This window comes from Microplitis mediator, chromosome 1 (genome assembly GCF_029852145.1).
Source record: "Microplitis mediator isolate UGA2020A chromosome 1, iyMicMedi2.1, whole genome shotgun sequence".
NCBI classification, from domain to species: Eukaryota; Metazoa; Arthropoda; class Insecta; order Hymenoptera; family Braconidae; genus Microplitis; species Microplitis mediator.
This window is the reverse complement of record NC_079969.1, coordinates 5263541-5380108: the sequence shown is the minus strand read 5'-3', so window position 1 is coordinate 5380108 and position 116568 is coordinate 5263541. Positions and strand designations below refer to the sequence as shown.

At 30.2% G+C, this 116568-nt stretch overlaps 4 protein-coding genes across 9 annotated transcripts; 2 read left to right on the top strand and 2 right to left on the bottom strand.

Annotated features, from left to right (window-relative positions):
* Window positions 1-41125: 41125 nt before the first annotated feature.
* Window positions 41126-42538, bottom strand: LOC130678629 (uncharacterized). Its single transcript, XM_057485971.1, has 3 exons — window positions 42525-42538; window positions 41559-41767; window positions 41126-41430 (listed from the first exon to the last, which is right to left on the bottom strand). The coding sequence occupies exons 1-3, from the start codon at window positions 42536-42538 to the stop codon at window positions 41126-41128; spliced, it is 528 nt and encodes a 175-aa protein (XP_057341954.1).
* A 4741-nt stretch (window positions 42539-47279) lies between these two features.
* LOC130664815 (WD repeat-containing protein 44) lies at window positions 47280-67921 on the bottom strand. 2 transcript variants are annotated; one of them, XM_057464928.1, is made up of 6 exons: window positions 67646-67921; window positions 59442-60252; window positions 58483-58725; window positions 52228-52515; window positions 50553-51173; window positions 47280-48883 (listed from the first exon to the last, which is right to left on the bottom strand). In XM_057464928.1, the coding sequence occupies exons 1-6, from the start codon at window positions 67711-67713 to the stop codon at window positions 47765-47767; spliced, it is 3150 nt and encodes a 1049-aa protein (XP_057320911.1). In that variant the 5' UTR covers window positions 67714-67921; the 3' UTR covers window positions 47280-47764. The 2 variants fall into 2 exon arrangements, with proteins under 2 accessions (XP_057320911.1, XP_057320919.1); XM_057464936.1 differs by having other exon boundaries at window positions 47282-48883; window positions 58588-58725.
* Window positions 67922-69684: 1763 nt separating this feature from the next.
* Window positions 69685-89915, top strand: LOC130668924 (fragile X messenger ribonucleoprotein 1 homolog). Of its 5 annotated transcripts, XM_057471459.1 has the most exons (15): window positions 69685-69968; window positions 71169-71221; window positions 73271-73421; window positions 75553-75716; window positions 76409-76574; window positions 76761-76831; window positions 79363-79437; window positions 81201-81348; window positions 83033-83170; window positions 83592-83630; window positions 85053-85196; window positions 86008-86203; window positions 86284-86535; window positions 88220-88315; window positions 89349-89915. In XM_057471459.1, the coding sequence occupies exons 1-15, from the start codon at window positions 69918-69920 to the stop codon at window positions 89534-89536; spliced, it is 1932 nt and encodes a 643-aa protein (XP_057327442.1). In that variant the 5' UTR covers window positions 69685-69917; the 3' UTR covers window positions 89537-89915. The 5 variants fall into 5 exon arrangements, with proteins under 5 accessions (XP_057327442.1, XP_057327449.1, XP_057327466.1 ...); XM_057471466.1 differs by lacking the exon at window positions 83592-83630 and having other exon boundaries at window positions 69686-69968; XM_057471483.1 differs by lacking the exon at window positions 88220-88315 and having other exon boundaries at window positions 69687-69968; window positions 89349-89914.
* An 8649-nt stretch (window positions 89916-98564) lies between these two features.
* On the top strand, window positions 98565-101195 carry LOC130674309 (uncharacterized). Its single transcript, XM_057479608.1, has one exon. It carries the CDS (start codon window positions 99115-99117, stop codon window positions 100195-100197), a length of 1083 nt encoding a protein of 360 aa, XP_057335591.1. The 5' UTR covers window positions 98565-99114; the 3' UTR covers window positions 100198-101195.
* Window positions 101196-116568: the final 15373 nt, after the last annotated feature.

Sequence of the window (116568 nt, the reverse complement as noted above, 5' to 3'; positions counted from 1 at the left end):
AAAGTTTTCTTTTCCATACACAACATAAATATATGTTTTTATATATGATAGAAATATATATTTTTATGTATGAGAAAAATATAGTTTCCGTATATGAAAAGAATATATATTTTCATGTATAATAAAAATATATTTTTTGTATATGATTGACATATATTTTTATACATGCTAAACATATACGGACTCGTATATGATCAGTATTATATTTTTTAATATAAAAAAAATATATCAGAAAATATAGTTAAATTCGCCACATATATTTTCTGATATTTATCATATATCTTTACATATATTTTGACCATATATGTTATTTTCATACGGGATTTTTTGATCTTAGTTTCAACTTATTCGTCGTTATTTTGAGCACGATAGTCATTCACCTTACTTTTGACTTGCTGAACCAAGTCGAAAAAAAGTTATTTATTCGCCTTACTTCCGCCTTAATATATAAAAATTATTTCACCTTGGTTTTGACTTTGCCGCCTTATAATTTAAGTCGAATAAGTCTAAACCAAGTCAACTTCGACTTGATCTTGACTTTTTTGCCTTAAAATTTAAGTCGAATAAGTCTAAACCAAGTCAATTTCGACTTGATTTCAACTTTTTCGTCTTAAATCGTGACTAAGTAAGCCAGTTAAGTCGAAACAAAGGCGAAAACTCAATACATTTCATATCTTCGTAAAAAAAAGTCGAGTTTGTCTTGTGAAAAACGGCTCCCAATTTCGACTTGGTAAATCAAGTCTACATCAAGTTTTATTTTTGACCCGGGTTACTATGTTACATTGAAACAAGCAAAATGGTAAAAATCGCTATCTGGCATGGAAATCAGGGCTATGTAGAATGGTACTTAGTCCCATGCTTAGCTGTCATGACAGTTTAATAAATATATAAGACAACGAAGTAAATCGATTGTTTATTAGCAAATTTTATTTATTTATATATTTATTTATTCATTTATTTATACTTATTACAAAAATTAGTAAAATGATAATGACTCTAGGATTAATCCCGTCAGAGCCCGTTTACATAAAAGAAAGATACGCCAGCAGCTCATACAATATATAATCAATAAGATTAACAATTATAGATTTAATTACATATATAAATTCAGTTACTATGTATCCTTTTTTCTAGTCGCATTAAATATTTATAACACAGATTCTTAAAAATACTCAAGCTTTTAGCTAATGTTATTTTTATAGGTAAGGAATTCCAGAAGTTAATACCTGTTACTAGAAACGACTTTTGATAAAAACATTGGAAATCGTCAAAATACATGTTAAGCTCATATATACTGATTTAAAAAAAATATTTGATAACGATTTAATCGATATAACTGTACTATTGCGTCTTGATGAAATGAATCGATAATTCAACGAGGAAAGTAGTGGAACGAATGTTTCTTGTAGGCTCAAATTATAAATAATCTCGCTTATTCAAACTTTAAATAACTTAAGCAGCAATCCCTATCTAAAATTTAGTGAAATACTATATCTATATATTCGTTACTTTTTCCAGATTTCAACAAAATTCCTTTTTAACAATTGAGAAGCAGCAAGTACATTTGTATGAAATCATTATCAAATATTTTCTTTTCTCAAAACAGTACATAGAAGCTTGGCGTATATTTTGACGATTTCCAATATTTTTATAAATTAATGCAGTGATTATATGTCATCGCAGTTTGTACATGTACTTGGCACAATATTATACAGCTTTGATTTTTTCTTTAGGATAATAACATTACTTGCTAGTCACGCATATCAGATTAATAATTAATGACTGAAAGTGTAGCGACGTAGAAATTTCGATAAAATATTAACGTGTAAGCTGAGGTTAAAAAAAAAATTAGTTGGCTTTTGGACTCGGAGTCTCCTAGTCAGCACTTACGAGTGGATGAATAATACTTTCAATGACTAAATTAATAATAATAATAATTGTTTGTGGGATTCAAAATTTGGTTATTGGAAGAATAGAAACTACATCTGAAGATGGCGTTGATTTATTCAACAATATGATGGTAAATAAATGTATATAAATAATGAGCATATTAATTTCATAATTTCTTATTTTTTTCGATTAGAGGGATTTGTTTGAAAGTTGCGGAACGGAATTAGGAACAATCGGATATTGGGCTAATGGAGAAAATTTCCAATTGCCAAATGAAATTAATGATGTTGTCGTGTTTAATGGAGACACACTAACTAATAAAATAATAGCACATCAAAAAATAAGATTTTTCGTAATAATTTCCGATAACAATACCAAATTTAGTGAAACGGAATTCGATGAGGCAGAGCTGGCACTAAAAATCAAGACGATGTTTGTATTTGATAAAGATCTAACCTGGAAAATAATGAATTTGTTTCAGGATTATGAAATAAACTTTGAAAATTGTAAAGTGTACCATTGTTCAATGTCAAAAACCGAAGAAAATACAATTGATATTATAACATTGAATACGTTTGCTGATTATGCACCGCCATTTTGGTTAAAAATACATGATTATTTTGATAATAATCACGTTCACTGGCGATATTTTCGAGGTCATTATTCCAAGGAAAATGGGTTTAATTTGAATGGTAGGTTTTATTTATTTAACGAAAATACCTTCCTTTTTTTTTTTTAATTTTCAATTTCCTTAGCGGGAAGTTAAAGAGTAATAATTGATATTTATTTTGAATAGGTTCAAATATATGTGATAATATAATATTTGATCGTACAAAACATCTAGATGGCTACGCAATAAAAATATTAAGAGCACCACAATATGATTTAGATGCAGTCGGCCGGGTCGATGAACAAATAACGAAAGACACTAATCATTCTTATGTAACCGATAAACTAGGGTTAATGATGGGAAGAGTAGGAAGGTGGCTAATGTCAACTCTAAATGTATCTTTAAATATAACTTATGTTTTCTCTGGAGTTGATGGGAAACATTTAACTAATTTGATCGACGAAATTTTGCGTAGTAATGATGGAATAGATCTGGTACTAGCTCCTGTTACATGGATAGTTGGCGATGAACTGCCGGATATATTCGATACGTATTTTTTATCATATCCACTAGAAATTACTCACGACGTTATAGTAACTCACAATCGCGGACTAATGACACCATTGGAAAAAATGTTTAATTTTTACGGCTGGTTAACCATCATTGCAACAACAATTATTATGCTTATGGTATTTGTTGTTATTTATTTATCAAACAAAACACAAAATAGCTCAAGATTATGGTTTTCTATCTTTGAGTGCCTAAGACTGCTGATAAATAATTCAATTTATACCCGGACGGACACGGCAAAGATGCGAATATTTTTTTCCGTAATCTTTTTATATTTTCTTATATTACAATCGACATTTTCTGGCCATCTGGCGGCATTTTTAACAAAACCCGAGTACAGGAAAAATGTTGAGACCCTAGATGATCTGGAAGACCCGCGTTATACAGTAATTTATGCTTATAATCTTTGTGAAGATTATATTACAAATCCACTTTTGCTAAATAAAACAATATTTAGCGAGATAAATTGTCCTATTGGAATGAATGAATCTATTGCTTGTATTGATGCTTATAACCAATTAAGTGACTTAGTTATCAAATACAAATTACATCTTCCTCGGAATGTTGTTACGTATCATTTGGAATCACTGACAATGCGTGCTAATTGGCCATTGATCGATCGAGTTAATAATCTCGTCATGTGGTCTCACCAATCATCTATTTACGAAAAAGAGCTCGAATTGTTGGATGAAATGTTATATCGTAGTTTTGGATTAACCAAAGATAAATTTATCAACGAACAATCAACGCCTAATTATTACCGACCGATAGAATTTGAAGATGTCACCTTTGCATTTATTTTCCTGGCTATTGGTTTGATTGTTTCATTAGTGAGTTTCGGTCTCGAATTGTTAAACGAAATTATTAAAAGTATACGTATAAAAAAACATGGAGAGCAATCGTAATTTATATACGCATTGAAATCTTCTAATTCTGGCAACTACTCGAGTACTTGGACGTAAATTTTATATAAAATGTTAAAATAGCTTGATAAATGTTTTGTGGATTTTATAAACTATTTGATGTCAATAGTTTAGTCAATAATAGTAGTTTATCTATCGGGTGCGATCGTGTTCAAAATGCGAGGTGTGAAGATTGGTGCCCGAGCCGAAGGCATCTTTTGTAACAAGATGGCTTGTTAAATGACTTCTATACTTTTCGGTCGTTTGCGATAGCACATGTAACCAATAAATATTTTTTGATCCGTTGATGACGTCACTTCTGATACAATCAGGTACACGGAGAAAATTTAATGGTACTATTTACAATACAAAATTTGTAATTTTAACCATCTAAAATGGTAATAGCATTTTATCACCGGTAAAATGATTAGTTTTACTATTAGAATTGATAACAGTTACAATTGATGATGGTAATGTTTACTATCGAAAATGCTAATTGTAATTATCGAAAATTATAATTTTTACAAAAGAAGATGGTAATACTTACCCTTCAAAGTTGTAAAAATTCTTAACTAAGAATGTGTGTGTGCTCGCGTGAGTGTGTGCATGAGTGCGCTCATGCGTGTGTGTGCATGTGTACGTGTGGTCGTGCGGATGTGTGTGCAACCGTGTGCATGTGTCTGCGGGTAAGTGTGCACATGGATGCGCGCGTGTGGGAGTAAATGTGCATATGGATGCGCGTGTGTGGGGGCAAGAGTGCGGGTAAGTCTGCGCATGTGTGGGGTAAGTGTGTGCATATGTGGGGTAAGTGTGCGCATGTGTGGGGTAAGTGTGCGCATGTGTGGGGTAAGTCTGCGCATGGATGTGCGTGTGTGGGTGTGAAATTAATCACTTCCCCAGTTAATCAAATTACACATAGACAAGCGTCTGACTATTACGTTTATATTTTAATTTTTTATTAGCTTAGATGGTCATCATTATTTTGGCTAATAGTAACCATTACCATCAGGTTATTAAGAATTACGATTTTTTATAATAGTAGTAATTATTTTAGATAATAACAGTTATCATTCTGGTTATCATAAATAATTGTAAACTTTACCATACAGATGGTAGCCACTACCATTCAGATTGTTTATTTAATAATTTAAATGATATTATCAATCATATAATTCAGTTTAAAAATTGTACTATAACTTGATGGTAACTTTTACCATAAAATTTTCTCCGTGTATCTTTTTTACCAGCTGTATCTTATCTAATATTTTTAGCTGCCGACTATAGGCGCTAAATGTCGTACATTTCAAGTGTCTGTCACAAAAAATATATTATCAACTCTAGTAAACAGGAAATTTTCTCTATGACGGATTGAACCGTTCTAGAAATGAAAAAAACATTTATGGTAATAAATTATGACTTTCAGTAAATATCAAAGGTTGCTAGATTGACGCGACATAAAGTTTTCTGCTTGTAGTTTTATTTAATAAAAACCTTTTCATTAATTATTTCTAATGAAGAGGGGTTCAATCGTATAGATAACCCTAATGATTAATTTTTTAAATGTTTAGTTGACGATATACTGAAACTAACGAAGCGATTGCGATAAATTATGCAGTTGTAACAAAATACAGTACAGTTGAAGATTATATAAACAGTATATATAAGCTTGACATATATTTTGACGATTTCCAATATTTTTATAAATTAATACAGTGGTTATATGTCATCGCAGTTTGAACACGTACATGTCGCAATATAATACAGCTTGACGTTTTTGTTGGGATAACAATATAACTTGCTAGTCACTTATATTAGATTAATATTTAATGTCTAAAAGTATAGCAACGTAGAAATACGAAGTGAAACATATTTATTTTATTTGAAACTTTATGACTATTACGATTTCGATAAAATATTAGCGTGTAAACGGAGGTTAAAAGAAAATTTAGTTGGCTTTTGGACTAAGAGTCTCCTAGTCATCGCTTACAAGTGCATAAATAATATATTCAATGACTAAATTAATAATAGCAATAATAATTGTTTGTGGGATTCAAAATTTGGTTATTGGAAAAATAGAAACTGCATCTGACGATGGCGTTGATTTATTTAACAATCTAATGGTAAATAAATGTATGTAAATAATCGGCAAATTAATTTCATAATTTCTTATTTTTTTCAATTAGAGGGATTTGTTCGAAAGTTGCGGAACGGAATTAGGAACAATCGGATATTGGGCTAATGGAGAAAATTTCCAATTGCCAAATGAAATTAATGATGTTGTCGTGTTTAATGGAGACAAACTAACTAATAAAATAATAGCACATCAAAAAATAAGATTTTTCGCAATGATTTCTGATAACAATACCAGCCTTATGACAGAAATCTCTACAAACAATCTGTCACTAAACATCAAGACAATGTTTGTATTTGATAAAGATCTAACCTGGAGCGTATTTGATTTGTTTCCGTATTATCAAAAGACCTTTGAAAATTGTAAAGTATACCATTGTTCAATGTCAAAAACCGAAGAAAATACAATTGATATCATAACATTAAATGCGTTTGCTGATTATGCACCACCATTTTGGTTTAAAATCAATGATTTTGTTCATGATAATCTTGGTCAGTGGCGAATTTTTCAAGGTCATTATTCCAAGAAAAATGGGTTTAATTTGAATGGTAGGTTTTATTTATTAAACGAAAATGAATATACTGAGAACCGGATTCGATCCTGTGACTTCAGGAGTTTCGTTAAATATTAAAGCATCTGTTATTTGAGTACGAATTAACGGATTGACATTGAAACGAAATTATTTTGAAGCTCTAAATATCTAATTAAAATGTCTGAAAACCGCCTAAGCCTGCGGGTCAGTCCTAAAACTTGCCGCTATTTTCGAGCTCAAGAGCTTTTTTCTCTATTCCTCACATTTACTGAGTAACTAACGCAAAAATGGAAGGAAAGTAAAAACAAATTTTTTTTTCGTTTTGATGATGATTACAAAATTAAGGGAACAAAACTTGTTCCTTCAATTGTTCTGCAAAAGTTTGATTGATCACCGAAAAAATAAAAAACGGTTCCATGGATAAAATTAAAAATTTACAGAGTTTTTGAGGGAACAGTAAGCTAAAAATAATCGGGCATCATGGATATTTACAAAATAGCGGTTGATTTACTGAAAAACCAAAAATAGTCATTTTTTGTACTGATTTCTAATGGATTTCGAAAATAAAAAAAATTTCGATCTCCATATAATTACATCTAACTCGTTCTTTAGTTTAAATCATATCATCAACAACAAAATTTTAAACAGTTTACACGGTTTTTAATATTTTTCGCGGATATGTTATATATTATTGCTCTGATGTGCGTCAAAACTCATTAAAATCTTGATTTTTATTACTGACATTGATTTCTACCTCTATTTATTTATTTTATTGAATATAATCAGGAGTAAAAATTTAAAAACCGCATGTTCGTTAATGATTTTCGATTCTTAAATTTTCAAACTTTAACATAAAACGTAACTTGTTAGAGCTTAAGAGGCTCCTTAAAATTCAATTACATGTAAAAACATTTTCGAGCTCGAAAATGTATTCACACTGATGTTTTCGAGCTCTTTGAGCTCAAAAACAGCGGGAAGTTTTGGGGCAGAGCCAACTGACGCCCAGATTCTTTCTAATAAGATTCAAATTGGTGAGCTGACTGATGAAAGTTTTTGTTTGAACGTCAGTGGTTGAGAAATTGCGTTAAATGTTACCTGAAACACCAAAATGGGTTCAATATTTCCAAAGATATTGCTGCTATAAAATAAAAAAAAAAAACGATTTACTTTATTGTTTTAACTTTCCGCCAAGAAAATCGATGATTTTCGAAAATTTCGGGAAGTTATTAGTTCAAGGAGCTCGAAAACAGCGAGAAGTTTTGGAGCTGGCCCGCAGGGTCAACCGATAACTAATTTTTTTTTTTTTTAAGGGGTCATCCATAAATTACGTCACACGAATTTTAGGACTTTTGACCCCCTCCCCCCGTCCTTGCCACAGGTTGTCACATTTTTATAACCCCCCTCCTGATGTGACGTCACACATTTTTTAAATTTATGCATGAATTTAAAATAATCGAGAGAAAACAACTATTTGAGTGTCTCACTTGCATTACAACGCCGCGCTAGAAGTTACATGACGTTGCATGGGAGATAATGTCATAGCGAGAATGCTAAATTATTAGTAAATATAGATCACGTTTGTAAATTTTTAAATTTTTTAAATCACATCTGAACTTCGCGTTTTAGTATTTTAAATTTTAACAGGTGACGTCACAAAACTATTGACCCCCCCATGCCCCTTGTCACACTATGTCACATTTTGGTGATACCCCCCCTCCCCATTAAAGTGTGACGTAATTTATAGATGACCCCTAATCACTAATATCTTATGAAATATTAAACAGATTTTAGCCGTTAAAATGTCATATTTAATGCAGTTTTTAACCACTAACGTTAAAAAAGAAACGTTCATTAATTAATGCAACAATTCAGATTTTATTAGAAAAAAAACACTTTTTCGCCCCGGGAAAAAATGTTTTTATAAAATTTTGTAAAATTTTATAAAATTTTACAAAATTTTAGTACTAACATTTTATAAAATTTTATAAAATTTTATACTGAAAATGGCCTGGTAAAATTTTATCAAATTTTATAAAGTTTTATAAAATTTTATGAAGTTTCATAAAAATTTATAAAATTTTATAAAACTTCGTAAAATTTCATAAAATTTTACCAGGCCATTTTCAGTACAAAATTTTACAAAATTTTATAAAATTTTATAAAGTTTTATAAAATTTTATAAAGTTTTATAAAATGATTTTTTTTTTTTCCGGGACGGGTCACCCATCCAATTTATGGCCACCCTCGATGCTGCTTAACTTTTGTTATTGAAGAATCGTAGTCTGCTCCGCTCGTCTATTGGTCACTTGTAGCTGAGAAATAGTCGAGGCTGTATTTATGATTACTCATGAATTCTTATCAGCCATATTTCATAGTATTAATTTATAATTATATATAAAAAAAAGATTTGAATAATTCAACTATCGACGGTTTAATGGACATAAAATTTTAAAATTAATTAAATTTATTGATTTTTCATGATTTTTATTTTTAAATTAATGGCGAAACCTTTGAACTTTTTCTTGAGTAACGACGATTTAATTTGAATTGCTAGTTGACAAAATAAAAGTTTAATAACATTAAATCAAAATTATCACATTATGTAATATATATATAAATATGTTAGAGAAAGGGGTGGCGGGGGTAGGCAAAACGAGGTACTTCTAAAATTTTATAAAAAAAATTCATAAAAAAAATTTTTTTTTTTTAAATCTATTATAACCATCCCAAAATTACTTTTGTAAATATAATTGAGCATTATTTTGAATTTTTTTCGTTAAACTTTTTCAAGAATCAAGTGCCGGTCGAAAAATGTTAAAGACCCTGATTAAACAAAATGATTAAAAATGATTTGTTTTTTAATCATTTTAAATACTTTTTAATCCTTCAAATCATTTCTAATCCTGTCTCTTATGGACATTTAACGTGTGAAATCATTTTTAATCATTTTGTTTAATCAGGGGACTTTTGTATTATGATAAAAACTATTAAAAACTTTTTTATCTTCCTTTGCATCCAATAGTTGTGTAAAATATAATTTTTGTTAATGTAAATAACTTCAAAAAAATTTTAATAAAATCAAACTTATTCAATATTCAGAATTTTTTTTTTTTAGATTTATCTGGGGGTACCCTGCATATATTTAGGTAACCAATTATATTTTTTATAATATAATTTTCATATTTGTTTATCACCATATTTTGCCCGCAAAAATGAAATTTTTCGTTTTATGGCCATTGAAAATTTTATATATTTACTTTGAATTTCTAACAATTTTTATAATAATTTGTAATAAACGTTATAAAATTGTGTGAAATTTTATCAAATTTTACAAAATGCTACCCTACACTAGATGCAATAGTGGCATCAAATTCTCTAAAGTTTTATGAAATATTATATAATTTTATAAAATTTCATACAATTATATAAAATTTTATCTAATTATTACTCCCCTTTTGAGATCTTACTTTATAAAATTGTATAAATTGGAAAAGATTTTATAAGATCGCATATAATTTTATGAAATCGTATACAACTTTATAAAATTTTATAAAATTTCATCTAAATATTATTTCTCTTCTGAAGACTTACTTCATAAAATTATATAAAATTGTATAAGATTGTATAAAATTTTATATAATTTTATGATATCGTATAAAACTTTATAAAATTTCATACAATTATATCAAATTTCATTTAATTATTATTTCCCTCACTAAGATCTTACTTTATAAAATTTTATAAGATTGTATAAAAATTTATATAATTTTATGAAATCGTATAAAAGTTTATACAATTTTATAAAATCTTATAAAATTTCGTACAATTGTGTAAAACTTTATAAAATTTTGTTATATTTTATACAATTTTATAAAATTTCATACAATTTTATAAAATTACATTTATTTATTACGTTCCTTACTTAGATCTTACTTTATGAAATTTTAGAAGATTTTATAAAAGTTTATAAGATTTTATAAAATTGTATAAAATATTATAAAATTTTATAAAATTGTATGAATTTTTATAAAATTTTGCTGTAAAATCTTATAAAATCTTACAAAATTTTATAAAATTGTATAAAATTTTATATAATTTTATAAAATTTTATAAAAATATTTTTTCCCGGGACATCTCATTCGACAACGGTTTCTCTTGAACTAATGAACCGATTGAAGTTTGAGGTAGCATTTAACGTGGCTTATAAAGTTATAGAGCTGATTAGATTTTAGGATCAATACATCGAGTGCATTACAAAATATTCGAAAAAAACCCTTTTGAAATAGTTTATTTTTAGAATATCTCCAAATATACTGTACCAAATATGCTCAATTCCTCACAAGCTATTAGAATTAATGAGCCACTTCAAACGCTACTTTTAAAAGCCAAATCGGTTCATCCGTTCAAATGTTATAAAATATTTACATGCGTACGTACGTACGTAGATAGATGCATACATATACTCGAGCATCCCCCTCAAAATAGTCAAAATGTCTTCCTAGAACCTCAAAACGTCGAGATCTATTGAAAACTCCATTTTCGAAAATCGAACCGAAACCAATAACTTCCTTTTTTTTGAAAATTTTCCATTTCCTTAGCGGGAAGTTGAAAAGTAATAACCGATATTTATTTTAAACAGGTTCAAATATATGTGATAATATAATATTTGATCGTACAAGACATCTAGATGGCTACGCAATAAAAGTATTAAGAGCACCACAATATGATTTAGATGCAGTCGGCCGGGTCGATGAACTAATAACGAAAGACTCTGATCATTCTTATGTAACCGCTAAACTAGGATTAACAATGGGAAGCGTAGGAAGGTGGCTAATATCAACGCTAAATGTATCTTTAAATATAACTTACGTTTTCTCTGGAGTCGATGGGCAACATTTAGATAATTTGATGAACAAGGCATTGCTCTTTAATGATGGAGTAGATCTGGTACTAGCTCCCGCTACATATATCGTTGGCGATAAGCTGTTGAGTACATTCAATACGTATTTTTTATCATATCCACTAGAAATTACTCACGACATTATAGTAACTCACAATCGCGGACTAATGACGCCATTGGAAAAAATGTTTAATTTTTACGGCTGGATAACCATCATTGCAACAACAATTATTATGCTTATGGTATTTGCTGTTTTTTATTTATCAAACAAAACACGAAATAGCTCAAGATTATGGTTTTCTATCTTTGAGTGCCTGAGACTGCTGATCAATAATTCAATTTATACCCGGACGGACACGGCAAAGATAAGAATATTTTTTTCCGTAATCTTTTTATATTTTCTCATATTACAGGCGACATTTTCCGGTCATCTAGCGGCATTTTTGACAAAACCCGAATACAGAAAAAATGTTGAGACTCTAGATGATCTGGAAGACCCGCGTTATGTAGTAATTTATGCAAATAGTGTTTGTAAAGATTATATTACAAATCCACTTTTGCTAAATAAAACAATATTCAGCGAGATGAATTGTCCTATTGGAATGAATGAATCTATTGCTTGTATTAACGTGTATTACCATTTAAGACACTTAGTTATTAAATACAAATTACATGTTCCTCGGAATGTTGTTACGTATCATTTCGCATCACTGACTATGTGTGCTAATTGGCCATTGATCGATCGAGTTAATAATCTCATCATGTGGTCTCACCAATCATTTATTTACGAAAAAGAGCTCGAATTGTTGGATGAAATGTTGTATCGTAGTTTTGGATTAACCAAAGACAAATTTGTCAACGAACAATCAACGCATAATTATTACCGACCGATAGAATTTGAAGATGTCACCTTTGCATTTATATTCCTGGCTATCGGTTTGATTGTTTCATTAATGAGTTTCGGTCTCGAATTGTTAAACGAAATTATTAAAAGTACGTATAAAAAAATTTGGAGAACAATTGTAATTTATATACGCATTGAAATCTTCCAATTTGGGCTTCTACTTAAGTACGTGTACGAAAATTTTATATAAATTGTAAAAATAGCTCGATATAAGTTTTGTGGATTTAATAAACTGTTTGATGTGTTCAGTCAATAATAGTAGTTTATCTATCAACTGCGATCGTGTTCAAGACGCGAGGTGTGAAAATTGGTGCCCGAGCCGAAGACAAGAGTACCAACACACGACCGTCTTAGACGCAATTGTACTAGATAAATTCATCAGTTTTTGTGACAGATATTTGAAATATACTACATATAGTGCCTATAAACGGCGGTTTATAACTCGCATTTATTTATTTGTTAAGATTGTTTCGAGTATATATGTTGAAAAGGAGAGAGAAGTCGCTAAATGTATCAATTAATATGATGAAAAATTTTGTAACAAGATGGCTCGTTGAGTTACTTCAGTATGTTTCGGTCGTTTGCTATAGCACACGTAACCAAAAAATATTTTTCGATCTGTTGATGACGTCACTCTTAAAACGATCAGGTATCTTTTTGTAACAGCTGTATCTGATATTTTTAGCTGCCGACTATAGACGCTAAATGTCGTACATTTCAAGTGTCTGTCACAAAAAATATATTATCAACTCTAGTAAACAGAAAATTTTTTCTATGACGGATTTAACCGTCATAGAAATGAAAATAGCATTCATGATAATAAATTATGACTTTCGGTAAATATCAAAGTTTGCTAGATTGACGCGACATAAAGTTTTCTGCTTGTAGTTTTATTTAATAAAATCCTTTTCATTGATTATTTCTAATGAAGAGGGGTTCAGTCGTATAGATAACCCATTTCAAATAAGATTTGAGATAAGTTCAAAAATGAATAATTTTTTGAATGTTTAGTTGACGACATATCGAAACTAACCAAGCGATTGCAATAAATTATGCAGTTATAACAATAGACAGTACAGTTAAAGATTATATAAACATTATATATAATTTTGGCATATATATTGACGATTTCCGATATTTTTATAAATTACTACAGTGGTTATATGTCATCGCAGTTTGAACACGTACTTGTCGCAATATAATACAGCTTGACGTTTTTGTTGGGATAATAATATAACTTGCTAGTCACTTATATCAGATTAATAATTCATGTCTGAAAGTATAGCAACGTAGAAATACGAAGTGAAACATATTTATTTTATTTGAAACTTTATGACTATTACGATTTCGATAAAATATTAACGTGTAAGCTGAGGTTGAAAAAAATTTAGTTGGCTTTTGGACTCAGAGTCTCCTAGTCAGCACTTACAAGTGCATGAATAAAACTTTCAATGACTAAATTAATAGTAATAATAATAATAATAATAATTGTTTGTGGGATCCAAAATTTGGTTATTGGAAGAATAGAACCTGCATCTAACGATGGCGTTGATTTATTCAACAATATGATGGTAAATAAATGTATATAAATAATCAGCAAATTAATTTCATAATTTCTTATTTTTTTCAATTAGAGGGATTTGTTTGAAAGTTGCGGAACGGAATTAGGAACAATCGGATATTGGGCTAATGGAAAAAATTTTCAATTGCCAAATGAAATTAATGATGTTGTCGTGTTTAATGGAGACAAACTAACAAATAAAATAATAGCACATCAACAAATAAGATTTTTCGTAATGATTTTCGATAACAATACCAGTCTTATGACGGAAATCTCTGCGAACAATCTGTCACTAAACATCAAGACAATGTTTGTATTTGATAAAGATCTAACCTGGAGCGTATTTGATTTGTTTCCGTATTATCAAAAGTTCTTTGAAAATTGTAAAGTATACCATTGTTCAATGTCAAAAACCGAAGAAAATACAATTGATATCATAACATTAAATGCGTTTGCTGATTATGCACCACCATTTTGGTTTAAAATCTATGATTTTGTTTATGATAATCTCGGTCAGTGGCGAATTTTTCAAGGTCAATATTCCAAGAAAAATGGGTTTAATTTGAATGGTAGGTTTCATTTATTAAACGAAAATGAATATACTGAGAACCGGATTCGAACCTGCGACTTCAGGAGTTTCGTTAAATATTAAAGGATCTGTTATTTCAATTAAAATTAACGGATCGACATTTAAACGAAATTATTTTGAAGCTCCAAATGTCTGAAAACCGCCTAAGCCTGCGGGGCAGCCCCAAAACTTGCCGCTATTTTCGAGCTCAAGAGCTTTTTTCTCTATTCCTCACATTTACTGAGTAACTAACGCAAAAATGGAAGGAAAGTAATAACAAAATTTTTTTTCATTTTGATGATGATTACAAAATTGAAGGAACAAAACTTGTTCCTTCAATTGTGTTGCAAAAGTTTGATTGATCACCGAAAAAATAAAAAACGGTTCCATGGATCAAATTAAAAATTTACAGAGTTTTTGAGGGAACAGTAAGTTAAAAATAATCGGGCATCATTAGTCTTTTCATTGATATTTACAAAATAGCGGTTGATTTACTGAAAAACCATAAATAGTCATTTTTTGTACTGATTTTTAATGGATTTCGAAAATAAAAAAAATTTCGATCTCCATATAATTACATCTAACTCGTTCTTTAGTTTGAATCATATCATTAACAACAAAATTTTAAACAGTTTACACGGTTTTTAATATTTTTCGCGGATATGTTATATATTATTGCTCTGATGTGCGTCAAAACTCATTAAAATCTTGATTTTTATTACTGACATTGATTTCTACCTCTATTTATTTATTTTATTGAATATAATCAGGAGTAAAAATTTGAAAACCGCATGTTCATTAATGATTTTCGATTTTTAAATTTTCCAACTTTAACATAAAACGTAACTTGTTAGAGCTTAAGAGGCTCATAAAAATTCAATTGCATGTAAAAACATTTTCGAGCTCGAAAATGTATTCTTACTGATGTTTTCAACCTTTTTGAGCTCAAAAACAGCGGGAAGTTTTGGGGCAGGGCCAACTGACGCCCAGATTCTTTCTAATAAGATTCAAATTGGTGAGCTGACAGACGAAATTTTTTGTTTGAACGTCAGTGGTTAAGAAATTGCGTTGAATGTCACCTGGAACACCAAAATCAGTTCATTATTACCAAAAATATTGCTGATATAAAATAAAAAATACAACGATTTACATTATTGTTTTAACTTGCCGCCAAGAAAATCGATGATTGTAAAAAATTTCGGGAAGTTATTAGTTCAAGGAGCTCGAAAACAGCGGGAAGTTTTGGAGCTGGCCCGCAGGGTCAACCGATAAACAATTTTTTTTTTTTTTTCAATCACTAATATCTTATGAAATAATAAACCGATTTTAACCGTTAAAGTGTCATATTTGATGCAGTTTTTAAACTACCACTAACGTTAAAAAAAAAAACGTTCATCAATTAGTGCAACAATTCGGATTTTATGAGAAAAAAACAGTTTTTCGCATCTCGTTCGACAACGGTTTCTCTTGAACTAGTGAACCGATTGAAGTTTGAGGTAGCATTTCACGTGGCTTATAAAGTTATAGACCTGATTAGATTGCAGGATCAATCCATCAAGTGCATTACAAAATATTCAAAAAAAAACCCTTTTGAAATAGTTTATTTTTGGAATATCTCCAAATATACTGTACCGATTATGCTCAATTTCTCACAAGCTATTAGAATTAATGAGCCACTTCAAACGCTACTTTTAAAAGCCAAATCGGTTCATCCGTTCAAATGTTATAGAATATTTACATGCGTACGTACGTACGTAGATACATGCATACATATACACGAGCATCCCCCTGAAAATAGTCAAAATGGCTTCCTAGAACCTCAAAACGTCGAGATCTATTGAAAACTCCATTTTCGAAAATCGAACATAAACCAAAAACTTCCTTTTTTTTTAAAATTTTCCATTTCCTTAACGGGAAGTTGAAAAGTAATAACCGATATTTATTTTAAACAGGTTCAAATATATGTGATAATATAATATTTGATCGTACAAGACGTCTAGATGGCTACGCAATAAAAGTATTAAGAGCACCACAATATGATTTAGATGCAGTCGGCCGGGTCGATGAACTAATAACGAAAGACACTAATCATTCTTATGTAACCGCCAAACTAGGATTAACGATGGGGAGCGTAGGAAGGTGGCTAATATCAACTCTAAATGTATCTTTAAATATAACTTATGTTTTCTCTCGAGTCGATAAGCGACATTTAGCTAATTTGATGAACAAGGCATTGCTCTTTAATGATGGAGTAGATCTGGTACTAGCTCCCGCTACATATATCGTTGGCGATAAGCTGTTGAGTACATTTAATACGTATTTTTTATCATATCCACTAGAAATTACTCACGACATTATAGTAACCCACAATCGCGGACTAATGACACCATTGGAAAAAATGTTTAATTTTTACGGCTGGTTAACCATCATTGCAACAACAATTATTATGCTTATGGTATTTGCTGTTATTTATTTATCAAACAAAACACCAAATAGCTCAACATTATCGTTTTCTATCTTTGAGTGCCTGAGACTGCTGATAAATAATTCAATTTATACCCGGACGGACACGGCAAAGATGCGAATATTTTTTTCCGTAATCTTTTTATATTTTCTCATATTACAGGCGACATTTTCTGGCCATCTGGCGGCATTTTTGACAAAACCCGAATACAGAAAAAATGTTGAGACTCTAGATGATCTGGAAGACCCGCGTTATACAGTAATTTATGCAAATAGTGTTTGTAAAGATTATATTACAAATCCACTTTTGCTAAATAAAACAATATTCGGCGAGAGGAATTGTCCTATTGGAATGAATGAATCTATTGCTTGTATTAACGTGTATTACCATTTAAGACACTTAATTATTAAATACAAATTACATGTTCCTCAGAATGTTGTTACGTATCATTTCGCATCACTATCTATGCGTGCTAATTGGCCATTGATCGATCGAGTTAATAATCTCGTCATGTGGTCTCACCAATCATCTATTTACGAAAAAGAGATCGAATTGTTGGATGAAATGTTATATCATAGTTTTGGATTAACCAAAGATAAATTTATCAACGAACAATCAACGCATAATTATTACCGACCGATAGAATTTGAAGATGTCACCTTTGCATTTATTTTCCTGGCTATCGGTTTGATTGTTTCATTAGTGAGTTTCGGTCTCGAATTGTTAAACGAAATTATTAAAAGTATACGTATAAAAAAATATGGAGAGCAATCGTAATTTATATACGCATTGAAATCTTCCGATTCTGACAACTATTCGAGTACTTGGACGAAAATTTTTATAAAATGTTAAAATAACTGGATAAATGTTTTGTGGATCTAATAAACTATTTGATGTGTTTAGTCAATAATAGTAGTTTATCTATCGACTGCGATCGTGTTCAAGTCGCGAGGTGTGAAGATTGGTGCCCGAGCCGCAGACAAGGGTACCAACACACGAGCGTCTTAGACGCGATTGTACTAGATAAATTCATCAGTTATTGTGACAGATAGTTGAAATATACTACATTTAGTGCCTATAAACGGCGGATTATAACCCGCATTTATTTATTTGTTAAGATTGTTTTGAGTATATAAGTTGAAAAGGAGAGAGAAGTCGGTAAATGTATCAATTAATATGATGAAAAATTTTGTAACAAGATGGCTCGTTGAGTTACTTCGATATTTTTTGATCGTAACCAAAAAATATTTCTTGATCCGTTGATGACGTCACTCTTAAGAAGATCAGATATCTTTTTTAACAGCTGTATCTTATCTAATATTTTTAACTGCCGACTATAGGCGCTAAATGTCGTACATTTTCAGTATCTGTCACAAAAAATATATTATCAACTCTAGTAAACAGAAAATTTGTTCTATGACGGATTTAACCGTTATAGAAACGAAAATAACATTTACGGTAATAAATTATGACTTTCGGTAAATATCAAAGTTTGCTAGATTGACGCGATATAAAGTTTTATGCTTGTAGTTTTATTTAATAAAAACCTTTTCATTGATTATTTCTAATGAAGAGGGGTTCAGTCGTATAGATAACCCATTTCAAATAAGATTTGAGATAAGTTCAAAAATGAATAATTTTTTGAATGTTTAGTTGACGACATATCGAAACTAACGAAGCGATTGCAATAAATTATGCAGTTATAACAATAGACAGTACAGTTAAAGATTATATAAACAGTATATATAATTTTGGCATATATATTGACGATTTTCGATATTTTTATAAATTACTACAGTGGTTATATGTCATCGCAGTTTGAACATGTACTCGGCGCAATATAACAGAGCTTTGATTTTTTTGATGGGATAATAACATTACTTGCTAGTCACGCATATCAGATTAATAATTCATGTCTGAAAGTATATTAACGTAGAAATACGAAGTGAAACATATTTATTTTATTTAAAACTTGATTACTATCACGATTTCGATAAAATATTAACGTGTAAGCTGAGGTTAAAAAAAAATTTAGTTGGCTTTTAGACTCATAGTCTCCTAGTCAGCACGTACAAGTGCATAAATAATTCTTTCAATGACTAAATTAGTTATTATAATAATAATTGTTTGTGGGATCCAAAATTTGGTTATTGGAAGAATAGAAACTGCATCTGAAGATGGCATTAATTTATTTAACAATCTGATGGTAAATAAATGTATATAAATAATCGGCAAATTAATTTCATAATGTCTTATTTTTTTCAATTAGAGGGATTTGTTTGAAAGTTGCGGAACGGAATTAGGAACAATCGGATATTGGGCTCATGGAGAAAATTTCCAATTGCCGAATGAAATTAGTGATGTTGTTGTGTTTAATGGAGACAAACTAACGAATGAAATAATAGCACATCAAAAAATAAGATTTTTCGTAATGATTAACGATAACAATACCAGTCTTATGGCGTATGTCTCTCCGAACAATCTGTCACTAAACATCAAGACATTGTTTGTATTTGATAAAGATCTAACCTGGAGCGTATTCGATTTGTTTCCGTATTATCAAAAGTTCTTTGAAAATTGTAAAGTATACCATTGTTCAATGTCAAAAACTGAAGAAAATACAATTAATATCATAACATTAAATGCGTTTGCTGATTATGCACCGCCATTTTGGTTGAAAATCCAAGATCATTTTGATAATAATTTCGGTCACTGGCGACTTTTTCGAGGTCATTATTCCAAGAAAAATGGGTTTAATTTGAATGGTAGGTTTTAGTTATTTAACAAATATAAATACAACGAAAACCGGATTCAAACCTGCGACTTCAGGAGTTTCATTGCATATTAAAGCATCTGTTATTTGAGAAAATCCTTTTGAAAAAATTTTATTTTTGAAAAATCTCCAATATACTGTACCAATTATGCTCAATTTCTCACAAGTAATTAGAATTAATGAGCCGCTTCAAACGCTACTTTAAAAAGCCAAATCGGTTCATCCGTTCAAAAATTATAGAATATTCACATGCGTACGTACGTACGTAGATACATACATACACTCGAACATCCCCCTGAAAATAGTCAAATGGCGTCCTAGAAGCTCAAAACGTCAAGATCTGTTGAAAACTCGATTTTCGAAAATCGAACCGAAACCAATAATTTCCTTTAACTTTTTTTTTTTTAATTTTCAATTTCCTTAGCGGAAAGATAAAAAATAATAACTGATATTTATTTTAAACAGGTTCAAATATATGTGATAATATAATATTTGATCGTACAAGACATCTAGATGGCTACGCAATAAAAGTATTAAGAGCACCACAATATGATTTAGATGCAGTCGGCCGGGTCGATGAACTAATAACGAAAGACACTAATCATTTTTATGTAACCACCAAACTAGGATTAACAATGGGAAGCGTAGGAAGGTGGCTAATATCAACTCTAAATGTGTCTTTAAATATAACTTATGTTTTCTCTGGAGTCGATGGGCAACATTTAGCTAATTTAATGAACGAGGCATTGCTCTTTAATGACGGAATAGATCTGGTACTAGCTCCCGCTACATATATCGCTGGCGATAAGGTGTTGAGTACATTCAATATGTATTTTTTATCATATCCACTACATATTACTCACGACGTTATAGTAACTCACAATCGCGGACTAATGACACCATTGGAAAAAATGTTTGATTTTTACGGTTGGTTAACCATCGTTGCAACAACAATTATTATGCTTATTGTATTTGTTGTTATTTATTTATCAAACAAAACACAAACTAGCTCAACATTATCGTTTTCTATCTTTGAGTGCCTGAGACTGCTGATAAATAATTCAATTTATACCCGGACGGACACGGCAAAGATGCGAATATTTTTTTCCGTAATTTTTTTATATTTTCTCATATTACAGGCGACATTTTCTGGCCATCTGGCGGCATTTTTGACAAAACCCGAGTACAGAAAAAATGTTGAGACTCTAGATGATCTGGAAGATCCGCGGTATACAGTAATTTATGCGAATAGTGTTTGTAAAGATTATATTACAAATCCACTTTTGCTAAATAAAACAATATTTAGCGAGATGAATTGTCCTATTGAGAAGAATGAATCTATTGCTTGCATTGACGTGTATTACCATTTAAGACACTTAATTATTAAATACAAATTACATGTTCCTCGGAATGTTGTTACGTATCATTTGACATCACTGACAATGCGTGCTAATTGGCCATTGATCGATCGAGTTAATAATCTCGTCATGTGGTCTCACCAATCATCTATTTACGAAAAAGAGATCGAATTGTTGGATGAAATGTTATATCGTAGTTTTGGATTAACCAAAGATAAATTTATCAACGAACAATCCACGCATAATTTTTATCGACCGATAGAATTTGAAGATATAACCTTTGCATTTATTTTCCTGGCTATCGGATTGATCGTTTCATTAGCGAGTTTCGGTCTCGAATTGTTAAACAAAATTATTAAAAGTATGTATAAAAAAATATGGAGAACAATTGTAATTTATATACGCATTGAAATCTTCCAATTGCAACAACTAGTCGAGTACTTGTACGATAATTTTACATAAATTGTAAAAATAACTCGATAAATGTTTTGTGGATTTAATAAACTATTCGATGTGTTTAGTCAATAAAATTCCGCTTTGATTTTTTTGTTAGGATAATAACATAACTTGCTTGTCACTCATATCAGATTTATAATCAATGTCTGAAAGTATAGCAACGCGGAAATACAAAGTGAAACATATTTTTTTTATTCGAAACTTGATTACTATCACGATTCCGCTAAAATGTTTACGTGTAAGCTGAGGTTAAAAAAAATTTTAGTCGGCTTTTGGACTCAGAGTCTCCTATAGTCAGAACTTATAAGTGCATGAAGAATACTTTCAATGACTAAATTATTAATAATAATAATAATAATAATAATAATTGTTTGTGGGTTTCAAAATTTGGTTATTGGGAGAATAGAACCTACATCTGACAATGGCGTTGATTTATTCAACAGTATGATGGTAAGTAAATGTATATAAATAATGAGCATATTAATTTCATAATTTCTTATTTTTTTAAATTAGGGGGATTTGTTCGAAAGTTGCGGAACGGAATTAGGAACAATCGGATATTGGGATAATGAAGAAAATTTCCAATTGCCAAATATAATTAGTGATGTTGTTTTGTTTAATAGAGGCAAACTAACTAATGAAATAATAGCACATCAAAAAATAAGATTTTTCGTAACAATTCACGATAACAATACCATTCTTATCACGAGTCTCTCTGGAAAATATCCGACACTAAAAATCAAGACATTGTTTCTATTTGATATAAATCGAAACCGGAAAATACTGAGTTTTTTCAAGAATTATCAAGCGTACTTTGAAAATTGTAAAGTATACTATTGTTCAATGTCAAAAACTGAAGAAAATACAATTAATATCATAACATTGAATGCGTTTGCTGATTATGCACCGCCATTTTGGTTAAAAATCCAAGATCATTTCGATAATAATTACGGTCACTGGCGACTTTTTCGAGGTCATTATTCCAAGAAAAACGGGTTTAATTTGAATGGTAAATTTTATTCACTTAACAAATATAAATGTACCGAGAACCGGATTCGAACCTGCGACTTCAGGAGTTTCATTAAATATTAAAGCATTTGTTATTTGAGAAAATCCTTTTGAAAAAATTTTACTTTTGAAATATTTCCAATATACTGTACCGATTATGCTTAATTTCTCACAAGTTATTAGAATCAATAAGCCGCTTTAAACGCTACTATTAAAAGCTAAATCGGTTTATCCGATCAAAAATTATAAAATATTCACATACGTCCGTACGTAGATACATGCATACATATACTCGAACATCCCCCTGAAAATATTCAAAATGGCTTCCTAGAACCTCAAAACTTCGAGATTTATTGAAAACTTCATTTTCGAAAATCGAACCGAAACCAATAACTTCCTTTTTGTTTAATTTTCAATTTCCTTAGCGGGAAGTTAAAAAGTAATAATTGATATTTATTTTAAACAGGTTCAAATATATGTGATAATGTAATATTTGATCGTACAAAACGTCTAGATGGCTACGCAATAAAAGTATTCACAGCACCCCTGATTGAATCAGCTACAGCCGACCGGGTCGATGAACTAATAACGAAAGACACTAATCATTCTTATCTACTCGAAAAACTAGGATCACCGTTGGGAAGCGTAGGAATGTGGCTAATATCAACTCTGAATGTATCTTTAAATATAACTTACGTTTTCCCTGAAATCAATTTGGAACCTTTATCTAGTTTGATGAACAACAAATTGCCTTTCAAATATGGAATAGATCTGGTACTAATACCCACTGTATTTACCGGTGGCGATGAACTGCCGTATACATTCAATACGTATTTTTCATCATATCCACTAGAAATTAGTCACGTCATTATAGTAACCCACAATCGCGGACTAATGTCACCATTGGAAAAAATGTTTAATTTTTACGGCTGGTTAACCATCATTGCAACAACAATTATTATGATTATGGTATTTGCTGTAATTTATTTATCAAACAAAACACAAAATAGCTCAAGATTATCGTTTTCTATCTTTGAGTGCCTAAGACTGCTGATAAATAATTCAATTTATACTCGGACGGACACGGCAAAGATGCGAATATTTTTTTCCGTAATCTTTTTATATTTTCTCATATTACAGGCGACATTTTCTGGCCATCTGGCGGCATTTTTGACAAAACCCGAATACAGAAAAAATGTTGAAACTCTAGATGATCTGGAAGACCCGCGTTATACAGTAATTTATGCGCATGATATGTGTGAAGATTATATTACAAATCCACTATTGCTGAATAAAATAATATTTGGCAGGGGGAATTGCCATATTGAGATCAACGAATCTATTGCTTGTATTGACGCTCATAAACTTGTAAAACACTTAATTTTGAAATACAAATTACATGTTCCTCAGAATGTTGTTACGTATAATCTAGCATCACTGGTAATGCGTGCTAATTGGCCATTGATCGAACGAGTTAATAATCTCGTCATGTGGTCTCACCAATCATCTATTTATGAAAAACAGGTCGAATGGTTCGAAAAAATGGTATGGCGTACTTATGGATTTACCGAAGATAAAAATATCATCGATCAATCAACGCCTAATTATTACCGACCAGTAGAATTTGAAGATGTAACCTTTGCATTCATTTTCCTGGCTATCGGTTTGATCGTTTCATTAGTGAGTTTCGGTCTCGAATTGTTGAACGAAATTATTAAAAGTACGTATAAAAAAATATGGAGAGCAATCGTAATTTATATACGCATTGAAATCTTCCAATTCCGACAACTAGTCGAGTACTTCTACGAAAATTTTATATAAATTGTAAACATAACTCGATAAATGTTTTGTGGATTTAATAAACTATTTGATGTGTTTAGTCAATAAAATATATCAACAACTCTAGTAAACAGAAAATTTTTTCTATGACACATTTAATCGTTACTGAAATAAAAATAACATTTATAATATAAAACAGCTTGTTGTTCTGTTTGGGATAATAAATAATAATATAACTTGCTAGTCACTCATATCAGATTAATAATTAACGTCTGAAAGTATGGCAACGTAAAAATAAGAAGTGAAACATTTTTATTTTATTCGAAACTGGATTACTATCACGATTTTGATAAAATATTAACGTGTAAGCTGAGGTCAAAAAAAAATTTAGTTGGCTTTTGGACTCAGAGTCTCCTAGTCAGCACTTACAAGTGCATGAATAAAACTTCCAATGACTAAATTAATAACATCAATCATAATTTTTTGTGGGATTCAAAATTTGGTTATTGGAAAAATAGAAACTGCACCTGAAGATGGCCATGATTTATTCAACAATATGATGGTAAATAAATGTATATAAATAATCGGCAAATTAATTTTATACACTGATAGAAGGATTTAGTTGTATTTAATAAGATTTGGTTGAATTTACTAAATGATTTAGAAACGAACCTTGCAATACTAAATATTTGGTTACAGGTACCAAATTATTCAGTAAAGCTCATTTATTTCCACCAAATAAATATTTAGTAGTATTTAAGAAATGATTTATTGGGACACAATAAATCATTTATTAGGATTAAAGAACTAAATCTTTTAACTTATTTTAGCGCATAACCTAATTGTTCCACTTAAAATAAATTAAAACGATAATAATCAATAAATTTGAGTAAAAATATACAGTATTATAAAGAAAATAACCTCATTTTATTATAAGTTTTTATTTAAGATGAATAACAAATTTTTAGTTAAATAAGTTTTAATTATATAAATAACACACATAATTTCAATATAAATAAGTTAAAAATTTTAAATCAAACTCTGATGAGAAATGCAATATAAGCCATTTAATAGTAAATGAGTTTGTAACGGTTTGATATATTTTTATTTTGTCTATATATTAAGAATACTATATGAAAAAAATAAAGATTTTAAGAGCTCCTCCATAATTACAAATAATTCAGTTGAAATCAATTGAAAATTAATGTTTTTAAAATCACTAAATTGAGTTGGAAATCATAACACTAACTCCGATTGAGACAAAACGCACTATATTGTGGAAGCGGTGATATATTTACACACATACGCTACACTCATATTTCCCAAAAATACATACGTAGTTTTCAATTCCAAACAAGCCATCTACCGACAAAACTTACCAAAAAAATATTTAGTACCGATTACCAAATATTTAGTTGGTGGAAACAAATATTTATTTTACCACAATAAGATTTAATTGAGACAACAAAACGATTTATTAAATTATAATAAATTATATTGATGGGCACAAAATATTTTGTTCTCCCAAATAAGTGACTAAAAATTTTGATACTAAATCCATTTAGTACTCAGTATTAAATCCTTCTATCAGTGTAATTTCTTGTTTTTTTTAAATTAGGGGGATTTGTTTGAAAGTTGCGGAACGGAATTAGGAACAATCGGATATTGGGCTAATAGAGAAAATTTTCAATTGCCGAATGTAATTAGTGATGTTGTTGTGTCTAATGGAGACACACTAACTAATAAAATAATAGCACATCAAAAAATAAGATTTTTCGTAATGATTTCCGATGACATTAGCAGATTTCAAAGGATCATCGTTAGGGAAAATCTGACATTAAAAATCAAGACAATGTTTGTATTTAATGAAAATCTCAAGAGCATGGATTATTTGTTTCCCTTTTATCAAAAGACCTCTGAAAATTGTAAAATATACCATTGTTCGATGTCAAAAACTAAAGAAAATACAATTATGTTGATAACATTGAATACGTTTGCTGATTATGCACCGCCATTTTGGTTAAAAATACATGATGTTATTGATAGAAATCACGGTCACTTGCGATATTTTCGAGGTTATTATTCCAAGAAGAATGGGTTTAATTTGAATGGTAGGTTTTATTTATTTAACGAAACTAAATATACCGAGAACCGGATTCGAACCTGCGACTTCAGGAGTTTCGTCAAATATTAAAGCATCTGTTAGTTGAGTCCACTATTAATCTAGTTTTATCCTTGTAAATTTTCAGAACTAAAATTTTTTTTCTCCCCTCCGGGCGAAAAGCGTCAACTTTTCTCCCGCTGTGCGAAACGAAGTTTCCGCTTTCCGCCTCCGTCGAGGAGAAAAATAGTATTTACACCTTGGGCAGTAAATAAGAAAGCCTCAGATCACATGTTTGTTGACCTCGGCTTCGCCTCGGCCAACAATTACATGAGATCTGAGACATTTCTTACTTTACTGCCCGAGGTGTAAAATATACTATAAAGTTCAAGAATTAATCTAGTTTCGTCCGCCCGTAACGCAATTGTTTGTCAAAAGAACAGGTCGAAAACAGCTTAAAATTTTTATGAAAGTTCAATCACAGACCAAGTAGTCCAAATACAGACTAGTTAGATTAAAATTAGATCAAATTTTTCGACCCGGGAACTGCCTGAGCCTGCGGGCCAGCCCCAAAACTTGCCGCTATTTTCGAGCTCAAGAGCTTCTTTCTCTATTCCTCACATTTATTGAGTAACTAACGAAAAATGGAAGGAAAGCAAAAACAAAATTATTTCTTCATTTTGATAATGATTACACAATTAAAGGAACAAAACTTGTTCCTTTAATTGTTTAGCAAAAGTTTGATTGATCACCCAAAAAAATAAACGGTTTCATAGATCAAATAACAAATTTACAGAGTTTTTGGGGGTACATTAAGCTAAGAAAAACCTGTCAACATTAGTCTTTTTATTGATATTTACAAAATAGCGGTTGATTTACTGAAAACCCAAAAATAGTCTTTTTTTGTACTTACTTCTAATGGCGTTTGTAGACTGATATCTCTGCGACTAATTGTCGTGCAAGGCTAAGAAAAAAGCAAATCAAAGCTGAATGAATTTGCTAACCGACATATGCATTAGTTTAGCTAATAAAATTTTTCCACAGCCCGTGGACTTTTTGGAAAGAAAAAAAATTTGGAAAATTTTTGTCTCGCGATATTTCTCATGTTTGCGCAATAGCCGTAACCCTGAAAATTTTTTAATCAAAATGTATCGAAGCAAGCGATTTTAAGGTATAAAATGCTGTTTTAAAAATCTCGATATCTTTTTTTTTCTAATAAGATTCGAATTGTTGAGCTGATCGATGAAAGATTTTGATTGAACGTCAGTGATGAAGAAATGAGTTCCTTCTTTTTTTTAATTTTCAATTTCCTTAGCGGGAAGTTAAAAAGTAATAACTGATATTTATTTTACACAGGTTCAAATATATGTGATAATATAATATTTGATCGTACAAGACATCTAGATGGTTACGCAATAAAAGTATTAAGATCATCACAATATGCTTCAGATGCAGTTGGCCGGGTCGATGAACTAATAACGAAAGACACTAATCATTCTTATGTAACCGCCAAACTAGGATTAACAATGGGAAGCGTAGGAAGGTGGCTAATGTCAACTCTAAATGTATCTTTAAATATAACTTATGTTTTCTCTGGAGGCGATGGGCAACATTTAGCTAATTTGGTGATCGACACATTGCTCTTTAATAATGGAGTAGATCTGGTACTAGCTCCTCTTACATTTATCATTGGCGATAAACTGCCGAATACATTCAATGCATTTTTTCTATCATATCCACTAGAAATTACTCACGACGTTATAGTAACTCACAATCGCGGACTAATGACACCATTGGAAAAAATGTTTGATTTTTACGGCTGGTTAACCATCATTGCAACTACAATTATTATGCTCATGGTATTTGTTGTTGCTTATTTGTCAAACGAAACACAAAATAGCTCAAGATTATGGTTTTCTATCTTTGAGTGCCTGAGACTGCTGATAAATAATTCAATTTATACCCGGATGGACACAGCAAAGATGCGAATATTTTTTTCCGTAATCTTTTTATATTTTCTCATATTACAGGCGACATTTTCTGGCCATCTAGCGGCATTTTTGACAAAACCCGAATACAGAAAAAATGTTGAGACTCTAGATGATCTGGAAGACCCGCGTTATACAGTAATTTATGCTAATAAAATTTGTGAAGATTATATTACAAATCCACTATTGCTAAATAAAATAATATTTGGCGAGAGGAATTGTCATATTGACATGAATGAATCTATTGCTTGTATTGACGATGATCATAATTCAAGACCCTTAATTATTAAATACAAATTACATGTTCCTCAGAATGTTGTTACGTATCATTTCGCATCACTGACAATGCGGGCGAATTGGCCATTGATCGATCGAGTTAATAATCTCATCATGTGGTCGCATCAATCGTTTATTTACGAAAAAGAGCTCGAACGGTTGGAAGAAATGGAATATCGTAGTTTTGGATCAACCAAAGATAAATTTATCAACGAACAATCAACGCATAATTATTACCGACCAATAGAATTTGAAGATGTAACATTTGCATTTATTTTCCTGGCTATCGGTTTGATCGTTTCATTAGCGAGTTTCGGTCTCGAATTGTTGAACGAAATTATTAAAAGTACGTATAAAAAAATATTCTGAGCAATCGTAATTTATATAGGCATTGAAATCTTCCAATTCCGACAACTACTCGAGTACTTGTACGAAAATTTTATATAAATTGTAAAAATAACCCAATAAATGTTTTGTGGATTTAATAAACTATTTGATGTGTTTAGTCAATAAAATATATTATCAACTCTAGTTAACAAATAATATTTTCTATGACGCATTTTACCGTTACTGAAATAAAAATAACATTACGGTAATAAATTATGACTTTCGATAAATATTAAAGTTCGCTAGATTGACGCGATATAAAGTTTTATGCTTGTGGTTTTATGTAATAAAATCCATTTCATTGATTATTTCTTATGACGAGGGGTTTAGTCGTATAGAGAATTCATTTCAAATAAGATTTGAGATAAGTTCAAAAATGGTTTATTTTTTAAATGTTTAGTTGACGACATACCGAAACTAACGAAGCGATTGCAATAAATTATTCAGTTATAACAAAAGACAGTACAGTTGAAGATTATATAAACAGTATATATAAGCTTGGCGTACATTTTGACGATTTCCAATATTTGTATAAATTAATACAGTGGTTGTATGTCATCGCAGCTTGACCATGTATTTGGCGCAATATAATACAGCTTTGATTTTTTTTTTGGGATAATAATATAACTTGCTAGTCACTCATATCAGATTAATATTTAATGTCTGAAAGTATAGCAACGTAGAAATACGAAGTGAAACATATTTATTTTATTCAAAACTTTATGACTATTACGATTTCGATAAAATATTAACGTGTAAGATGAGGTTAAAAAAAATTTAGTTGGCTTTTGGACTCAGAGTCTCCTGATAGTCAGCACTTACAAGTGCATAAATAATTCTTTCAATGACTAAATTAGTTATGATAATAATAATTGTTTGTGGGATTCAAAATTTGGTTATCGGAAAAATAGAAACTACATCTGACGATGGCGTTGATTTATTCAACAATATGATGGTAAATATATGTACATAAATAATCGGCTAATTAATTTCATAATTTCTTATTTTTTCCAATTAGAGGGATTTGTTCGAAAGTTGTGGAACGGAATTAGGAACAATCGGATATTGGGCAAATGGAGAAAATTTCCAATTGCCGAATGAAATTAGTGATGTTGTTGTGCTTCACGGAAACAACTTAACTAATGGAATAATAGCACATCAGAGAATAAGATTTTTTGTAATGATTTCCGATGGCAAAAACGGATTTAGTACGATCATCTCTGAGGAAAATCCGATACTAAAAATTAAAACAATGTTTGTATTTGATAAAGGTCCACCCTGGATAATATTTGATTTGTTTCCGTATTATCAATCTACCTTTGAAAATTGTAAAGTATACCATTGTTCAATGTCAGAAACCGAAGAAAATACAATTGATATAATAACATTGAATACGTTTAGTGATTATGCACCACCGTTTTGGTTAAAAATCGATTTTTATTTTAATGATGATCACGACCACTGGCAATTTTTTGAAGGTCATTATTCTAAGAAGAATGGGTTTAATTTGAATGGTAGGTTTTATTTATTTAACGAAACTAAATATACCGAGAACCGGATTCGAACCTGCGACTTCAGGAGTTTTGTCAAATATTAAAGCATCTGTTATTTGAGTTCGAATTAACGGATCGACATTGGAACGAAATTATTTTGAAGCTCCAAATGTCTGAAAAAAATGTCGGAAAACCGCCTGAGCCCGCGGGCCAGCCCCAAAACTTGCCTCTTTTGAGCTCAAAAGCTGCTTTCACGGAAAGAACCAGATTGGACTGGGTACAATGTCAGATTGTACTGAGCCCCATCTGTTGAGAAAAAAATTTTTACATTGGACCTGCTACAATCTACATTGTAGTGGCTGCAATGTTCATTTAACTCAGTCCTATCCGAGATTGTACCCAGTTCCATCTGAGATCGGACTGCGTAAAATTGGACTGAGTCAAATCTCACATGGTAGTGGCTACCATCTTACATTATACTCAGTTCAATCTACAGGATAGTAACCACTCCTATGTTACGGATAGGACCTATTTAAATCTAACATTTATCCAGTTACCATGCAGCATTTAACTGGCTACAATGTAAGATGGGACTCAGTACTCATATGAAAGGGTCTTGTAGAAGAATTATTTAAGTTTTCAAAGCCACCCCTCGATTGACCGTGCGATCATTAGTAGCTGAGATATCGATGATCATAGCCAAGAATCCTTTTTTGTTTGTAGACTGATATCTCTGCGACAAATTGTCGTGCAAGGCTAAGAAAAAAGCAAATTGAAGCTGAATGAATTTGCTAACCGACCTATGCATTGGCGTAGCTAACAAAATTTTTCCACGGCCCGTGGACTCTTTGGAATAAAAAAAAAATTTGGAATATTTTTGTCTCGCGATATTTCTCATGTTTGCGCAATAGCCGTAGCCCTGAAAATTTTTAATCAAAATGTATCGAAGCAAGAGATTTAAAGCTATAAAATGCTTTTTTCAAAAATCTCGATATCTTTTTTTTTTTCTAATAAGATTCAAATTGTTGACCTGATTGATGAAAGTTTTCGTTTGAACGTCAGTGGTTAAAAAATACCTTCCTTTTTTTTTTTTAGTAATTTTCAATTTCCTTAGCGGGAAGTTAAAAAGTAATAACTGATATTTATTTTACACAGGTTCAAATATATGTGATAATATAATATTTGATCGTACAAGACATCTAGATGGCTACGCAATAAAAGTACTAAGAGCATCACAATATGCTTCAGACGCAGTCGGCCGGGTCGATGAACTAATAACGAAAGACACTAATTATTCATATGTAATCAACAAACTAGGATTATCGATGGGAAGCGTAGGAAGGTGGCTAATATCAACTCTAAATGTATCTTTAAATATAACTTATGTTTTCTCTGGAGACGATGTAGAACAATTAACTAATTTGATCCGCGACGTATTGCTTATCAATGATGGAATAGATCTAGTACTAGCTCCCCTTATATATGTCGTTAGCGATAAACTGCCGGATATATTCGATACGTATTTTTTATCATATCCACTAGAAATTACTCACGACATTATAGTAACCCACAATCGCGGACTAATGACACCATTGGAAAAAATTTTTAATTTTTACGGCTGGTTAACCATCATTGCAACAACAATTATTATGCTTATGGTATTTTTTGTTATTTACTTAGCAAACAAAACACAAAATAGCTCAACATTATCGTTTTCTATCTTTGAGTGCCTGAGACTGCTGATAAATAATTCAATTTATACCCGGACGGACACGGCAAAGATGCGAATATTTTTTTCCGTAATCTTTTTATATTTTTTAATATTACAGGCGACATTTTCTGGCCATCTGGCGGCATTTTTGACAAAACCCGAATACAGAAAAAATGTTGAGACTCTAGATGATCTGGAAGACCCGCGTTATACAGTAATTTATGCAAATAATCATTGTAAAGATTACATTACAAATCCACTATTGCTAAATAAAACGATATTTGGCGACTGGAAAAATTGTCATATTGACATGAATGAATCTATTGCTTGTATTGGCAGTTATACACATTTAATTCACTTAGTTATTAAATACAAATTACATGTACCTCAGAATGTTGTTACGTATCATTTCGCATCACTGACTATGCGTGCTAATTGGCCATTGATCGATCGAGTTAATAATCTCGTCATGTGGTCTCACCAATCATCTATTTACGAAAAAGAGATCGAATTGTTGGAAGAAATGTTATATCGTAGTTTTGGATTAACCAAAGATAAATTTATCAACGAACAATCAACGCATAATTATTATCGACCGATAGAATTTGAAGATGTAACCTTTGCATTTATTTTCCTGGCTTTCGGTTTGATCGTTTCATTAGTGAGTTTCGGTCTCGAATTGTTAAACGAAATTATTAAAAGTACGTATAAAAAAATATGGAGAACAATTGTAATTTATATACGCATTGAAATCTTCCAATTCCGACAACTACTCGAGTACTTGTACGAAAATCTTATATAAATTGTAAAAATAACCGAATAAATGTTTTGTGGATTTAATAATCTATTTGATGTGTTTAGTCAATAAAATATATTATCAACTCTAGTTAACAAATAATTTTTTCTATGACGCATTTAACCGTTACAGAAATAAAAATAACATTGATGGAAATAAATTATGACTTTCGATCAATATCAACGTTTGCTAGATTGGCGCGATATAAAGTTTTATACTTGTGTTTTTATTTAATAAAAACCTTTTCATTGCTTATTTCTAATGAAGAGAAGTTCAGTGTCATATGGAGAACCCATTTCAAATTAGGTTTAAGATAAGATCAAAAATGAATAATTTTTTAAATGTTGAGTTGACGACATACCGAAACTAACGATGCGATTGCGATAAATTATGCAGTTATAACAAAAGACAGTACAGTTGAAGATTATATAAACAGTATATATAAGCTTAGCATATATTTTGGCGATTTCCAATATTTTTTTTTAGATGAACCGTTTTCTTATAATCATGCCTTGAACATTAGAGTGGGCCAAAAATCCGCTTTTTGGTAATTTTCATTATTATTAACAAAAATATTTATCCTCGTACGAAAAAAAAATTTTTCGGAAATCAAAAAAAATTTTAGGTCGATATCTTAGGCTCGCCAAATCCCGCTGAAGTTAGAAGTTGTTTAAAATTTTTTTTCCAACACATTTTGTTCGGAAATTTAATTCTCTACAAAAAAAGGTCCCACAATAAAATTACGTAAAGTTGATAGTTACTCAGATAATTGCAATTTTGCTCTAAAAAATGAAATTTTTCAAGATATTATTACTTTTTCAGGGTAAAAAATAAATTTTATCATAAAAATTTCGTAGGAAATTCTATTTTCTACAAAACAGACCTAATAAAAATTAATTCAAAGTTGATAGTTACAAAGATAATAGCAATTCTCGGTGAAAACCACCAAATAACGAGAAATGTGACTATCTAAACATAAAACTGGCAGTTTCTGAATATCTATAAATCTCAAGTTTTTACCAGAAGACCAATTCTGTAAGAAATTTGATTTTACATGAAATTTATATGATAAAATTCATATTTTACCCTGAAGAAGTGATAATATCTTGAAAAATTATATTTTTTAGAACAAAATTGCAATTATCTCAGTAACTATCAACTTTATGTAATTTTATTATAGAAGCTTTAATGTAGAGAATTAAATTTCCGATCAAACTAAAATAGAAAAAAATTTTCAAACAACTTCTAACTTTAACGGGATTTGGCGAGCCTAAGATATCGACCTAAAATTTTTTTTGTTTTCCGAAAAATTTTTTTTTCGTACAAAGAAAAATATTTTTGGTATTAATAATGAAAATTCAAAAAAAGCGTATTTTCGGCCCACCCTATTGAACATTGGTATGATTTTACAATTTGATTGTTCAACTTTGAAATTTTGTAATTAATGTAAGAACCAGTTTCCGAAAAAAAGCCAATGAATATTCTTGAAGGAAATTAAATGCTCTACAAAAAAGTCTTGTATCAATTTTTGCTAAATTCACTCCTTCGAAAGTCTCAAGGTTGAAGTGGAGTCAAAACGTCTTCAATAACCGGAATAACTTTTGAACGTTTAAATCATTGCCAAAAATCTTTTTGTTTTCAAAACAGTATATATAAGCTTGGCATATATTTTTACGATTTCCAATATTTTTATGAATTAACACAGTGATTATATGTACACAGTTTGAGTATGTACTTGGCACAATATAAAACAGCGTGTTGTTTTGTTCGGGATAATAATAGAACTTGCTAGTCACTCATATCAGATTAATAATTAACGTTTGAAAGTATAGCAACGTAAAAATACGAAGTGAAACATTTTTATTTTATTTGAAACTTGATTACTATCACGATTTCAATAAAATATTAACGTGTAAGCTGAGGTCAAAAAAAAATTTAGTTGGCTTTTGGACTCAGAGTCTCCTAGTCAGCACTTACAAGTGCATAAATAATACTTCCAATGACGAAATTAATAGTAATAATAATAATGATTGTTTGTGGGATTCAAAATTTGGTTATTGGAAGAATAGAAACTACATCTGAAGATGGCGTTGATTTATTCAACAATATGATGGTAAATAAATGTATGTAAATAATCGGCAAATTAATTTCATAATTTCTTATTTTTTTCAATTAGAGGGATTTGTTCGAAAGTTGCGGAACGGACTTAGGAACAATCGGATATTGGACTAATGGAGAAAATTTCCAATTGCCGAATGAAATTAGTGATGTTGTTTTGTTTAAAGGAAGCAAACTAACTAATGAAATATTAGCACATCGAAAAATAAGATTTTTCGTAATGATTTTCGATAACAATACCGAATTTAGTATGCACATCTTTGAGAAAAATCCGGCACTAAAAATCAAGACAATGTTTGTGTTTGATAAAGATCTATCTTGGAGTATATTTGATTTGTTTCCCCTTTATCAAAAGGCCTTTGAAAATTGTAAAGTATACCATTGTTCAATGTCAAAAACCGAAGAAAATACAATTGACATGATGACATTGAATACGTTTGCTGATTATGCACCGCCACTTTGGTCAAAAATCTATGATGGTTTTTCTAATTATCACGACCACTGGCGATTTTTTCTAGGTCATTATTCCAAGAAGAATGGGTTTAATTTGAATGGTAGGTTTTATTTATTCAACGAAAATAAAAAATTCAGGAGTTTCATTAAATATTAAAGCATCTGCACTGAAAAAAAAGTATTTTTCCTCCCGGTTAATATTTTGTTCTGGTAGCAATACTGGTTTTCTTGTGAAGATCCGAACGTTTTTCTCGTAACGAATATGAGAATAATTCATGTAATTTGACTCTGAGGGTGACTTAAGGGGTAGTTAGGGGTGTCCTACAATTTCCGGTGGACGTGCGAAACATTTCAGAAATCTACGTCCAGTCGATTTTTTACTTTTCATTTCTTTTTTTTTCATTTTCGATTTGCGACAAACGTTCCGATCTTCAGGTACATAATAGTATGACGTTTTGATTCCACAAGAAAACTCGTGATTGCTAGGGGAATTATACCAGTTTACTTAAGGAATACTGGATCGATAATACTTTGGATTCCGGGAGGATAAATACTTTTTTTCAGTGTGTTATTTGAGTTAAAATTAACGGATCGACATTGAAACGAAATGATTTTGTGGCTCTAAATGTCTGATAAAAATATCTAAAAACCGACTGAGCCTGCGGATCAGCTCCTAAACTTGCCGCTATTTTCGAGCTTAAGATCTTCTTTCTCTATTTCTCACATTTACTGAGTAACTAACGCAAAAATGGAACAAAAGTAAAAACAAAATTATATTTTCATTGTGATGATGATTACACGTGGCTTATAAAGTTTGAGAGCTGATTAGATTTTAGGATCAATCTATCGAGTGCATTACAAAATATTCAAAAAAAACTCTTTTGAAATAGTTTATTTTTGAAATATCTCCAAATATACTGTACCGAATATGCTCAATTTCTCACAAGCTATTAGAATCAATGAGCCACTTCAAACGCTACTTTTAAAAGCCAAATCGGTTCAACCGTTCAAAAGTTATAGAATATTCACATGCGTACGTACGTACGTAGATACATGCATACATACACTCGAGCGTCCCCCTGAAATTCGTAAAAATGGCTTCCTAGAACCTCAAAACGTCGAGATCTGTTGAAAACTCGATTTTCAAAAATCTGGATTAAAACAATAACTTCCTGAATTTTTCGAAAATCATCGATTTTCTTAGCGGGAAGTTAAAAAGTAATAACCGATATTTGCTTTAAACAGGTTCAAATATATGTGATAATATAATGTTTGATCGTACAAGACATCTAGATGGCTACGCAATAAAAGTATCAAGAGCATCACTATCTGCTTCAGATGCAGTCGGCCGGGTTCATGAACTAATAACGAAAGACACTAATTATCGTTATGTAATCAAAAAACTAGGATTACCGATGGGAAGCGTAGGAAGGTGGCTAATATCAACTCTAAATGTTTCATTACGTATAACTTATGTTTTCCCTAGAATCGATGGGAAACATTCAGCTTATTTGATCAACGACACAAAGCTCTATAATAATGAAGCGGATCTGATGTTAGCTGCCAGTACATTTATCCTTGCCGATAAGCCGCCGCATACATTCAATATGTTTTATTTATCATATCCACTAAAAATTTTTCACGACGTTATAGTAACTCACAATCGCGGACTAATGACACCATTGGAAAAAATGTTTAATTTTTACGGCTGGTTAACCATCATTGCAACCACAATTATTATGCTTATGGTATTTGTTGTTACTTATTTATCAAACAAAACACAGAATAGCTCAAGATTATCGTTCTCTATCTTTGAGTGCCTGAGACTGCTGATAAATAATTCAATTTATACCCGGACAGACACAGCAAAGATGCGAATATTTTTTTCCGTAATCTTTTTATATTTTCTCATATTACAGGCGACATTTTCTGGCCATCTGGCGGCATTTTTGACAAAACCCGAGTACAGAAAAAATGTTGAGACTCTAGATGATCTAGAAGACCCGCGTTATACAGTAATTTATGCTAATAATCTTTGTAAAGATTATATTACAAATCCACTATTGCTAAATAAAACAATATTTAGCGAGATGAATTGTCCTATTGAGAAGAATGAATCTATTGCTTGTATTGTCATTGATCCACAGTTAAGACGCTTAATTATTAAATACAAATTACATGTACCTCAGAATGTTGTTACGTATCATTTAACATCACTGACAATGCGTACTAATTGGCCATTGAGCGATCGAGTTAATAATCTCATCATGAGGTCTCATCAATCATTTATTTACGAAAAAGAGCTTGAACGCTTGGATGAAATGGAATATCGTAGTTTTGGATTAACCAAAGATAAATTTATCAACGAACAATCAACGCATAATTATTACCGACCGATAGAATTTGAAGATGTAACCTTTGCATTTATTTTCCTGACTATCGGTTTGATCGTTTCATTAGTGAGTTTCGGTCTCGAATCGTTATACGAAATCATTAAAAATACGTATAAAAAAATATGGAGAGCAATTGCAATTTATATACGCATTGAAATCTTCCAATTCCGACAACTAGTAGAGTACTTGTACGATAATTTTATATAAATTGTAAAAATAACTCGATAAATGTTTTGTGGATTTAATAAACTATTTGATGTTTTTAGTCAATAAAATATATCATCAAGTCTAGAATATTTACATACGTACGCACGTACGTACACACATACATATACTCGGACATAATCTTGAAATTAGTCAGAATAGCTTCCTAGAACCTTAAAACGCCTAGATCTGTTAGAAATTCGATTTTCGAAAGTCAGACCGAAACCAATAGCTTCCCTTTTTTTTTTAATATTTTCAATTTTCTTAGCGAGAAGTTGAAAATTTAGAAAACCTATAAATTACATCAACAATCATCGCCTATAATCATAAATAATAAACTTAGTAACTCATGAGAATAATTTCCATAACTTTCAAAATTATATTGTATCAATAACTGCTCCAGAAATGAACCCTAATTGATCATTAATTGTAATAACTCATGATTATAATGTTATCAATCATTTATTGTAAAATAATAAATAACCTTCGATAATAAAAGTAGTTGTTAATTATTTATTATTAGTACTAATTGCAAGCAGTATATCATGTTGAACCACACTGTTAATTGCCTTAATTATTAGCTCTATTCTGTAGCAATTACCCCCGGATTACCTTACACTTTTTACTTTATCTCCAGCAGCATATTTTGACCCCTTTGCCCCACCATGTCCCACTTAAATCCCACTACTGCCAGCATATAGTAGGGAGCCAACTATTTCTTCAAGTTTTTCATTGACCTTTCCAGTTTGACACCGTTTTGTCTCATTCTTAAAAGTTATATACTTAAATACTATCACATATATATACATATATATATCTGTACTCTTAATCCCTCGTATATACCATTTATATATTATACAGCTGACACAAAACAAGTCTTGTCTTTATAAAAGAGACTATTACGTTCCATCACCTATGTAACATAACTGAACCATTCATCCTGTCATTCTGTGCCATAGTCAGTGTTGAACTATACTAAATACTTATATTCTATACTATTCGTGAAGAGCTAAGTGAACTTGACACGAATCGAGCGAGGTCGTAGATGCCTATGTCGATTAGTAAATACCGGAAATGCTTTTATGTTACTTGCGATTTTTTCTTTACTTTTTTTTTAGTTTTCAATAGAATTTTTTTTTATCAATCATTGACGCCATTTTCTTTTTCGGGCAGTAATTCGGCCATTGAAAGAAATGTTCAGTTTTGTTATTTTGATTGTTTCATATAATAGATGTATTGAGTCTAAATAAATATAACTTTTTTTTTGTAAATTTTGGACCCTAAAAACTCACACTGTCTGTGTGTAGGCAACTAAAAGTGAAGTAGACATCTGGTGGTCAAATTCGAAGCTGTTCTATGGTGGGTAGAAAAAAGAAGTAAAAATAGCTGTGCCTATAAAATGGTTTTTTGATATAACTTCTATTAACAATTGTCAAAATAATAGTTTCCATATTGGCAGAGTGCGCGACGAAACCGACATCTGTCGACCGCTTTAAATCATCCTCAAAAAGCACAGAGAGAATACGGAAAGTTTTTATAAACACATAATTAAAATTTTTAAAGATCGCAAAATATATGTGTGATACCACATTTGAAAGGTGGAAAATTATAGAGTAGATTGTACTGAAAAAAATAAGTATAAAAAATTTTAATAAATACAAAATAAATATTATTTTGAACGACATAAGGTTAGCTTGTAATAATAATAATAACAACAATAATAGTCATAATAACAAATGAGTTAAAATAATTATAATTATATTTTTTTCAAAGTTAAAATTATTAATTTGTATTAAGTAAATAAATTAAAGTGATTTCAATTATTCGTTATTTTAAATTTTAAAACTCAATAATTAAAAATACTTTGTGTTAAAAATTTGTAATTTAAAAAATTCCCGGTAATAATTTTTAGCCAAAGATGAACATCATGGATGGAAATGTATAAAACTTGCAATTACTATTTCTGTCAGTATTTTTGCAATTAACAATACAACCACTGCTTGTTCTTATTTTTTAACACTGCTTTCATTTAGCTATTCACAAGACAAGTGCGATTTAACGCGTATTTCGTCCACTGTAGGCGCTACAATCGATTCGATTGTCCCCACCCTATACTCCGCACCCTGCCAAAAGCAGTTTTTTTCAGCACTCTCGAAAGTAGTGTAACTTTTGAAAACGGATCTTGAGAGGCGTGGTAAAAATTTTTGTAACCAATAGCCAGCGATAACCTGCATTCACTAACATACCTAAATAAAACTTTTTTATGTGCATATTCCCGCGAAATTTTAAAATGTACGGGAAAATAACAAAAAAGGAAACAATGAATTATAATATATTTGTTGCCATAACAATCATATGATATGACTAATTATTACCAATAATTAATAAAAACAAGTATTAACTACGTTCTACAGTAGTATTGCATTTTAATTTTTAATAAAGGTTAGGCTATGTTTTTATTTACTAACCATGTCAGACTTCTAGCTTACCGACTCACATTCATTTACCACGCAATTATAAAAAAGACCGCCCATCACCAATTTCCCCTCAATTCCTTCAAAAAAACAAAATAGAGTGGGGGACTCATTTAAGGGAAAGGTAACTTTGAAAAGCGCAACTTTATTGAGCGTCTACTGTAATCGTATTCGATTGACTCAAAAACTTACTACATTTGCGCAATAAAGATGAGTAGAATTTATTAAAAAAACAAAAAAATTATGCAAGCCTTCATTTATTTCATCAATTCAATTTATAAATATAAATTATACAAAATAATTCCTGATATTTAATCAGAAAATATTACGGTGATAATTGATTGTCAATATATTGAGGGATCAAAACTTCTGCTCTGACTTTGAAACAACTGAGAACATTATCATTATTATCAATTAACGACAGTTTAACAACAAATTCAACATTCGGAACAGCTGCATCTATCACAGGCATACTCAGCTGATAAGTTCTTGTATCAAGTGCTTGCAGGGGAAATGTTTCGCCATATGCAAGAGTGCTAACAGAATTTTTTTCGGGAATTGAGTACGGAAGGGTTAAGAATCCAAAGGCAGTAAGTTTAGCTTCTGGTCTCAATGAGGTGGTATAATTAACTAAACAAAAAAGAAAGCCATTTTTAAATTATACGCTCGCATGATATCAAGTTAAATAATGTACATTTAAATTTGGCAAAATGAAATGAAGTAAATATACAATTGGTTTAATTAATTAATTTTCTCACCTGCTGTAAAGTCCCAGTATGCATTAACATTGAACCCTTTGTAAAATGGGCATGGTTCAATATCACAATTTTCAACGTTCAAATTTTCAGGCACTGGTTCATTATTGTCGCAGGGCGTAAATTTTGTCAACTGGAGCGAAGCAGCCACGCAGAATGACACAATGATAAATGCTTTGGAATAAAAATTTTGTCTAATTACGAATAGATAACTCAATTAACCTATTTTTACTAATCTATACATAGTAAACTTTAAAATAAGACATTTGAAAATTGATGCTAATGAAAGTCCACGATTATGATCTTAACATTGTAAATTTTACGCGGGAGCTGAAATGTTCTACTTTCTTTCCTTGGTGTGTAATGTTCTGTATTTCTTCCCAAAGGACAAAACACGTTTGTTTCTGCTCGCTAACCGAAGGCATTCTTAATTTACGCATTAATTAATATTTGTCCGCGGTATTGACATTGGAACTTATAATTTCGATGCTGGTATTATGAAAATTAGATTTATTATGCATAAAGAACTATTCAACTAGCAATTAAGCTAGTGTATTTTAGACAATGAGTAAATTTTTTATCAAATAATAAGCGAAGAACGAATCAATTAGTGATTATTTAAGTACAAGTACTAGCAATATAATAATAATAATAATAATAATAAAGTAGACATACCTTTAGCGATCATTTTTCTTGACGGTCTCAGAAAGTCAACTGTGAATTCCTACGCCGGTGGGTATTAATATATATTAAAAATGATGATCTATATAGGGGGCTAAAGCTATTTTGAAAAACATCCAAGTACTGCGTGGACACTTGGTGACCATGGATTAGATAATTTATCAATTAATACAAAATACAATAAACTTATCTGATTGATTTATTAGACGTTTCTCTGTTCGAAGCATAGGGAGTTTAAACTATCTCATCAAATTCTTTTGTCAAAAAACCTATTCATATCATTATTACCAAGTTGATATCATTTTAAGTAATGCCCCTGAGGTAATAAAGTAATCATCGACTTTGAACTTAATTACATTACTCGTAATAATCTATAATCTTTAATTTATATCTCAATATGTCATAATAATAATGTGTTTATTAAGCATAATGCTACTTTAATTTCTCAAAAACTTGCAATAAACATCATCTTTTTGTACACATAAATCGTTAATTTATATCAATATTTAACATTACATAACTTTTCAGTGATCATTTAAAGCATGATAATCTTCTTTCATTTTTTGTTATATTCGGTAATTGATTGTACCACTTGAAGCGTTATATATTAAGAAGGTTCGATACTAATTTTCGAAAAAATACCAAAATTCTGAAATATTTTTTATTGAAAGAGTTATAAAAAAAGGATCACTGTTCAAATTTCAAATCGATCCACTACATCGTTTTCGAGAAGTAAATTTTCAAAATTCGTTCTTATACACGAGCGTAAATGGGAGTCATTTTTCAAAGTGCTATAGTTTTTGCTACAATAATACCATCGCTATAAATTATTTAGTATCAAATAATTAAACATTTCTGAACACATGAATATTTTTTTTTTAATCATGGGTTCGTTATTAAATTATTAATGAAATAAGAGGCGAATTTTAGTTAATCACGTCACAGGTGTCGTGAATCTAAAGAACGACGGCAACAGCGTAAAATGACACAACCGCGGGAAATTTGAATAGCTAGTAATCATTCGTGTGGGACCTGAGCTTGAACTAGTAATAAACCTTGTGACCAACAATAGTACACAAAAAAATTACTCAACACTAGCGCGCTGTTGCCGTACTTCCGCGTTTATTTTTTAATCACTTATTTCATAAAAAAAAATTATTTTATTCAAAAGAAATTTTTTTTATGATTCAATGAAATTATAATGAAAGTATATTGTATTAATTCCTAAAAGTAAGTCAATTCATAACATATTCTATTAATGAAATTTTGGTGTCTAGAAGTTATAATCTTGCAAAAATACGATAGAAAATTCACGAGATCCCCGAGAGAGATAATTGGTATCGAACCCCCTTAAAGATTTTTCTGCTGTATATGTTTTTGTTCGATTAATATTTAAAAGTGAGCTATGGCGTGTATAGTAATTATGTCTTTCACTTATTAGTTCTATTTGACTGCACAAATAAGATGGTACAAAATCATTAATTTGTTTTATAAATTAATATACACGTATTATATATCATTCTCTGCTTCACAGATAACAAGCCTAAAGTATGTAACATATCCCTAATTCTTGTATATTTATTTACATTTAATATTAAACGCATATGTCATCATGAAATAAATAAGAAAATCGGATAGGGAAATAAATAAAAAAACAGTATTTTGTGTATTTTGAAATTGTTTATTAATCTATATAAAATAAAATATATGTGAATGCATTAATTAAAATTATTGCAATCTCCATTATTTAATACACAGTAACAATTTATCCATTTTCATTAAAACGCACTTCTTTATTACATATCTTCACTTGATTGTTTTCTTTGTTTTCGAGTCAACAATAAATATTTATATTTATTTCTGCATATATTTATATTTTTTAGTCGGAGATTAACAACAATACTTTATTTTTTGTGCACGATGCTCGCGGAATGGCAAATATTTGTTTTTTTTTTTTTTTTTTAATTAAAAATTAATTAAATTAATCAATCAGTTAATTGATAATAATTATATAGCTAAGCATTTGCTTGTTTAACATTAAAAATATATTTACAATTTTCATTTTTACACTCTTTTAATTTTTTATATTTATTATTTTCATTATAATATATATGTATATATATTTATCTTTTATAATTTATTTTTAATAATTATCAATTTCTATGATTTATAATCTCGAAATTCACCATATTAACTTATTATATTGAATATAGTTTTTTTTTTTTAATAATCTTATAATTTGTTTAATTTTTTCGCTCATTTTTTCTATAATTATTTTTTTTAGACTTAAATTTTTATGATCATTATAATTTTATTGTAATTATTTACATTAGTGATTGGTAACATGGTGATGTAATTAATTATAATTTCGATGAGTCAATGATAATAATAATGATATTTGTCTGATTAGGGAGAATGTCCTGCCATTGTAACAAAATAGCTTTCAACAATGAGTGTGATTGGTTCACGTACCGTTTAGCGAGTGTTGCCAACACACGAATGTCTTAATGGAATTCGTCTGTACGATATCGTGATGGTTAACTTAACTACAGAATTTATTTCATGTAAGTCAGGCCTGAAGAATAGTCAGCCTCATAAAATTTTGCATTAAAATACAATTCATTCTGATTGGTCAAAAATGTCATTTAATATATATTGAGTCACTACTTTTTATATTTAATCATGAAATTTTAGTAAAATGGGTGGAGTATATCCCTACCCAATGATTCAAGCCACTAACGAATCTGTTACCTCCCTCTTTCATGACGTCACTTTGAATTTTACTGCCTTATTAACATAACCAAAATGTCTAGGATGCGCATGCGCATTTGATTAATCAGCACACGCATGAGCAGAGCAATGCAAGGTTAGCTAAATTTTATAACCTTACATATTTCTATTAATTGATACGAAATAACACGAAAGTTGACGTTTATTTCTTAAGGAGTTTTGTTAAGTGAATAGTATTAACCCTTTCCCGATTTGGAGTCTCGAGGAATCTGGGTGTGAGCTGTGTGGGGATAAAACTAATCACAGTAAGGCTGTATGAGTATCGGTTCAATCGTATTAGTGCATGCGTGCGCCCCCTTCTACTATTTTTTCTGCCCCTTCTCTATTAAATAGCTAGCGTTCTCTCACTTGAAAACGAAGACGTACGATCCAAATTAAGAGTAGGGATTCAAGGTCAACCGGAAAAGAATTAAGTAACAGAAGACGCCATTGTTATATTGAATTGACAACACTCGTGTAAGGTTATATTGTTCACCTATGGCTTAAATTTTCGAATATACTCGTTCCCGGAAAATGCGTCTTAATCCAATCTCATTTCATAATAAAAAAATGAAATTTTCGTCAGTTAAAACCATTACAGTATACAATACGAGGAAACAAAATTTTTTTTCAACTTAGTAGTATCTTTCCATAATAACTATTGCTCCTGTTACAATGGCAGCACTTCTTCCCTGTGATTTTTTTGTTATTGTTGTGATCGTCAAAAAATGTTCATTACTTTTACACAATAGATCGTTTTCTTGTATTTTCTATATGATCAATTTGAAGTATTCTTATAATTTCATGATATCTTTATAAATTTTTGATATATTATGGCATTACTTCCTAATTAATCTAGAAGACTTTTCTAACTATTTCCGAAAATGAATGTTTTCTTAATTGAGTTCAATGTACTGATAGAATGTCTTTTGTTGTTTTTTTTTGTTTGTTTCTTTGTATAATTTTGTTTTGCAACTAATCATAAAAGTGACTAATCAGAAAAATTTATAATTGACAAAAGTGTGGTAAAGTATCCGAAAATTTTCGCTAAATAGATTTTTTTATTTCAATTATTATTATCATCATGACTTTAAAGTATTGTTTTATAAAATTGTTTAATTGTTTAATGTAATGCAAAAATAGACGTTAATTGTTAATAGAAACAATTGAGTAATTAACAGTATTTAAAACTTTTTCAAATATCCCATGTAACAATCTTATTTAAATCTTGCGTCAATTTGGTCACTAGTGTTTTAGTTGTCTAGGTCTTTGTCCGAGTGTAAATCTTGTTGCAGATATTGGTGAAATGTTTTTAATTGCAAATCTTGTGCAGGAATTACAAGAAAACTGTGTTAACGTTGTATCTAAAGAATTGTGCAAGCTAACACATAGCTCGTTGTTCAAATTTCTTACGCATTTCTTGCGCAAAACTTACGCCAGAAATTTCTTAAAGATGCTCACGCATGACTTGCGCCAGATTTGCTCAACAAGCGCTATATCTATATCGTAAGCCAAAGGAAGGGGTAAAGTGGCAGATAGTTATATCGCGCATCTTGAGCAAATCTGGCGCAGGTCATGTGTGAGCATCTTTACGAAATTTCTGGCGCAAGTTTTGCGCAGGAAATGCGTAAGAGATTTTATCAACGAGCCATGTGTAAGATATCTGCAATATTATTCCGTACAATATTATGTGCAAGTCATGCAAAAATCTTGACTTAAAATCTTGTGACAGATTTACAAATATATAAAGACGCAGGCGCGCGGAAATTTCCTGCAAGATTCTTACGTAAAATTAACACAAGACTGCTACAAGATTGTTTTTTGTATGTCATCTTGTGCAAGTTTATGACTTATCTATTAAAAGATTTTACTGATCAGTGTCTTCACTAGTAACTTTGCATTAAATTTCTTACGTGGAATATTTTAAGTTTACAAATTATTTTATGTGCAAATTAAAAATTTATTTTATCGGTTGAGTGAAAAGATATTGAAAAATTATTTAACAATACGAATAATCTATTGGTTCACTGTCTAAATAAATCACTAATTTTTTTACAGATTTCCTGTAAAGACTAAAGTGTTTAAAAAATGCAGATTTAATCACCGACTAATAATAACGTCTATTTTTGATTTAATTATCATACTTTCATTATTGATTGTTATTTTAAAAATTTCAAAACATTTTACAGAAAAAAAAAATTTTTATAGTAAAACGATTAATATAATTAAATCCAAAAAAATACTATCATCAAAAAAATAAAATATATAATTTATTGTTCAATTTATTTAACATCCTTATTGTCGATTGAATTGATTCACATTAATTTTTTTTGTAATATGGTGTTTCCATTTTTATAATTATCTAATAATTTTTACAATTTTTAATGCATCTATTTATTATCTAATAAAGTGCTTTTTATTTTTTTCACATTAAATTTTTTCAATATTTAAAAATATTCACAATTTTTAGTATTAGATTTTTTTCTCTAGTAAATTTTCTACATGATTTAATGCAAATTTATAATTACTGACATAAATTACAAAATTTTGTGTTATATATTAAATAAAAAATATTTATCAATCAAAAATATATAACCTACATAAATATTGCAACTTAAAAAAGTTACCGACCGAGTTTTTACCGACCGCGAAATTCTGCTCTGCCGGTAAAATAGAAAAATAACCGTTTGTTACAAAAAGAAAGTATTTTTATCCGTTAAAAACATATAAACGCACTATTAAAAAAAAGTATCTATAATTTATGCAAGCGCAGAAGCGGGAAGTGAACTATGCTTTGGTTTAGTTTTATTCAAAAAAACTTTAATACATCCGTTAAAATCAGCACTAACAAGTACATGTCCACCACAACCTTTGGTCCTTTGTTCAACAACTGGATCAACAACCGGTTTTTTATTATTTGACCCAGCATTGTTGTTATCATTATTACTATCATGACTATCGCACTTTTCTCTGGCTTCAATTTGTCTTATTATACTGTCCGGATTAGGTGCAAATACAGCACACGTGACAACAGCATTATGCGCTTTAATACCTTCCCAAAAATCGTTACGATCACGTCTGACACTTGAAAATTTCGAATAATCGTGGTGGGTTTTCCATATGTAGATACACTGATTTTCCGAACCTGCGACAATATACTGCCCGTCTGGACTAAAACTAGCTTTTATTTGACTACTTACATTAACATAACCCTTGTATTTACACGATAAATTGAGATCACGTAAATCATAAAGACGAATACGACTATCATTTGATGTTACTAAAATTTTATCTTCACCAGGCATTGGTTCAATCCCGCTTATTTTACGACCACGTGCGTTTTTACCACGTGTAGACCGTACATCTATTTGTGTATGATACTTCAATTGATCAGTATTGTAAAATATACAACGGCCATCATAAGATCCGACAACAGCAAATTTACCATTTTGACAAAAATTAGCAGCTGTTATTAATTTTGTGTTACCGTTAACTTCATTCCACACGGCGACTTTTTTATCCGGAATATTCCATAGTCGTAATTTACCGTCTAACGAACCAGATAAGAAATAACGATCATCACGAGGATGGAACACTATTGCAGTTACGAAATCAATGTGTTGAAAACAGCATAGACATTCTTTGCGAGATATGTGCCATAGACGAACTGTTTTATCCATTGAGGATGATAAAACAAAATAATTTTTTGACCATGATACATCCAGTAGGTCGGATGTATGTCCGGTGTATGTGCAGAAGGGTTTCGGCATAAATGGACTTTTTGTGCCCTCTACTTCACTTAGTGCACTGGCTATTATATTCGGATCTTCCATCGACTGTTGAGAGACCAATGACTCTTGGGACGGTGTTGGACTTACCTTTAATTATTTTTTTCAACAATTATAGTTATATATATACGCAAGGCAATTTAAAATTATTTTGATGACTAGGCCAGTACAAAGAAAGAAACATTTTATCAAAATTTATAGATATCATAGATATCGTCGAATCGAATAGACGTTTTCCAATTATTAAGAATCGATTTCTCATACACGAAGAGACAAGAATAGTTCTAATTCTTATGTAAAATAGTAGGGGAGAGTGGGGTCAATTGAACCAAGGGGCAATTGAACCAGTAAGCTAAAAAAGTCGAAAAAAATCGAAAAATGAGTCGTCCTCTTGGAATTATATTTTAATACACGAAACCTTAGTCTGACCAAAATTTGGAACCAATATGATGATTTAATTTGAAAAAATTCAAGTTTTTGTGTTTTTAGGCATCTGAACTTTTTTTTCAGCTCTTGACAAATTGTTTAATAAGTTTTAATTTTCAAATGTAATCTTCAAATTTTTTTGTAATACCTTCTTTCATATATTAGTCATAAATTTCTAACTTTACATCTAGTAAAATAGTTCTTGAATATTTTTTTTAAACTAATTATTTCAATAAAATCATATGGGGTCAATTGGAACCAGTACTCTCGGGGACAGTTAAACTACACGAACCACACTGTGAGCATTAGACATGCGCGCGCATCTTGACTAAATAGGAAAAAAAGCTAAACTAACCAAGAAAAAAAATAAGTATATTGACAGAAGTTGTAAAAGTGATCGTTATAACATATAATGTTATATAAAATAATCAATATTATTAGAAATATTGTAATTTTAGTTTTAAGCTGTAATGAATAGTAAATTATTCATTAGTCATTCGTTTGTGGTTCTAATACTCTTGGTTCAATTGTCCCCGACTAGTGGTTCGATTGCCCCCGCAAAGGGGACGATTGAACCATTTGATGCAGTTGTACAATTTCGTATTTATTTAAAATTTTCATCACTTTTTAAGTTATGTGCTTATAAGAAATTATAGTCTATATAATAAAGTATAACTTCGTAAAAAAAGAAGCTATCATTTTGCTTTTAGTCATCTAAAAAAAAAATATTAAAGTATTTTTGGTTCAATTGACCCCACTCTCCCCTACCATTCTACATAGCCCTGATTTCCATGCTAGATAGCGATTTTTGCCATTTTACTTGTTTCAATGTAACATAGTAGTCAATACCAGAAAAATGGTAGTTAATCCTATTCTACAGAGCATTATTTACCATTTTACTAAAAATAAGTCTGGTTACTGTGTAGAATGGTAATCATTACTATTATTTTCTCTCCGTGTACTTTAAATAGTGCCGAGAAAATATATTCTTAATTATAGTAAAAATGCATTGTATATAGAAATTTATGAGTAGATTGAAGCAATTGTTATAAAAATAAGAACATTATACTTTAATGTAGTAAATTTTTTTCTTGTTTTTAGTATTATGAGTCCAGTAAACATGTTTACTTGAATTTACCTTTTTTTCTCTCAGTGTATACTAAATATATCATACATTTCTGAATATCACGTAATAATTGCTTTCTCTGACAAATTATTTTAGTTATCATAATTTCGAAACAATTTCGAACATTTTTACCGAATGTATTTCAATTAACCAGCATAGTCATCCTATTATAAAAAAATATGAAATTGTGACTATTAAAAAACTTACCTTCTCTGCATTGTATTTAGTGCGCATATCTTGGAAATATCTAAAAGCGTCTCTGAGTACCCATATCCTAAGAACACGATCTTGGCCAGCAGTAGCAAGTAATCGCCCGCAAGCTGAGAATTTCATGCACCAAACAGGACCTACATGCTCTCCGCTCAAGTCCTGGACATGCTGAAGATTTGAAAATTCATACGGTCCTTTGTGGCTGTTAGAAGCTTTGAGTTTAATACACTGTGGCTCGCCGGGATAGACGTCATCAACGATATCCATAACGTCTTCTTTGTGTCGGGCATGAGACACTTCTTGGGCTATAGATTTAGCTTTGTCCATAGTCTTTCTTACAGTAGATCCCAAAAAGCGTTTAATCTTTTGGGTTTTTTTACGAACCCGTCCAACTGACACGTCTTCGTCAGGCGGTATCGATGACATCTTTGAATCAACACTTTCTTCATCGCTTTCTTTTTCTTTGTCAAGGCTTGAATTACTAACATACTCAGAAGTTAAACGCATGATGTGCAACGATAAGGGATTCATACATTGAGGTAATTTATCTTCAGCTATACTTAAAGGCACGCGTTCTCCTGTGTCCAAGTTCAATACTGTGACTTGTTCTAAGATCTCCTGAAATATTTATTTACGCAATTTACTATTTTTGAGAGGATATATTCAAAGCCATACAATAACAGAAAAAAGATTTTGAAAATCTAAAAGTGCGCGGCTCGAACGCCAATTTTGTACTTTAAAAAATTAAATTCCAAAAAAAATTTGAATTCCCCGCGTTTTTTTTATAGAAGTTTCCATGATAAATATACGGTAATAAAAGTCAACAAAAAGAGTAAGATAAGGAGGACATTCCTAATAAAATTGGCTGCAGTGTGTGTTTGTTTGCATGTAAAATTGCCGGTTTTAACAGCAATGATTTATTGTAAAAAAACAAGAAGGACTACAGTAGTGATTTTCTTGAGTGTGTTTGCGTGCAGAGAAATATCTTATTGAGAAGGTTAATTGTAAGTTTAGGTTTTACTATATTTAAAAATTCGTGTATTACCGTACGATGGACGGTGTGGTTCATTAAGTTATAGATCAAATTGAACAGAATATAGTTTAGTACCGGATAGCTCAACTGATAGAGTACTCGGCGCGATACCGACATGATCCGGGTTCGATTCCCAGTTCGGGCTATATATATTTTTCTCAATTTATCATCAATTGTCTGCATAATTCTGAGAATTTTGAAAAAAAAAATTAAGTCGTTTCGTAAAGTTGTTCTCAAGATATCCGTACCGCGACGTTTTTTTGAACCACAGACTAATGGACGTTCACGATAAATTTTTTTTATTGAACTTTTCTTTATATTAATACGTATCGGACAACTTAAAAAAAGTATCAGGCTTATTCATTAGTGTTCCCTCTTCATATTGATGTGCTTTTCATAACGTGTAAGTGTAATATAAAAACAATATGTACAATTTAATGTGAGGAAATCGCGTGACCTTTATAAGTCGGTTATAAAGCTCAATCTCTCCGCTTCGCGTTCGAGGCGCGCAACAACGAAGCAATTTGAGTAAAAATTAAATCGGGATTTGATTATTATCATATTAATCAAACCCTAAGTAGCCGTTTATTGACCTGTGTACTATAATCAATGAAAAGGCATAAATTTATGTGAACTCACCATATCTGTAAGACGTTTGCCAGAATCAGTTCTCGTTCTTACGAACATATTGAGCTGTTTGACCATATCCTGATCACCGGCTGATTTACGTCGTTCCCGTGTACCTTGAAGACTACCTGGCAATCGGTGCTGCCCAAGTGAGTATCGACCAACGCTATTGCTCGATAGAGAACCCATCGGACTACTAGATTTATCACTAGATTGTAAGCTTATCAACTCAGCTTTCATTTTTTCCAAACGCTCAATTTCTTCTGCCGAAGGTCCTTCAGCTTTTGATTTATCCTCGTCCTATTTGTTTATCGTTCGTCAATCGAAAAAAATTAAACTTATTATAATTTATAAAGATTTTTCTTATTAAAATAGGTTTATTTAAACAACATCTAATTGCCGTCATTCAAAAACAACTAATCTACCGAAATAATGGGCGCTTCAAGAAAAGTAACAAAATCACTTTGGCAGATCCGAATTGCGGTAATTTACCTCAATTTGTCATAATTTACCATAAAAGACGACATTCTTACGGCTAATTTGCCGCAATTTATGGTAATTTACAACAACACGCGGTATTTTACGGCGAAATACAGTAAAATACGGCAATTTACCATGATTGCAGCATTTTTACCATCAACACTGCGTGCTTTTTTCATTTTTACAGTGCTATACTTCACTTTACGGTAAAATACCGCAGGCTTGTCACGATTTTACAGTAAAATACTGTACGTTTACCTAAAATACCATATTTTACCGTAGGCTACAGCTTTTATATGACAAATTTGCCGCAATTTGCGATATTTTATGACAAATTACCGTAAAATACGGCAATGTACAGCCTGGTTGCAGCGTCTTTACTGTAAGCACCGCGTGTTATTTCATTTTTACAGTTCCATACTTCACTTTACGGTAAAATGCCGCAGGCTTGCCACGATTTTACCGTAAAATACTGTACGTTTACCTAAAATACCATATTTTACCGTAGAATACAGTTTTTATATGACAAATTTGCCGCAATTTACGGTATTTTACGACAAATTACGGTAGAATACGGCAATGTATAGCCTGGTTGCGGCATTTTTACTGTAAGCACTGCGTACTAGGGTGGGTCAAAAAAATCGAATAATTTTTTTTTGACTTTATACTCTGAAAAATAGGTTCGTAGACACCTAAAAAGAATTCTCTCCAAGTATGAGCTCTTAATTATAACGGGAAGGTCCTCCGCTTTGCGGGTTTCTATTTTTTTCGAATAATCAGATAAAAAAATTTATATCTCGCTTCCAACTGCTTGGAAAAATATTCCGTGGCATAGAATTTTTAAGAAATTGAACGCTCTACAAAAAAGGTCTCTTATGATTTTTTCAAAAACCTAACCGATTAAAAGATATTTCTAGTTGAAGTTTGGCTATTTTAAGGAAAATAATCGTTTTTATTATGAATTTTATAAGTCGATGAAAAAAAATTATTTCGGATTGCGGAACTCATGATTTTGTAGGAAATTTACTGCTCTACAAAAATGGTCTCTTATGATTTTTTGATTAAGTGAAGCCGTTACGAGATATTCATCGTCAAACATTAACGAATATCAATATTTCCAGTTTTTGATCAATAATTCGATAAATTTCAATTTAAACTATGAGTTTCAGGAAAATTTACATAAATTTAAATTTCTATCATAAAAGTCACTCCTACAGGAGTTATTTGTTCAAAAATTCACTAAGAAGTTTTTGTTCTAATGATATTTTTTGTAAGCTTTATTTGTAATAATTTAAAATGTCAATTGCATTGGCATTTCATATTATTACGGTTGTTTAGTATGTATTTTCAAATTTTATTCTACCAATTATACATAAATTTTTTTGTGAGAGAGGCTTTTTGTTCTGAATTACATTACTTCTTCTGTTGGTACTCTAACGCTAGCGCCACCTATGTTGTTTTTCTTAACTATCTTCGTTGTCTACTTTTTTATCAGTACATTTTCAGTGCTCCAAAAACTCATCATTTCGTATACATGATAGTAACAATTTTTTCGAAATAAGTCATTTTCTCATCATATAAATTCATTTATTATCAATAATTCTACAATGAATAAAGAAATACGTTTAATCGGTATACCTGTGCAAAAACTCACTGAACGTAAGTTACCAAAAGTGAAAGAGGTTATGAGAGTGTTTTTCTATCAACTTAAAGTTTTAAAGTTTTCAATCAAACAAAGTGCAAAAAATTCAGCTGACAAGGTTATTGAATTGTGGAAAATAAATCAGATCCCTACGAGTGGAGCTCCTAATGTAGTCAAAAAAATTCTCCGTTTTCATAGTGAGTGGTTGAAATTACAAAAAGATTTTAATAAGAAAAGTGATAAGGTAAAGGAAAAGGAGTTTCAGACTGATCTTGAACAATTATTCGACATTGTAAATAAAAATTCCCTAAAAGGGGTGGATGATAACATTAGGAAGTTGTATTTGGATCAAAAATTCTGTACACACAAAGAGATTCTTTCGAATATTGTACCTGCGTCAAACTCAACTACAGATATGATGGAAATAGATGAAAGCAGTAAGTATCTGAGATAAATAATTGTTATAAATTCAGGTAGGAGTGTAAAACTTCCTTTATATTTATTATAAACAATGAGAATATCATTTTTCTACTTTACTTGCATTATAAATATCAGTATTCCTACGTATGACATTTGACTCGACGGTTTCTGGTACTCATGTTTAATTGCTTCTCATCATAATGAATAAGTGCTGGAAATTTTGTCTGTTTAATTTAAAAATAAACTCTTATTACAGACTTGAATCAACCGTCTACCAGTCATGGGATTGTTTTAAGTGGAAAATCAGAATCATTCTCGGCGTTTACATTAAGTGGAACTACAAATTCTGGATCTGATTTGGAGTATGAACCCCCAATTCCGACAAAACGAGCAAAAATAAATGTCTTAACTCCTGAAGTCGTTTCTGCACTTGACAGAGCTAATGTCAGCAGTAGAAACGCGATGTTCATTATTGCTCCGGTTTTATCAGCTGTTGGTATAAAAATTGAAGATACAACGCTCAGCTATAGGTCCATCCAACGAGCTCGTATGGTTCAAAGAAAAGACATTGCTCAAGGATTAAAAGACAATTTTAAAACACACGATAAATACGTAGTGCATTGGGATGGTAAAATGCTGAATGATCTAATTGAATCCAAATCGGTGGAACGACTACCGGTTCTTTTAACTGCGTATGGTACTGAACAATTACTTGGAGTTCCAAAAATGAATTCTGGGACGGCAGTTAATCAAACATCCGCCATTTTATCAACATTGAGTGAATGGGGTATTATTAAGTATGTCAAGGCGATGTGTTTTGACACTACGGCTGTTAATACAGGTAATCAATCAATTACAAAAAATATTTTATTGTTGTCATTCTAGTTTAATTTCTATTTCTTACTGAATTTTACTATCAAAATGTATTAATCGTTTACTCGTTTGGATTTGAAATATAACCATTGATTTTTCTTAAATACTAAATTTAACGATAGTCATCTATTATTGTTCTACAGGAATTCACAACGGTACATGTAAGGAAATTGAAAAGATTTTGGGAAGAGAGTTGATCTGGTTATCATGTCGTCATCACATTTTTGAGATCGTATTAAGGGGCGCATTTGAAGTATTTTGGCCTGTGTCATCTGGGCCAAATGTACAGATGTTTGGAAGGTTTAAAAAATTTTGGGATGATATAGATATAACTAATTATAAATCTGGTGTTGAAGATGCTGTTGTTGCTGATATCATTTCGAATAAAAAAGATGAAATCTCTAGTTTTATTACGAAATCTTTACAGGTATGATTTAACTGTGATTTAAATTATAAAAATTTCGTTATTTTTGACAAATTTTTTATTTTTGATAGTTACTACAACCCCGAGATGATTATAAAGAATTATTGGAATTATCATTGATTTTCCTTGGAGAAATGCCTCAAGAAAAGATTTCTTTCAAACGTCCTGGTGCTGTTCATCATGCTAGATGGATGGCTAAGGCCATTTATAGTTTGAAAATGTATCTATTCAGAGATGAATTCAAACTCTCTCAGAAAGAATTGCATGGTCTTCGTCATTTCTGTATTTTTATAGTCACATTGTATTTAAAAGCTTGGTTTTCATCAACTTCTGCAACAACTGCTGCTTATCATGACTTGCAGTTTATGAAAAATTTATTGGAGTACAAACATATCAATCCTTTGATTTCTTCAGCTACGTGTGAAAAAATGATTTCGCACTTATGGTATTTGAGCGATGAACTTGCCATTTTATCACTGTTTGACGATGGCGTTCCATTAGAAGTAAAAAAAAGTATTGTTGAAGCTGTTAATACTCGTGAAGGTACAGATTCTAAAGCTAAAAGATTTGTAATTGCTAAAAAAGATTTAAATTCATTGGCACAGAGAACTCTGAGTGACTTTGTGTCTAAAAAGTCATTAAATCTTTTCAAAATCTTCGATCTACCGTATGACTTTCTTGATGTCGATGTTGAATTATGGCCTACTAATGAGAGTTATCTCGAAAATAAAGAATACTTTCAACAACTAAAAGTTGTCAATGATTCAGCAGAGCGAGCTGTTGCATTAGTCAGTGAATATAATCAATGCTTGACAAAAAATGAAGAACAATTCCAGTACTTATTGCAAGTTGTCAAAGAACATCAAAAAACATTCCCAAATTGTAATAAAAGAAATTATTTATAGTAATAGCGTACTGTTATGTTAAAAATATAGACAATTATATTGCAATTGATAATTCAATAAAAAATTTATCTATAAAAAAGTTAAATACTGGTTGTTTCTCACTTGATTCAATACTTTTCATATTAAATTTGACAAAGAAATATGTCATTCACTTCAAATTAAACTAATCATCGGCTATATGTCGAAAAAAATGCTCTAATTTCTTGTTTTAATGCAATCAAACAAGCTCAAGACTGAAAACAATATTTAAAAAATTGTTTATAACATTTCTTTATCGATCGAAACTCAAATTTATGTAAATTTTCCTGAAACTCATAGTTTAAATTGAAATTTATCGAATTATTGATCAAAAACTGGAAATATTGATATTCGTTAATGTTTGACGATGAATATCTCGTAACGGCTTCACTTAATCAAAAAATCATAAGAGACCATTTTTGTAGAGCAGTAAATTTCCTACAAAATCATGAGTTCCGCAATCCGAAATAATTTTTTTTCATCGACTTATAAAATTCATAATAAAAACGAATATTTTCCTTAAAATAGCCAAACTTCAACTAGAAATATCTTTTAATCGGTTAGGTTTTTGAAAAAATCATAAGAGACCTTTTTTGTAGAGCGTTCAATTTCTTAAAAATTCTATGCCACGGAATATTTTTCCAAGCAGTTGGAAGCGAGATATAAATTTTTTTATCTGATTATTCGAAAAAAATAGAAACCCGCAAAGCGGAGGACCTTCCCGTTATAATTAAGAGCTCATACTTGGAGAGAATTCTTTTTAGGTGTCTACGAACCTATTTTTCAGAGTATAAAGTCAAAAAAAAATTATTCGATTTTTTTGACCCACCCTACTGCGTACTTTTGTATTTTTACAGTTTTTACAGTGCAATACTACACTTTACGGTGAAATACTGCAGGCTTGCCACGATTTTACCGTAAAATACTGTACGCTTACCTAAAATACCATATTTTACCGTAGAATACAGTTTTTATATGACAAATTTGCCGCAATTTACGGTATTTTACGACAAAGTACGGTAAAATACGGCAACGTATAGCTTAGTTACGGCATCTTTACTGTAAGCACCGTGTGCTTTTTTTATTTTTATATTGCAATACTTCACTTTACGATAAGATACCGCAGGCTTGCCATAATTTTACGGTAAATTACCGTTCTCTTACTGCACATTTGCGGCAAAAATACCGAAATTTTGCTGTAAAATACCGTGCGTTTACCTAACATAGCATTTTTACCGTAGAATAACATAAATTATGAAAAATTACGGTAATTACCGTAACTCAGATCCGCCAAGGCATGTCAATGATAAATAATATGAATAAATCTAACGATAATAACAATGAAAAAAAACATCTACAAAAGCTTTCATTGACTAAAAATAAAATATTTTAGCTGTAAAAAATGAATGAATTTACATGATTTATATATTACAAGGCTTTAAAATGCTTTTTATTTATGTTTTTTTTTTCTAATTTCTTTTTTCGCTTTCTTTTAAAAGACTGACCCGATATCGGTGACTATAAAATCCTCTCAGGGTCTCGAACGACTCGAGGCGACCTGGAATTTTATCATTTCTGAGGTAAAACACGATATTACTTGAGAAACTTGCCTGTGGCTTTACGACGTATTGTCCTTTAGTAGCAGATCTTATGTCCAATGAGTGTTCAAATTCACGAGTTATTGACTCAATTGTACTAGCTGGACTTGGCAGTGATGATGCAGGTACCGATCCCTCTGCTGTAGAAGGCTTTAAAAATATTTTTTTTTCATATCACCTGCATTAAAACTATGAGTTTCAATGCCTGTTCCGCCAGTCGAAAGTCGATTTCAGATCAATGCGATTTGGCGGGTTAAAAATTATCAGTTTCTACCCTAGGGTTCTCTTGTTAATTCGCACATTCACCATTGGTCTAAAATTGTCTCTCTTCAGCTGAATCAGGCATCGAAACTCAGCTCAATTCCTATCCAAAGACTCTCATAGAATCCAATCAAAAGTACCGGACTGCATTGAAACCAATAGACTTTCATTGATTCCTATGGAATTTTCGGCACTTTTCAGTGGAATCTATGGGAATATTTAAACAGTAATGCAGGTAATAATAAAAAGTATAAAGCGTAACATGAAACAAAAAACAATTTCAGACTTCGTGATGGCAGCCTTCGCCTTTGGCTTGAACGACCAATCACTCTCTGAAATCGTCGTTTCCTTGCCACACAATATATGATTATTACAGAAAATAGTTTTTCATTATGATTTAGAACAAACATACAATGAATGAACAATAGCTGATGATCTAATACCTATACTACACTTTTTAACTGGTCAATAAATGATCTCGTAATAAAAAACGATCAATTATCGATCTAATAATCTAATTGATCAATAGAATAGAACAGATTTTAATCTAAACTGTAAACTACATCATTGATTAAGCAGAGAATAGAAATGAAATGAATACTTACAGCAAGATCGGTTGGTGTTTGAGGTTTAGATTTTTTCTTTCGTCTCGGTGGTGCGACAGGAGCAACTGCGGGTCCTTGCGTATCTTGATGATCAATCGATTTCCCACTAGTTTTAGTGCTAGCAATGACATCTGGTTCTTGCAATCCGACATTAGCTTCGCAATGAGTATTAATGAATTCTTTTCGTCCGTTGACAGTCGATGCGCAGTCTTGGACAATGTCACCCGATAGTGTCAATACACTTGACGATTGTGATACTTTTTCAGAACCAGTATCTTCATCTTTACTGGGAATTGATGACATCGGAATATCACGTGTTAGTGGTATGGGACAGGAAACACCATGATGTAGAACACCAGAAACAGAATCAGGACCTCCGGCTAATATTCTACCGACTCTACCAAGTGATGTCATGCTTTGAAGACTCACGGTATCATGTTCGATAATGCGAAATGGATGAGTAGTTTTCGCTGGTGCTGGATAAACGCCTTCTATTGAAGATGTCTGACTATCGGGAGGTGAATTATTTATTGGTATGTCATCATCTTCTGTTTGCATACGTTGACGTAGTTCACGAAAACGTCTTCGTCCCGTTAATTTATCAGATGTTTTTTCTTCGTCATCTGTTTTGCTATTTATAGATTTTGATTCGTCACTAGAATTTGCTGGTAGAGATAGCGGTTGAGGTTGAGTTAGTTGTATTATGGGTTTTGGGTCCAGTGGTTTTACGAAAATATTGTCATCGGATGTCAAGGTGGGCGAAGTTTTTTCGAGATTACTGGCTGGTAGTGAATCACGGCCATTGCTTTTCCTGTAAGCAATCAAGATTTTTTTTATCAACATTTGCCTGTTAATTTTTTTAATGATATTTGAAAATCCCGCCATTCATCAAACAGCCAATCAGCAATAGAACAAAACTCTGACGGAAAATGACTCGAAATAGGTTACTATTGAGTTTTTAGTCGAAGATTTTTTCAATTTTCTGAAAAATTTAGTTATTGGTTTTTTGAAAATTCAATTTTGGACTCAACGAGGGTCATAAATGTATTTGGCGACTTGTAATTTGAAAATTTTCAATGAAAAAATTATGACAAATTCATAAAAAAAAATACTTTGATGATTGTTCGGGTTTCAAAAACTTTTTAGTGCCAATTTTTAATAAAAATCATCTGATGATAATGAAAAATTAAGTAAATATAAATATACGAATAGATGAGTGATCGGATACTAGTTTCCTGATTGAGTACTGAGTAAACATTTATTTATACCAGTGATTTTTTTATTTAAAAATAAAATATATATTATTTACATTATTTGTATAATATAATTAATTTATTTGACATGATCATTGTAAGCAACCGAGTGTTTTTTATTTGTTCAAAGTGACTTGAGAACACTCAGTTGAATTAAAACCACGAGGTAAGTCGTCACTGATCCAGCAAACTGTAAAAATTTAAGGTAATTTAATAAAAAAATATATTCTATTCCAGATAATGTATTTATGTCAAAATTTTTTTGATTCTACACGGAAAGAAAATTCTACTAAAATTTAAAATGTTAAAGTCATAATCGTGGACTATACTTTCATTAGCATCAATTTTCAAATGTCTTATTTACTATGTAGGTTACATTTTTTACTATTTAAAATTGTAATTTTAACGAAGACGTTTTGGATTGAAAATTATTTGAAAAATTATAATGTTAACATCGTAAAAGAATTCCCTGGTGGAAATTGTTCGGAATTTTCTCTGAAAAACTCAGTTCTAAAGTTCTAAAGACTTTTTCAAAGTTCTAAAGACTTTTTCAAAGTTCTAAAGACTTTTTCAGAATTTTTTAGAGAAAAGTCTAAAAAATTTCCATCAGGGCAGGCATTAATGACAACGAGTGTACATAGCAATTTTTAAATAGTAACTGTGTCCACCGTAAGAGGCGTTCTCGTGAATTATGACTGTTTATTTATATCGTTTACATGGATCTTAAAAACTTCCTAGACTTGTGGGCCCTTCTGTGACCAAGTGGTCCAAGACGACGGTCAGTTCGCACTCGAAAGATCTCGTGTTCGAATCCAACACCCGATCAATTATTATTCTATACTTTTATTTAAAATTTCTATTACGTCAAATTATACGATGCTCACATCGTAACTCATACTAAAGAGCTTAAGACTTTATGTTTTTTGTCTGAAGTATTGTTTCTTAAATGAAATTTCTAAGGCTACATCGTAAAAATTGTGATTTTAAAGGTATAGTTGACCACTACAATGATCAGTAGGAAAAATTACGATGTTAGTATCGCAAATTTGACTGGGAATTTTTTTCCGTGTATAGTTTCAAAATTTTTTAACGCTAAACAACTCGAAAAACATTTTGCATTCACTTACATCTCGTATAAACGAATATCCTAAATCAACTAATCCGCATGGTGAAAAGGTAAGATGATTTTGTATCATTTGAATTGAAAATAATTGAATTTCATTACGTAATTTGTTATCTTGTACATTTATCTCAAGTCTGTGAATTATTTTACCAGTTCGCTTCCACTTAAATGATAAACATTTATTACTCAAATTATAAATAATATAATTTAGTAAAAAAAAAAAAAACAATATCTGTTTTAACAATATATAAGTACCTCGTTAATTGTTTCAGCGCAAATATAATTTATAAAAAAAAATTTAATAACAGTGATTGCAATCCAAATTAAGAACACAGAAACTTCAAATACTTTTTCATTATCCTCCATTTTCTTACTGAGTAATACCAAATACAAACAATAAAAATGCGAAAGAATTACAACAAATGATGATACCAGCATCATAATTATTTGAAATCCAAATATATCTGTTATTTTTTGACACAGTATCGTTAATTCTAAATGGATGCTCCTGTAAAACAAAACTCCTTTATTTTTTGTCGTTAACAAAAAATTGCGAATTGGAATTCAAAAATCCAGAGAAAAAAAACTTTGCTTGAGGGGGCTCGACCGAATCTAATGTAAAAAGGATTTTCCAACTTTAAGATTTGAAACTTAGTATACATGTAAAGAAGTACTTTATCTATGTATTCTCAAAATTTGAATATGATCCACCGTCTAGTTTTTTAGAGAAAAGGATTTTAAAATGACGTTTTTAAAGTTCTTATACACAGACTCTTATGGCGGACAAGCTTTCGTCATGACTTATTAGATTTTTTTCATTATTAACCTCCCAAGTTTAAGAAATAAAAAACCACATGCCATAAACATGAATATTTTTAGAATATGATAAGATTTGAACAATATAGTGTTACCGTTGTAATTATTTAAATAATTCAAGTTAAACTTTAATATTTAATCTCGTTCATCGACAGAAATACATATTATTGAGGGTTTGGCAATGTCGCGGAAGTAGCTGAGAGAAAAAACAAAGATAGAAATACATTAATAAGAGAGACGAGATTAGAAATGAATTTTTCCCGCTTTAATTTGAATATCGATGTGTAAGAAGTTAGAACGCGCTGTTGCAAAATCTTTTTATTAAATTATATGAGTCAAAAATAACCAAGTAATTTTATTACTTTCTTTAATTAAATAAGTAATAAATATAAATTTATGAATTCGTTATGTTATTATAAATTAAAATAATGAATTTGTATAACTATTAGGAGAATTTAGCAAACGAAAAAATTTAAACACTACTTTGACACACTAGTTTCGGTCAAACCTCCTTCAGAAAAAAAAACGAATTACTTGAAAATTTGGAGAATATTGTTAATATCGTGTGATGAAATTCTCTGTGTAATGAAATTAATTCTCATCAATTTATTTTTATTTTGTTGACCAATATTCGACCAAGAATTATTAACAGATGTATTAGTATTTTGAATTTTAACAATATCTAAAAATACTTTATTTACACTCTGAAATAATATTCTCATGTGTCGTATCAGCAAACCATAATTTAAGTCTATTATTAAGTTCATATTTAATGGATGTTGAAGAACCAGTGTCACTGATATATTTGTTACTATATCCATATCATCTAATGACCACACTATTGACGTTACAGCAAGTACTAATGAACTTATAATCCAATAAACAGTCCATATTACATTAAAATTGAAAGCGTGTTTATTATTCACTGATATTCCGAGGCACTCAAGTGTTTTTTCAACTTTTATGCTCCTGGAGATTAATTCCTGTGTTTTCTATCGAAAAAAAGATATGTAAAGCTGAGAAATTTCAACGTCCCATGTAACGATTTCCATATCAAGTTGCTAGTGCACTCTAAAACCAACTGTGTTACAAGTGTACACGGAAAGAAAATTATGGGAAGTTTTGCTATGCATTATGGGAATGGTTCCCATAATGGTATGGGAATAGTACCTATACTACTATAGGGATGGTTCCCATATATTATGGGAACCATTCCCATAATAGTATGAGAATAGTTCCCATACCATTATGGGAATGGTTCCTATACCATTATGGAAACCATTCCCATAATATTATGGGAACCATTCTCATATCATTATGGGAACCATTCCCATAATGGTATGGGAATCATTCCCATACTATTATGGGAATGGTTCCCATATTGGTATAGGAACTATTCCTATAATATTATGGGAACTATTCCCATAATGTTATGGGAACCATCCCTATAATATCATAAAATTTTTTTTTTGCACAATAGTGTAGAAAATTCCCAAAATTTGAATTTTCTTGAATGTTTTGTGCTGACAAAAAATTCTTGTTAAAAATTTTAATGTTTTTTTGCCAAATACGATTTTTTTTTCAATGTTTGAATTTTTGTTTTTATGTTTAATAATATTTCTGTGTATTGTAGAAGTGATTACCACACTTCTTTAAAATAATTTTTTCATGATAATATGGGAACCATTCCCATAATATTATAGGAATGGTTCCTATAATAGTATGGGAACTATTCCCATAATGGTATAGGAACCATTCCAATTGCATTATGGGAATCATTCCCATAATATTATGGGAATAGTTCCCATACTATTATAGGAACCATTCCCATAAATTATAGGAATGATTCCCATAATATTATAGAAAGTATTCCTATAAATTATAGGAACCATTCCTATAGTGTGATGGGTATCATTCCCATTATTATAGGAACTATTCCTATAATTATGGGAAACATTCCTATAATTATAGGAACCGCTCCCATAATTTATGGTCGTAATTCCTATGATGGTATAGGAAAAAATTTTACAAAATTATGGGAACCGCTGCCATAATTTTCTTTCCGTGTATTATTTTAACACATATTAAATGTGTTCTATGTTTGAGGCCATAAACAAAACTATAGTTTTTTGTAGTCACTTAAAACACGTTTCACGGTGTGTTAAAAATCTATAGATTGCTTATGGCGTTTCAATATTATTCGACAAGAGTGTTAATTTCGACTATACACTTGGTTTTAGAGTGTGGAGACACTGAGCAGTAAAATCTTTTGATAGATAAGTCATAGACTTGCACAAGGTGGCATACAAAAGACAATCTTGTAGCAGTCTTGTGTTAATTTTCCTTAAGAATCTCGCGGGAATCCCCTACGCGCTCACGTCTTTATATATCTATAAATCTGTCACAAGATATTAATGCAAGATTTAAAGTCAAGATTTTTGCATGACCTGCACATGATATTGTACGGAATAATATTGCAGATATTTTACACATGGCCCGTTGATAAAATCTCTTACGCATTTCCTGCGCAAGACTTGCGCCAGAAATTTCTTAAAGATGCTCACGCATGACTTGCGCCAGATTTGCTCAAGATGCGCGATATAACTATCTGCCACTTTACCCCTTCCTTTGGCTTACGACATAGATATAGCGCTTCTTGAGCAAATCTGGCACAAGTCATGCGTAAGCATCTTTAAGAAATTTCTGGCGCAAGTTTTGCGCGAGAAATGTGTAAGTAATTTTATCAACGAGTCATGTGTTAGCTTGCACAATTCTTTAGATACAACATAACACAGTTTTCTTGTGATTTCTGCACAAGATTTGCAATTAAAAACTTTTCACCAATATCTGCAACAAGATTTACACTCAGACAAAGACATAGACAACTAAAACACGAGTGACCATATTGACGCAAGATTTAAATAAGATTGTTACATGGGATATTTTAAATAAAATAATACTTCACTCAAGATTTCTTGGTTATTATTTTAACAATAAAATCACTACTTACTTTTTTATAGAACCAACTAATAACACCATTAGTAATAAATATAAGAATATTTAAGAAGATAACAATCAAATATATTTTATCACCATTTGAAAACCATGGTGCGGTAATAAAATACCAAAGTGTGTAACTTAAGGTTGTTATATAAATAATATATATTACAACTGAGTACAAAAATGTTTGAATAAATTCAAAATTGTTAACCGGATACTGTATCAGCCCATAACCAAATATCCAATTGAATATTAAAACCGGCAATAATGCTTCCATCAAATTTTTCGGTCGCCATACTTTAAACATTATTAGTTAATAAAAATGCATTAATCTAAATAGACAGCCTACATTTAAATTGTAAATTAAATCTATTTGGGATCGCTAATGGATCTATATATAATAGTAAATGTACACTGCTGTTATTATCTTATTTTATATGCTGCTGCAGAGATTAATGCATTATGATTATTGATAATATCACATAATTGCATTAAAATTATAGAGGTACGGATGTGAAAAATTGCGTGTGATAATTTTTATGTATAGATGGATGATAACAAAATATAAAAGTATAAAGTAGTACTGTTTCTTGGGGTTTTTATATCATTGTCACAGTGGGGCAAAATGGTTTTTTGAAATTTTTGAATGAAACATTTTTTATAGGGGAGGAGGGGCCAAGTGGGCCCCTGGGGGCAAAGTAGGCGCCTTAAAATTTTTAAAACTTCAAAATATATGAGGCAAAGTGAGCCCCTCAAAATTTTCTATCCGCCAAGAAATTCGGACGGATAATAAGCTTATCGAAATTTCTTATATAATGAGGGCTAAAATAGACTACCAAAACTGTTCATTAAATATAATTTATTAACAGGGGTTCGTACTTCTCTCTCTATCACACTCAAGTCCACGAACGGTACTATCTTTGTTGCACTTGTGCAGTAAATGGAAACTTTGGCCGAGTTTTTTTCTTAAACAAACGAATATTGTCAACCAATTTAAGCGCACTTCGCTAGATTAGACAGTAGTGCATTAATGTGCGGTCTGTATTTTGTATTTAGAGATTTTGTTTCCGAAAAAAACTCAGTCGAAAATATCTGATAACCCCTGTTAACAAAGTAAAAAATAATAAAATTATGTACCTGAAGTTCGGAACGTTTTTCGTAAAACGAAAATCAAAAAACAAAATGAAAAGTAAGAAATATAGCGGATCTAGAGTTTTGAAATGTTTCGTACATGCGCTAGTATGTCAGCCAAAAATTGCAGACTATTAAAATGACTTTTATGTTATTAAAATACAATTGTTTTATAGTTATTTGCAACTATCACATGTGTAAAGAGTAAAAAATATCAAATCCAAAATTTTTTGGAGGGCCCACTTTGCCCCTAATTTTCGATTTTTCAATTTTAATGGACGCAGCATAATGAAGTAAAAATAAGTATCAAGGGTCTAAAAAGAAATAAACGCGTATAAAAAATTAATGACATTATAATTATTTTCCTCAAGGGGCCCACTCTGCCCCCCTCTTCCCTATATACAAATAATATTGATACTTTTTTACTATTGGTATCTATTACTATAGAAAATTTGTCAATGTCCATTTACTTATTTTTCAATATTTATTTCATTCAACTGTTCAAGTTGGACATCTTTCGAGGGTTAATTTACCCCCAGTTAAAAAAAGTTTAATTTAATATAAAAATTAGTGTACTTTCAATAGAAGTCTTATAGAAATGTAAAAAACATTTTAAATTAAAAAAAAAAATTTTCAAATTTTATCGCGGGAAAAAAAAATATTTAAAACTGTTTTAGTCTCAAATGCTAAAATAAATATTATGACAACAATCGATAATAAAGTTTTCATAACATCATCGTTGGTGCAAAAAATTTCGATACAATCATGTCATAAATAAAAATAAAAATTCACTCATCCACATGAATGAACATCAATAAGGAGTAATTCTAATTATAAATTAACTAAATAATTATGAAATTGAGATAAACAAATAAAAATACCTTGAGCTACGATTAAAACTGTCATCTTCAGCATCAAAAAATTCTTCAGAATCACTGCTCCCCGACATTCTAAACTCACCCTCAAAAAATCACCATCCCCAATAAAATTATAAACTTGTCACTTATTTATAACACAATAAATAATCCACCTATTTATTATTATCAACGAAAAATTTTAAATTAAAAAAACTATTGTCAAAAATGGTTATAAAAAAAAAATAATTTCAATCAACCAAGCACTCAATGATGTCCGAGTAATTTTATAACCTTGAAGAAATTTAACCTGGCGCTATCTAGTAACAATTGCCGCTACTTTTTGAATAATTTCAGTACCAGTTTTTTCATTTTCATTTGGCGCCAAAATTCAAACTGTAAATTTGAATTACGTACAAAGGGTTAATTTTTAATTTTTTAAATTTAAAAATATTTCTAATTCATGCCAGTAACTTTTTATAAGCCCTTAGGATTTCCGATATCTATTTCAGGAACCGTAAGGATGCAGGATAAAATTATTATCCTGATAAATTGATAACTTTTATGAGTGTAAATGTAGCAGACATCAAACAAACTTAAAATTACAAATAAATAAATTAAAAAATCAAAAGCATAAAAACAAAAAAAATGCATGTACTCATTTTCAAATTCTGCCGATGTGTATTTTTTTAATTTTACTTGATTTTTATTTAATTTCTTATTTCAAAATTTTTTTGATTTACAATTGTCAGCTAAATTCACACTCATAATTTTATATATAAAAATATAAAAATGTACGAAGACAAATTCGATTAATTTTGAATTTTTTAAGCCCTTGTGGTTCCGGTATCTATCCTAGGAATTATAAGGGCGTGAAAAAAAATTCAAAATCATAAAAAATTTATACTTTTTTAGTTTCATACTTCTCGACCAAAATTTATTTAAGAAAAAAAATTTACTTTCACGTCCTTATGGGTCCAGGAACCTCTCCCAGGAACCATACGTTCATATATAAAATTCAAAATAAAACGAGTTTTCATTTACTTTTGTGAGTGAATGTAGCAAACATTAGATAATTGATAAATTTTAAATAAATAAATTAATAAATTTAAATAATGAATTTTAAAAAATGCGCGCGCTTTTTTTCAATTATCTGAATACACACTTTTAAATTTTTACTCTACTTACATTTTATTTATTTATTCAAAAATTTAAAAAATTTCTTACTATCAGTTACATTCACACTAATTTATTTTCATATTTGTAGAGTACAATTACATTTATTATTAAAAATAAAAATATGTCATCCGCCCTTATGGTTTCCAGGAACCATAAGGGCGATAAAGAAACTCAAACTGATAAAAATTTCTATTTTTTTACTTTCATATTTTTCGATATAAAAATTAATGGACCTTAAAAAAGGCGTAAAAAAAAAAAATACAAAGACAATTTTTGAATTACATCTAAAAAAAATTAAACAATTAAATTGATATGATAAAAAAAATGCCCGTACTGATTTTAGAATTTTCCACAAGCCCATTTTTGAATTTTTTTGTTTATAAAATTTTATTTCATTATTTTAAAATTTAAAAAATTGTCTGATGTCCACCAACTTTACTACCATAAAATTTTTGTCATTTTCTTTACAATTTATCGTCCCAAAAAAATTCAAAAATCATCAGACGTCGAGCAACTCAATAAAAATTCAAAATTCCCGCCTTTAGATTACAAATGAAATCACCCTAAAATTCCTCTCTGCCATTGGTTAAAAAAGGACTTATTTCCATGGAACTTGATAAAAAAATAAAGTTTAGTTTAAATTAAAAAAACATCAGCAAAAGCGCCACTGGTATCTGTCTTTCCACCATCAACCAATAAAATAAAAGATTTAGCAAAAGTATCAGTGCATTGGCGGATAAATATAATACCCATACTTTTTATTTTAAAATCTCTTTAGCTTCCGTATCGTTGGTTATTTTTTAATTTTCGCGTTGTGTATTGTCCCGTAGTAGGTACATAGTATAGACAAAAACTAAAGCAGCAGCAGCACCAAGTCTAGTGTTGTCTGTTTCTGTTGTCGACGTTGTGTTCAGTGGCGGTCGTGGCGGTAGTCTAGTGTGTACTCGGTATCTACATATATATTATAGATATAGGGGTAACTTGGTCTCGGTTGTTGAGAATTGAGATTGAGAGAAGTGAACTAAGTAACTGAACGAACGAACGACGAACGAACGAGTGAGTGCTGTTGTGTGATTGCTGTTAATAACTTTAGCTTTATACTGTCACACACATAAGCAAGATGGAGGATCTCGCAGTCGAAGTATGCGGCGAAAACGGAGCGTATTATAAGGTTTATTATGTGATAAGTATTATTATATTATTGTTATTTATATTATTTATATAATTATCTATTTATTTATTACTGTCAATAATAATAATTATTATTATTTATTGTGTACTTTTATTATTTTTTATCTAACCCAGCAGCGTTACAACTGCCCACAACGCGCGGCTTCTACGACGCCATGTCTTTCTCCCTTTGACAGGGCGTGATTTTATTATTTTTTTTTAATACCATTTACTAATTATTATTTCTTGGATTTTTATTATTCATATTTGTGGGTAATTTTATTTTTTTTTTTGCGTTTTTAAATTTTTAGCGCTCGGTTGGGAGGAAACTGAAGTCGGCCTGAACGTGGGATTTTTTTTTTTTGCTAGAAATTAAATTTTAGTTTTGGTGGATAATTATTTATGTGTAATTTTTTTTAATACTTTTTTTAGTGATATATTTGTATAATTTTTTATTGGACGTTTTTTTTTTTTGCTAAGAATTTTTTTTTTAAGATTCTTTTGTTCTTGTGGTTGATTTTGTAGGAGAAAAAAAAATTTGTAATTTATTTGGCAAATAATTTTTTTTATTTATAAAAATTATTTATGATACTGAAGTTAGCAGACGTCTAATAATTTTTGGATTTTTTTTTTAGACGATAAAACATTAAAAAAAAAATATTTGAAAAAATTGCACCTGTAGTTTTTTAAATTTTCTACATGTGCATATTTTTATATTATTTTTTTGCAATTGATTTACTGAAAAACGAAAATTCAAAAATTTTTAAATGTCTGCTAACTTCAGGATCATAAATTATTTTGATTTATTTCTGTCAAAGCAACAAAAATCGACAATTTGTTTATTTTTAAATATGAAAAAAAAAAAATCTTTTTTACGAAATTATTTTTAAAAATTTTTGTTTTTTATTTTTTCTTAATTTTTTTAGAAATTAAAAAAAAATTTGACGTCTGTTAATTTTAGTAAAAAATTTTTTTCTAAACTGAATATTTTTTATGATAAAATAAAAAAAAACGTAATTTTGTAAACTATTTTTACTTGGCTGCAGTAATTAAAATTTTTAAATTTATTACATTTACTTGATTTTTATAATTTCGTGGACTGTAATGTTATATATTTATTATAAATTATATTATACTATGATATATATTTTTATTTTATGTTGCATTGAAAAGTTTATTAATATATTGTTATTTTGTCTAGGCCTACGTTACGGATGTATTTGAAAATGAAGTACTGGTGGCATTTGATAATGAGTAAGTATGAAAAATAATAAATATATGTAAAAATAATTGTTAACTTTTTTAAATACTTTGAATATTTTATTAGAATTTAGTACTTGAATACTTTTTTCACGTTATTTTATTAAAACTTTCAAATACTTGAAGTATTCAAGAGAATTTTGAATCATTTATTTTAAAATGACTACAGTACTATTTACAATACTAATTTTTAAAAGTATTTAGTAGGGGTAATAAAGTATTTTTTTAATTTGAGGTTCATGAAACAGAGGAAATTTAAAAATTAGTATTTGAAATACTAATTTTTAATAGTATTTAAAATTGGTAATCATATATGTTTTATTTTGAGATTGAAGGAATACTGAAAATTCAATAATTAGTATTTCGAGTACTATCTTTTAAAAGTACATATTTAGTATTGGCCACAAAACATTATTTATTTTAAAGTTCACGAAACAGTGAAAATTTAAACATTAGTATTTCAAATACTCTTTAAAAGTATTTATATTAAAATACTAATTTTTAAAAGTATTTAGTATTGGTAATTATATATGTTTTATTTTGAGATTCGAGGAATACTGAAAATTCAATAATTAGTATTTCGAATACTATCTTTCAAAAGTATTTGTATTAAAATACTAATTTTTTAAAATATTTAGTATTGGTCACAAAACATTATTTACTTTGAGATTCACGAAACAGTGAAAATTTAAAAATTAGTATTTCAAATACTATTTTTTAAAAATATTTAGTATTTGTATTAAAATACTAATTTTTAAAACATTTAAAATACTTTGTATATTAAAGTTCACGGAGTACTTTCTTTAAAATTAAAAAAATAGTATTTTCACAAATACTTTTTGAAAATATTTAGTACTTCAATACTTAACTTATGCATTCTATTTAAAATTCCAAGTATTCTTCTAAAATAACTTTTTTGGTACTTGAAATACTTTTTCCAAAAATTTAAAATACTATTTTTAAAAGTATTTGTATTAAAATTCTAATTTTTTAAAACATTTAGTATTGGTCACTAAACATTATTTTAAGGTTCACGAAACAGTGAAATTTTAAAAATTAGTATTTCAAACACTAATTTTTAAAAGTATTTAGTATTTGTATTCAACTACTAATTTTTAAAACATTTAGAGTACTTTTTATTTTATTGTTCACGGAGTAATTTTATTAAAAATTAAAAAAAATAATATTTTGCAGAAATACTTTTTAAAAATATTTAGTATTTCAATACTATACTTCTGTATTTTATTGAAAACTTTAAGTATTTTTTTGAAATTACTTTTTTAGTATTTAAAATTATTTTTTTTTTTTTTTTAAATTACTATAGTACTTTTTTTTAAAAGTACTAAAAATAGTATTTCCATCGGTTTTTTTTTTAAACATTTAGTATTTGTATCCGAATACATTTTCCATGTATTTTATTTAAACTTTCAAATACTTTTAAAATTACTGTGTAGTAATGAGCGAAAAGTAAAATATTGAAAAATACTTTTTTAATTACAACTTCTTAAAATACTTTTTCCAAAAATTTAAACTAATATTTTTTAAAAGTATTTTTTAGTCCTTGTATCGAAATAATTTCCCAAGTATTTGAAACACTTTTCCTTCAATTTTCAAAATTCATTTATTTATTATTTTAAAAACAGATAAACATACAAACAATACAAATTCTATTTATACTTTTTTACCATAAAATTTCCTATTAACAAACATCCTGTTTAATTAAAGTTACAAAAATCTATACGCAATCCCTTTTAATAGGCAATTTGGGAACTGTGTGTCTAAGTAATTAACATTGATAAGCTAACCAAACAGTTTGTATTTGAATTCACTAGACAAATAAACATGCAATTGATACTTTCAGAAATTCTGAACTGTATGGTTGACAATTAATCTGATCAGTGATAAAATTATCGATCTTTAGCTTTTGCAATATTAAAAAATATTTTTTTAAAATGTTTTATTCAAAACATTTTTTTTTAATTTTACTATTCATGTAGAAATTAATTTATTAACTTCTTTTTTTTCTTAATTTTTTTTTTAAAGCTGGCAACCCGAATCAAAGTTTCCATTTGCTCAAGTACGTCTACCGATGAAAGAAGTACCGAAACCTGAATTTCAAGAGAATCAGGAAATAGAAGTCTACTCACGTGCTAATGATTCGGAAGCTTGTGGTTGGTGGAAAGCTCTCATTAAGGTAATTTTATATTACTAATAGATATATATGCGAACAAAAGAGCAATGGAAAGATTACAGTTTTTAGTGCAAAAACCGAACCCTCGTATAAAAATTTCTCAATAAATTAAACTCTTATTTTTAATTATTTACCTGAAGATCGGAACGTTTTTCGTGAAACCAAAATAAAATTTTTGCAATTTGACTTCTTGAAGGTGACTTGGGGGTGGCTGCAATTTTCGGCTAACGTGCGAAACATTTTCGAAATCTAGATCCAGTAGATTCTTTACGTTTTATTTTAATCCGATCTTCAGGTACATTTTTAATTTCAAGTCTTCTCAATCAAGTCGAAAGTGTTCTCATTCAAAAGCACGTTTACAAAAAAACCCTTTTCTTTAATTTACTGTAAGTTAATCATTTTGCTGCATTTAATATCAGGCTACCGCGGGTACCAGGTTTCAAAGCCCAGTAACTTAGAAATTTACGTCGTATTTATGATGAGTTATATATGTTACACATTGATATGAGAATATTATACATTACGGTGGATGTTAATTACAAAATAATTAATTAATCAATTGAAATTTTATATTATTTACATTGATGCGCATGGTCATATTGTTGTTATTAGATTTTTGGCATTGATGTTTTTTTATTATTAAATTTTTGGTGTCTTATTTTTATTACATTGAAAATCACCAGAACCTTCACGAATATAATATATACTAATATATATTAGGGTGGTCGTTAAAAATTAAATTTTCTCAGGCGCCCCATAAAAAGTTTTTTTTTAGTGAAAAAATACGTGGGGAATTTGGTTTTCTCTTTTTAAGTAAAAAGAACACGTGCCGCAGGACGATCAAAGTTCGTTTTTCGATACAACCGCGGTTTTTTTTAAATATCTCATGAAATATGCAGATAAAAGGAAAAAATCATAAGAACAATTTTGTAGGAAATTAAATTCTTGACAAAAAAGGTCATATTCATTTTTTTTATAAAATGTGTATTTATGAAGATATTTTAAAAAAACTTTTTTAGATCTTATCAATTGAGCATTTTAAGGATTACGAATGTTTAAAATCACGTTTTTTCTTAAATATAGACAACTTCGTTACTCGTAACATATCAATTATTGATGCTTGATATAGTTTCTACATACTTAGAAAAATGTTATTTTCAAAATTTGTAATCCTTAAAACGCTCAATTTATCAGATCTAAAAAAGTTTTTTTAAAATATCTTCATAAATACACATTTTATAAAGAAAATGAATATGACCTTTTTTGTTAAGAATTTAATTTTCTACAAAATTGTTTCTATGATTTTTTTCTTTAATCTGCATATTTCATGAGATATTTAAAAAAACCGCGATTGTATCGAAAAATGAACTTGGATCGTCCTGCGGCACGTGTTCTGTGTACTTGTAAAAAAAAAAAAACCAAATTCCCCACGGATTTTTTCACTAAAAAGAAGCTTTATATGGACCGCCTGAGAAAATTTAATTTTTAACTACCACCCTAATATATACATAAGACAATTTAATAATAAATTTTATCAATTTTTTTTGTCAGTAATTTTAAATGAAATTCAAATTAAAAAAAAAAAAAATTTTCTTCATCATTTAGAAGCATCCAAATTTTGAACAAAATTTTTTTGACAGTATGAGAAAAATTCAAATTTTGAAAAAAATTTTTTTTTTTGCAGTCTTATACTTTGTGAATATTCAGGCCCGCGCTTGCGCACGCATATTTTTTTTGTCCTCCCACAGGATGTTTCCTGCTGCTGTAACATAAAAATCTTGTTGCTGCAACAGAATTTTGTCCTGTTGCAGCACCAATTTTTTTTTCCGTAAAAAGGAACTGAAAAAAAAAAATAGTTTAGTCGTACATTTTTTCATAATAAAATTAAAAAATTAAATTTCCACTTCTATTGAAAAAAAAAAAAAAACCAATGGATTTTCTTTTTATTTTTACAAACGACTACACGTTTCGTAAAGATTTTTAATGATACGTTGGGTAATTTTTTAAAGTACAGGAAATTATCTTTGTATTTTAAATAAAAATGTTTAAAGCGGCATGATCACAAGAATAACTAATATATATTTATATGCATTTGTATTGATGTATATTATTACTTATTTTATATTTATTACAGATGATTAAAGGCGGTTTTCAAGTTGTTGAATACGTAGGATGGGAGTATAGTTATACAGAAATAGTTGCTGTCGAACGTATAAGAATGAAAAATACAAATCCGCCAATTGATAAAAATACCTTTCATAAAATTGAAATAGAAGTACCTGAAGAACTAAGAGAATAGTAAATTTATTTATATATTTATTTATTACACTGTAAAAAATTTGCGGATTAAACCCGGAGTGAATGCGGAGTAAATTCTATGCGGGTGATTTTTTATTTATTTAAATCTCTCGCAGTAAAATTATCTCCATAGTTTGGGGGGGGGGGGGTCAGAGTGAATGCGAATTAAAAAAAAATCCATGTCGCTACAAAAACTTCATATTCACTCCGTACATTGAGTGATTTTTTTCAAAACTCCTGAATTTCGAGTGACGGAGTAAATTATTGAAATAAAAATCCGTACTCCTGATTTTTTACAGTGCATTGGCTTTTGAATGACACACCTGTGTCATAGGGATATTTTGACCCCAGTAAAAACTGACCGATACTCTAAGAATTTTCAAAATTTATCTTTGAATAAATTTTGAAACATATTTTTAATTTTCTTAAAAGCGTCAAACTTTTTTTTTCACTCAAGTACCCGCCATTTTTTTTAAATTTCAAGATTCAAAATTTTACAGACAACTTTGAGATAATTTTGGTCCCGTGAATTTTCAAAAAAATGTCTTTATTCTGAAAGAAAAATGGTAAAATTTTTAAAGAAATAAATTGAAGAAAATGGTCTGGGGTCAAAATGGCAGCTGGTGTTATTTAAAGGCTTAAATAAAATAAATTTAAGAATGTAATTATTACTAACAAATATTATCTTGTAGTGCCAAAATGGACAATGCACACAAAAAATTTCAAAAAGCAATAGGAGCAGCTGTATGTCGATACCTTCCAGAACGTGGAATACTATTGGCTATTTCCCGTAATGAAAATATGCGTCGGCACAGTAGTATGATTCAGGAAATGCATTTTCGAAATTTATCTCAAAAAGTAATTATTTTATTTTTATTTATTTATTTATGGATAATTAATATCTTCAATTATAATTAATTTTTATATTTGATTCAAATTTTAAATGTAAAAAAATTTTGATTACTTGATAGAGTCTTATATTTATTATTAATAAAAAAATAATTATTTTTGTATCATTATCCTTAATATTATTATTTAATTTAGGTGTTGCTGTTAAAACGAACAGAAGAAGCAGCGCGACAACTTGAATCTACTAAATTACAAACTGTCGGCGGGTAAGTTGAAAATTTTATTCTTGTATATATTTTTATATATATATTAGAGTGTACTAAAAAAATCTACTTGTAGTACATTCAAAAATAAAATTTATAAATTTGAGTTCTTATAGAAAACTGAAGAAATTTTTTGTCTTTAGACGAAAAAAAATAACGAATAAGAACTTGATTTATTTTTGGACAGAAGTTTACAGAGTTTAAAAATTTTGTTTTAAAAATTTTTGATTTATTTCATGACAAAATAGTGTTACTGGTTTTTTGGAAATATCTCTTTAAATATTGGGTTAATCAAAAAGTGGTAAGAGACCTTTTTTGTAGCCCTCAAAATTTTTTACAAAAAAGGTATCGTGTAATTTTTTCAAAAACTTGATTGCTATTGAGATATTTAAAGTTTAAAATCCTAAGAACGAGATATAGAAATTTTGAGTTCAAAATTGTCTAGATGTTTGGTTTTTTACCATTATCTCTGTAAATATAAAATTATCCGAAAAATCGCATGATACCTTTTTTGTAGCCCTTAAAATTCTCTACAAAAAACGTATCCTACACTTTTTAAAAAAACTGAATAGTTACCGAGATATCAGAAGTTTAAAATTCAAAAGTGAGATATAAAAACTTTGAGTTGAAAATTGCCTGGAGTCTGTGACACTCAAGGTTTAAAAATAAATAAAGTATCAGTACTAAAGACCAGATCACTGATAATTAATCCACACATCAATTAAAATGGTTAAATTGAAGTTTAAAAGGCTGTAATTCAAACGTTATCTGGAATAGCGCTTTTGAACTCTGGATTTTTTTTGCAAGAAAAAAATTATTTTGACATCACAGTACTTCAAAAAGTCCAGAAAAAATTATTTTTTGCATTAATCAGATGGGAAAGTTTAAAAATCTGATAAACGCTATTAGAAATCAATATCAGATTTTTTTTTATACATTCTAATATATATATTCATATCTGAAATTCGTTAATTTGTCTACTCTCTCATCTACTCTTATTTATTTTCTGAATTAATTTTTTTTATACTAATTTATATAAATATATCCTTTTTTTGCACTTTCATAAACTAATTTCTAGACTAATATGAAACACTTGAATTAATTTAAACAAATTACCAAATAAAAACATTTTAAAAATCATCACTTCCAGTAAATATGAATTTTTTATTTTAAATTCACCAAAAAAATTTTTATTTAGTTAGTAAATTTATCGCATGGTGGCCACATTTCTGTAAGACCTGCAAATGTCGGAATTATAAATATAGTAGAAAAATCAGGGAAATTTCAGGGAATTTCAGTTTCAAAAAGGCCATTCGGCATCCGAATTGGAAGTAGATTTCTCACTTCATTCAAACCGTTAATGATAGATGTACCCATTACAACGTTATTTAGAAAAAAACTACACAGAAAACGTGTACCTGAAGATCGGAACGTTTTTAGCGCAACGAGAATGGAAAAATTCATGTAATTCGACTGCTTAAGGGATCGTTCCGGGGATTGGGGGGTAGTCTAAGATTTTTGGCTGACATACCAGCATTTATATGCAAAACATTTTAGAAATCTAGTCATCCAGTAGATTTTTCACTTTCCAATTTTATTCTTCGTTGCGCGAAAACGTTACGATTTTCAGGAACATCAGAAAACAGGATTTTTCATTCATTAGAAAATTTCATATTACCACCATTTCTACAACACTCAACCGATTTTTATAAATTTTTAAACTTGATCAAGATGATTACCTAGAGAATAAGTAAAGTAAAAGCCCCTATACCCGCTCAGTACCATTAGTCGCTCACTTTAACTGTTTAAGGCGTTTTTTTATAATTTTTATAAAAAAAAATTACAACTAAAAATATTATTATTGATAAATAATTATCTGTGAATCTAAATATATTAAAATATGATGTATCAAATTATTTTATAATAGATTATAAATTTAAATTAAATGACTGTTTTCAAAATCGCGCAAAGCCGGGCATTTTTTACTTTAACGTTCATTCGTTAGATTAAATTTAGGGTACGTCAAATTTTTTAAGAATTGTTATAACTATATCTTATTAAATACATTTTTAAAATTCATGAAATTTTATATTACGAAAGAATAAAGTAGTATAATTTATAAATTATTTGTCCAAATCAATAAACTTATCATAGTTTAATTGATATTGTCTTTGAGCGACTATAGGGCCGTGTGTTGGTCGAGTAATGGTACATGACAACTTTTAGTGAGCGACTATGGGTACACTCAAGGACCTTATTTAAAAAATTAATAATAATTAATTATCAAAATTATTCTTCAAACTTAAATTTTATTCTAATTAACTAAAAAAAAATATGGTTTTTCATTTTATTTATTAATTTATATTGAGCGATTTAATCTCGCTCCAATGAAAAGTGAGCGTGTATAAGGGCTTTTACCTTACCTGGAAAAATCAGGGAATTTAAGTTTCAAAAATGTGTGGTCACCATGTATCGAAATGTAGGGTAGTACTTTTTTTTATTTTTCTTTTCCATTTTTATAATTCTCATTTCAGCAAATTTCGATCATCAAACTTAAATTATCACCGTGTCTCAGACTATGAGGCAGGATCAAGAGCTAATAATTCAAGGTGAGAAATTAATTCTCGCGTCACACAAGCTCATAATTATAATTTATTTATTCTTTTTTACTCAATTTTGAATATTAAAAAAAAATTTTTTTCTTTTCTTTATAAAATTAGATGTCAAAAAATTTGTTTATTTAAAAATTTAATTTTTATTTTTTATCTACACTGATAACGTTAGTTTAAAAGTTTAAATGACACACAATTAAGCTAGGTGTGCATGACTTAAATTATTTATAATTTTAATTAATAAAAAATTGTTGGATTAGAAAATTTTTTTGAATATTTATTAATGAAAAAATCGTACAAAGACTCTTGGCCTGCCAAATAAATTGAGATACACTGATACGTATGGACATTTCATGTCAAATCGAACGGTTTTGTACCTTTGGATTTTTAATTTGTCTGAAAATTTTATTTTCCTTAAGTTCCGATGCAGGTAATCCTGAAAAATATTGTGTGTGACACAGGATAGAACACGATTTCAGACTGCGGGTGATGTCCGCCAACTTTACCCTGGTCTGAAATCCTCGACTTTTATCCCTTATTACACAATATACTATTTTTTCTACCCATTAAAATTATGATACAGAAATTAGCCGACGTCTTAAAATTTTTGGATTTTTTTTAAAACCATAAATTAAAAAAAAAAAATATTTCAGAAAATTGCACCTCTAGTTTTATTAATTTTCTAAATGTGCATATTTCTATTTTTTGTAATTCATTTAGTGAAAAAAAAAATCCAAAAATTTTTTATTGTTAACTTCCAGATCATATCGAATCAAATATTTCGAATGATTAGAAAATTGAAATTTCCAGTCGAATAGTTATATTCGATTCGAATTTATTTGAACACGATTCGCACAACCCTAGTAAATATGATTTAATTTAATATTTATTGTCCGTAAAAATAGCAGTACAGTTTATTTTTACTGACATGTCATTGTCTTATAATTTCAATATAGAGCTCTGAAGAAGTCAGTAATACTGACAAAACCTTAATAATAAAACAAACAAATTGTATATTTATATCGTCCTCGTTTCCCGCAATATATGAATAATAATTTGAATGTTGATGACATAAATAATTATAAAGGTTCAATTTTTTATTTTTTTTTGAAAATTAGATTCCAAAAATACGAATTTAAACACAAAATTTTTAAAAATATGATAAATGAGTCAAAGAATTTTTGATAAATTTTTTATTGCACAGAACGAAAAAAATTTAATTTTCAATGGAAGAAAATAATTTTCAGAGAAATTCAAACCCCACAGATACAAAACTGTCCAATTTTATATGAAATGCCTTATATATATATAAATACATATATTTATTTTTATTATTTCTTATAATTAATTTTTGTTTTATTGTTTAATAATTGCGTGGGAAAATATTTTTTAATAAATGATTTATTTCTTAAAATTTTTAAAGGAAATATATATACATATATATATATGTTATTCAATACATATTCTTCGAATTATATTATATTGCATGTAATTTAACACCGCATGTATATCTTATCATTATTTATTTATTTATTATTTTTTAAAATAAAAAATTTGATATATTATATTACAACTTTTATCAAATCACTTTCTCTCTTTATTACTTCTAATTAATCTGCTTAATCATACCTGTCAAAACTTTATTTTCTTATCAATTTACATGGAAAAAAATATTTAAATGTATATACAATCCACCGACTTAGATATTGATTAATATGTAAATAAATAAAAGAAAATTTTTTGTTTGGTTGTATTTTTAGGTATACAGACGAATTTAATGTACGAGAAGATTTAATGGGTTTAGCCATTGGCGCACATGGCGCTAATATACAACAGGCACGTAAAGTTGAAGGCATAACTAATATTGAATTAGAAGAAAATTCGTGTACATTTAAAATTTATGGCGAGGTAATTATTATTATTATTATTATTATTATTATCATTATTATTATTATAATTATTATTATTATTAATATTACTATTCATTAGTATTAAGAAAAAAAAAACCTAGAAAATTCTTGACCCTACGAGCCGATCCTAAACTTTCCCCTAATTTCAAATTCAAAATACAGTAAAATCTGGTTATAAGTTACGGTATCAGGAGTTTTGAGCACCTGACAAAATATCCCCGACAAAATATCTCCGGACAAAATATCCCCATGAAAAGAAAGCAAAAATAGTGAAAAAAGCCAAAAAAACTGACACAAAACTGGGCATATTTTGTCCAGAGATATTTTGTCAGGTGCTCAAAACGCATGGAACCAAAAGTTACATCGGACTCTCTACTCACTCTCACGTCAATTTCATTTTTTCCTGTAAGTAAGAGTATAGACAGAAACATAACTTATAACCAGATTGTACTGTACTCGAAAACGTTATCGTTTGCTGTAGATTTTCGAACGAAAAAAAAAATGGTTATTTTTTTTTACCATCGAATATTCTACTCGACGTCACTAGTTATCTATATTATTTTGTATAATTAATACTAAAAATCAAAACGCCATTAAATTCCTAAACACTGCAATGGTGACCACATTCCTAGAAAACCTGGAAATGTCAGGGAAATATAAATATACTGTAAAGGTCAGAGAATTTCGTCACAAAGCTGGAAAAATTTTTACTTTCTTTTTTTTTGACTGAAAAAAACTTATAAATTATAATATTTAATTAAACTACTATTGAAACCATCAACCCTTATTAAGATGGGTCTGAGTTCTTTTCTTTTTCACACTCAAGTCGACGAACGGTACTATCCTTGTTGCACTTGCGCAGTAAATAGAAACTTTGTCCACGTTTTCCTCTTACACAAATGAAAATTTTTGAAAAATGAAAACGTAGACTTAGATTATAGAATAATGCATCGAGCCTCGTTCTCAGTTTTATGATTCAAGGTTTTGTTTGAGAGGAAAGGGACGAAAATTGATACAGACCCTTCTTGAAAGAAACGATTAGGAAAATAAAATTTTAAATACTTTTTACGCTTTTGAATACTTTGAATACTTTTGAATCACCCTTCTTATCAGGGGTTCGTACTTCTCTCTCTATTACACTAGTCCACGAACGGTACATATTTGTTGCACTTGTGCAGTAAATAGAAACTTTGGCCGAGTTTTTCTCTTGAACAAACGAATATTGTCAAACAATTTAAGCGCACTTCGCTGGATTAGACAGTAGTGCATCAATGTGCGGTCTGTATGGTAATGCGCGTTTTCACCACCCGACAAATTATCCTACGGACAAAATATCCTCCGACAAAATATCTTTTGATATAATTTTCACAAATAAAACATTTAAATATAAAAGAGAAATTTTACTAATAGGACATTTTGTCGGGGATATTATGTCCGGAGATAATTTGTCGGGGGATGAAAACGCGCGGAATCGGTCGGTATTTTGTAATTACAAATTTTGTTTCCGAAAAAAACTCAGTCGAAAATATCTGATAACCCCTGTTATGTTATGGGAGCTTAACATTGCAAATCGTTTCGAATCGTTTCTTTTAATCAGGGAACCACCGTAGAAATATTTACTGTACAAATTATAATTTCACTTGATTATTAATTTATAAAATAAATTTAACTTATTTTTCTAGACTCTTGAAGCTGTAAAAAAAGCACGTTCGATACTAGAATACAGTGAAGAATCTATCCAAGTACCGCGAGTTCTCGTTGGCAAAGTGATCGGAAAAAATGGTCGTATTATTCAAGAAATAGTTGACAAAAGTGGTGTGGTGAGTCTCTTTAATTTATTTAAAATAAAGAAAAATAAAATGATAATTACAACTTAAATTAATTTTTAAAAAATAATAAATTAATTCAAAATATTTTTTTATCATTTGAAATTTTTTATTCTCAAATTATTTGTTTAACAAAATTTATAAATTTATTTATTTTTAAATTTTTTTAAATCAAATTTTTTTTAAAATAAAAAATTAATTAATTAACTTATCAATTATAATTGAAAAATTTTTTTTGTTTTATACTCTGTCAGTATAATGAATCATTATAAAGATAAAACTAAATAATTTTAGATAAATAATTATCTAAATGAAATAGCAAAATTTTATTATTTTTTTTTTATTTAATTTTGTTGTGGGGTTTATATTTTGTTGTTATTATATGACATACAGTTGCATTGTTTGTTCTCGGTAGATAACATCTGGCTCGAGTGGGAATGTACATACTGATAGAGTAAGTATATTACCTTTAATGTTTGTGCCTTTATTTCGTCTTAAATAATTTAAAAATAATTAAATTTAAAAACAAAAAAGAAAATACAAAATAATATAAATCTAATTATTTATTAATTACAACCACTCGGGCCAGTTAATTTTTTAATTTTACTGTTTAACTTTAATAAATTATATTTTTTATTAAACTTTGTTTGTTTATTCAAAATATTTAAATTTATTAAAAGAAAAAAACTATAATATATTAATTCAAAATTTTTAATTATTTATTTAAATTATTTTATATTTAATAATTTATTTATAATTGGGGACTTGTCATTTATTTTATTTATTTATTTAAAATGCCCGAGAAAAAATGATTAGATCTGATTTTATATAATTAGAGTTTTAGTCCACTGATTATATACTCGCTAATAATTATAATTAATTTTTTAATTCAAAATTAATTATTAATTAGTAAATTTAATATTTTGTAGTCGTAATTTTTTATATTATTTTTTTACTTTCAAAGTTTTTTTATATTTTTTTACATAAATATTTTATTTTAAAATTAATATGAAGACAATTCTCGACAACAGTAAAAAGAGAGCATGGACTTGTGGTAAAAATTACTGATAGTTAAGAAATTTTTATCAACTACAGTAAAATTTAAATATTTTAGTAACTGTTCCTATAAATTAAAATGAAAACGATATATTTTTAAAAAATATACAGAGATGATTACTTACGCATCAATACGTTACTTTATTGCTTCATTCTAACCTATTAGTACTAGAATACCCGAAAAGAGCCGAACAATCTCGAAGTAGCGATTTTTATAAAATTACTATGGTGTGTAGTAGAAAGTTGGAGGAGTGTTTGAATTGTAGTACGACTTTTAGTTCGCGGATAAAATATTCCCGAAAAAATATCCGCGATAAAATATCCGAATACAAATTATCCAATAGACAAAATATCCCCGGACTAAATATTCAAGAGACAAAAATTCGTGACAAAATATCCTTTCGATAAATCTTATTCAGAAAAATATATTTTAAGTGAAAAAATAATTAATGGTTATCGATAAACGGATACCGTACCAAGCATATGTGTTGATATATTTTTAATATCACACACTCAAATTTTATGTGCAAATATATTAAATATTTCTGATAGAAGGGTACCATACTATTTATATGAAAAGTATTTATATTATAAGATATTTTATCTATCGAGTATTTAGTCCGGAGATATTTTGTCTATCGGATAAAATGCATTCGAATATTTTGTCGCGGTTATTTTGTCTTCGGATAATAAGTGACGGTACCGTTTGAATCATTAAGTAGGTGATAATTAATAAAAAAAAAAAAAAAAAATTAATTTTCTCGAGTGTTTTATTTATTTAAAAAAAATTACTTTATTTTTATATTATTATTATTTTTAGGTACGAGTTAAAATAGAAGGTGATAATGAACCACAACCGACAATTCCACGTGAAGAGGGGCAGGTACCTTTTGTATTTGTCGGTACGGTTGAAAGTATTGCCAATGCTAAAGTACTTTTAGAGTATCACTTAGCACATTTAAAGGTTAATATTTTTTTATATTAATTAATAATTAATAATAGTATATTGTGTGGCAGGGAATGAAACAACACGATTCCAAACGAAGGCAAAGTCGGTTATCTGACGGCCGACATTACTCGGAATTTGAAATCGTGTTTTATCCCGTGCCACGCACAGTATTTTTTAAATTGCACACTTCAATCGCGAAGCACTGAGTGCTGTGAGCGTGAAAAAATGTTTACTGCGTTTTAAACTCATGATTTTTAAAATTTTCCAAACACAATTGTCAGTTTAGTTGGTTATTAAAATGACGTCAATATTTTGAGGTTAACGATAAACAAACAATTCTAACAGAAATTACGTGGTCAGAAATTTATTTAGCGGGCATAAATTTATGAGTTTCTTTCCTAGGGAAAAATCTGATCAATTTCTGTCCGCTAAATCCGATCGGTCTGAAATTGTCGTATTTTGACTGGCAAAACAGACATGAAAACTCGAAATTTAAATGCAGAGATAGGAAATTAGTAAATTACACACCCAGGAAGAAAAGTAAGACATTCTAACACGCGGATTCGGACGTCTTACTTTTCTCTGTAGTGTGTAAAATTTTTCCCAGATCTGCAGCTGAAAGTTTAATTTTTGTCTTTAAGGAAAGATGGCGCATGCGCTAATTTCTATCATTCGTTTTTCCATAAGAGAAAAGAACGACTTTCTTCCCTCTAACCAGGGCAGAAATTGAAACTTTTGGTGCAGATTTGGTGGAAACATTTTTATTAATCAATTGATTTATTTATTTATTGAAATAATTTATAAAACTTTATTTATAAATAAACAGGAAGTGGAACAATTACGACAAGAAAAATTAGAAATAGACCAACAATTAAGAAGTATGCATGGATCAACAACTGGACCAATACCTAGTTTTCCACCAACAAGACGCGGTCCTGAAGAAGGTGGCGGTGGACGAGGTGGTCGTGGTGGTCAGTCACGTGGACGTGGTCGAGGTAGAGCACCCGCACGGCACAATACTGGTTAATATTATTTTATATTTTTACTACTAATTAATTGAGTAATTGATTAACCACTTAATTAATGATAAATGATGAAATAGGACCACGACGAGACCAAATGGACAACCGTGACGATGATCGTATTCGTGATTTACCTCCACGTGGTGGCGGTCATCAGGGACATCATAATCAAGGCGGACATCATAATCAGGGTGGTGGTAATTCTGGTTATATGGGTAATAGACAAATGAGACCACAAGTGCCACGACGTGATAGAAGAGACGATCGACGTCGTACTACTGATGACGAAGATACTGTACTTGATAGTCAAGATGTTTCTAGTGTTGATCGAGGTAATTATTATTAATTATCATTTATTAATTAATTGCGGTGCCTTGTTTCAAAACTTGACATTAAAATCCAATTTTTTTCCATCATAAATTTTAAAATCCAGTAAAAAATTATTTTTCATTTAAATCCGGACATTATTTTTTTATTAATTAAAAAAAAAAAATTTTTGTTTTTCTGATCGGTTTTCGTCGCTTGTACACAAAATTCTTGGAAACTGTTAATTTAATTGCTGGTTTATAAATAATTATTTATGCTTCGCGATTGACCAAAAGTTTTAAAAATATTTTTGTCTGGTTTTCAAACAAGGCGCCTCAATTAAATATTAATTCTTTGAACTATTGGATTATTTTGTTATTAATGAAGATTGCTATGCTTGAATGTATTGAAAAAAAAAAAAAATTTGGTAGTTTAATTTGTTATGTTGCATGTATATATATAATATGTAAAACAAATTTATTGTGACCATCTAACTATTAAATTAAATAAATTAATTTGTTATAATTATTAACAAAATTAATTACTATCAATCAGTGCACTAAATATTGGAGTGTGCGATTAGTATTCAACACTAAAAAAAAAATTTGTTATCTTAACAAAAGTCAGGATTACTTAGTTATTTGTTAAGATAACAAATCCATCTTGGTCAACGCAACGAAGTATCATTTGTTATGGTAAGTAAAGTGAAGTTGCCGTTATAACAAATGACATGCGTTGAGCTAAATATTAAATTAGGTTTTATAAAGATTTCTTGACTCAAGAAAATTTTACTTCACCTAAGATGTTATCGCTTCTCGATATATTCTCTTGGGTCAAAAAAATCACTTCTTCAAGGCGCCCGCCTTTAACTATACTTACACATATTGGTATACTTTCAAAATAAATAGCGTTTAATATTTTAGCCATAATTTACAAACACAATTTATGTCCAAAATCCAAAACTCGTGATAAATTCTTAATGATATTGTTCACCAAATTAAAGCACGAAATTCTATGCGTATTCAAAAAATTTTTCCTCAACACATCATTTGTTACAACAGCAACTTCACTTTACTTACCACAACAAATGTCACTTCGTTGCGTTAACCAAGATAGTTTTGCTATCATAACAAATAGCTGCGTAATCCTGACTATTGTTACTATAGCAAATTTTTTTTTCAGTGAAATCCAATATCACTATTTAGTTCTAATATTCAGTTTAAATTAAAAATACTGAATGCACACCTCGAACGTTAAGTGATTTCTTGATGTACCGTCGAACAATCTTACGTATTAATTAAGCAGAAAAAAACTAGGTTATAGAAAAAAATACTGGCTTAAATAATTAGTAAAATGAAATTGATTATTTGAAATATGACATTCGTGTTTGAGGTGTGCACTTTTGAATTTTCCAAAGGGGTTTTTTTCTTCACCAATTAAATTAATAAAAAAAATTTTACTAATAACTTTAACTTTTTATAATAGTTCGTAAACTTACGAACAATGAAAATTACACTCATAGTCATGAATATTTATAAGAATATATATATGGTGAAATAAAATAATTAATAGTTTATAATATTAACAGCACGCTTATTAACATTTGAATAATTAATCAATCAATTAAATGTATTACTAACAAGGACATAATATAATATAATTAATTACTGAATAAAGATGGTCACAATATTGTTTGTTATACATATGTAGAATCGGTATCAAGTGTCGAAGGAAAACCTAGAGGAAATCGGCGAAGGTCAATACGCACGAGAAGACGAAGCGCAACACCTGATTTTAATCGACAAGGTAAATTCAATGAATGTGACAAAGAAAGTAGTTTATTTGTTGTTTATTTATTTTTATTCTCTAGTGGTAGAATAATTACAAGTATTAAATCATTAAGGGAACTGTTAACATTAGAAAAAATATATTGTCCTTTTTTTGAGGAATTTTATTTTTTTTTTAGTGGTTACTTAGAATTTATGAAAGACTGTATACGATTATATAAGTAAATATATGACCTTATGACCATATATGGCCATATATACTTACATGACCATATATGATTATATGTGTTCATATATAATCATACATTCTTATATGATCATAATGATCACGTTTAAATTTATATGTGTCCATATATGATTGCATGTGCTCATATATGATCATAAATATATATGATCATATATAATCAAATATGTTTGTATATGATCATCTATAAATTTATATATGATCATGTTCATTTTTATATTATCCATTGATAACGTTTAAATTAATATATGACCATATATGATTGTATAAATTCATATATAATCATATATGATCAAACAATCGCCTAAGATCATGTCTAAATTTATATCTGGCCACATACGATAATATAGGTTTATAAATATGATCATGTTTAATTTATATGTTTACATAAAATATCATGTATGATTATATTTAAGCATTGTCACCAAAATACCTTAGGAGCCGAATAAAAAACTATGATTCTAATTGGAACTTGAGCGCATTTCAGAAACGTTATAATTGGTCCAATTTTAACCGATTGACTTGTAATTATAAGTTATCAGTTTCTAATTCAAATTTTTTTTAACCTTTTTTTTACAATTATTTGAAATGAAATGAATTCGTGTAAAAATTTCTTAAGTAACAGTTCCCTTAATTCTGATTAAATATTTCACAGGTAATTAAATTGCGTGTGTATAAGTTGGTTTGCTAGATATTTTTAAGAATCTAAACTATTGCTAATATTGCTGTGAACTATTCATTAATTTTTTGTATCAAATACTATACATATAATATATATACATATTTTTTAATTTTGAAATGATTATAGGCGGTAATTCAACGGGTGAACAATTAACAAATAAAGACGGAGTACCCTCGAACGATATGATAATTTCAAATAACAGTGGATCCCAGGGTCCTAAAGGACAGAGAGGAGGTGATCGCCGTAATTCACATTGGCGGAACCCGACAAATAACAAACCCAAGGAGACTCTGGTAAATGGTACCAGTGGCTAATATATAAATTGTTTAGTAAAACAATGAAAAAATATATAAAAATAATTAAAAATCACAACTACAACTACAACTACATCTATTAAATAAAATAATTAAAATGAAAAAAATACACTACTGTAATGACTTGACGAATTCTACATTATCTACACTACTATAAATATCGTAAGTCCAACATATATACATTATAAATTACGATATAGATACTTGAATACAAAATGGATATTAAAAAAATAATAATAATGATAATAGTAACAACAAAAGACGACAACTTTTAAAAATTGTTATTTAAAAAAAAAAGATTAATTGATTATTATTAATCACAATTAATATTACTTGTTAATTTATCGATTTAATTATAATTAATCGACCGTTAATCAAATCAATTTTTTACTATTAATTCAATTAATAATTTTTATTAATATAATTAAAAATCAATCAATGAAACCATTAATCGATTTTTATTATTAATCGATTTAAATCGATTAACAGTATTATAATCGATTTTTATTATTGATTAATTTCAATTAATCAAATTACTTGAAGTTAATTAATTAATTTGATTTCTAATCGATTTTTATTTTAAATCGATGAATTGAATTATTAATCGATATTTATTAGTAATTAATTTTGATTAATTTAATTGATTAAAATTAATGAATAAATTTTAATAAAAATCGATTAATATTTTAAAGTGATTCAAATCGATTTATTAAAAATATCGATTAATGTATAAGATCGATTGATTGTAAACTCATCTTATTAATCGATTTATTGATTAATGTTAATTGCGTTGAATAAAATTAATCAATAATCGATTAATTCAAAAGATCGATTAATTATAAAATGATTAATTAAAAACCATAAGAAACAACATTAATTGTGAATTAATAAAAATTTTAATCAATTAATCATTAATTAAAATTCATCAAATGTCGTTTTAAAATCGATTTAAAAAATCGATTACTTAATAAATAAATAAAAAAATAGAGAGAGAAACATAATAAAGCTTTAGCATCATTAATAAATAGGCTTTATAATTAAAATCAACGGTTAATCGTGGACTTGACTCTTAAATGCGACGAATTACAATTAAAAATTGAATAAAAATATTATGATTAATATTAATGAGGATAAATAATTTAGTCCGTTTACAATTACAATTGTTAAGACTGTTTGTTTGTTTGTTTTTTTTTCTTTTCCTTTAAATTTTTTTTTTCGTTCGTTTTTTTTATTAATTAATTAATTGATTAATAATTATATTATATTTTTTTTTGTGCTTTATTATTATGAAATAATAATAATTATAATAGTTATTGATTGGTTGATATTAAAATAATAAAATGGTTTAATTACGATTGGTATTAATTACCGGGCATTTTTTTAAATTTGAAAAAACAAAAACTATAAAAATAGAGAGTGGATGAATTGATGCATAAATTAATTAATTAAATTATTAATTAGTGAGTTAATTAATTATTTAATTATTTAAAAAATAAATAAATATTATTATTTATGCATGATTTCGAACAAATATTAAAGTAAATTAAACACGAATTAATTTAAATCATTCATTAATAAAAGATAATAAATGTAAAATAAATAATCGTTAAAAAATATTGATTAAATAAATAAGTCATAATAAAATATTTTAGGTATTTTGTACTATCAATAAGTTGATAATAAAAGAAAATTAATGAAAAAAAAAAAAAAAAAAAAAAAAATTTAATTAAATTATTAAATTTCTTTTGAATGATTAATAATAATAAATTTGTTAAAATTTATGCAAATTACCCGACTTGTAACTTGTGCCTCACGTTTTTTGTAATTTAAAAAAAATTTCATTACTTGATACGACATAATTATTATTATAAAAATAAATAAAAAATTTTTTATTTAAAAAAATATAAAAGAAATTTAATTTTTAAAACATTTATTTTTCTTTACTAAATCCCAGTATACAAAATTTTTTTTTATGCCTAAAAAAATTATTATTTTTATTGTACCTGGGAAAAAATACTTTGATATAATTATATATGTCAATATATGATCATGAATCTCATCACTGATCGGATGAAAGCAATTGTTCCATCTGATCATACGTAATCATGTGGAAATGATTAAACCTGATCATATATATGATTTTCTATAGATGTATCAACATGCTTACATATATGATTACATATAGATTAAACCATATATGGTCATATAAGTATTTATATGACCATGCTTGTTATCGTGGTTAATTCTAACAAATTCGATTAAAATCTGCAAGTTTCCTTGTTGATTCACTTAAGATCAGATACCAGAACTGATTGTTTATGATTATATATGATCATGTATGACCATATATAATAATATATAATTATATAATATACGATGTGATTATATATGATCTAATGTGATAGTTTATGTGATAAGTAGTCATATTTAATGTCAAATATATTCATATATGATCATATATACTTTTATAATATCGTGTTTGATCATATATGATCACATAGTACGAGGCGTGATTATATATGACATGATTATATATGGTCTTGCATAGTATCAAATTTGGTCATATGTAATTTATATTATCACGTATAATCATATATGATAGTCCACATAATTATATATGATCATGTATAGTGTCGAATAGGGAAATACGCAATCACATATAATTTTATATTATTATATATGATCATATGTGATAGTTCATATAATTATATATGATCATGCATAGTATCAAATGTGATCATACACAATCACATATAATTTTATGTTAGCGTATTTGATCATATGTGATAGTCCATATAATTATATATGATCACGCGTAATATTAAATTGGGTTATACACAATCACATATAATTTTATATTATCATATGTGATCATCAGTAATATCAAACATTAATATGATCATATATGATTATACGTGGTATCAGATAACTATATATGGTCATATGTGATCATCAATCATATCAGACATATTTTTATAGGATCATATATAACATTCTACATAATAATATACGTTCATGTGTGACTCAAAATGTCACATATGTTCATATATATATATTTGAAATTGTATATGATTATATCTGAGTATTTTTCCCGGGTAATTAATTAGTCTCTTTATTTTTTCATTTTTCTTATATGTCATATTTTTTAGTTTCATTAAAACTACGCTTTTATTTTTATTTAATAAATTTTAAATATTACCAGTGATTAAAATAAAAAACTAAGTACTAGAAATAATTACTTATTAGTTTCCTTTATTTATTTATTTCGTTTTTTAAGTAAAATTTATGATATTTTAATTTAATTTCAATATTTAAAATTTTCATTACTTTTTTACGACTACAATTATTTATAATTTTTAATATTTATATTCGTACTTATTTAAAATAGTTTTTATTAAATTTAATTTAAAAAAAAAATTATTTACTATTAAAAAAAAAAAAAAAAAAAAACGAACGAAATCCAAAATAAGTTTTTATTTTTTGATTCTCACGAAAAACAACTAAACAAATAAACAAACATATGTTTAGTCTATTATTAATTTAATTAATTAATACATTGTTTAATTTATATAAATAAATTAATTATTAAAAATTTTCATCTCATTATTGAAAACAAAAATTGTCTTATTAAAATTTCAGGTTCAAAATTTCAAAAATTATATCGAAAGTTAATATCACAAATTAGTAATGAGTAGGGCCAGGATTTTTGCGTTATTTAGAAATAAATAATAATTAGTTGTATGAAATGTTTCATATTACGGGGAAAATATTGGTCTTATTAAAAAAGTTTTCAAACAAAAGTTGTAGGAAATTAAATTTTCTAAAAAAAATGTCTCCTATAATTTTTTTGTAGGACCAATAAGAAAGCCGTTATTTTAAAAATAAGATTTTCATAATAAACAAAATTTTGAATCATTCATTATGAATCTTAATTTTTGAATTACGGTGAAAATATTGGTCGTATTAAAAAAGTCTTTAAACAAAAGTTGTAAGAAATTTAATTTTCTAAAAAAAATGTCTCCTATAACTTTTTCTTAGGACTAATAAGAAAGCCCTAATTTCGAAAATAAGATTTTCATAATTAACAAAATTTTGAATCATTCATTATGAATCTTAATTTTCGAATTACGGTAAAAATATTGATCGTATAAAAGAATCATAAGAGACATTTGTTTTAGGAAATCAAATTTCCTACAACTTTTGTTCGAAAACTTTTTTAATAAGACCAATATTTTCGCCGTAATATCAAAAATTTGAACTACTCATTTCAAAAATAAGGCAAAAATCTTGTCCCTAGTAATGAGATTTTATTTTTAATTAATAATCAGGGGCACGTCAAAATTTTTAGTAAAACTAAAATTAATTTTTTTTTCTTTATCACTTTCTATTATTTGAATAATCTCCTGATCACGAACTTAAAATTAAAAAAAAAAATTCGAAAGTTTATTAATCAGCGCAAAATTAATGCGAGCCCTTGATAATTAATTAAAAAAAATCTAAATTTAACATTTGATTTTCTTACTATTAATTACTAATAATAATGACTGATTATTTTTTATCAAGACTAATTAATTACTATCACTAACAATAATTAATAATTACTAATTATAAATAATTTTTATTAGTGATTGTTTTTAATAATCGATAGTAAAAATAATTTTTTATGACAAGTAAAAATTAATTACCTATTATTATAATTATGTTTAAAATCAAAACTAATTAATTAAGGATTTTATTTAACTATCAGTTTTTGTACTAAAAAATTATTTTATAATTTAATGAATAATTAAAAAAAAATGGACATGAAAAAATTTTAACGGACTTGTAATAAAAATATTAAAAGTTTGAAAAATTTCATAAGAATTAACAAGATCTTATGTAGTCTGCGTAATTACGATTGAAAAAAAAAAAATAAAAGAAAAAATAATTAAAAAAAAAAAAGTACTTTAGTATCCTTTGATAAAATAATTAAAGGAAAGAAATAAATCCAATGACGATTTATTACAATATTACTACCTACTGCTATACTTACTACTCCTTATTGAATTTAAATAAAAAGTGAATGCAATGAGTAAATAAATACATAAAGGATGAAAACATAATAAATAAGTAAATGAAAACAATGTATTTTGACACCCTGTAATGGAATTTGAAAAAGAAAAAAAAAAAAAAAAAAGAATACTACTTCTAATTGTCGCCGATAATTTTAGCTGCCACTACATGACGGAATGAAGGTTACAATTATAATAATTGTGATTATTATCTGATAAATTATAGTTATTATTATGAAAGACATAAATATTTGAGGTAAATGTTTTGTTTTGGCAGCAAAAGTTTAAAAAAAGAAAAATACTTACTGAGATATCCCCCAACTTGCTTGTTTCAGATACATTTGTATTGATTGCAATTGTGCATAATTTTAAGTAATAAAAACATTTCTGTACATAAATTCGTTTTTTTATTTTAATAATTTATGAGTATCCATTGATTCATTAGTTGATTAATGCAACAGAGCTATAGTTTCGGAAAAGCTTGGGATTTTCCCCACCTTTATTCTTTTCCCTCTATTATAATATTCTGGAAAAGATATTCTGCGCATGCGCAAATCAAAATATTGTGCTAGGGCACAATCCCAAACTTTATGGCCGGTATTTATAGTCAGGACTTACAGCTTAAGATCATCTTCCCCATGTTAAGTAACAACTGGTGACCAATTACATGGAAAGATTGGAACCCGACTGGTTACTGTTCTGCACTCGACTCAATACCACACTGATTACTGTGCGAAACCTGACTGAGTCGTATGCGCACATCACTCAGTCAGGCTCTGCATAGTAATCAGTGTGGTGCTGCACCACAATTGAGCATTTTCTCTTAGCACCGTACTGAGTCGAGTGCAGAACAGTAATCAGTCGGGTTCCAATCTTTCCGTGTACTTTTGAATGCTCACCCCCTTAACAAGCCCCTGTTTAGAAAATCTCATAGAATCCAATAGATTCTCATAAATTCCCATAGAGATTTTATAAGAATGAATGAGTTCTATAAGAAGCGCTATAGTTAAGTGTAGGGCCTTATACATACATCTATAAGAATCTATCGGATTTTTTAAGCAGGGGCGCCATTTTCTCAACTTTCTAGGTACCTACGTGTCTTGCTGCAGATACTTGTGGCTAGATTTCAATAGCAAGTCTTGCGCAAACCTCACACAAGAAATTCGTGCCAGATTATAACTCGATTCTGGAGGAAGACTATAGTTTAAAATAGTTGCGCATGGCTTGCTCAAGATCTGCTCAAGGCTCAAAATTGGCTTGAGTCTTGAGCAGTTCTTGAGCAAGCCATGCGTGAACCTGCCGTAAGTTACTAGTGCAAGAAATGCGCGAGAAACTTTCAAACTGCACCGTATCTAAGATATCTCCCGGGTCACAATATCTAGCCTCATCGAACCCAAGTAAGCCTCAATCCAGCCTCACTGAGTAATGAAAGCATTTTGAGCCTCAAATGATGTTCAAAAAGCATCAATGAGCCTTAAATAATGCTCAAAGAGCCTCAAGTAATACTAATCGAATTTAAATTACATAGTCGAGTAGTAGGTTCATTTAAGGCTCAAAATGCTTTCTTTACTCAGTGAGGCTGGATTGAGGCTTACTTGGGTTCGATGAGGCTAGATATTGTGACCCGGGCTTCAATATTCTTTTGTACCATGCCTTGAGCAAGTCTTGCGCAAGTCTTGATGACGATTTCTTGCTACATGATCTTGCGCAAGACCCATACGTAGAAAAAGACACTAGTGACTAGGGGTTTTGTTCAAGACACTGGCACCAGAATCTTGCTCAAGTATGTGTTATTTGGGACTTAATTGGTAAAAAGATTATACAAAAGTATATTTATATTAGATGCATAATAAATATAAAACTAGTCATGGAAGAATTAAAACCTCTTAACGAAACGATGAGAAGTCATTGGTTTAATTTATTAGAAATGTATCATCAAGTGTTACAACGAGTGAAATCAACGCAAAAATATTACAATGATTTGTACTCCAATGAATCTCGTAACCTAAAACATCTTACGCAAAACGATGTCAGTGACACCTGGCTGATCGATTACGCATTGCTACGACTGGATCGTAATTTTCATCTCTTTCATAAAAAGTTTCAAAAATGTATTGATACTATTCTTCATAACATCGATAAATTGAAAATTATTCTAAACAAAACATACTTTAAGAAATCGTTTAATTATGTCGATCGATTTAATGAACTAGTGAGATATTTGAACAAAATAATCGAGTTTTTAAACACTAAAGAATTTAAAATTGACAATGTGACATTAAACAAAAATATTTTCCTTAAGCCTCTAGAAATAATTAAAAAAGAAACATCGGAAAAGTCATGATTATAATGAAAAATTCAAATTTATGTTAACTGACCTTTATACATTTCACGTGTTTTGTATTAATCATAACAGTACGTATTGTAATCAGATTTTAGCTGCCGTAAAAAAAAAAATTCATTTTTTGCGGGTAAAATCCCGTAGAAAAAAAACATTATGGGAACTAAATTAAATTTTCTTATAAGAAATATCCATAAAGATAAATTACATTTCACATAATTATTGGATGCAAAGGAAAAAAAAAAAATTAATAATTATCGGAAAACAAGTCATCAAAATTTTTCGATTGACACTTTCAATTTTTGAAAAAGTTTATAAAAAAAATTCAACGTAATGATCAAGTATATTTACAAAACTGATTTTGAGATTTTCAAAAAACAAACTTTTTTTATAAAATTTTTAGGCGTAGCCCCCCCCCCTCTATATTATCAAAAATAATAATTTAAAAAAAAAATTCGAATTACGATATTGAGACGTTTTTTTTTAGAATTTGTTCTATTTTTCGTTCTCTTTAAGAAAAAAAATATTTGAAGACTCGCAAAAATTTTGCCACGAAAATTTCGATAAAAAACCAGAAAAAAGTGCTTTTTTCATACTTTAAAACTACAAAAAGTAATAAAAATATCAAAATTCTATAATTGGCTATAAGATGGCAGATCCATTTATCCGCTGCGGAGAAGAACAATTTTTAAAAAATGGGTTGATACCTCCATTATTGTATTTTTTATGTCCAAAAATAGGTGGAGCGACACATCTAAACAATTACCCAATAATTACCCGACTAAAAAAAAAGTTGTAAGACCTATTGGTTTTCAATTGGGAACTGAATGTTGGCATGGAACGCATAGCCCAAGATGATCCCAATCGTGTATACCCAACTGTGCCCCAATTAGGCGTACCCTACAGGATTCCAATTGGTTACACCCTACAGAAACTTTAGACCAACCCAATAAAATCCCAACATACAAAAAATTTACTTAAATACACATTTTATTTAAATTCTCTTATTTCAATACAACTTTTTTTTGTTTATTCATTTTTCGAAGGTCATGGCCGCCCCAATTACGAGCCCCTCGTAAAACAGATTTTAAAGCTCCTACACTGAGAGAAAAAAAAATTAAATTCAAGTAACCATGTTTACTTAACTCATAATACTAAAAAGAAGAAAAAAATTTTTACATCGAAGTATAATATTTCTTATTTTTATAACTATTGTTTAAATCTACTCATAAATTTCTACAGACAATGCATTTTTACTAAAATTAAGAAAATATTTACTTGGCACTATTTAAGTAAAATAATACTTAAATCAAGAAATTTTACTTGGAAATATACATTTTTTTCTCTCAGTGTATTATCTCTGGTTTATCTACAGGATAAATTGAATTTGAGCTGTTTTTTTATTAAAACATCTGAAATAATTTTCAAAAAATTAATTTTTAATAGTTAACACATACATTTGATAAAATTGATATAAATTATACACTTGCAAGTGAATTATCTCCATAACGACAAATTCACTTTTGTGATTTATCGCTAGATATCATTCACTCATTTTATCAATTCAATAGCAATAAAAGTGATTGTCATGACATTCCGATTATAAGTTATGTTCATACAAAAATTTAATATATATTATTACCTTCGTGATAAATTTAGCTAGTAATCATTCTAAAATTAATCAAACGAGTATTAAACCATCGCCGGTCACAGAAAAATCATTTTAAACATAACAAGTACTCTAATGTCTGATTCAGTGAGTGGTATATTTCAACTGCCTTCTTGCGTTTTAACGTTTCCTGAAGAAGTTGATTATCTTACTGACTCCCTAATAAAAATTCACGCAGCCTTGCATAACTACCCAGTGAAAATTGTCAAGCCAATCCGTAAATCTATTCACTATGGCGTTTATTTAACAATATCTTATGCATCATATGACAAATTGCCGAACAATGAGGTGTCAAATATCGACAATCAGGAAATGCCTTTGCTGCTTTTGCCTGATATCGTCTATACGCGTAATGTCGAAATAGATGACTCAATAAACACAATGTGCGGTGTATATAAAGCTGACAAAAATACGCCATTATTCACTATCAATGCGTCTGGGTTAAGTAGTAAATTAAACGATACTGGTCTTGCGGAAAGTCAGTTAGCAAGAGCAAATCTTAAGAAAAGTCAAAAACATGGAAAGCGGATCAAACCAAAAGAAAGTGAAAAATCTGACTTATGAAGAACTGCATAAACAGAAGCGTGAATTGACATCAACTTTATTGAAAATTTATCCGGATCTCGTGAATTTTGAACCCGATATTCAATCAATTGTCGAAACGTTTACGTTGTCGCTCGACAATCGACTAAATTTGGAAACTATAATTAAAAAATTGAACGATCATTTGTCGAAGTCGACGTTCCCTTCGGACGGGCTGTTAAAATTTAAGAAGCTCATTTTTTCGAAAAACAATTTGAATAATTTGGATGCACTACCCATTGGAATCATACTGTCTATCGACATGCACAGTCATGCTGCCCAAGCGGCATTGAATGTTAAGCATACGAAAATTTTGTACTCAAGAGAAAATTCAAAATCGAGCGAAAATTCCGAAGTCATTACAATCCAAGAACTCAAACATCCGATTCTTCCAGATATTGATGTAACTGTACTACATCAAGGTGTCAAGTACTGTTGGTTTCGTATAAAACTATTCAATCATGACGATTTTTCTCAACTGGAATTACCGTTTACGCCGGTGCATTATTACTTTTATACAAATCTTATTGTGGAAATTTACTACCATCGAGAATGTCGTAATTATAAAGACATCTATTGGCTTACGATGGATTATTTGAATTCGTCACCGCTAATTGACAAAATATATTTTTTTTCTGACTGCCGATTGGTCGAGCGAATTGACAACAAGGTCATCCAGTTTTCAAATACTTTGAAATTTTTGTATTGCTACCGCCTAAATACGGCGAGTTTTTCGGTGACGTCAATTGACGATTTGGAAAATTTGTTTAAACTATTAATTCGCACTACTGTGTTTTTGTACCGGCGTAATTTCAATATGGTCAATGAAGATTTGGACACACCATTCACAGCTCTTACGGGAGAACGCGCTCACATAAATGTTCGTCGATTTTTAAGCGAAGAAAATATATATTCAGTAAACAATGCACGCGATGGGTTGATATTGGGCACTGGTACTCAAATCGGAGGGATCAATTCACACGAAGTTATTATAAAGTGCAGTGATTTTGTTAAGTAATCGATTAACTTGAATTTTTATTATTTTATTAACATTATTAGGGTTCTTATCCATTTTTTATACAATCCCTGACTAAAAATATTTATTGAAAAGGATTGAAAATTATTTCAATTTTTTTCAATCCCACGGAGGATTTGGAAAATATTGAATGGAAGTGAAATTTCGATCATTTGAACACTTTCTAATTCTTAAAATGGAATTCAAAAGTATTGAGAAGAATTCAATCTTTCATCATTTCAATACCTTCCAATATGGAATTATTTTGGTATTGAGGATTCAGAAAGATTCAAAAATTTCAATTCATTTGAATCTTTTCCAATTCCTCGGAAGTTTAGAAATTCTTATATGATTTTGGGATTGAAAAGTATTAATTTTATGTCCAAATGAAAACCTTGGGGTATAAAAAGTATTCAAAAGGATTCGATTCTCATCTTTTTCAATACTTTTCAATAAATATTTTTAATCAGGGATATGATTTATTTCTCCTCTTTAATAATAATATTGGTTAATATTTCCAAGTATAATTTTACAATATAATGAGTAAATTAAATATTATTAGTAACAGTCGTATTAATTGCTTGTTTTATAATTCATGGATTTAACAATTGGATGTTTTTATAAATGAGGTAATTATAGACCACGTGTTTTTGAATTGTTTGAATTTAGTCTGACAATTAAATTATTACTGATTACTGTATATTAATTCTAATTAATTTTGTAATTTATTTAATTCGTAATAAGAATAATGAACTGACTGTGTATGTTTTAATTGTAGTACCTGAGAAAATCAGGAAACTAATAAAACGTTGTGCAAAGTTTTAATAAACATCGAAAAAATTCTATCCAATAAAGAGGAGAATTGAATCATATTATTTTATTAGATTACTGTGTGATTTTATATAGTAAATATAAAGAAATCTATTGACTTGCGATTATGAATATTGTAAATTATAATAAAATATAAGGGATTTTAAACAAAGATATTCGAAATTAAAAATTTTCATTTCATAAATGCGTTACTTGAAATATTGTTTCAGCGAATAAATTATTTCATTTATATCTCGGGTCGAAAAATTTGATCTGTTTTAAATGAAATAAAAATTTTAAGTAATTTCTATTCAATTTTACTTTTTATTTGTTTTTAATTTCATATTTAGACTGTATTCAGACTTATTTTCAATAATTTTTACTCTGGTTTTGGTCATAGATCGTTATCATACTTTCTTTTCATAATATATTGTCTTATTTTGTTTTTATCCACACGGAAAAAAATAAACTTTAAAAATTACTATTTGAAATTATAACGTGGAACCCGGTTGTCAGTATGGGGAATTTCAACATTCAAATAGTAAATTTTATAATACGTGTCGTCTATTTTCTAAGAATCAGTTACGATTTTCAAAGTTCAAATAGTAATTTTTCTTACATAGACAATAAATTTTCATACATATCCTGTAATTATTCACGTTTTAATCATAAATGAATAAATTACTATTTAGAATGATGGTATTTACTGATCACTGCATCATTATACTACTTGTAATTCTCAATTTACATATTTTTTATTTTTTTCCATGCAGACCAAATTCGAACTTGTACTGCCTATTGTTTTTATTAGTCTGTTTTTGATCATCTTTAGAACAAAAGCTCAAAATTTTTATAAAAATTTAAAGACAGACAAATCAGTCCAAATAAAATCTAGTTAGACTGAAATCAGATCAAATTTTTCAACCCGGACATCTTTCTGCAAAACCATAACTTTCTTTATTTTTAAAATACACGGAAAGAAAATAATGGGAAGTTTTGCTATGCATTATGGGAATAGTTCCCATAATGGTATGGGAATAGTACCTATACTACTATAGGGATGGTTCCCATATATTATGGGAACCATCCCCATAATAGTATGAGAAAAATTTGGAAAATCCAAAAGTGCGCGACTCATAATGCTCATTTATTATGAAATAATAAAATAATCATAAAAAAATGGCGGGAAGCAGGAATAAATTTAAAATATATAAAATTTTCTTTCCTTAAATATTTTTTTTTTTTTTTTTTTAAATTATATTAGTGTTTTTTATATAATTATGGAAGAACCTACTCAAAATATCGCGATTAATAAAAAAAGCAAAAAAAATATATGTAAATGAAAAAAAATTGAACTGAAACAATTCAGGCTTACCAATTAGCAAAAAAAAAAAAAACAGCTACACTAGGATGGTAATTCGCAAGCGCCCCTGGTGGGATAAATGTACGTATAATGTATAGGTATAGATATATCGGCATCCATGTTAATTTTACATCGATATATATACATATAGTTATACAGCCTTTTTATTCTTTTATTAATTGTTATTAAACGACACTGAATTACCTAGCCAGTAGCAATAGGGGATCTACAAATCTTTCAAAGAATTAAAAAAAAAAAAATTTGATTCAATTACTGCATTTTTTCGTAAGTTATTGTGTCTACGGGTTTCATACTTGACGGACAGGAAATTTTTTTAGACTATTTTGATGTTTTTTCCTTTTTTATTGAAATAAATCAATTTTTGAAAAGTATGAAACTAATATCCATTAAATTATCTTCAAAATAGTATGCAACATATCTCAATTCCGTAAACTAACAAGGGTATAATAATTGAAATAGTTGCCGAAGTAAGGCGAATTAAATTTTTCGATCATAAAGCACATCTCAGATGCTTCGCATCATAAGTCGTGCAATAGCTAATTTTCGAAAAAAAATCAGAATCAAAAGATGGAGTGAAACGGCAAGACCTGAATTATTTCTATCTTCCGGGGCATTTTGATTGATTCTGACGAATCTAGGGACTGCTCAGCTAAACAACTTTCACGATCGTGTTCCTCGGGAAATTTCCGATAGAAAACTAGTGTCAAATAGCTAATTTTCGAAAAAAATCAGAATCAAAAGATAAAGTGAAACGGCAAGACCTGAATTATTTCTATTTTCCGGGGCATTTTGATTGATTCTGACGAATCTAGGGACTGCTCAGCTAAACTACTTTCACGATCGTGTTCCTCGGGAAATTTCCGATGGGAAACTAGTGTCGAATAGCTAATTTTCGAAAAAAATCAGAATCAAAAGACGAAGTGAAACGGCAAGACCTGAATTATTTCTATCTTCCGGGGCATTTTGATTGATTCTGGCGAATCTAGGGACTGCTCAGCTAAACAACTTTCACGATCGTGTTCCTCGGCAAATTTCCGATGGGAAACTAGTGTCAAATAGTAAATTTTCGAAAAAAATCAGAATCAAAAGACGAAGTGAAACGGCAAGACCTGAATTATTTCTATCTTCCGGGGCATTTTGATTGATTCTAACGAATCTAGGGACTGTTCAGCTAAACTACTTTCACGATCGTGTTCCTCGGCAAATTTCCGATGGGAAACTAGTGTCAAATAGCTAATTTTCAAAAAAAATCAGAATCAACAGACGAAGTGAAACGGCAAGACCTGAATTATTTCTATTTTCCGGGGCATTTTGATTATTCCTGACAAATCTAGCGACTGCTCAGCTAAAGTACTTTCACGATCGTGTTCCTCGGCAAATTTCCGATGGGAAACTAGTGTCGAATAGCTAATTTTCGAAAAAAATCAGAATCAAAAGACGAAGTGAAACGGCAAGACCTGAATTATTTCTATCTTCCGGGGCATTTTGATTGATTCTGGCGAATCTAGGGACTGCTCAGCTAAACAACTTTCACGATCGTGTTCCTCGGCAAATTTCCGATGGGAAACTAGTGTCAAATAGTAAATTTTCGAAAAAAATCAGAATCAAAAGACGAAGTGAAACGGCAAGACCTGAATTATTTCTATCTTCCGGGGCATTTTGATTGATTCTGGCGAATCTAGGGACTGCTCAGCTAAACAACTTTCACGATCGTGTTCCTCGGCAAATTTCCGATGGGAAACTAGTGTCAAATAGTAAATTTTCGAAAAAAATCAGAATCAAAAGACGAAGTGAAACGGCAAGACCTGAATTATTTCTATCTTCCGGGGCATTTTGATTGATTCTAACGAATCTAGGGACTGTTCAGCTAAACTACTTTCACGATCGTGTTCCTCGGCAAATTTCCGATGGGAAACTAGTGTCAAATAGCTAATTTTCAAAAAAAATCAGAATCAACAGACGAAGTGAAACGGCAAGACCTGAATTATTTCTATTTTCCGGGGCATTTTGATTATTCCTGACAAATCTAGCGACTGCTCAGCTAAAGTACTTTCACGATCGTGTTCCTCGGCAAATTTCCGATGGGAAACTAGTGTCAAATAGAGAATTTTCGAAAAAAATCAGAATCAAAAGACGAAGTGAAACGACAAGACCTGAATTATTTCTATTTTCCGGGGCATTTTGATTATTTCTGACGAATCTAGCGACTGCTCAGCTAAAGTACTTTCACGATCGTGTTCCTCGGGAAATTTCCGATGGGAAACTAGTGTCAAATAGCAAATTTTCGGAAAAAATCAGAATCAAAAGACGAAGTGAAACGGCAAGACCTGAATTATTTCTATCTTCCGGGGCATTTTGATTGATTCTGGCGAATCTACGGACTGCTCAGCTAAAATACTTTCACGATCGTGTTCCTCGGAAAATGTCCGATGGGAAACTAGTGTCAAATAGCTAATTTTCGAAAAAAATCAGAATCAAAAGACGAAGTGAAACGGCAAGACCTGCATTATTTCTATTTTCCGGGGCATATTGATTATTTCTGACAAATCTAGCGACTGCTCAGCTAAAGTACTTTCACGATCGTGTTCCTCGGCAAATTTCCGATGGGAAACTAGTGTCAAATAGTTAATTTTCGAAAAAAATCAGAATCAAAAGACGAAGTGAAACGGCAAGACCTGCATTATTTCTATTTTCCGGGGCATATTGATTATTTCTGACAAATCTAGCGACTGCTCAGCTAAAGTACTTTCACGATCGTGTTCCTCGGGAAATGTCCGATAAGAAACTAGTGTCAAATAGTTAATTTTCGAAAAAAATCAGAATCAAAAGACGAAGTGAAACGGCAAGACCTGAATTACTTCTATTTTCCGGGGCATTTTGATTATTTCTGACAAATCTAGCGACTGCTCAGCTAAAGTACTTTCACGATCGTGTTCCTCGGGAAATGTCCGATGGGAAACTAGTGTCAAATAGCTAATTTTCGAAAAAAATCAGAATCAAAAGACGAAGTGAAACGGCAAGACCTGAATTATTTCTATCTTCCGGGGCATTTTGATTGATTCTGGCGAATCTAGGGACTGCTCAGCTAAACAACTTTCACGATCGTGTTTCTCGGCAAATTTCCGATGGGAAACTAGTGTCAAATAGTAAATTTTCGAAAAAAATCAGAATCAAAAGACGAAGTGAAACGGCAAGACATGAATTATTTCTATCTTCCGGGGCATTTTGATTGATTCTAACGAATCTAGGGACTGTTCAGCTAAACTACTTTCACGATCGTGTTCCTCGGCAAATTTCCGATGGGAAACTAGTGTCAAATAGCAAATTTTCGAAAAAAATCAGAATCAAAAGACGAAGTGAAACGGCAAGACCTGAATTATTTCTATCTTCCGGGGCATTTTGATTGATTCTGGCGAATCTAGGGACTGCTCAGCTAAACAACTTTCACGATCGTGTTCCTCGGCAAATTTCCGATGGGAAACTAGTGTCGAATAGCAAATTTTCGAAAAAAATCAGAATCAAAAGACGAAGTGAAACGGCAAGACCTGAATTATTTCTATTTTCCGGGGCATTTTGATTATTCCTGACAAATCTAGCGACTGCTCAGCTAAAGTACTTTCACGATCGTGTTCCTCGGAAAATGTCCGATGGGAAACTAGTGTCAAATAGCTAATTTTCGAAAAAAATCAGAATCAAAAGACGAAGTGAAACGGCAAGACCTGAATTATTTCTATCTTCCGGGGCATTTTGATTGATTCTAACGAATCTAGGGACTGTTCAGCTAAACTACTTTCACGATCGTGTTCCTCGGCAAATTTCCGATGGGAAACTAGTGTCAAATAGCAAATTTTCGAAAAAAATCAGAATCAAAAGACGAAGTGAAACGGCAAGACCTGAATTATTTCTATCTTCCGGGGCATTTTGATTGATTCTGGCGAATCTAGGGACTGCTCAGCTAAACAACTTTCACGATCGTGTTTCTCGGCAAATTTCCGATGGGAAACTAGTGTCAAATAGTAAATTTTCGAAAAAAATCAGAATCAAAAGACGAAGTGAAACGGCAAGACATGAATTATTTCTATCTTCCGGGGCATTTTGATTGATTCTAACGAATCTAGGGACTGTTCAGCTAAACTACTTTCACGATCGTGTTCCTCGGCAAATTTCCGATGGGAAACTAGTGTCAAATAGCAAATTTTCGAAAAAAATCAGAATCAAAAGACGAAGTGAAACGGCAAGACCTGAATTATTTCTATCTTCCGGGGCATTTTGATTGATTCTGGCGAATCTAGGGACTGCTCAGCTAAACAACTTTCACGATCGTGTTCCTCGGCAAATTTCCGATGGGAAACTAGTGTCAAATAGCAAATTTTCGAAAAAAATCAGAATCAAAAGACGAAGTGAAACGGCAAGACCTGAATTATTTCTATCTTCCGGGGCATTTTGATTGATTCTGGCGAATCTAGGGACTGCTCAGCTAAACTACTTTCCTGATCGTGTTCCTCGGCAAATTTCCAATGGGAAACTAGTGTCAAATAGCTAATTTTCGAAAAAAATCAGAATCAAAAGACGAAGTGAAACGGCAAGACCTGAATTATTTCTATCTTCCGGGGCATTTTGATTGATTCTAACGAATCTAGGGACTGTTCAGCTAAACTACTTTCACGATCGTGTTCCTCGGCAAATTTCCGATGGGAAACTAGTGTCAAATAGCTAATTTTGGAAAAAAATCAGAATCAAAAGACGAAGTGAAACGGCAAGACCTGAATTATTTCTATCTTCCGGGGCATTTTGATTGATTCTGGCGAATCTAGGGACTGCTCAGCTAAACAACTTTCACGATCGTGTTCCTCGGCAAATTTCCGATGGGAAACTAGTGTCAAATAGCAAATTTTCGAAAAAAATCAGAATCAAAAGACGAAGTGAAACGGTAAGACCTGAATTATTTCTATCTTCCGGGGCATTTTGATTGATTCTAACGAATCTAGGGACTGTTCAGCTAAACTACTTTCACGATCGTGTTCCTCGGCAAATTTCCGATGGGAAACTAGTGTCAAATAGTAAATTTTCGAAAAAAATCAGAATCAAAAGACGAAGTGAAACGGCAAGCCCTAAATTATTTCTATTTTCCGGGGCATTTTGATTATTTCTGACGAATCTAGCGACTGCTCAGCTAAAGTACTTTCACGATCGTGTTCCTCGGCAAATTTCCGATGGGAAACTAGTGTCAAATAGCAAATTTTCGAAAAAAATCAGAATCAAAAGACGAAGTGAAACGGCAAGACCTGCATTATTTCTATCTTCCAGGGCATATTGATTATTTCTGTCAAATCTATCCACTGCTCAGCTAAAGTACTTTGATGAAGGTGTTCCTCGGGAAATGTCCGATGGGAAACTAGTGTCAAATAGCTAATTTTCGAAAAAAATCAGAATCAAAAGACGAAGTGAAACGGCAAGACCTGCATTATTTCTATTTTCCGGGGCATATTGATTATTTCTGACAAATCTAGCGACTGCTCAGCTAAAGTACTTTCAAGATCGTGTTCCTCGGCAAATTTCCGATGGGAAACTAGTGTCAAATAGCTAATTTTCGAAAAAAATCAGAATCAAAAGACGAAGTGAAACGGCAAGACCTGCATTATTTCTATTTTCCGGGGCATATTGATTATTTCTGACAAATCTAGCGACTGCTCAGCTAAAGTACTTTCACGATCGTGTTCCTCGGCAAATTTCCGATGGGAAACTAGTGTCAAATAGTTAATTTTCGAAAAAAATCAGAATCAAAAGACGAAGTGAAACGGCAAGACCTGAATTACTTCTATTTTCCGGGGCATTTTGATTATTTCTGACAAATCTAGCGACTGCTCAGCTAAAGTACTTTCACGATCGTGTTCCTCGGGAAATGTCCGATGGGAAACTAGTGTCAAATAGCTAATTTTCGAAAAAAATCAGAATCAAAAGACGAAGTGAAACGGCAAGACCTGCATTATTTCTATCTTCCAGGGCATATTGATTATTTCTGACAAATCTAGCGACTGCTCAGCTAAAGTACTTTCACGATCGTGTTCCTCGGGAAATGTCCGATGGGAAACTAGTGTCAAATAGTTAATTTTCGAAAAAAATCAGAATCAAAAGACGAAGTGAAACGGCAAGACCTGAATTATTTCTATCTTCCGGGGCATTTTGATTGATTCTGGCGAATATAGGGACTGCTCAGCTAAACTACTTTCCTGATCGTGTTCCTCGGCAAATTTCTAATGGGAAACTAGTGTCAAATAGCTAATTTTCGAAAAAAATCAGAATCAGAAGACGAAGTGAAACGGCAAGACCTGAATTATTTCTATCTTCCGGGGCATTTTGATTGATTCTGGCGAATCTAGGGACTGCTCAGCTAAACTACTTTCCTGATCGTGTTCCTCGGCAAATTTCCGATGGGAAACTAGTGTCAAATAGCTAATTTTCGAAAAAAATCAGAATCAAAAGACGAAGTGAAACGGCAAGACCTGAATTACTTCTATTTTCCGGGGCATTTTGATTATTTCTGACAAATCTAGCGACTGCTCAGCTAAAGTACTTTCACGATCGTGTTCCTCGGGAAATGTCCGATGGGAAACTAGTGTCAAATAGCTAATTTTCGAAAAAAATCAGAATCAAAAGACGAAGTGAAACGGCAAGACCTGCATTATTTCTATTTTCCGGGGCATATTGATTATTTCTGACAAATCTAGCGACTGCTCAGCTAAAGTACTTTCACGATCGTGTTCCTCGGGAAATGTCCGATGAGAAACTAGTGTCAAATAGTTAATTTTCGGAAAAAATCAGAATCAAAAGACGAAGTGAAACGGCAAGACCTGCATTATTTCTATTCTCCGGGGCATATTGATTATTTCTGACAAATCTAGCGACTGCTCAGCTAAAGTACTTTCACGATCGTGTTCCTCGGGAAATGTCCGATGAGAAACTAGTGTCAAATAGCTAATTTTCGAAAAAAATCAGAATCAAAAGACGAAGTGAAACGGCAAGACCTGCATTATTTCTATCTTCCAGGGCATATTGATTATTTCTGACAAATCTAGCGACTGCTCAGCTAAAGTACTTTCACGATCGTGTTCCTCGGGAAATGTCCGATGGGAAACTAGTGTCAAATAGTTAATTTTCGAAAAAAATCAGAATCAAAAGACGAAGTGAAACGGCAAGACCTGAATTACTTCTATTTTCCGGGGCATTTTGATTATTTCTGACAAATCTAGCGACTGCTCAGCTAAAGTACTTTGATGATCGTGTTCCTCGGGAAATGTCCGATGGGAAACTAGTGTCAAATAGCTAATTTTCGAAAAAAATCAGAATCAAAAGACGAAGTGAAACGGCAAGACCTGAATTACTTCTATTTTCCGGGGCATTTTGATTATTTCTGACAAATCTAGCGACTGCTCAGCTAAAGTACTTTCACGATCGTGTTCCTCGGGAAATGTCCGGAGGGAAACTAGTGTCAAATAGCTAATTTTCGAAAAAAATCAGAATCAAAAGACGAAGTGAAACGGCAAGACCTGCATTATTTCTATTTTCCGGGGCATATTGATTATTTCTGACAAATCTAGCGACTGCTCAGCTAAAGTACTTTCACGATCGTGTTCCTCGGCAAATTTCCGATGGGAAACTAGTGTCAAATAGTTAATTTTCGAAAAAAATCAGAATCAAAAGACGAAGTGAAACGGCAAGACCTGAATTATTTCTATCTTCCGGGGCATTTTGATTGATTCTGGCGAATATAGGGACTGCTCAGCTAAACTACTTTCCTGATCGTGTTCCTCGGCAAATTTCTAATGGGAAACTAGTGTCAAATAGCTAATTTTCGAAAAAAATCAGAATCAAAAGACGAAGTGAAACGGCAAGACCTGAATTATTTCTATCTTCCGGGGCATTTTGATTGATTCTGGCGAATATAGGGACTGCTCAGCTAAACTACTTTCCTGATCGTGTTCCTCGGCAAATTTCTAATGGGAAACTAGTGTCAAATAGCTAATTTTCGAAAAAAATCAGAATCAAAAGACGAAGTGAAACGGCAAGACCTGAATTATTTCTATCTTCCGGGGCATTTTGATTGATTCTAACGAATCTAGAGACTGTTCAGCTAAACTACTTTCACGATCGTGTTCCTCGGCAAATTTCCGATGGGAAACTAGTGTCAAATAGTAAATTTTCGAAAAAAATCAGAATCAAAAGACGAAGTGAAACGGCAAGACCTGCATTATTTCTATCTTCCAGGGCATATTGATTATTTCTGACAAATCTAGCGACTGCTCAGCTAAAGTACTTTCACGATCGTGTTCCTCGGGAAATGTCCGATGGGAAACTAGTGTCAAATAGTTAATTTTCGAAAAAAATCAGAATCAAAAGACGAAGTGAAACGGCAAGACCTGAATTATTTCTATCTTCCGGGGCATTTTGATTGATTCTGGCGAATCTAGGGACTGTTCAGCTAAACTACTTTCACGATCGTGTTCCTCGGGAAATTGCCGATGGGAAACTAGTGTCAAATAGCTAATTTTCGAAAAAAATCAGAATCAAAAGACGAAGTGAAACGGCAAGACCTGCATTATTTCTATCTTCCGGGGCATTTTGATTGATTCTGGCGAATCTAGGGACTGTTCAGCTAAACTACTTTCACGATCGTGTTCCTCGGGAAATTGCCGATGAGAAACTAGTGTCAAATAGCTAATTTTCGAAAAAAATCAGAATCAAAAGACGAAGTGAAACGGCAAGACCTGAATTATTTCTATCTTCCGGGGCATTTTGATTGATTCTAACGAATCTAGGGACTGTTCAGCTAAACTACTTTCACGATCGTGTTCCTCGGCAAATTTCCGATGGGAAACTAGTGTCAAATAGCAAATTTTCGAAAAAAATCAGAATCAAAAGACGAAGTGAAACGGCAAGACCTGAATTATTTCTATCTTCCGGGGCATTTTGATTGATTCTGGCGAATCTAGGGACTGTTCAGCTAAACTACTTTCACGATCGTGTTCCTCGGCAAATTTCCGATGGGAAACTAGTGTCGAATAGCAAATTTTCGAAAAAAATCAGAATCAAAAGACGAAGTGAAACGGCAAGACCTGAATTATTTCTATCTTCCGGGGCATTTTGATTGATTCTGGCGAATCTAGGGACTGCTCAGCTAAACTACTTTCCTGATCGTGTTCCTCGGCAAATTTCCAATGGGAAACTAGTGTCAAATAGCAAATTTTCGAAAAAAATCAGAATCAAAAGACGAAGTAAAACGGCAAGACCTGCATTATTTCTATCTTCCGGGGCATTTTGATTGATTCTAACGAATCTAGGGACTGTTCAGCTAAACTACTTTCACGATCGTGTTCCTCGGCAAATTTCCGATGGGAAACTAGTGTCAAATAGCAAATTTTCGAAAAAAATCAGAATCAAAAGACGAAGTGAAACGGCAAGACCTGAATTATTTCTATCTTCCGGGGCATTTTGATTGATTCTGGCGAATCTAGGGACTGCTCAGCTAAACAACTTTCACGATCGTGTTCCTCGGCAAATTTCCGATAGGAAACTAGTGTCAAATAGCAAATTTTCGAAAAAAATCAGAATCAAAAGACGAAGTGAAACGGCAAGACCCGAATTATTTCTATCTTCCGGGGCATTTTGATTGATTCTGGCGAATCTAGGGACTGCTCAGCTAAACTACTTTCCTGATCGTGTTCCTCGGCAAATTTCCAATGGGAAACTAGTGTCAAATAGCAAATTTTCGAAAAAAATCAGAATCAAAAGACGAAGTGAAACGGCAAGACCTGAATTATTTCTATCTTCCGGGGCATTTTGATTGATTCTAACGAATCTAGGGACTGTTCAGCTAAACTACTTTCACGATCGTGTTCCTCGGCAAATTTCCGATGGGAAACTAGTGTCAAATAGCAAATTTTCGAAAAATATCAGAATCAAAAGACGAAGTGAAACGGCAAGACCTGAATTATTTCTATTTTCCGGGGCATTTTGATTATTCCTGACAAATCTAGCGACTGCTCAGCTAAAGTACTTTCACGATCGTGTTCCTCGGGAAATGTCCGATGGGAAACTAGTGTCAAATAGCTAATTTTCGAAAAAAATCAGAATCAAAAGACGAAGTAAAACGGCAAGACCTGAATTATTTCTATTTTCCGGGGCATTTTGATTATTCCTGACAAATCTAGCGACTGCTCAGCTAAAGTACTTTCACGATCGTGTTCCTCGGGAAATGTCCGATGGGAAACTAGTGTCAAATAGCTAATTTCCGAAAAAAATCAGAATCAAAAGACGAAGTGAAACGGCAAGACCTGGATTATTTCTATCTTCCGGGGCATTTTGATTGATTCTGGCGAATCTAGGGACTGCTCAGCTAAACTACTTTCCTGATCGCGTTCCTCGGCAAATTTCCAATGGTAAACTAGTGTCAAATAGCAAATTTTCGAAAAAAATCAGAATCAAAAAAAGAAGTGAAACGGCAAGTCCTGAATTATTTCTATTTTCCGGGGCATTTTGATTATTTCTGACGAATCTAGCGACTGCTCAGCTAAAGTACTTTCACGATCGTGTTCCTCGGGAAATGTCCGATGGGAAACTAGTGTCAAATAGCTAATTTTCGAAAAAAATCAGAATCAAAAGACGAAGTGAAACGGCAAGACCTGCATTATTTCTATCTTCCGGGGCATTTTGATTGATTCTGGCGAATCTAGGGACTGTTCAGCTAAACTACTTTCACGATCGTGTTCCTCGGGAAATTGCCGATGGGAAACTAGTGTCAAATAGCTAATTTTCGAAAAAAATCAGAATCAAAAGACGAAGTGAAACGGCAAGACCTGAATTATTTCTATCTTCCGGGGCATTTTGATTGATTCTAACGAATCTAGGGACTGTTCAGCTAAACTACTTTCACGATCGTGTTCCTCGGCAAATTTCCGATGGGAAACTAGTGTCAAATAGCAAATTTTCGAAAAAAATCAGAATCAAAAGACGAAGTGAAACGGCAAGACCTGAATTATTTCTATCTTCCGGGGCATTTTGATTGATTCTGGCGAATCTAGGGACTGTTCAGCTAAACTACTTTCACGATCGTGTTCCTCGGCAAATTTCCGATGGGAAACTAGTGTCGAATAGCAAATTTTCGAAAAAAATCAGAATCAAAAGACGAAGTGAAACGGCAAGACCTGAATTATTTCTATCTTCCGGGGCATTTTGATTGATTCTGGCGAATCTAGGGACTGCTCAGCTAAACTACTTTCCTGATCGTGTTCCTCGGCAAATTTCCAATGGGAAACTAGTGTCAAATAGCAAATTTTCGAAAAAAATCAGAATCAAAAGACGAAGTAAAACGGCAAGACCTGCATTATTTCTATCTTCCGGGGCATTTTGATTGATTCTAACGAATCTAGGGACTGTTCAGCTAAACTACTTTCACGATCGTGTTCCTCGGCAAATTTCCGATGGGAAACTAGTGTCAAATAGCAAATTTTCGAAAAAAATCAGAATCAAAAGACGAAGTGAAACGGCAAGACCTGAATTATTTCTATCTTCCGGGGCATTTTGATTGATTCTGGCGAATCTAGGGACTGCTCAGCTAAACAACTTTCACGATCGTGTTCCTCGGCAAATTTCCGATAGGAAACTAGTGTCAAATAGCAAATTTTCGAAAAAAATCAGAATCAAAAGACGAAGTGAAACGGCAAGACCCGAATTATTTCTATCTTCCGGGGCATTTTGATTGATTCTGGCGAATCTAGGGACTGCTCAGCTAAACTACTTTCCTGATCGTGTTCCTCGGCAAATTTCCAATGGGAAACTAGTGTCAAATAGCAAATTTTCGAAAAAAATCAGAATCAAAAGACGAAGTGAAACGGCAAGACCTGAATTATTTCTATCTTCCGGGGCATTTTGATTGATTCTAACGAATCTAGGGACTGTTCAGCTAAACTACTTTCACGATCGTGTTCCTCGGCAAATTTCCGATGGGAAACTAGTGTCAAATAGCAAATTTTCGAAAAAAATCAGAATCAAAAGACGAAGTGAAACGGCAAGACCTGAATTATTTCTATTTTCCGGGGCATTTTGATTATTCCTGACAAATCTAGCGACTGCTCAGCTAAAGTACTTTCACGATCGTGTTCCTCGGGAAATGTCCGATGGGAAACTAGTGTCAAATAGCTAATTTTCGAAAAAAATCAGAATCAAAAGACGAAGTGAAACGGCAAGACCTGAATTATTTCTATTTTCCGGGGCATTTTGATTATTCCTGACAAATCTAGCGACTGCTCAGCTAAAGTACTTTCACGATCGTGTTCCTCGGGAAATGTCCGATGGGAAACTAGTGTAAAATAGCTAATTTCCGAAAAAAATCAGAATCAAAAGACGAAGTGAAACGGCAAGACCTGGATTATTTCTATCTTCCGGGGCATTTTGATTGATTCTGGCGAATCTAGGGACTGCTCAGCTAAACTACTTTCCTGATCGTGTTCCTCGGCAAATTTCCAATGGGAAACTAGTGTCAAATAGCAAATTTTCGAAAAAAATCAGAATCAAAAGACGAAGTGAAACGGCAAGACCTGAATTATTTCTATTTTCCGGGGCATTTTGATTATTCCTGACAAATCTAGCGACTGCTCAGCTAAACTACTTTCACGATCGTGTTCCTCGGCAAATTTCCGATGGGAAACTAGTGTCAAATAGCAAATTTTCGAAAAAAATCAGAATCAAAAGACGAAGTGAAACGGCAAGACCTGAATTATTTCTATTTTCCGGGGCATTTTGATTATTCCTGACAAATCTAGCGACTGCTCAGCTAAAGTACTTTCACGATCGTGTTCCTCGGCAAATTTCCGATGGGAAACTAGTGTCAAATAGCTAATTTTCGAAAAAAATCAGAATCAAAAGACGAAGTGAAACGGCAAGACCTGAATTATTTCTATTTTCCGGGGCATTTTGATTATTCCTGACAAATCTAGCGACTGCTCAGCTAAAGTACTTTCACGATCGTGTTCCTCGGGAAATGTCCGATGGGAAACTAGTGTCAAATAGCAAATTTTCGAAAAAAATCAGAATCAAAAAAAGAAGTGAAACGGCAAGTCCTGAATTATTTCTATTTTCCGGGGCATTTTGATTATTTCTGACGAATCTAGCGACTGCTCAGCTAAAGTACTTTCACGATCGTGTTCCTCGGGAAATGTCCGATGGGAAACTAGTGTCAAATAGCTAATTTTCGAAAAAAATCAGAATCAAAAGACGAAGTGAAACGGCAAGACCTGAATTACTTCTATTTTCCGGGGCATTTTGATTATTTCTGACAAATCTAGCGACTGCTCAGCTAAAGTACTTTCACGATCGTGTTCCTCGGGAAATGTCCGATGGGAAACTAGTGTCAAATAGCTAATTTTCGAAAAAAATCAGAATCAAAAGACGAAGTGAAACGGCAAGACCTGCATTATTTCTATTTTCCGGGGCATATTGATTATTTCTGACAAATCTAGCGACTGCTCAGCTAAAGTACTTTCACGATCGTGTTCCTCGGGAAATGTCCGATGAGAAACTAGTGTCAAATAGTTAATTTTCGAAAAAAATCAGAATCAAAAGACGAAGTGAAACGGCAAGACCTGAATTACTTCTATTTTCCGGGGCATTTTGATTATTTCTGACAAATCTAGCGACTGCTCAGCTAAAGTACTTTCACGATCGTGTTCCTCGGGAAATGTCCGATGGGAAACTAGTGTCAAATAGCTAATTTTCGAAAAAAATCAGAATCAAAAGACGAAGTGAAACGGCAAGACCTGCATTATTTCTATCTTCCAGGGCATATTGATTATTTCTGACAAATCTAGCGACTGCTCAGCTAAAGTACTTTCACGATCGTGTTCCTCGGGAAATGTCCGATGGGAAACTAGTGTCAAATAGTTAATTTTCGAAAAAAATCAGAATCAAAAGACGAAGTGAAACGGCAAGACCTGAATTACTTCTATTTTCCGGGGCATTTTGATTATTTCTGACAAATCTAGCGACTGCTCAGCTAAAGTACTTTGATGATCGTGTTCCTCGGGAAATGTCCGATGGGAAACTAGTGTCAAATAGCTAATTTTCGAAAAAAATCAGAATCAAAAGACGAAGTGAAACGGCAAGACCTGAATTACTTCTATTTTCCG

Bases quoted from the DNA above. Each gene is read 5' to 3' on its own strand.
- LOC130664815 (XM_057464928.1), bottom strand. From the start codon at position 67,713: ATGTCGGGGAGCAGTGATTCTGAAGAATTTTTTGATGCTGAAGATGAC. The intron at 60,253-67,645 runs GTATTTTTATTT...GATTGCTTACAG, and splicing joins AGTTTTAATCGTAGCTCAAG to GAAAAGCAATGGCCGTGATT. The intron at 51,174-52,227 runs GTGAGTTCACAT...TAAATATTTCAG, and splicing joins GCAAACGTCTTACAGATATG to GAGATCTTAGAACAAGTCAC.
- LOC130674309 (XM_057479608.1), top strand. From the start codon at position 99,115: ATGGAAAGCGGATCAAACCAAAAGAAAGTGAAAAATCTGACTTATGAA.
- LOC130668924 (XM_057471459.1), top strand. From the start codon at position 69,918: ATGGAGGATCTCGCAGTCGAAGTATGCGGCGAAAACGGAGCGTATTAT. The intron at 76,575-76,760 runs GTAATTATTTTA...TATTTAATTTAG, and splicing joins TTCGAAATTTATCTCAAAAA to GTGTTGCTGTTAAAACGAAC. The intron at 83,631-85,052 runs GTAAGTATATTA...TATTATTTTTAG, and splicing joins GGAATGTACATACTGATAGA to GTACGAGTTAAAATAGAAGG.
- LOC130678629 (XM_057485971.1), bottom strand. The intron at 41,431-41,558 runs GTGAGAAAATTA...TTTTTTGTTTAG, and splicing joins ATACTGGGACTTTACAGCAG to TTAATTATACCACCTCATTG.